The 121,896-nt window shown below is 45.9% G+C and overlaps 9 protein-coding genes across 16 annotated transcripts; 4 read left to right on the top strand and 5 right to left on the bottom strand.

The window, feature by feature from the left end:
• The first annotated feature begins 655 nt into the window (after nt 1–655).
• Nucleotides 656–11,349, top strand: npc1l1 (NPC1-like 1). The gene is made up of 21 exons (XM_086205499.1): nt 656–885; nt 1,515–1,676; nt 2,079–2,990; nt 3,165–3,458; nt 3,550–3,773; nt 3,873–3,973; nt 4,066–4,238; nt 4,449–4,577; nt 5,908–6,090; nt 6,188–6,302; nt 6,414–6,679; nt 6,773–6,862; nt 6,950–7,140; nt 8,384–8,511; nt 8,614–8,743; nt 8,817–8,872; nt 8,959–9,109; nt 9,202–9,433; nt 10,094–10,207; nt 10,291–10,453; nt 10,542–11,349. The coding sequence occupies exons 1-21, from the start codon at nt 844–846 to the stop codon at nt 10,778–10,780; spliced, it is 4,095 nt and encodes a 1,364-aa protein (XP_086061625.1). The 5' UTR covers nt 656–843; the 3' UTR covers nt 10,781–11,349.
• A 1,264-nt stretch (nt 11,350–12,613) lies between these two features.
• LOC147260666 (rapamycin-insensitive companion of mTOR-like) lies at nt 12,614–34,543 on the bottom strand. 4 transcript variants are annotated; one of them, XM_086207367.1, is made up of 38 exons: nt 34,458–34,543; nt 34,285–34,332; nt 32,863–32,960; nt 30,113–30,177; nt 29,655–29,786; nt 29,447–29,510; nt 28,797–28,923; nt 28,503–28,672; nt 28,149–28,216; nt 27,658–27,725; nt 27,473–27,555; nt 26,542–26,629; nt 25,697–25,787; nt 25,535–25,601; nt 25,242–25,322; nt 25,046–25,146; nt 24,771–24,936; nt 24,087–24,188; nt 23,953–23,999; nt 23,727–23,862; nt 23,413–23,612; nt 23,193–23,319; nt 22,814–22,978; nt 21,741–21,817; nt 21,546–21,624; nt 21,336–21,445; nt 21,161–21,248; nt 20,965–21,057; nt 20,314–20,420; nt 19,549–19,778; nt 18,292–19,390; nt 18,027–18,128; nt 16,310–16,569; nt 15,996–16,202; nt 15,764–15,916; nt 14,565–14,688; nt 14,318–14,456; nt 12,614–14,234 (listed from the first exon to the last, which is right to left on the bottom strand). In XM_086207367.1, the coding sequence occupies exons 1-38, from the start codon at nt 34,504–34,506 to the stop codon at nt 14,154–14,156; spliced, it is 5,292 nt and encodes a 1,763-aa protein (XP_086063493.1). In that variant the 5' UTR covers nt 34,507–34,543; the 3' UTR covers nt 12,614–14,153. The 4 variants fall into 4 exon arrangements, with proteins under 4 accessions (XP_086063493.1, XP_086063494.1, XP_086063495.1 ...); XM_086207368.1 differs by having other exon boundaries at nt 18,027–18,107; XM_086207369.1 differs by lacking the exon at nt 18,027–18,128 and having other exon boundaries at nt 16,310–16,617.
• A 1,696-nt stretch (nt 34,544–36,239) lies between these two features.
• c6h5orf34 (chromosome 6 C5orf34 homolog) lies at nt 36,240–41,434 on the bottom strand. Its single transcript, XM_086205498.1, has 11 exons — nt 41,137–41,434; nt 40,971–41,060; nt 40,194–40,550; nt 39,856–40,121; nt 39,688–39,774; nt 38,626–38,752; nt 38,449–38,540; nt 38,303–38,372; nt 38,139–38,230; nt 38,001–38,047; nt 36,240–37,551 (listed from the first exon to the last, which is right to left on the bottom strand). Exons 1-11 carry the CDS (start codon nt 41,338–41,340, stop codon nt 37,379–37,381), a joined length of 1,605 nt encoding a protein of 534 aa, XP_086061624.1. The 5' UTR covers nt 41,341–41,434; the 3' UTR covers nt 36,240–37,378.
• Nucleotides 41,435–42,626: 1,192 nt separating this feature from the next.
• rnf34a (ring finger protein 34a) lies at nt 42,627–50,082 on the top strand. Of its 3 annotated transcripts, none has more exons than XM_086207365.1 (8): nt 42,627–42,803; nt 43,251–43,504; nt 44,712–45,098; nt 45,727–45,789; nt 46,378–46,579; nt 46,682–46,711; nt 46,899–46,940; nt 48,315–50,082. In XM_086207365.1, exons 2-8 carry the CDS (start codon nt 43,301–43,303, stop codon nt 48,500–48,502), a joined length of 1,116 nt encoding a protein of 371 aa, XP_086063491.1. In that variant the 5' UTR covers nt 42,627–42,803; nt 43,251–43,300; the 3' UTR covers nt 48,503–50,082. The 3 variants fall into 3 exon arrangements, with proteins under 3 accessions (XP_086063491.1, XP_086063490.1, XP_086063492.1); XM_086207364.1 differs by having other exon boundaries at nt 43,286–43,504; nt 48,315–50,081; XM_086207366.1 differs by lacking the exon at nt 46,899–46,940 and having other exon boundaries at nt 43,286–43,504; nt 48,315–50,081.
• Nucleotides 50,083–50,647: 565 nt separating this feature from the next.
• kdm2ba (lysine (K)-specific demethylase 2Ba) lies at nt 50,648–61,199 on the bottom strand. Of its 3 annotated transcripts, none has more exons than XM_086207362.1 (10): nt 61,029–61,199; nt 57,298–57,519; nt 56,977–57,120; nt 56,218–56,304; nt 55,629–55,919; nt 54,711–55,516; nt 54,431–54,594; nt 54,193–54,354; nt 53,380–53,598; nt 50,648–51,713 (listed from the first exon to the last, which is right to left on the bottom strand). In XM_086207362.1, the coding sequence occupies exons 1-10, from the start codon at nt 61,080–61,082 to the stop codon at nt 51,532–51,534; spliced, it is 2,331 nt and encodes a 776-aa protein (XP_086063488.1). In that variant the 5' UTR covers nt 61,083–61,199; the 3' UTR covers nt 50,648–51,531. The 3 variants fall into 3 exon arrangements, with proteins under 3 accessions (XP_086063488.1, XP_086063486.1, XP_086063489.1); XM_086207360.1 differs by having other exon boundaries at nt 57,298–57,522; nt 61,029–61,198; XM_086207363.1 differs by having other exon boundaries at nt 55,629–55,910; nt 57,298–57,522; nt 61,029–61,198.
• A 3,095-nt stretch (nt 61,200–64,294) lies between these two features.
• Nucleotides 64,295–68,938, top strand: LOC147260662 (calcium release-activated calcium channel protein 1-like). The gene is made up of 2 exons (XM_086207359.1): nt 64,295–64,503; nt 65,792–68,938. Exons 1-2 carry the CDS (start codon nt 64,390–64,392, stop codon nt 66,335–66,337), a joined length of 660 nt encoding a protein of 219 aa, XP_086063485.1. The 5' UTR covers nt 64,295–64,389; the 3' UTR covers nt 66,338–68,938.
• A 4,052-nt stretch (nt 68,939–72,990) lies between these two features.
• LOC147260661 (histone-lysine N-methyltransferase SETD1B-A-like) lies at nt 72,991–82,233 on the top strand. Its single transcript, XM_086205537.1, has 19 exons — nt 72,991–73,025; nt 73,093–73,128; nt 73,236–73,392; nt 73,505–73,609; nt 73,694–73,964; nt 74,049–74,161; nt 74,644–75,630; nt 75,761–76,477; nt 76,558–76,668; nt 76,741–76,801; nt 77,063–77,247; nt 77,429–77,546; nt 77,620–78,024; nt 78,248–79,213; nt 79,377–79,540; nt 79,621–79,743; nt 80,904–81,023; nt 81,193–81,330; nt 81,417–82,233. Exons 1-19 carry the CDS (start codon nt 72,991–72,993, stop codon nt 81,588–81,590), a joined length of 4,986 nt encoding a protein of 1,661 aa, XP_086061663.1. The 3' UTR covers nt 81,591–82,233.
• Nucleotides 82,088–87,915, bottom strand: LOC147260660 (4-hydroxyphenylpyruvate dioxygenase a-like). Its single transcript, XM_086207358.1, has 15 exons — nt 87,828–87,915; nt 85,979–86,065; nt 85,804–85,830; nt 85,554–85,616; nt 85,179–85,283; nt 84,934–84,976; nt 84,578–84,660; nt 84,408–84,497; nt 84,196–84,299; nt 84,028–84,105; nt 83,437–83,599; nt 83,284–83,355; nt 82,840–82,962; nt 82,614–82,730; nt 82,088–82,523 (listed from the first exon to the last, which is right to left on the bottom strand). Exons 1-15 carry the CDS (start codon nt 87,834–87,836, stop codon nt 82,413–82,415), a joined length of 1,275 nt encoding a protein of 424 aa, XP_086063484.1. The 5' UTR covers nt 87,837–87,915; the 3' UTR covers nt 82,088–82,412.
• A 7,626-nt stretch (nt 87,916–95,541) lies between these two features.
• Nucleotides 95,542–97,344, bottom strand: aplnra (apelin receptor a). The gene has a single exon (XM_086205497.1). It carries the CDS (start codon nt 97,223–97,225, stop codon nt 96,143–96,145), a length of 1,083 nt encoding a protein of 360 aa, XP_086061623.1. The 5' UTR covers nt 97,226–97,344; the 3' UTR covers nt 95,542–96,142.
• Between the last annotated feature and the right edge of the window lie 24,552 nt (nt 97,345–121,896).

The following is a 121,896-nucleotide window of genomic DNA, read 5'->3' as shown; positions in this document are numbered from 1 at the left end:
GGTTATCTTCAATTGAAATGCTTGTGCACCTTTGCACTGATCCTGGTGGTGCCCCTGTGGCATGACCGTGGAGCTTTGGCTTGTCACTTTTATCTCAGCCGTGACCTTGACTTGTGATAACAACGCTAATTACAAAAGTTATCTTTGATGGTAGGATGTGATCCAGGAAGTGTTGCTGGTACTGTCTTGGCACCACCGCCTGCTGCCATCAGGGCTTCACTGGGTGTGAAGTAGGACTTCCACACTGAAAGTCTCAGGTAGATCAGGTGGTCAGCAGGTGAGAACCAGCATGCATACAAGTCCTAGCTTCACGTAACCTGCTGCACTATGCATGTGAGTGGCACGTGAATAACCTCAACTCTTACGAGGAATGTGGCTGCGAACAGATCTGATCCAGATCAGCGCGGATCAATAGTTCCATGTTAGCAGGTGACCCGTGCCTGAGTCAGGAGCAGTAAATGAGGAGCTGGGTGTGTCTGTTGTTATGGATTCTCCTGCACTTTCCAACAGCTGCTCTGCGTCTCCTCAGCAACCCTATCAAAATCCCTCCCCTGTTAATTATCAGACAGAGGAATTGATCAACCCCAGCGGTGATTGGCCAGCAGCCGCATCAGACCAGATAAGACAGGTGTGACATCACCGGAGCGATGACGCTGGGCAAGTCCCAATATTTCGGTTCCCAACCCTAAAAAGTTAGAAGACAGAGAAAACGACTCGGACCCAGGAGAGCAGTTCTCGCTAACTTTCTAATGAGTCTTGCAACAGGGCGGCAGTGACCACTGTACTCTCAGTTGTACTGAACCCGCGGACCCCGACTCTTCTGCTGCTCAAAGACCACCAGTCATGGTTCATGTCGCAGCGCTGATCTGTTTTCTGACTTGCCTGGTGAGTTGGTCAGGCTATTTCATGATGGCGTCCTGCTTCTAGTTTTAGTTCTTTACCAGCAATAATGTGTCCGTAAAAATGTAGTCATTTAAAAAGGTGTTATAACTGTCATCTTTGCAAATGTCGAGGGACAAAAAAATTGTAATTAAAAGGATCCAGTGAGACTGAAGTGCTGATACCGAGTTTGATGACAGCTCCGGCTTATTTTGGCCTGGGAGGGTCTGCACGCGTCAGGCATGAGTTAGATTAACTGTATGTACATGAGGTACGTCTAAAATTGTAATCTTCTTTTATTACAGAGGTAGATTGAAGTTGTAATCTCCATATTTCAACTTCAACACCAGTATTTATTGGTCCTGTGAAGTGACATGAAGTAGCTGATACGGCAGGGCGCAGTACATTCCCACAGTGGTGATAACTCCTTTAGACATTCAGTAGATGATTTAATGTCTGGTAAAATTAAGTTACCTATAATTAAGCTTGCTTCCTAGGTGTAAATATCCATCAGAATCTTTTTTTTTTATTTACTTTGTGTACAATATAAAAGATAGATTGTGCCAAGAGGAAACATGAAATTACATGTCTTTAAACATTCTTCTCATTCTGCATTTTTCTCGATAACTCCGCAGGTTTTATCGGAGGCCCAACATAAGCACGGCTACTGTGCTTTCTACGAGGAGTGTGGTCGTAACCCGTCGCTGGGAGACAACCTCATTCCTCCCTTCGTCCCTTGTCTCAATTACAGCCGCGCCCGGGCCCTGAGCGGAGAGCACTACAGGAAGCTCCAACAGGTCCGTGTGAAGACTCGCTTTCTGTCGAGTTGAAGCCGATGGCTGGGCTGAATACCAGCAGCAAAATCAAATCTACAACAGGATAGTTTACTAATTGTGTCAGGGAAGATCCTTTACTAATCCCTGTAGGGGCGTTCAATCATCATCACAGCTGGATAACATTAAAGAGATGAAAGCAGGCAAGCAAACCTTTACATGTATTGAAGACAGGGGGCAATGACATGGAATCGAAAATCTCAGCTCAGTAAAAAGTGTTTTGGTAGTTCAGGTATGCAAAGTGCAGTGAGTTAAAAAAAAAAAAAAACAGCAACCAAATATTTAATATAAGCAGATAAAACATGCGTCGATCATTCAGTGTTCTTGGTCTGTCAGGTTGTAAACTAGCACCTGTCCTTGCCACAGGTGTGTCCTATGTTGGACAACGGCGAGGGCAACACATTCGCCTGCTGCTCCATCAAACAGCTGTCGTCCCTGGAAATGAGTTTGACCCTGTCCAAGGCCGTGCTGGTCCGCTGCCCCTCCTGTGCTGAAAACTTCGCCCACCTTCACTGCATCAACACCTGCAGCCCCCATCAGAGCCAGACGGTAAAAGTTACCAGGGTCATGAACGTCACTTACCTGGGCAAGACCAGAGAGGCTGTGGTGGGTTACCAGGCTTTCCTCTCTACCAACTTTGCGGACGCAGCTTTCTTGTCGTGTAGAAATGTCAGGATACCTGCCACTGGAGGCTTCGCCATTGCTACCATGTGTGGGCGCTATGGCGCCAAGCTGTGCACCCCCCAGCGCTGGTACGACTTCCAGGGCGATTCCAGTAATGGCTTGGCTCCACTGGACATAGACTTCAGGCTGATAAAACCAGGCGACACCGAGGGTCTACCGAAGGGTGTGATCCCCTACAACGGACGAGCCTTAAAGTGTAATGAGATCACCCCCTCTGGAGGTCAAGTCTGCTCCTGCCAGGACTGCCAAGAGTCATGCCCCATGGTTCCGTCCCCCCCGCTGCCCCCCGGACCCTTCAGACTGCTGGGCACGGATGGCTTCCTTGTGATTTCTATTGTCTTATTCTGCCTCCTGATATTTGCCTTCCTGTTCTACCTTCTCGTCTCCTACTTGGTGAATTCTCAGAAGAAAAAGGACGAGGAGAAAGGAAAGAGAAAGGGGAGAGGCAAAGACCTCAACTGTAACAACGTGACTCAGCAGATCATTAATCCGGCAACGGTGACATGTGCTGACAGGAACAGCCGGGCTGCTCAAGCCTTCCTAAGTTCTCTCTTTCAGAAATGGGGGACCCTCATGGCCACATATCCACTAACGGTTAGTTTCACCAAAAAATCTGGATATAGAACCTGCATTTTGTGTAAAGAAAAAAGTATATACGTCAGCATAAACAGATAATAATGTGTGAGAACATTGAAGTTTAAGATGTAGCTGCTGGTTGTCAGAGGAAGAAGGGATGTCTCACTTGTTAATATTCTGTCTGTATTCAAGGTGCTGCTGGTGTCTGCTGGAGTGGTGGCTGCTTTCTCTGCCGGCCTCATGTTCATTGAGCTCACCACTGACCCGGTTGAGCTGTGGTCTGCCCCTAACAGCCGAGCCCGCCAGGAGAAGGACTTCCACGACACGCACTTTGACCCCTTCTTCAGGACGAACCAGCTAATCTTGACAGCGCCGGGCAGAAAAGGCCAAATTTACGAGTCTTTGCTATTTGGTCCACAGAATTTTAGTGGTTTGGTATCTAAAGATCTCATCATTGAGCTGCTGGAGCTCCAGAAACAAATACAGGTGAAGATCCAAAGTTAGGCGTTAAAAGCATTTACAACATTTCTCTGCATCATTTTAATGCATCTTTTTGTTGTTGTTGTTGTTGTTGTAGAATATCGAGTTTTGGTCAGAGGATCTGAACCGCACAGCCAGTCTGAAAGATGTGTGTTTTGCGCCTCTAAATCCATCCAACCCCTCCCTGACTGACTGTGCCGTCAACAGCCTGCCTCAGTACTTCCAGAACAGCTTGGATAACATCAACGCCAAAGTGAACATGACGGAGCTGGGGGTGACCAAAGAGGTGGACTGGAGAGACCACCTCATCTACTGCCTCAAGTAAGGACTCCACACAAAACTGAATGGAAATGGAACATTCTTCAGCAGCTTCTCTGTGATAAAGTAGGTTTCTTTCTTGTCTTCTATTTTCCTCTCCAGCTCGCCTCTGTCCTTCAAAGACATCACCGACTTAGGTATGAGCTGCATGGCCGACTACGGAGCTCCCGTCTTTCCATTCCTCGCCGTGGGAGGCTATGAAAGTGAGTGACGTTTGGCATCATCTTCCGCACTTTACGTATCTGTCGAACGACCAACATCTCATTGTCTTGCTTCTTTTTTCTTTTTTTTTCAGGTGACGACTACACCAATGCGAAGGCTTTCATTCTGACTTTCTCCCTCAACAACTACGCTCGCACCAACCCCAAGTTCAAGGTGGCCATGCAGTGGGAGAAAGAGTTTCTTAGAATTGTCCAAGACTACCAGAAAAACCCAGCCGCCAACTTCACGTTTGCATACATGGCAGAGGTACAGAAACCTATGTGAAAATCTGCCTCACGAGAAAGACAGTTTCCAGCATGTTCCCTGTTCAATACGAGCAGACTGGTTTCAGTCGATGGTTGGGGTTTTACTGGAGCTTTTTGCAACTTTGTGACGCGTCTGTCTGCTCCTATAAAATAATAAAGGAGGGGTCCTCACAAGTAACCACATACTGATCTCTGCACCTCGTGTCCACAGAGGTCCCTGGAGGATGAGATTAATCGGACAACAGCAGAGGACATCCCTATCTTCATGATCAGCTATGCTGTAATCTTTGTTTACATCGCCGTGGCACTGGGGGAGTATTCCTCATGGAAACGCGTACTGGTGAGACTTCTCACACACACTCACACACACCCGCGCACGCGCACGAACATCTAACCCACCATCATGCCATACCTCACGTTACTCCTCTGTTTTGGTTGTTAGCAGCATCATGGCAGTCAGTGAATTCACCACTTTGCTGAAGACTGGCAGGTCTTGACACTTCTTGAGCAGATGAATCTCCAGTGATCCTCTAATTCCCAAAATAAGACCAACAGCTGGCTTTAAGTGGAATGTCTCTACAACTACTGGCTGGACTGCTGTGCCATTAGCGACCCCTTAAATCAAGACACCAATTTATTGGGAGAAACCCCTGTGTCTTATTTTTAGCAGAGCCTACCAAAAAGACCCAGATCAGCTGACAGCTATTTAGCTTAGCACAATGAGCAGTAACAGGTTGGAAGGTTAGCATACATTGTTAAAAATAAATCAGGATCAGGATCTTGGTTTGTCCAGCAGTAAAACCCCTCATCCTGTCTTACAAAGTCGGCTATGATTCGTAGCAGCAGTTGCTCTTCTGGTCCTCGTCAAAAATTTTCTTGGCTAAAGTTGCAGGACCTTTGAGTCGCCTCTTCAAATCTATGTGCCCAGCAGTTTTGTCAGGAAAGTAGAGAATTGCTGTTTCACAGTGAACGTTACTTCAATTCTAGTGACATTAATGCAGGCAGAGACTGATTTGGAGGAAAGTGTATTCGGTGACTTTAGGAGTACGCTAACGCTTCCTCCTGTGCTGAACTAATTAGTGAGCAGCTTCAATCTCAGCTCCCTAGTGCATTCAGTCTCAAAGGCCATGTTCAGACAAATCTGATTTGATCCTCAAATCTGATGAATGTCTAAAAAGGATCTTTTTATTGTCCACACTTTTATTACTTGCAAGAGAGGAGATCAGTTGTTGTGTCCAGATGTCTCTGACCTACCAGCAAAACACGAACTGGAGGTGGTCCACGAGAAACTTGTCGCTAGTAGCAACGTTGGTCGTAATCGGATCTGAATTAAATTTCAGTCCACCCCTCAATGTGGTATACAAATATATATAGATATATATGTATATGTACATAAATATATATGTAATGTATGTAGATATATTTTTTTCTTTTTCCTGGAATGTGATAAGCTTCCACAGAGAAAGTAACGTTGATGAAACAGTACTTATCACATATATGATAAGGAAACTGCAGTAATAAGGCATTGTCAGCTGTACTGGCCTTATCTCAGCCAAGAAGCACCTGAGTTTATTGGCTGTTATACAATAGAGAAGATGTGATACAATAAACCGATATGGGAAAAGAAGTTCACCAAGTTGAGCACGCATCTGGTATCTCTCCCACTGTAGGTGGACTCCAAGTTCCTCGTGGGTCTGGGTGGGATCCTGGTGGTGGCCTGCTCTGTCCTGGCCTCCATGGGCTTCTACTCCTGGATCGGCATCCCCTCCTCGCTGGTCATTCTGCAGGTCGTGCCCTTCCTGGTGCTCGCTGTGGGAGCTGACAACATCTTCATCTTTGTTCTGGAGCACCAGGTGTTTATTTGAATACGCTATTGAAGAACCTGCATCGTAGCTGACTTTGTTTGGACACAGTTATCCGCAATTCTATCTTGCTGTTGCCTCCCTGCAGAGAGATGTTCGGCGTCCTGGAGAGAAGAGTGAGCAGCAGATTGGTCGTGTCCTTGGAAGCGTAGCTCCCAGCATGCTCCTGTGCAGTCTCTCTGAGTCGGTCTGCTTCTTTCTAGGTAAAAACTGTTGTACGTTTCTAAAAGGAACTAAATAAACACCACGTCGCATGAGAAGCATATAGAGGATGTAGTTTCTGTCTCTGAACGGGTCTTGCTTTACTCCCCCAGGGGGCCTGTCCACCATGCCAGCAGTGAAGGCCTTCGCTTTGTACGCTGCTCTGGCTGTGCTCATGGACTTTGTCCTCCAGATGACAGCCTTTGTGGCGCTGCTGTCGCTGGACTCCCGGCGTCAAGACAGTAACCGCAGTGAATTGCTCTGCTGCGTCACAGTCTCAACCAAGCGTCCCGACCAGCCCAACGAGGGCTTCCTGCTGCCCCTCATGAGGAAATATTATGCCCCTGTCCTGCTGCACCGTTACACCAGAGTCATCGTGGTACGGCCTCTAACCCTGCAGCTGGAGCATCGCACAGGTTTTTCTCATTTCAAAGATGTAGTTGTTGTGAACATTCCGCCCTGTGTTCTCCAGATGTTGGTGTTCCTCTTCATGCTCTGTGGTTCCTTGTTCCTCATGTTCAGTGTGACTGTGGGGCTGGATCAGGAGCTGGCGATGCCCAAGGTCAGTTCGCCAACAGCTAAAGTGTTCATGGCTATGACCCCATTCTGCTCCCTATTTGACCTGACACGCTGTGTTCTTTCTCTGCAGGGCTCCTACATGCTGGAGTACTTCAAGTACCTATACAAATATTTTGAAGTTGGAGTCCCTGTTTACTTTGTGACAAAGGGGGGCTTCAATTTTACCACTGTTGCCGGCATGAATGCCGTCTGCTCCAGCGTTGGCTGTGATCAGTTCTCTCTGACCCAGAAGATCCAGTACGCCACCAATTACCCTGATCGGTGAGTCGCTGGGTTATATTTCCTGATTTGATGAATCAAACTCCGCATGCACCAGTTCCTCACCTCAAGATCAGTTCTTCACTCAACTTTCTGGCGTATCCTTAATCCTGCTGATATCATGGTGGCAACCTTTTACTTACTAGCCAATCAGATCGGGTAACGATAACATCAGTTACATGAGCTACAGGCAGATAAGGTCACCTCAGGCTGACTGTAGCAGCAGGAGAAATTATCACTCCGTAAATTCTGTATCTGAACAGAAACAAAGGCTTTTGGCCAAGCTGGCGAATAGGAGTTCTGAACAGGAGTAGTACACAAACACACAGCAATTACAGTACCAGGGTACGACCTGAGGGGAATTCACCAGAACTACGGCTTCGTTTGAGAGTGAAAGACAAAGACGTGAGATAAAATGTTGCTGGATAAGAAATGTAAGACAACACGAACATTCAGGTTTCTTAATGTTCTCAAGAAGCGTTAAATGGTACGAAGTGATGGAACAGCAAGACTGGCTTGGCTTAGCTGAGCTTAGCGTAAATTAGCTTAGCTTGGCTTGTTGTAAAAATACAGAAGCGGCCGGGATAAGTCTTCGTCTTGTCTTTTTCACACATTTATTTTAGGGCTGGAATAAATATAGAGACTAGCCAGGCTAACTTTAATAGTTCTCAGCAAATGCACTATTTACTGCTGTTCAAGCAAGTTTACTATAAATACAGTATCCAGATGTTCTAGGAAACCATGCTCTGAAGAAGCGTTCAGTGATTGCAGCTTGTTCTGATAGTGTAGTTCAAGCTGAACGCTTCGCCTCAGCTCAGGTTAGTTGAGCTCAGCTTGCTGTGAAAACTGTAAACAGATGCAGTTTGTCCTGGAAGTGGTACTAAACGTACCTGTCTTTAAAAGCGCTACATGTCATTTTTTGGACCCTTTTATTGATGACCATATTCAATGCCTGAGCTATGAAGTTGATTTGTTTGCTACAGAAGGCAGATTTTAACGCGGCGGGACGGAGCCAGGCTGGATGTTTTATAGTTCTCAGTATCTGCGTTATTCACTCCATTTTACAGCAACATTTACTAAAAAGACAGTGCACAAATGTTGACCAGTTAGCCCATGAAACACAAGCATTACTTTTTATATTATATCTTCATTCAACCTCAGACAGGGTTGGTTGTCGCCGACTAAGAAGTTTCACAACGTCCTCGTTGCAGCATCGCTGACTTGTGTTCTTGTGTGTAACGTGCAGATCCTACCTGGCTATTCCTGCTAACTCCTGGGTGGATGATTTCATCGACTGGTTGAACCCGGGATCCAGATGTTGCCGTCTTTATACCATCGGGCCAAATGTCGGGAACTTCTGTCCCGCAGATAAATGTGAGAATCACTAAGGAGAAAAACACATTTTCAACTGTGAATGTCTTTTTATTCAGAATGACATTTGCCCTCCTTCACTGACCTCCACTTGTGACTCAATAGCTCCTTTGCTCTGTGGACGGAAGTGTATGGCAACACCCCCCGATGGCGTCCTTAGGCCGAGTGTGGACCAATTCAATCGCTTTCTTCCTGACTTCCTGGGAAATAGACCCGACCTCAAATGTCCCAAAGGGTGTGTAGTGTAATCGTACACACCAAAAAAACCCACCACGACAGCCTTCTCACTGTGTTTTTTTAATTTCCAGTGGTCTAGGCGCCTACGATAAGGCTGTGGTGAAGGATGCAAGCGGACAAATTATAGGTAAGACGTTTGTAAAGTCATCTCACCAGTTTGCTCTGATTCAAAAAGTCCTGTAAGTAAGTGAAGGTGTGTCACTGTGCACCCAGCCTCCCGGTTCATGGCTTACCACACGCCGCTGACCAACTCTCAGGAGTTCACCGCTGCGCTGCTGAAGGCCAGACAATTGGCCCACAACATCACCATGGGAATGAGGAAGATACCAGGCACCTCCTCAGACTTTGAAGTCTTTCCTTACACGTATGTAATCGCACTCCCTTACATGACAAGACCTATGAAAGCTCTGCAGGCTGTAGTTTCTGACTGGGGCTCTGCGTCCGTCCCTCCTCCAGGGTGACCAACGTGTTCTACGAGCAGTACCTGACGATCGTGCCCGAGGGGCTCTTCAACATCTCGTTGTGTCTGCTGCCGACCTTCGTGGTTTGCTGTCTGCTGCTGGGTTTGGACCTGCGCTCCGGTCTGCTCAACCTCATCACCATCATCATGATCGTCGTGGATACCGTCGGCGTCATGACACTCTGGGACATACATTACAACGCCGTGGCGCTGATCAACCTGGTCACGGTAAGAGCAGGATAGCCTTCAGGACAGAAAGCTTGTGCTGCAAACCGGAGATGACATGGAGAGATGGGTGTTCAGAAACATGTTTCACGAGACGCTTCAGTCTGGTGAAGTGCATTATGGGTCGGTGCAGGATGTTTGGAGGTCGATTCACAGCAGGAAATAAATGCCAGGGTGAATCGACCCTTTTTCACCGTTTACTCTGAACCAGGATGAATGCGCATAATGAAACATTTCCCTGTCTGTTATTTCGTACTTTGTTTTCAGTTTTCAGACTTTGAAAAGTACATAATTACAGTCGTGCCTCCTGGCTGTGTGGAGCCTTGCCTACCACTGTTGCACAGACATTTATGCAACCTTTCCAGCTAAAATATGCGCAAATAAAATGTAGTCTAATCCGAAAACACCTTGAAAAAATGAACTGGAAAATAGCAAAAATGAATAAAGTAAGGAAAGGAAAGGATAACAGTGACAGAAATGGGCTTCACAAGTAGGGATGTATCAGAGTACACGTGAGTCAGTTGAGAGAAGAGGAGAAAAATCCTAATTCATGTAAATAAGAGTTTATTTGTGACTATCTACATGTCCATATAAGGTATGAAATAATGCGTAGGAACCCGGTGATAAGTGATCGATCCTGTCTGGTCCATATGGTGTTTGTAGGCGGTGGGCATCTCCGTGGAGTTTGTGTCCCACATGACAAGATCGTTTGCCCTCAGCACCAAGCACACTCGCGTGGAGAGAGCCATGGAGGCGACGGCGAACATGGGCAGCGCGGTGAGTAGAGGAGGACCTGAAGCGGACGTGAGAATCACACAGTAACAGCTGTCTGAGTGGAGCGTTTGCTTTCAACCCTGAAGGTGTTTGCTGGAGTGGCTATGACCAACCTACCAGGAATCCTCGTGCTGGCGTTTGCCAAAGCTCAACTCATCCAGATCTTCTTCTTCCGCCTGAATCTGGTCATCACACTATTGGGGATGGCTCACGGACTCATATTCCTCCCTGTGCTGCTCAGCTACTTCGGTATGTTCTATACTTTCTTTTTTACGTCACTACGTGCAGTTAAGAAGAGGAGATTCTGTGCAGTAAGATTCATGTTTTCCTCTGTCAGGTCCTGGTGTGAATAAAGCCGTGTTGGTGGAGATGCAGTGGGCCAAAGCGAAGGCCAACCAGGAGCTGGAGCTGAGAAACACCATGAGACAGGCCTACGACAACATAAGCTATGAGGACAACGAGGTGAAACAGGAGCCACATTGTGATGCGGCAAAGGCTCCCACACACCCCAGCAAACCCTCGACGATGACGGAAAACAGACAGGGAGAGAAGGAGGTGATCATTGACCGTTTCTGAGCCCCAACAACTAAACCGCTGATGAATAAATACCTCTGTAACAGACTGAACAAGGACGGACAACGAATAGGACAGAGATCCCAAAGGGGTCACTTATATGGCTCTTTATGTAAATCATTAACTTAACGACGTACCTCAATCAGAAGTGGAGCAGCGGGACTGAAGACAACAACATGCAGTTGTGCGATATTTCTGAGCAACGTACGAGTGGACGACTGCAGCGAGGGTCAACGTTCCTGGACCGTCCCGTCCTAAGCACTGCAGCCAGCTAACACTGCTCTTTGAAATAATGACGAGATTATTTTTCAGGGCAGGGAGTGGACGAACACTTGAGTTAGTCATTTTTGTATTTTTGTATTTTGTATGTATGAATATTTACCGTGAGCACCGGTTAAAACAAATCACAGGGACACACTCCAGCATTTCATTTAAGTTTCGTAAATTGCAGGATCTTGCTGTAAAAATGTGCAATCACTGGAAAAAAGAAGTTAAATGTGTTTTTTATGTTGAAAGCATATTTCATTATAGGTTTTTTTTTTCACATAAGTTGTTATAAAAAGTTTTGCAGAATCTTTTAATTATATGTGTTGTAATTTATTAAAGGATTGAGCAAGTTTTCATTTCTGAGCTCTGACCGTTGCCACTCACACGCTGACGGACACCCCAGAATAACACGTCACCGTTGTGGCCACTGGCTTCAGGAGGACGTGATTCCCGCTACCTGGCTGGCGCGTTTCTGTCTTTGCAGAGTCTAAAGGTACAATTTAGTATTTAGGTCAGAGGTCATCATTCTCAGTCCTGAAACATGCACCTTTGGAGCGTAAACCTGCGTTCCTCTGAACTTTAAGGAAGGTAGGAGACGAAACTCGGGACTTTGACACAATAATGAGACCAGGTTTAGCGCCCTCTTGTGGAGGTTATAAGATATAAGTAACTACAGCACAGACAGGAAAATTATACATGCTCTACCGCAGTGTAGGCACACATATTTGTGATTCTGTTGTGAAAGTATTAGTCTATTCATTTTCTACCTCTTATCCTGTTAAGGGTGGTGGGGGTGGAGCCTATCCCAGCAGCCTTCCCCCTGGACAGGTCACCAGTCCATCGCAGGGCCAACACATAGAGACAGACAACCATTGGCTCTCCCAGCCACGCCTACGGTCAATTTAGAGTCTGGATTAACCTGGTCCCCTCTTGATGTCTTTGGACTGTGGGAGGAAGCTGGAGTACCAGAGAGAACCCAGCAGGAACAGGGAGAACATGGAGACTCACCCAGAAAGACCCCGTGCTGCAGCCGGGGCTCCACCCACAACCTTCTTGCTGGGGGGCCACAGGGAGGACCACTGCTCCACCGGGCCGCCCAAAAATGATTAGTAATGTACTGAAATCAAAAAGACTTTCTGAAATGTTCTGAAAGCATGAAACACTCAAAGAGTGTGGGCCACAAATGTGAAGGCGATCAGGTGCTCATGGAGGGTGAGGTAAGGGTGAGCGTGAGGGCTCCAGTGAGTTACTGTTAAGCCTACAGACCTGGTCAAATATGATCTATGAGTTATGGAAATCCCACCAAAAAATCCCAGAAACGTGTATCATAAAGAGAATGTTCAGATACTTGTGGTAAAATGTAATTAAGGGGTGCAAGTAAAACTTAGTCAGGAAAATAAATACTGTAGTACAAAACAGATACCTGAAACTGTACTTCAGAGCAGTAATGACGCACTGCCTCTCCCTCCGTCCTCACTCCCGATCAACTCGGTGACCTTGTAGAGAATAAAAGGAGGAGGAATTCAAAAAGAAGAAGAAAAAAAAAGAAGAGACAGATGTGTTGGGTATTTCAAATTTTGTTTTATTAACAACGCATCCCTTTGATAGGATTGTATGTTTCTTTAGGTCATCAATGCCCCCAAAACATACTGTACACAATATACAAGGGAAACCACGATTCAGGCAAAAATGAAAAAAAAAAAAAATTTAAATTATAATACAGTCTTGAGGAAAAAATATAAATAACTTTTTTTCTTCTCTGGTTGAGCTCACTCTATGGTACAGACATATAATAAATAGATCGGATCTGACGTCACTCAGCTGATCTATGAATCATCTCTCTATGAGTCCATTTGTGTAGCAGCATTAGAGCAAAAAACAAGCCAATGGAAACAGAGATCCGTCCCATCCCCGTCTCCCTGGAAACCTTTGAGTCATCATCACCCCCCCACCCCCCTTCCGTCTCAGCCGATGACAGTGATATTGCATTGTGGATTCAGGGGTATCTATACTCCAACAATGTGATGGCGGCATGTAATGGCAACCAATCTTTTAAAAAAAGTTTCACAAGCAAGAAACACGTTAAAGGTGACGATACAACTTTGCCATGCTTGTTGCACATGCAGCAGGAAGTGAAGCACAGAGGTAAGAAGGCGTAGAGTCGGGCAGCTGCTGGGCTTCGGCAGGGGTCGGAAATGTTCCACTAAATCTGTCATGAGTCGTTCACAGAAGCACCTCCTGACAACAAAAAGCACGAGCTTACTAGTCCTGTAATGGCTGGAAGAAAACATTTAATGTCCCAAGCAAGTAAATGGATGGTGTCAACTAGCATAAAATCACATGCTGTTCTCCTGGTGTAGAAATGGCATATATAGAGTGGAAGATAATACAAGAAGACTACAGATGCTTGATTGTCTGAGATACAGGAAATAGAAAAGGAATTGGCCGTGTGTGCTGACAAGAGGCTACAGGTTGTAGAGAGTGATGAGGTGAGAGAAGCAAAAAGCCTTGAACACATCGCGGTGGGGGTTGGCTATGAACCAGGAAGGCTGGAGATATATTTAAAAAAAAACAACAACAAAACAAAACAGAAAAAAAAAAACTAACAGCAGGACCCTCTTTAGTGTTTTGTTTCATAAGGAGAAAAGAACGTGGGGTCACGGGGTCAACATTTCATTACAGGAAACACCACCTCTGGAAAGAGTCGAGAGATTTTTCTTCTTGTTTTTTAAGCAGAGTCTGAACGAACCAACTCATTCTTCTGTCCATGTGTTATTGAGCGTTACTCGAGATTGGCAACCCATCTGACCACAATATTTGGTTAAACTGCTCCCCCTTTTTCCTGTTAAAAACAACACAAGTCTGAAACAGCATTAGGTGTGTTAGGTTAAACTTTGTTTACAGATACTGAAGTCCAGCTCTCATTTGCTCGAGGAACGGCGAGTGATGACCACCTCCTCCTCCTCTTCACTGGCGATCTTACTCTGTCTAGAGCAACAGAAACAGGCCAAATGCCTCCCCGCCCGTACAGCCGTATCCGTCTCTCAGTCTTTGTAGGGTGGCAGGATAAGTGCCAGGGCAGTAGGGAAGACAAGGGTGGGAGGGGGGATCAGGATTCGGCGGGAGGATCAACATCCTCTTCAACAGGTTTTGGTAGCTTAGTCAGGATTGCCTCGGCCTCCTCATACATCTACACGACATAAAGAGAACAAAGCGATATAAAACTCCTGACAGGAAATGGTAGAAGGAGAAAAGAAAGGAATAAACGCTTACCGGCATGAATTGCACATCCTGGAAGAGTTCCTGTATGAAGCGTCTCGAGGTCAAGCGAAACATACAGTGAGCTAAGAGGTGAGAAACCTCGGAGTACAGGCAGATGTCATCAAACGCGTAGGGAAACTTCTCCTTTATCCTGCAGGGACAGAGGAGTGAAGTTTAACAGTCTAATTAAAAAACAAAAACAAAAACAAAACTTTGACAATGTGAGATCATGGCGGATCGTGCTGGGAGAGAGCTTTACGTTAGTAGTCCTGTTTCGTGGCCTTTGGTTCCTACGGAGGAGCTGAGGTTGATGATGAGGCGAAGCACCTCCTTCCTCAGCAGGACGCGGGAAGCGGGACCGTCCTCTGATATCGACTTCCCACCTACGCGACACATCGAGCACCAGTTAGTAAGAATGTCACTGCCCAGGTGCTTTAACCTCTCGCTTACTCCTGCTTTTTAGGTGTCCATTTCTCATCATGTGATCACCGGCAGCGGTGCAAAGAGTACAAAGTGCAGATACTTTGTAACAGCAGTGATACACAACAAAAGAAGGAGTCTGCAACGGAAGGTGAATCTTCCGATTCACAGAGATCAGTCAGAGACACTTCGCTGTTGAGAAATGGCGTCAAGTGTGATGTCAGCGGCGCGTCAGTAAGAGGAGGAGGAGCATTGAACAGTGAACCAGCCACCACTGCGGATGTGAGTTTATTCTTGTGAGCGCATTTCAGAGCCGGTGCTTTACTGAATTTAGCTTGAAGCACAACTGATGACTTAAATGTAACAACAGTCAGGTTTCTATCCAAATGTACTGCAAAGTTTTTGTTTTTTTACCGAAAATTTTGTAAACATTTGCAATAGGCTACATGTGATTCCACGCACTTCCGTGACAGGAGCACTAGGAGCTTGTTCTACGGCATTAATTCTCCTGTCTCCCGATGACGAAATGAAAAGAGCGCCAGTCGAACCTCAAATGAACAGCAGGGTGGATATTAAACTTCTGGTGAGAACCACACGACTGAAGTACGACACAATTTATTCACCGAATCGGTCCCCATTTCTTTATCTTTTATCAATACTCCAAATTTATTTATTCATTTTTTGGCATATTTAGAGCTTGGCTAGAAACACACCCAGGGTCTGATTCATTCTGGTTTGGTTATGAGACTAACATGCTTGTTGGTGGATCACTGCTGCAGGGACCAGAGTGTTTGGTGCTGTTTATTTGGAACTTGGTGCTGCTACTGTTTCTAAGGGAGTTTGGACAACAGATCTTGTGAACTCAGTGGGATTCAGCTGGTGAATTACAAAATGAAAAGGTGTTAAATAAGCAAAGCTAGACTGGGGAGTTAAACTCATCTCAGACTGGTTCAGTATTACGGGAAAATCACGTTTTCGTTTGGTAGAAAACACAAAACACTGAACGAGTCTTGAAAACATGGAGGTGTGTCGCCGTACCTATGACGATGTCACCAGGTGTGGGTGTGCTACAGATGGAGCCTTGTGAGACGGCGGCATCGCTGCACCCAGACACCCCCGAGAACTTGGACTGAGGCATCACCTCCAGACGATGGCCGCTCTGACCCCCCCACGACTGGAAGTCAACAAAGTCTGGCAGAGACAAAAAGAGTGTTACACATTTATGTATACATATACATGTACATGTGTGTGTGCGTGTGTGCGTGCAGACCCGTCCGAGGGCGTGTGTTGTTGATCTGTGGCTGTGTGGGGTATCCCATGACGATGGATCCTACACAGTAGAGACAGTTTTCATCGGTGTGATCCTGCAGCCCCGTCTCATCTGAGCCCACCGTGTGGTTGGGGCAGTCGCCTCGGTTCACGATGAGCTCAGAGATGCTGAACTGCTGCTTCAGAATGGGGAGAGGGGGACGATCGCCTAGAGAGGGAGGGACCACACTCAGCGTCAACACAGCCGTGCCTCCAGCTACCTGCTCCACACCTCCCTACAGGAGCTCTCTTCTCTCAGAATGAAGGGACGTTTACCATCTCCATCGCCAAAGAGGAAGCGTTTCCTCTCTTCTGAAGGAGGGCTGATCCTCTGCTGAAAGTAGGCCGTGTCTCGGATGTGGAACATATCGTTGATGTCCATGGGCAACGCTAAGCCGATGTAGTCATCGCTGCACCCGTACGTGGCGCTAGACACCATGGAGCGCACCGAGGAGCAGCGCTGCAGGGTGCTTTGGTTAATGGGGCTAAGCAGTTCCTCTTTATCCAGAGAGGCGAAGCTCAGAGCCTTCAGGAACCTAGGGAGGGCAAGAGGAGAGGTGTGTGAGAGGATCCGGGGGGAGAGGCTGGGAGAAGGAAGGAACATGAGGGGTATGAGCACAAATGGTGGGTAGAAGCACAGAGAGACTTGGTGAGCAGAGAGCCAGAAGGATGCTGGAAAAGCCTCTCAAACATCATACTGGGGCGAGCTATCAGGACCGAAGCTGGGATGCCGGGAATGAGATTCAAAAGAGTCCCGAGCCAAAGACTCAGAGCAGCGCAGCATTATTCTGATGACGTATGTTTTATATCATAAAGATCACCATGAATTCTTCATTATTCCAGTGGAATCTGGTTGGATACAATTTTAAAGTAATCTACAAATATGTCTGAATTCTTGACAGTTAATGTGATGGTTGTCTCAAATACAGAAGAAAAAAAAAGGCTGGTAAAGTGAAACTTCACCCCTAAAATCTCCATTTTGCATTTCAAGTACTCATAAATCAGCGTCTTGATCTCACAAAGGCATTTTTTTCCACTGCTGTGTCACTTCTTTGTGACTCCACACTGCAGGAAGAGCCAGCCCAGCGCATCTGTTGCTGAATTCCCCGCCACACCGGTATGCAGCTGCTGTGGTTACGCAGGTTACCGTTTAACCCAGAAGTCCGGAGGACAAGACAGCAATTAACTCCCCATCTCAGCTGCAATTCATCTCAATTCATCTTGATTAATATACGATAACCTGCCCAGCACTACATGGTGCAACAATGGATTTAATTAACAATGCTTTGTGTGATAATGTATGATAGTTTACATTCTTCCTTTCTCCCCCGATGAAAATAAAAAACAAAATCTACCAACAAGCAAATACAGCTGAAGATCTAACTGTTAGAGGAAAGATGTCTCCTCCTACTAGGAAGGTTTAATTACCAAATATTTGCTGTTTATTAATGTGCTGCAGCTGAGCAACTAATTAGGTGTCTGGCGGCATGCTAACATTAGCAGGACACTACCTCGTAGTGAATATTGAGTGGCGACTCACTGGGGAGCTCAGGCTGAGGACGAGAGGAGCGGCTGTGTGTGTTTAAGGAGGAAACAGAGGGACAGAGAGCGTGGCGGCTGTTTGGTTGTTGCATGCATTGTATGCGTCGTCTGCTCCGCCTCGGAAGGAGCGCGACATCACTGCTATATTTATTCATGCTCACTGGTCAACATACAGTTACTTATACTGGGTTGGATCCCATGACCACCACACAGTGCCTTGCTCTACCTGTGCAGTGTTCCTAAATTTAGAGGGTTAAAGCTCCTGGAGGAGGGAACAACCAAAAACTCACCAAGCTACAGGGATTTTAGAGCTTTTCCTCTTCTAGAGAGCTACAGGAGGCAAAGCAACACCCTGTGGAGGTCAGAGTAACAGCAGCAGGGACACGATTGAACATCTGTACTAGAGGCTACGTTTCTACCACTGAGGAGGACACTAGGGTGGCCCACCCACCGCGGGACGAGGGTTCTGGACAGTCGGCGGTATGGACTTAGGATGCTGGCTTCTGAGCAGGTACACCTCCTATCTGTTAACCTGATGGACACAGCAGAATGTCTACAAAACAAACAGCTGTGACTGCGGAGGTGGACCCAAACCTCACCCTTCACACCCGCCAGAGACAAAGACACTTCACTTTCACAAGTGCACATCAAGAAAGAGAAAACACGTAAAACCAGTGCTTTTATTCTGGGACACAGTCTCGGTAGCGTGGCCTTACCTGCGAGGAGTTAGCCTCGAGTCCAAGCTGCCGGTCTTCATGGTGATAGTGTCGGTGAACAGCACGTCTTTGGCGGGTGATGCCAGGGCTTCACTGTGGGACAGAGACGGGTGTATCCTCTGCTGCTGCAGCCTCTTCAGTGTAGCATAACCCAGCGCATCTCTGGGGCTGGTGTACATGAAGCTACAGTCAGCCAGGCTCTTGATGGTGGCTACTGACGGGGACTTGAGTGACTGAGCTCGGCGGGGGAGAGTGTGTGACGAGCCAGGCGGTACCAGAGAGACGGTGGAGGACTTAGACGTGGACATGTGGTTGGTCTGAGCCTGAGGGCTGAGGGGGGAGAGCGTTTTGACAGTCTTGGCTGATACGACTGTGTTGAGGCTCACACAGTCAGAAGAGTCTGGTTCAGGTTCGGAATGATCAGGGTTTCCAACGGTTTCCCTGGACGGGCTGGAGCTCATGGAGCTGATGCCGCTGGTTGTAGTGTCCGTGTTAAAGCTCTGACTGCGGCTTTTGAACTGCGTACCTCCGCTGCCTCCTCCACCCCCTACCATGTTGCCTCCAGATGAAGAGGAACCACCGTCCCCTGCTAAGCGCTCTCGGCTGCTCTGCTCCCGTTCCCGACTGGGGTGCTCCATGTGCCCTCCTAGACCACTGAGTCCCAGGCCTGAGCCTCCGCCCCTGGCCAGCCTTCCATCCATGAGTTGCTCCTCTGAGCCCCCTCGGGTCCCGACAAATGATGTCTCCAGACTGACAGTGGGACTCTTCTGCATTCCTCTGCCATTGAACACAGAGCTGAAGACGTCCCCCTGGTTTGGGCTGTAGACAGAGGGCTCCGTCACTGTCCTGTTACGCCTCATGCTGTCCGGCTTGACTTCAGTGGGGGTGCGGGAGCCTGTCGGGGTCTTGGGGTCACTTGTGGATCGCAACTTCTTGCTGGGGAGGGACAGGGAGTTGAGGAAGCGGGTGCGTACGAACCGCGTCGAGGCAAGGATTGTGAAGGGGCTGCGGTCCTTGACCGGTTTGGAGTGTATGTAGTAGGGAGCCTCGTCGGACTGGTCCAGAGCATCACACTTGTCATCGTCCAGGATGTACATGTCTGGGGGAGTGAGGAGTGAATTAGGATCAGCAAGGCAATGCAAGGAAGCAGGTTCTCCATTAAAACAGGGCAGAGGCACAACTCAGCGCATTAGTTTGACAAATCCATCGTAGTGCTGAGCTGCTTACAAATGAAATCAATACAAAATGAGCACATACTCGGTTGAGACTCGCTCTCACTGTTGTGGCGGGAGCTGGTGGATTCAGAGTTCAGACTGAGCGTGCTCGGTACTGAGGAGAGTTCAGAGGTCAGCTGTGTTTCGACCTCGTCTGGAGTGACAGGCCACAGCGTCCTGCGACTGTGTCGGACTGCGTCCCAACCGTACTGCTTCAGCACCTCGCAGCCCTGCCTGGTCTTGGAGATCACGCCCAGCACATACACACAGGTCCTGTGGGTGCAGACGGATGGTGAGTCAACATATTCAACACAGACGCTCTGTCGATGCACAATCAACCTTTAACATCTTGGTTTGGTTTGTTCGTTAGAGAAGTGCTTCAGGTCAGATCAAATGAGTTCTGAAGACTGACAGCTTAGAGTTATCAACATTAAATACAAGCAAAACCCAAATATGGATTAAAGACTACAGTACTCGTGTTGAGCACTGTTTTTATACTACATTAATATGATTCTTTTACTGTGCTTGCGTGCCGTGTTCTGGTTCCAGACCCCTTACTTTCGAATTCTGAGTACTTCTCAGTACATCCCTTCTAACTTTGTATTATCAATTCAATTCAAAGTGTGGTTGGAGAAAAACTGCATTTTGATCCTCTTGTCTTGTACAAACGGCAGAACTGACAATAAAATTACTCTGAGTACGTTCTGTATTACTGACTGACCAATCAAGCCTAATCAAGAGTAGATTCTTCCTTTCTGAAGGTCTTTCTAGCTGCAGTGGTAGTTGAGTATTGTAATAAAGGGCTTACCCCCGGACTGACAGCACCTCACAGTGCTGCGCTAATGCAAGGATGTCAGGAATGACGTTCTCCTCCTGGAGGAGATTCAGACCCCAGTTTGAAGAGCCAATGTTGCCCTGCAGGGAAAACAACAAACACCATCACAGCCGGTTCTTTATAGGCAGCATTATTTTAGTGAGAGGAAGAAAGCAGTACAGACAGTAGAGGCGTCCCATCAGAATCGAGATCAGGCGTGATCTGGATATATTTTAAGCTCGACCTCTCGAGAGCAGCACTGTGCTGGATGTGCAAGTCAAAATGAATGAGTTCATCACAAATTCCTCAAGTTGCAGACTCAGAGGTGGAACATATACTTATGAGCTACCATATGAACCCAATAATCATGAACAAATGGTGAGGAGAACATCCATCTTCCCTGTCGAGGATCATCAAGTCAAATTTAGGACTTGTGTTCTGCCAGTGGAAGTTTTATTCACATCATTTCATCGATCCAAGCCCAGGCCCCTCAAAGTTTTGATGCAGGACTACGTGATTTGGATCAAGTGGCTCGTAAAAAAATCACCACACACATTAAGATACATTCAAATTAATATGGAGTGTGGGACTGTGATTGATCGCTTGATGGGGACATCCCTAAAAGACATGTCAAATGTTGCTAACCAAAGCCCAGAGAGCAGCCTTCAGCTGTTTGATGCCCTCCCAGGTGTCCAGCATCGGGGAGCGAACCGTGTAGCTGAGGTCAGGAACCACACTCTGGAGACACACGGGTAAAAGAAGAGACGCTAAAGCCACACAACTCACTGCTCCAAAGAGACCACTGACGCAAATAAACTAAGAGCTGAGCTGAAGTGGTTACCTGAGCCTCTAAGAGATGGCAGCCGGTCTTATCGTGGACCAGCTGACCGTACAAGTGCACAGGGAGATAGACATTTGGTCTTTGTAACCTGGAAACCAAATCAGAGAAATGAGAGACACTCGGGACTCAGCTGGTGACCAACAATGATTTGTACCTTTGAGAAGCAGCTTCTCACCTTTGGTTGCTGCGTCTGACGTAGTTATCTCCATCAACAGGTTTGCGGTAGGTTGTTAGTGCTTCATTGAGCTGCTCCTCTATCAGGTCCACATACTTAAGGTTGTATTCCTGCAGTACAAAAGCCATTTAAGTCTCTGAGTAAAACAATGACGTCCATTAAGACAGAGTGACGAACAATGAAGGAACCACACGATTTGATACGCTGTACCTTCTGCCATTTATCCAGCTGCTTGCTGACATAACCCCTCTCATTGAGGTAAGAGAAACCTTTAGGAATGGACAGGAATCTGAGCAGAAGAGGAGAGCTGCATTTGAGAAGGCTGATGGACGGTTCAGCATTGTATAAACCAATGACAGATATTATAATCCTTGACTTTTGATGACTGTTGAAGTCAACACCCACCTGAGGAGCAGCAGGAGGCCTTTGTCTCCCAGGTGGGACAAAGCTGGTTTCAGCTGGATCAGAGCGTGGAGGTTAGCCTGTCAAACAGCACGACACGCGAAGTTAGTTAGCGCAAGGAGCGGACGCACAACAACACATTTAAGCTTTAAATAGTAGACATCCACTATCACATCCACGAAGGAGGTTTTCACCCTCGTCCATCTGTTTTCTGCTGAATTACATGAAGTTAAACTACAAGGCTGTCTGAGACAAAGTCTTCTAGTTTTCATCTGCCTCTTACACCTTGAACATCTGGCTCAACTGTTCGGTGGAGAGGATTTTGAGTCAGAATATCTTCAAGAAAAATGTGCCTCTTCCTCACGCCGTTTGGGATTGTTATGCTACAAAAACCCACTTCGTGTTGAATGATGGGTCGCACTGTAACAGCCGTGAGTAATTACAACCATGCAAATGCAAAAATTGTATGTTGTTTCATTATATATTTGCTTAAATAAACAAACTGTTTTTACTGTCTGAAGATACTCGACAAAATGCTTTAGCTAAACTATATGAAGGCAGTAATGCAAAGATTAGAACTGTATAATTTGAGAGAATGAAAGAACAAGACTTTAGGAAAGTATAGGACACTGTTCCACGATAAAAAAATCAAAAAATTCTATTCTTTCTGAAATGTCTCCAAAGTGCCATGAATACAGTGCGATGCACCCTAAATGTTTCACAGTATTTCATTACAACCAACGTGGCTCTGATGGACAACAACCATTTGCACTGTTGCACCAACACACTTACGACTTATTGAAATTTGCTTCGGTACTTGCACCAATTTTGACTTTCAGTAACAATATGATATTCATTGTTTTGTAGAGGCCTTTGTTAAAAATGTGGCTGTTAAAAAAAATTGTTGCTGTTAATTTCATTTCCCCGAGGAATTCTTTTTCAAAATTAGAGGAAGTGAAGATGCTCAATACGCTGCAACTGACTGCTAATTATCTGTCATTTAATTTCTTGCCAGCTAAACTGACAAACACGATGCTGTCAGGGCCTCGGGGACGAGTGTGTTTTCCATCATTCACCTTGTCCTCGCAGGCCTCGTCCAGGATGTCTAGCGCCTCCATGGACACGGCCTTGCTGTGGTCATGGAGCTGTGTGACCAGCAGCTCCATGCCCCAGCTGCTGAAGAATTCCACACCTGCTCGCAGCAGCACACGAAGGTGCTTGGTGGCGTACAGTCTGCAGGTCTGCTCGGTAACACGGGAGGCATTATGTGAAAGAGGGACACGATTTCAAATCACAACATTTATGTCAACCATCTGCTAGTTTGTGTGCATTATGTGAACACAAATACTTTGGATGTTACTTTAATGTATTGCTTAATTCATGTGCAACAACTGGGAACTTGTGAAAGAGTCCATCACAGCCTGAGAGGTATTTGTGTTGGTGTGGCTTCCCTACATCAGTAGCAGCAGTGAGGATCTTGGAGAGGATCACTCTGGCCAGACCGTCTCTGCTGTAGTCCAGTGTGGATACAGCAAGTTTCAGCACAGCATCCTGGTTCTTCACAGAGCACAGATTCAGCAGGCTGTAAAGTCAAAGAGCAAGAAGGTGTTACAGGAGCGTGATGTTTTACCTTCTACTCGCCTGTGAAAGCTCAGAAATCCATGGCTGCACTCACCACTGAAACAGGCCACATTTCTCCAGAAGTTTGACTCCCTGTGGGTGTGAAGAGAGAGTCCCCAGGAAGAGAAAGTAGTGTTGGCTGAGTGTAGTGAGCAGGCCGTTGCTCTGCAGACAGCGCTCAGGCTTCAGACCTGACGAAGAGGACAGCCATGTTACCATGTCCCTCACCAGGTCCTCCAGGTAACCCTGGCCGTCCTGGAGACGGTGGGAGGAGAGAGAGAGAGACAGGAAAGAACAGGAGAGTTAAGAAACTAGACAAAGATCTTAAAAATAGAAATCAGTGTGTATTTTTGGCTGCACTCGTCTCACCTCATCAGAGTCCATGAGGAACTCGACAAACTGACAGCCGACCACAGTGAGTTGTCTCGCCTTTAAGTGATCCAACGCCAGCCCTGCATACAATTTACTGCTGGGCTTATAGAAGTACAGCAGCCGCCGCACAAACCTGCATCACACACAGCAAAGACACACTCAGGGCCAGCGCTCAGAAAAGTAGACCAAAGGTCAGCAAGGTTTGGATGTAACTGGGTCGTACTTGTGCATCTGTTCATCTTTGTTGTTCCTGAGATTTACATGTGGCCACTGAGGGAGACAAACAACATTTCAACGTCACACTGAAACAAAAAGTGGCAAAAGCATATTTGTGGTGCAACACGAGAGCTGCTTGACCTTTAGGATGGTGGCAATGAGCAGCCAGTTCCACTCCAGGTTCTGCTTGTGGTTGAGAATGTGACTGTCCCTCAGGTTCATCATCAGTGCTTCTTCTGTATCCTGAACACAAGAAACAGGAGTTCAAGGCTGCTGCCTCAATGTGAGGAAATAAGAAGCTCTGAAACTATTTCAATATGCTAACGAGCAAAAATGACACTGCTTGGCAGAAAATGGCCATCGGCAGAATGAATGCGTTGAGGCAGTTCCATGTCTTTAATTGCGCGTCTGTCTGTCCTAAACCAAACAAAAGCACGAATGATGACAGCACCACCAGTTCTAACCACAGTATATTGAATTATCTCATTAATTGGATGAATAGTGTACACACTGGAGCGTTTTGGATTGCAGCAACACCTGGCTTTCACTCTTGGGTGAAGGAGCTGCTAACTTGCAAACTAAAAACATAAAAGTACAAATATCTGAAACAGAAGAATAACGGAAAAATAACCATGTGCATTTCTCCATTGATATTTACTTTTGCGCTAAGCTACATATTTCCTGGATACATGCATAGGAAACTGATATCTTCTGACCTTGAGAAAGAGGGAAAGTATGCTTATTTGTCTAACGTGATTGATTATTACGTTCGACAGCTACAGTGTGGAGGGAAGCTCAAGTCCTAGAAATCATTGAGCAGCTTACCTTAATGACATAGATGTCCCTGTGGGCTCGGGAGTGGGACTCCCTGCGGCTGTGAGAAGACACGGACTTGCGGATGATGTGGTCCAGATACAGACTGTGTGGTTTCAAACCTTTTTTCTTCCTCTCATGGAAACGCTTCAAATTGTTGACGGCTGCACTCGCCCGACTGAAACAAACGTGTTATCATAAATCTCTAATGTCACACGTACAAGTGTTTGTACAGAGAAAAATAATTTGTGAGGAAGAATAGAAAAAGCAAGCATGAATGTACTCACAGTCGTTTCTCCTGGGGGATATCAAAGGAGGCGGCCATGTTGATGAGGGTGGGAAGGCAGTGCAGGTGATGGCTGTGGGTGTGAGGAAGGATTGTGTTTGCCTAAACAAAAAACAAGGTAGGTGGAGGAAAAGAGGGACGATTAATTTCATGTCTAAATAACACTGTCATGGCTACCGGCCCTTTTCCTGTACTACCATATGTAGAAGTTCTCCCAAAATAATGGTGGCTCTGATGGCGAGCTGATCATCATTGCTTGTCACCACTTCAACAAGACCCTATGGAGATGAACATGAAGAGACAAAGAGGAACTTTCAGGTCCTGTGCGCCAATGTAAACGCAATGAGTGCAAACAGAAACACAGAACAGTCAGGAGCCTGACGTCGGGCGGGTGTTATCTTAGCAAGCAGAAAACCAGCCCGTGTGTGTAAACATGTATTTACAATTGGTTCCCAATTAAAATGCTGATCATTCCCATGTATCTACTTACCTCTAGCAGCCCACTGGAGATGAAGGCAGACAGAACAAACGCTAGGTAGTTGTCCATCAGATCAGGCCTGGTGGAACAAACAACAATGACGTGAAGTTTCAAAGACTGCAAAGACAGATGGTAGTTTAGCGCAACTGTTCCATTTCTCCTACGGTCTCTCACCTGGACCGAGCCCGATGGGGCAGGACAACTTTGGCCTCAGCAGCAACAAACCCATCAGACAGCCTCCAGGTGTCCTGGAACCTGGCGGGGTCTGAGGACAACCACAGGAAAGGATGGCTACTGATGTCTGTGTGTGTGTGTGTGTGTGTGTGTGTGTGAAGCTGCCAACAGACTGCGACATTTCAGCAAACGTATTCGTTTCTGGCTACCCACAAAGTACAACACAGATCTACTAATCTTCAGAACAGCCATCACTCTGATGCTGCAAACCGTACATTAACACGCATATTGAACCAACAGGTAGCATCGTTATCTAGGTTCTCAGCGTGCGTGCAGCTGCCATTGTAACAATGGACAACCATGACGCTAAGCAGGACCTTGCAGCAGGAACCTTCATGTGCATGGAATAAAAGCTAAAACAAAAGGTAAACGCAGGATTCCCATTTTGCAAAGAGAGCTTGAGATAAGTAGCGTTAATGTTAGTATGCCTGTGTGGTCACGCTGCTCAGCCTGTTACGTCACGCTGCATTTCTACTAGCTGGTCAGCAAACGTGGGTTGTAGCAGCACTCACACTGTGAGCTAATCCTACAATTTTTCAGACACTGTCAGGTATTTGTCTCCATCTCTTAGTGAGTCATAATATTTTATCCGCTACATCCCAAAATGGACAGCGTTCACTGGACTCTAGCACACCAAATCATTCCGATGCAAAATGCCAGATATGCTTTTTGCAATTGCCATGTCAAGCTGACACCAATTTGTTGGGGCGCAATAAAAATACCCTCCTAAGAAGCTGTCGTAGTGTATAAATAAATGCTGAAGGCAGAAAAGCTGTTTCACTCACCAACACTTTGAAGAGCTTCTGTGAAGTCTTGAGTTACGATGGGCACAGGGAGCCGGAATATCTCATATAACACCTCCAACAAGCCTTTCTGCAAGGACCATTTCAATGAAACGATGAGATCATCAATGTGTGACACAGTCCAAAGTACATTTACATCAATCTTTATGTTGCTGCAGCGTAATACCATGCTACGAAATGTGTGGCAGTCCTGGTGTCAAGTTAATTTTTCAATCCACGGGAAAAACAGCACTGATATCAAGTTTCAGATCTAATCTGATGTATCTGTGCTAATACAATATCACACTCTGTACTCAAACACTCCCATTCCAGCTGGACTCTGCCCCAACCCAAGTCAAAGCCTGTCGGTGCAGTTCTTAGTTTTAAGAACTCCATCTGGAAAAAACAGAGGCCACCAAAGGTTGATGTCTTCAGAGTGATCGGATTCCAATTCCAGTATCAGAAAGGCAGGAAACTATGGAAGTCTATGAAACAATCTGATACCACATGATTTATTCGACCTGAAACAGAACCTTACTACTTCCCAGCTAGCCCAGTTATGTCCGACCAGTGCTACAGACAGAAAATCAACTTTTCTCTGCCCTCAAACAGCAGGAAGTTGAGCTGTGCTTCCACTGCAACTACTGTTTTAAAACAGCAAAGAAAAACAGAAAATATGGAAATATTTTAAGCTGGGAAATCATGGATGTGTATTGGACCAGAGCTCTTATTGTCTGCATTTATTCAAATTTTACAACTTGAGCCAGGTCATGCAACAATGAGGACTTCCTATCATATCAATCAGTAGTCACGATCAGTCAGTACTCTGGCTCGGGTATGAACCAGTGTGGTAGAAAAACACAATGAGGACCACACGTGTTTTACTATGCTTTTAAATCCAAAAAAAAAACAAAACGTCTGCTTGTACACTCACCCTCACTTCCATATTTGGTATGCAAAGTAAACCAATTAAAGATTGGATTCCAGAATTTCCAGCCTTGCATAGGTTGATAATCCCTGAGTAGAAAACAAAGACAATAGTAGAGATTTACTGACAGGTAGTAAGAACAAACTAATCCATTCATTTAATCTAGAATGGAATGACATCTGAGGCCTTACCAGACCAGGAGCGGAAAGCTGCAACTATGGCCATCCTACTTGACAAGAAACGTGCCTCTTTGTCCTCTCTGAGAAAATAAAAACACACACCCATTTAAAAACAGGACACTGTGTTCACTACATACATCATTAGGATCTGTGTGAGACACTTTGACAGAGCGTGATGCAACTCTATGAACTGCATCAGACACGAGAGCAAAGTAACACAGAATCTTTGAGTCCGCAAAAATCGGTAAAAAAAAAAAGCCAACATTTTGGTGGCGTTCAGGATGATGGTGATTATTGTGACCGGTTCACATCCTCAGGCGAAGTCATTCTTGAGTCAAGCAGCCCTGATAAAGAGGGTCACGTCACAAAAACACGACACGCATTTCTGGACACGTGGTGTTACCAATGTTGGAACACAGAAACAGTAAACAGACGCAAATGTCAGAACACTATCTTTTTGTTTCCACTGTGATACCAACACTCTTCAAACCCCACACACTCACTTGAGCTGCCCTTCAGCCATGTCTGCGTTGTGACGGTAGTGAAAATCTGTGAAAGGCGCAAGGATTTGCTGGAGGGAGGGAAAAAAAAAAAATCACATAAAATAAATGAGTAAAACTTTTCACGACACATACGTGAAACACAATTAGTAGTGGTATCGCTTCGACTCTACTCTTGATGATTAAATAACCCCATAAAACTCAGGAGTAATGACCTCAGCCAAGACGGCAAACTACGGCTGCTAATCCTGAGCGGAATGACTCCCACCATAACGGCTCACTTATGAGCAGTCGCTTCTTTTAAAGTCAGTTCATATCTCTGCCTGTGTGTGTGTGTGTGTGTGTGAGTGTGTTTACCTCTAACTCGACATCAATGCGCACATACTGACGGGTTCGTGGGTGGTTGAGTAGATGGAGGATGGTGGTGATGAGAGCTTCGTTGATGCGGCTCAGCTGACAGTCGATCACACTCTTGAGGATGGTGCTGAGACCTCCCCGCTTGGCCACCACCTCTGGGTTCTTCAGGGCTACAGCGAGGAACAAAGCAATAAATGTCATATTTCTTAAAGTATATATCATTAAGAGGTTCAGTCCACTGACGACTCCTTGTGTAGGCACCTATAAGTCCATTTGAACAGTCCGGACACTCACCCAGCTCACAGATGATAGCAATAGCTGCTCGGACCATGCGGTCTCTCTCTTGCAGTCCATCAGTCCCCACAGCGATGAGAGAGTTTGCGACAGAAGTTGGGAAAAGCATGGCATTGACAGTGATGATCTACAGGAGGAGGGAGAGGATGAGAGAGGTGAGTCATCAAACAAATCTGGACGAACACCGGTAAAAAAAAAAAGAAAAAAAAAGGAACATTTTTAAATAGCAATTTTTCTGAGGGAGTTCAGATGTTTGAAATTCAAAGACGGTGTCTGCGGAACAAGGTACTGTGGTGTGATGGTTATCTAATAGATTTCTCATTGGACTTAATATCCATCCAGTGATGAGAGAAATGTAGTTTTGTAGTGAGAAACCAGGCAATAAGTCATGCACTCAAGGTGTCACACTGCAGCCAGTAGGACCAGACAGTTCTTGCTTGTGTGTATGTGTAAACGAACTTTACAGTAAACTAGAGAAATTGCTATAAATATCATTGACTGCAAAGTCGTCAAACCACAATCACACCGACACTGAAGCTGCGCCAATCGTCTACGTGTTGGCACAAGGCTGAGTAGTGACAACGACGGTACTAATTAATCAGACTGGATGGCTGTGGAGGAGTAACACGCGCGCGTGTGTGTTATCTTACCTTTCGGACTAGTCTGAGAGCCTGAGTCCTCTCCCCCTCATTGCTCTGCTGGATGTCAATGCATCTGAACAAAGACACAGGCATCATTAGTCGTGTCCCTTTTTAATGACTCAGCAGGAGAAAACAAATGGGATGGAAGCATCACCATGAAACTGGCACATTCGAATCAAGACATAAACCTTTCACGTATGGACAAAGCAGGACTCACCTGGCTATCAAATAGTCCACCTGTAGTCTGAGGACCTTCTGCAGCACACTGGTGTCTCTAATGAGGTAGCGGAGTGCCCGCAACCCTGCAGCACGCACTTCCTTAGCCTCATTTAGTAAAGCTAGCCGCAGACTGGGGATGGAATAACAAAAGACATCACATAATATCCTATTGACAAATTTATCAACTTGACAATCTTTTTTTTTTTTCTGGAATTATTTCTTGAGCGCAACTACTTCCGTGAACTCCAGCTGATCAGAAACCACAGAATTAAATTGATAAAAAGAATCAATTTAAAGAAAATTGTGTTCTGAATAAAAAACATCAACAGTTAGAACTTATTTGACTGATCTTGGCAGTATTAAGTAAGGTAATTGTCTGAAATAGAGAACATTTTGATAAAAACAACAATTAAAGGGTGTACAATCACTCAATTAGTGTGTGAAAACGACACTCACCAAATGATGATTTCTTCGTGTGTAAACCCAAGGTACTCCTCATAATGACCAACACTGCATAGCAGCTAAAACACAGATAGAAGGAAACCAGTTATTTAAATAAGCATTATTCTGTTTTGCTGAACGGCAGCGTCTTCCGATGCCATCCAGTAGTAAAATACTGCACACTGGCGTATTATGATATGTTAATATGAGAACGGGCTGAGTACCACACTACTGGGAAACGATTCAATCTGAGGTGAAACAACTGAACAGAGACACTGTTAACAAAGAGGGTTAAAAAAAAAAAAAAGAGTTTTGGTTGGAGTGACACGTCAGCAGTTGTGTACATGTTACACTGCAGGCGCTAACGGTTACCTTCACACTGACAGCAGGAGGAAAGGCTCACATTTTCTCTTCATAGCTTCCTCAACAAACATCCTCTTCCTCTCCTTTTCACCTCTGACACAAATGACTTCTGTGTTAGCCTAGCTTTTAGTACCTTAAAGCAGCATCACAAGCTTGCGGGAGTTGTGTGCCCAGTCAGCTCAAATTACACATGGAGCTCTGAGGAGGAATGAAAGCAGCAACTTTATGCTAATAACGAATCACGTAGCACCGAAATGCTGGAGAAAGTCAATTATAATGGCTTTGTGAAGAAATGACAAGATAAGGTGAAGACGTTGAGGAGTTTTACAGAATCACAATGCCTCCATTGCACAGGACAGATGAAACCCGAACACTTTCCTACAGGGTGCAGCAGCCATGTAGGTATGTTTGTTGTTCTTTTCCACTTGTCTGTTACATGCTGGCTTATTTGGAGGAGGTGAATCGTGAATGGATAATGTTGTGCTTTCACTGGCGGTGAATAGAGGTTATAATTACCAGAGCACTGAGGCAACATATTCACAGGTCTGGTAGGGGGTGTCAGCTTGTGTCACGGAGGCACTTGCTAGAAATATGAATGTATCATGTCTATGAATGTATATGGATGTAGAACGAATGCATGGTTTGACGATACTGTAATATTCTTCTACCCACAGCCATGCTCCTGTTTTTGTGCCATTCCCAGACAGGCTGGCAATCGGCTCTGCTTTCAGCATGAATTACCCCTTTTAGCAGCTCCTGCACAATAAGTCCTCCATCACTGACAGAGGCCCACACACAGCTGGTATATACAATTTTCAAATATTACATACACAAAGGGGCTCATTACGAAAACAGTAATTCTTCAGGCGCACTGCAGTCTATGTCAAATGGCAGGACAAAGCCACAACAACACACACTAAAATCCATCATTGGCAGAAAACACTGAGCACCTTGGTCAAAGGTTGGTGCCACTTTAGAGCAGCAACCTTTCTTATCAGCACCCTGGGGTGCTGCAACATCAAGTCAATGCTACTCCATCAGCACAGCTGAAGGTACTCTATCCTGGCAGGACATCACCAGGGATGCTGATTCGACAGGTAGTTTTCCTGGGACTTCTTGGAGCTGAATACAAATATCCCCTATACTCAGTTAAAAAGCACAGAGCAGAGCAGGAGACAAGCTGGATCAGGATGGGATGAGGGGGCCAAGACATGGAGAGCAGGGGGTTGTTTTGAACCAGCTCTGATGTCAGAGCCCAAGCAGGCAGGAGGAGGGGAGAGGAGACCGGGAAAGGGGCATGTGACACTCTCCAGGGGGATTAGGTCACCCTCACTGTCCCAGAATCCTTATAAGGAATCGGAGGCTACAGACGTACACACACAGACACGTTGTGGACATTACCCTCCTGTCTTGCTGTAAACAAGAGAATTAGGTGTATGTATTAACGACACAAACCTTGGCTCACACTTCAACCTGCTACATTTCAAGCTGTCTTGTTGTCTCTTACTTGCTGCACGGACACCAGCGATCAGTCCAAATGTGTCAGAAACCAACTATAGCATATGTCCGCTGCTGGGATTGATGAATTGGTTGCGTAAGTGTCTTTGACATTTCTCACTGAGGCATTATGGCCAGCAATTATAATTAATCAAACATTCAAAGATGAAGATGTTACAAGTTTTCATTTGGTGAACCAGGCAATATGGCCATAATTTTCCATCATAGTACATGTGATTTCATCATGGTAACTCTATATAACTATACTGCAATAGTCTTTGATACATCTTCCATACAAATACAACAACCATCCTCCTGCCTCAGTTCCAATGCCTCCTCCTGCTCTCATTACTCAGCAGTTTAAACCGCCGCCCTGTCATCCCGACAACTGTGATCACGTATGTTGTGATTCAGTCCAGCAAAAACATACAATTTAGTTGCTCTCATTGAAAACGTGATGAAAGGATCTTCAATCATCACGACTTCATCCCCACCTCTGACGATGACAACAAACACAGCACTACTATCATCCATGAACTAAACTGTGCACATTCAGACGAGCCAATACAGTTAATTCATGCAATAACCGGATTTTACAGGTGTCTCAGGTTCATCGCCTGATCATCAGAAATATCTGGTTTCAGAGTCATAGCCTCTTTATGCACAGCTCTCACTGAGCCTTTACACCATCAGCTTCACTACTAGAAGGAGAGGAGGAGGGGAACCATGTCGATGTACGGCCAGTCAATCTGACACACACACACACACACACACACACACACACACACACACACAGCTGTCCGTTTCCTCTTCAGGAGACACCGCCACCTTTCAGAGTTTCTCCGTTTTGCTCGCACCGTCTCAAACTGCTAAAGAACAACGTGGGTAAAAACCAACAACATTACCTTAACAAAGTTGTTCAGGTGGCCGAGTTTTCGCATGTTACTGACTCCGTATGATTTGGCCACATTTTGTAGGATTTCACGGAAGTTTTCTGATGGTTCTGCAGGAAGAGGAAAAAAGAAAATACAATGTAACTAATACAAGTATTAAACCATATTGCCATAACATCAGCCAGTGAACCGTAATTGATATGTTGCAGGAAGGAAGTTGGTAAATCTGGTCAAGCTAATTTGGTGTGTACAGTAAAAACAAAGTCAAGACAGTAAAAACCAGACTTAAGCGGGGAAGTGTTTTCTTTTTTTTATTTTCAGGTCCTCACAACTATTCTGTGTTTTCTAATACGTAGAACATTCTTGACATGTCAAATGGCAAATTATTCTTGAGATACAAGGATTCATTAACTCGGAGCATGAATGTTTAGTTTAACAGCTCTGAAACGCACCAGACAAAGAGCTGCATCCAGTAATTTAGGTTTAGTGCTTTAATAAAGCTACTTCCCACTATGGAGTGTAGCATGTAGTCTTTTTATCAACTTATGCATGTATTTGTTCACCCAGCTATGAACTGAACGGCTTTGGGCAACTTTGCTTGCGAGTGTGTATTCTTGTTTATAAAGCGGTCCCTGTAAACCTGCAATGCACATAATGAGTACACAGACGTGGTTAACTCTTGGGCACCGACATGTGTCATAATACTGATGAGATGGTGAAGCTGCCCCAGCACCGCGGACACATCCACCATCAAACACTTGACGGGCTGTCACTCCTTCGGCTCAGCGGAGCAGTGGTCGGTCGCGTTACCAGGGTAAAGATGGCTCTACCGTAACGTTTTGCAGCATTCGTTTAGCATTTTCGTTTCAAACAGCCCTGATTTCAAGGGTTAGAATAAAATCCCCCCGGATCCTCTCCTACAGACTTGGACAGGAATATCTGCGTCATGTAAACAAACTGTTGTGCAGTGCTGCGGCTGGATGAGTAAACCTGAACAGCTTGTACATCTGAGAATCAGCGCACCGCAAGAGAACCCACCCTGCGCCCCCTGTGCTGATTAAATGCTGCTCAGCGAGCAACCTTGAAGCCCAGTTTCTCCTGCATGACTGCAACACTTCTGGGTGGTTCGCTAAATAACAGGCTAGTTTGCCCACTCACCAATCAAAACAACAGCGTCGTCATGGCTGGTTAGCCGTGGCAGCTAGCTAACGCTAACTCAGCTAGTTAGTTAGCTCGCGAACGCCTGTTATTATGATATCGCTAGCAATGTTATTACACGAAACAGAAAGGAAAACAGGTGAAACGACAATACCAAGGACAGGACACGTGCCCTGACCGGATTTTCACTTTAAGAGGCTTGAGTTTGAAAAGATTGTGCCCATCCTCATTGAACAATAATCGCTTTCAGTGTGATGTGATGAAGCCTCTGCTTACCTCTGGTTAGATCCAGCGGTACGTTCTCTTCCCCGCTGTCATTCCGACCTGTCAAAAACACGGACCGCGGGCATTGCATGTGAGCGCACCAAGGTTATCACCGGCATCAGAAAATCTATATTTGCGATATTATGCTCATCTACTTGGCATTAAGTCGAGTTTTTCATGCTTACCTCGCATCCGAAGACTTCGGATAGGACGGCCGCGGAAGCTGGCCGCCATGTTTCCAGGAACATACACAACACCGGAAACTTCGCGACTTCTCGCGAGGAAACAATCAACGGGGTGTCGTGAAATGACTTCTGGCAGATCTGAGATCGGTTAATGTTCCCCGAATCCCGTTGTGGCCTTACCAGGGAGACAAACACGAATCTGACCCAGCGACAGCAGCGGGGTTCGTGAAGAGGGAACTATTTAACAGCTCGGCAACGGACAGTTTGATCACAGTTACAATTTGATCACACAAATGTAGACGATTGACTGTGGGACTGAATTAACGATAAGGGAGTCTAATGTTTGTCTTTGATTTTCAACACTAATTTAATTATCATCAAGTGGGACGTTCATTAGCTTGCAACATTATATTTACAATAACCATCAATAAATACTTATGGATCTTCATTACACATATGTTAATCATCCAGTCAGTAAGAAAACGTTTGCAGTAAAACACACCAGCATGTACTAGGAACATGCGCCATCATTATAATAGACCAGTTTATTTTATATACGCATTCTTGTGTGACTGTTCTGCATATTTCATTGAATCCCGATGAATATTAGAGAGGAAGAAGCATCCATTGTTCTGAGGAAAAAAGATTTCCTCAAGTGCAGTGGTTTAGTTTAATTTCTGGTGTGGACAGTTTAGCGTGTTTCTATAGAACCACATGTTGCGTAGGTAACTTGGTCGTAGTTATCAGCCCAGCGAAGAATGTTAATTTCATCTCTACCGTCACTGAGACCCAGACATGATGTATAAAGGATGGATAAATGAAAAACGTGTCTTCTGGGATGTTTATCATATTTCATATTAATATGGCAGGTCAAAGGTCAGTGAACTCTGTCAATCAACATCATCATAAATGCAATCTTTGGGCACAGAAACATAGTGTTGAGTGTGTAATGCTGACTTTCACTGTGAATTTGTTTGTTAGTGCCAAAAATATTACACAACCAGGAGTGTACACAGTGCAGACTTCCACCAAGGCCACTCAGAAACAAACTTTTATTGAGTCGCCTTCCAAATCATACACATTGTAATTGTTGTTTGTTATCTGCTGTACTTTTAGCAAATGTCATATTTTGTGAGAATTTATGGAGATGTCTCATAATGGTAAAGAAAACGGATCAAAACATTTCCTGGATCTGCTCCAGCACGGATCCCCTCCAAAACGAGTTTTCCTTCCTCCAACTGCCCGTGAGTGTTCGGGTTAGGTGAAAACTGCCAGGGTGGTTTTTCATTAATCCTGCTGGGATCAGACAGACAGACAGACAGACAGACAGTGACACTGACAACACCTCCTGTTGGATGTAACAACAGAAGAAAACTGTGATGGAAAAAAGACAAGATGCACGACAAAGAGTGATGTTAAAAAGATACCGCCTGAGGACTGTACAGCCTATTTTAAAGTTTGAAATAAGGAACACAGACATCATTTCTAAATCTTTATGAGGCGGCTGTATCAAATGTAATCCAGCCCTCAGCCTCAACAACAAAATGGTCGCACGTTTACAACATAGCGTTTGTAGAGGAGTTGCAATGCAGTGAAGGAGTTGGAACATATTTGAAAGATATTCGTATTTTCTACTGTAAAACCTTAATGTCAGCGTTTTTTAAAAGTTGTAATAATCATGTAAACCACTAGATGCTACCCTCCACGTACATCTGCTCAAGCAGCAGGGTTTGATGGAGGGGGTGTTTCTGTTTGAAAGTGAAATGAGAGGTTGTTATCCTTTCTTTTGGGCGCAGTTGTTTTGAAATGTTTAATAACTAACTAATCCTCTTCAAATTTATTTCATTTTAATCTCTCAGACCCAAATCTTAGAATATTTTTGCTGTTTTGTTCTTGTAGAGCGATAACAAACTGTACTCATACCAGATTTATGGCATCGCTGATGACATTTGGTGAACATTTTTCAGGTCATCCCTGAGTCCCGGTGGATTCATGTCGAGTATTTGAAGAGATTTCTTAAAGGTCAGACAGGGCGGTCTGTTGTGGTGATCTTCCCTTTGACCGCCAAAATCTTCTCTGTTCATCAGCCAGTTGAACCCCAAATAACAATGCCTCTGGTCTACGGCTGTCACCAGCAAAGATGCGTAAAAGTTATATACTGGGTAGGAAATGTTGCTATATTATCGGTAAATTATTACCTTATCGCCAGCTTCATTTTGCCTTTCCAGTGAGATAACAACTACCTACTTGACACAAAAAGAAGTTATATTACGGTCATAAGATGGTTTAGCTCTGACTAGTGTTTTACACTCAAAAAGACACACTTCTTTTGCTAAAATGCTAATGCTAACATAAAAAAAACCCCAAAAACCTTTGGTCTCTTTAATTTGAATGTAATCTATCAAATCTTTGAAATCTCGTTTCAAGTAATTCTTGGTCCGTCTGCACTGCACCAATCAATAAAGTATAACTCTCTATATCAACTGTTTTTAAGAAAAGTCCCCCCGTATGGAGTGTAGCCTGTAGTCTTGTCTATTCTGGGTGAATCTGGCTGAGAGCCGACCTCTCTCCTACAGGAACGTCCAGAGCACATCTACACCTGGAAGCTACTCTGCACAACCACAGTCTGAGCTGCTGGCCACTGACGGCTCTCCATCATTTTTCCTTCTCAGGTTTATCCAGCCGGTCGGTGGAACTGAACCAGCGGCCCCCAGGTTCCTCTCCTTCAGGCCACTCCTGCCTCTATCTCTATAACCACTGTAAAACTACAGCGTATACATTTCCTGTTCTGTTTTTATAATCATCTGATACAAATTCCAGAGTCTGATGAAGATAAAAATTCTAATTACACAACTGAAAACCCGGCATCTCTCTTTATTCATAAAACAACTTCCCAACAAGCCAACTCATCAAACTCTCTCTCAGGTGAGCGTGGCGGCAGATATGAGAGCATCGATATCCTCTATGGCTCTGGACGTCCTCACAAGAGCTTCGGCCACGCTGCTCTCCCCCACTGGTTCAGGAGTCTCTCCTGCCGGACCAGCTGCCACACATGGGCTCTCATTCCTCAGCAGGCTGATGTTCTCCAGCAGAACTGGATTGAGGATGTTAAAGGTCTCACGCAACTGACTTCAGGAGTAGCAGAGGAGCACCAGAACTGAACCTTACTGGTGGGCTGCGGGCTGACCCAAACACGTGCTGCTAAAATGCAAAAGTGACAATAAAATCTATTTTTGTAAGACATTCCCATTAAATGAGAGGCCAACTTTCATTTGCAGGTAACTACAAAGAATCAATAATTAGCCACCCTGCATGTTTAAAGAGGTTTTGTTTTTTTTAACCCCAAATTAAAGGGGAAAGCATAAACTGAATTAAAGTATCTTTTTTGTATGATGTCTGTTATTATCATGACTGCCACACTTGAGGCAGCCCAACAAACTGATAAAACAGAACAATCAAGGCCGAGTGGCTCATTTCCACTCCTAGATCAACATCCATGTCCACATTTTTGATGTCAGCAACCATTTTGGCACTGAAGGATACAGTTGAATCGCTTTGTCTTGTCCAGTTCTGCAGCTACAAGGTCTGACCTGAAGATATGGAATTCATGGACATTATAAACAAACTGGTATTACAGGAGTTAGATGTAAATTAATAAATATAACAGAAACAACAACTTACCAACACTCTGGTGTCTCCATGTCATTCCCTTGTGGCTCAACTGGAGCGTGACTGTTTTCTCTGAGTACTGCTGCTTGTGATAGCATGTGATCCTGTAAACAAAATGGAGGTGAATACCTGTTGATGTTTATTGACTCTAGCAGCACCACAAGGTTTCATCTCACCTCTCGTAAGCAGCTGGGTGTCACAGACAGCTTCAGGGAGAGTCTGGCCTCGTTGTGGCAGGAGAGGATCCTAGAAAACAATGACCAGCTGCTTGGGGAGATGCGAGGAATAAAGACGTGTAGCTCATCAAGGAGTCCCGGCTTACCTGCTGGCACGACTCACGATAGAGCGAACAGAGTACACCTGACCCGGCACATCAGGTGGAAGACTCTTCAGGTGGTACGTTACCTCTTTCACCTGTGATACATTCAGTGAATTAGCTTTAAAAGTCCTGCCAGGAAACCTCTTACTGTGCACCAGATTCTAGGGCAGAGAGGCTGACCTGGACCCCCGCTGTCTGGAGCTCAGGCTTGTGATGGGTAAAATAAGTGTTGAGGACACCGTTAGACCGGATGACTGATCCGTCCCCTGGAGAAACCTCTATGACTGGGACAGCTCCGCCCAGTATCCTACACAAAAGACACACACAGTTGCTGTAGCAGAGTAACGCTACAGTTACGTTGGGTTTAGGAACAAAAAATGTTGATCAGGGTTTCGATAGAAAGAAGTGGGTTAAACTCACTGAGCAGGACTTGGTTGGACTATGATGGCAACCTCCCCCTGCAAGGCCAACCTGCCTGCCAGTGTGGCATTTCTCTCATCAGAGGAAGTTAACCACCGTTTCTCATGTAGATACCCAACATATATTTGATTCAGATTACTCTATGCCGCCACCATGTGGTCTAACAAATGAAAGACTAAAGCTCCATTACCCCCTGGGTATATGCACGGTGGTGGTCCAAAACTAATCCAGATTTTTTGTATTTTTTCCCACCAGCCTTCTGCAAAGACCAGATCCAACTCCTCTAGCTGGCGGTGACCCTGATCCATAACCTAGTCAATCCGAGGCAGAGCAGTACCCCATACAGGTCCTCTGGGTATGCACTCCCAACAGGCCTTTGTCCATCTCCTCTTTGGTTGGAAAAACCAGGGTCTTTGGTACCCAACAGATTGCCTAGTTTGATCAAATACAGTATCAACTCTCTTTTCCCCAAACCCACAACTGAAGGCGGAGTCCTGAGTGTCACGTCCATCTGCTCTAAAGCTTCCAGAACCTTGCCTGGAAGAGCTAGCATCAATGTTAGCGGTGCTAGCTGAGCCACTGGTGGTGCTAGCACTGTCTGAGCAGGTTTTGGATCTTTTTTATTTTGTCTTTACAAAACATATTGCATCTCATTTTGAGTGACAGGTCTGAACTTTGACTGTTACATTCAGACAAATTCACACTGGCATATTTGAATAAAATAGATGACATCTGAATGCAAACTGAGCTTAACTGGGTGCTGCTTTTTGAAATAACAAAAGAACTGAAGTTATTTGTGTCAAAACATTCACTCCAATGCACCTGTAGGTCACTCCTTGACACCACATCACTTTCACCAACTCTGTGGGAGAATCTTCCTCTTTGGCAAACGGATCTTTAACCTTCCACCTTCAACATACAAGGACATTAAGATGAGTCACAGATCAACGTGCTACATGTCTGGCGTATTGACTCCAGCCATCAATGAACCTGTGTCGATGAGGAGACGAACACGTGAGAGGCAGCGCCTCACAGAGGAGGGACCGCCTGTCTTCAGCAGTCATGTCTGACGGGTTTACGCTCTCGTCCGCCTGGCTGAACTGCCTGGTCCCCTCTGCTCCAGCACTGTCAGCAGGTTTGGAGAGACGAGCCGTCCAGTGACGGCGAGCCAAGGAGAGAGGATAGCACCAAGGGGGGGCAATAGCAAGGCAAGAATGGTGCTGGACCACTGTGGTGGACTGGTGCATCTGCTCCGGCTGAGAAGAGGCGGGAGGTCAAACACTTCATCCAAGTTGCAGTGAAGCATAACAAAACAGGAGCAGCAGCACCTTCAAACGCACAGGGAGGACAGTCTGAGGAGAAGATCTTGATCCAACTGACTCGTCTCTTCTTCTTCCTTCCGTATGAGGAAACGCCACGGTCTCATTACATGAGCTCTGCTTGTTGGCGTACTGCTGTGTATCCGGGCTGCAGCCAGCGTCTCCTCCCCGCTGGCCCAGGTGCTGCTGATGAGGCTGGCTCACCCTGCAGGTGAACGCGACAGAAAACTCCTCGCCTGAGGGCGACATCATCAACTCAGCTCGTCCCTCCTCTGACCTGACAACGGTTTCACCTGAGGGCCCAAACTCAGCATCACAGGAGGCCCAGTCAGGCCAGATCACATGGGGGTCGATACTGAAGAAAGGCTGCCAGGAGAGGACGTGAGTACACAGGAGTCACAACAGGGCTCATTTGTGTTTTAGCAATACACCTCCATGACTACACGCGCTTTAAAAAAAAAAAAAACACTGCTGAAGAAATTATTCTTTAAAAAAAAAAATTCCGCGAAACACATTAGTTTAAAAGGCAGTGTGTGCAGAGGTTTCTATTGCTCTAAATTTTCGGGAGTGAAATCTTAATATTAGCTGAAACTGAATATTGGCTGCAGGTATCGATTCTATTGATTACTTACCAGTATCAGCCATTAATACAAATCTGTAAATCCCCAATATATAAAAAGATATGAAATACTTCATTAATTGGTTTTTCAGATTATTTCTTAAACTCCCGAGTACTGGTGTCAGTGGCCCAGAAAACCCCGTATCACTCGCCCGGGCTGCCGGTACCTGTTTGAGGGCAGCAGGGATCAGCTCCTCGGGCAGATACGGTCGGCTCGCATATTTATTCCTGAATGCCAATGCAGCCATCAACGCCTCCTAAAAACAGTACGTCACTTTAGAGAGAATCGCAGTACAGTATTTTACTTATTTTTGGATAATTGCTTGCTTGTACTTTATAGGCGCTGATGGTGAACCTGGTCCTCTGTCGGACCCTCTTGGTGGGCTGCAGCGGGTGCCCGGCGGGGTCTGGGACTTCCCCCAGCAGGAACTCTGAGCCGCACGGCGACAGCTGCAGCGCCGCTCCGCTTCCGTAGCGAACATCCACGGACTCGTCCTCGTACATGACCATGGAGCTGACGCCGGAGGTGTTCTCCATCGTTTCACCGACGTGGAATAAGTCAGCACTTCCGATGACTCTCCTCAACCACAGACGCGCTCGAACTCAAAACACAGCGACGTGCTTACGTCATCAGGAGGGGACGACGATGATTGGCGCGCTTTTTTGCGTAGAGGGCGGCTGCTTATTCCCTTGAATGCAACAGCAGAGTTTTGACAACTTATATGTATTTACTGCATTTTCTCTTAGTATAAACGATGTAGCATGGACTGCAGTTACTTCAGGACTACTGCGTCGACCACAGATCGTGTTTTTTTTCTCAGTCACTTTGTTTTTGATTGCTTGTCAAAGAGAAAGAACACATGTTGATAATGATGATAAGAGTAAAAACGTAGTAAAGAAAAAAACGCGTAAAGTAAAAAGCATAAAAGCTGAAAGTCAGTGGGAGACACATTGGAACTGTGATTAACTGCCATTCATTTATGATTTGCATTACAGTCACATTTAGGTTCGGTGAACATAAAATATATTTCAGAGGCAGGGATGATGCATTTAATAGTTCATTTTGTGACTGCCAACATTTAGAACATGTTAAGCATTACTGTGGTCTTTTAGGTAGCACCTTTGCTACCTAAGGAAGGAGTGGATCTCGGTGGTTGAGGGCCCCTCAGCGACTTTAGTTGGGCTCCACCTTTCACACCATCCTTTTCTTGGACAAAGGTGGCCTAGCATGCCTTTGTGTACAAGTATGAATAATAAATGGTCCACACACTCTCAGGATGACATCGCTTGAGGGCACCCTGGTGGTGAGTGGTCCTTTTCCATCAGGCCTTGGAGGTTGGAACTGTGAGTGATGTCACAACCGTGTTGACTGTGTTTCCGAAGGAGGAAAAAACTAGAACCAATGCACATTGCTGATGTCTAAGCTGTTTACAAGACGGGTAGATAACAACTAGCACATACAAACATGATAGCAACCTGACATAGAGGAACGGAACGACGTGTGCATTTTATTCCTTTTGTCACAAATAGAAATATGCTCAAAATGGTAAATTATCAAAGCCTATAGACCACTGGAGCCAGGTATCTCCGATTTTCCCAGCAGGAAACAATTACAGTAACGTGTGTGTGTGTGTGTGTGTGTGTGTGTGTGTGTGTGTGTGTGTGTGTGTGTGTGTGTGTGTGTGTGTGCGTGTGTGTACGATAGCTACACTGAGTTCATTCAAACATTTTTAAGGGATTTCCTATTCCAATTGCTATTATTATGAGCATTACCAGGTTAAGCCAGTAGGTGTGAGTAGTGCGCTTTTCTGTTATTTGGGTGCCGCCTTCAAACGTCACAAGGAAGAAGTCGGTGTCGGAGCTCGATCGCTGCTCTGGTGGTCATATCAGGCGCATTCACAGCTCCGTCCAGCTTTAGAAGAGACACTCCATCTTGCAATGATTAACCTGACACCTTCAGTCCGTTCATTCTCAGTAGACACGTCGGAGCTGCAATGAAGGTGCGTTTAAATATCACTTCTTCTGACTATCGTTCGCACCAGCTAACCATCATTAGCTAATGTAACGTAACTCAGTGTATCAGATTAGCTTCACCTAGCCCGTTAACAGCTAATGTTAATGGTTAAAACGAGCTATTTTTTTTTAAATATTCAGCTTGACAGCTGCCACTGAGCTTCGACTGTAGAGTAGAATAAAACATTGGAGTAGTTAAATGTGTTTTCATATTAATGATGTATAATTTGTTTGGCAATGTCAATATCAGCTGATTAAAGTTAACGTAATAGAATATTAAGCTAGCAGTCTGTGTGGGTTATGCTTTATGCGGTTAAACTAGCAGGGAGCTTTTAGTCCTCTCATCTATAATTAACCAGCATCCTCGTGTGTTACGTGTGTCAATCCATCTGTCCACATGCTTGGTGTCTGCAACATGATCCATGTAAGAGCAGCAAACACTGAGTGGAAGGTGTTTTGTGACTGTCAGGCAGGAGCCTCGTCCATGTGGGCTTCATGTTGTGGTCTGCTGAATGAAGTCATGGGTACTGGGGCCGTCAGAGGCCAGCAGCCAGGGTTTGGGGCCGGTGCTGGACCGTTCAGATTTGCCCCCAGCGCAGGGTACTCCACATACCCGCCCACCAGCTCAGGGAGTCCCAGTCTTGTGTGCAAGTCCTGCGGCCAGGCCTTCTCAGTCTTTAGGAGGAAGGTGGGTACCTGCATGCTCTGGAGGCTTCCACTGCATTCTGATGTGTCTTGACGGGATGAGAGTGTTGGGGGGGGGGGGGGGGGGGCATGCACTGCAGAAACAATCGATTCTTTCATTTAACATTTTTGACACTGGGCCTGTCACCATAACAGATTATTTAGGTGATAAATTGTTCCACAATCTCTTTCAATATTATTGCCATTTTTAGAGGATTTTTAGTAAAACTATAATAGCACAATAAATCAACTACACACTTTCAGAAAGTGTTTACTAAAGAATAGTCAGTCGGCTGCTCAGATTAGAATGTGGAAATTTAAAAACATCCCCAATAAACATAATGAGATTCTTATGTGAACCAACAGTTGGAGACACAATGGCCAACATATTGAGCTCAGCAAAAATGATTGAGTTCGTGTCTATTTATTGTAAGTGGATAGAGTAATTAATGTGGCAGGCCAATTAGACACAAGTACTAATTACTTGCTGTATTTGGATATGTAAAATCACCATCTGGTTTTTGGCATGTAGATTCATGATGTCATGTATAATTGGTCTTCATACTGTTAATGCGGTTGGTTTGCCAGCCAAAGGAAGTAACATTAAGAATATTAAATGTGGGGTTTACTTCTAGAAATCCTGCAAAGTAGTGCAAAAGTTATGAAGTATAACTGATTAGCAGCCCATGAAGAGCTGAAATTGTGTGGAAATAAAGGCAAAAGTTAATTTACACCCGAGGGCTATAACTTGTTATTGGAAACGCTGCGTGGTCCCAGTTGATAGTGGAAACAGATGGACTACACACTGATTCTCCAATCTCACGTTCACTGAGGCCTCGTGTTCATGTATGTCTCACGGTTTGGTTGGCTCTCGACCCTGCGCTTCACTCGCTCGCTGTGCCAGTTTAATCCCAAGTCTTGCATTTATTACTGTTTGAAGTTTGTCACTTAAAAGACGGGAGCTACCTGCTGCCTGTGAGCCTGGAGAGCTGGAGCAGATGGAGATGATTAGAAGATGCAGGAAAGGGTTTCTGCTGTTGATGGGCTTCAAAGTGATTTCCCTTTTTTAAAAAAGGGGAGGGGCAACTAAACATTTTATCACATTTTCTCAAATTATGTATTTTTTCCCCACTAACTAATGGATGGGTGTGCATAAATGCCGGATATGTCTTAATTCCATCATCTTGTTCTCGTCCCTCTCTGTTTCTCAGTATATTTGCAGCGACTGCAAGAAGAGCTTCTGCTCCCTGTGCTCCGTCCTTCAGGAGAATCTACGCATCTGTGCCACGTGTCATTTGCTGAAGGCAACAGCGTTCCAGCGGCCGCGGCTCATGCGTCTAAGGGTCAAGGACCTGCGTCAGTACTTGCTGCTTCGTAACATCCCCACCGACACTTGCAGGGAGAAAGAGGACCTGGTGGACTTGGTGCTCTGTCACCAAGGGATTGAAGAGGAGGAAGACCCCGACACAGGCAGCCTTCACTCCCGTTCCCTGTACACGCCAACTCCCTCCACCACACAGTCGGCTTCCGAGCTGTCTGCGTTTGCCGCCTCTCAGGAGGAAGCGCTCAGCAGGAGTGACAGTTCTGATACCAACCAGGTCAGGTTCTGAACCACATCTACACACCAGCCTGGGTCTTTGAATCAGCTGTTGAGGCACAAGCCATCATGTGTTTACTCTTAAAACGTAGCTGATGGTCAAGTGTGGTCTGAAAGCATCACATCACCTCACATTCATGTTATTTATGGTAGCGGCGAGCTCAAGCGGACGAGGAAGCAGTGAGAGTGTGTTGATGTCATGATGGGGGGGGGGGATTATTTGTTGAGCTGCCACAAATGAGCCTGTGAAAGTCACTTGACGTGTCACTGTGGATGAATATAGAAGCTAAGTGTTGAATTAGTGGTATATTCATCCTGGTGATGCTGCAATTTGTAAGCCAGCTGAGGAGAAATGAGACTCACTCTGGAAAGCAGAGCAGCAAAAAGTAAAATGTGAAGCACCATAAAGTGCCAGTGAAGAGGGAGCTCAGCTCCGAGCCGACAGGATCCTCTTTAAATACCCGTGCTTGGCCCGCTTAGGGAGCACTAAGCTTTTCTATGAATGGAAGGAATGAGGCATTGTTGTTCCTGGGGTATCAATGGTCTGGCTTACCAGGGTCTAATCCTAATCCCCTGCTGACTGCCTTGTTCCCAGCATGTCATGAATAGTAACGTGTGTTGTGTTGCAGGATATAGGCGATGCCACGTCGGTGTCTCTTCTCAACTTGGACCCCAGCGAACACACTCCTGAGGTAATCCGCGTCTGGTCTCCGGTTCAGCTGCATGTGCGCGGCTACATTTGTAACCGCGAGTGAATGGAGCCGTGGAGAGGTTTCACTGTGTCACGCTATCATCTCCAACCAGTGATGGAAATGATTTGTTTTCATCAAGTGATTTTGAGCGATGACCCCACCTATGCAGAGCGTATCTCCATCAGAAGATGGAGTCATAGGCATTGTTATGCGTGACTGTTACAGGCTGCGTAGAAGAGGAAGTGGTTGCAAACCCAACACCCAACCGCTCGGCCCAATATTTGGGCCTTCTACAGCTGCGTGCCTGCGGACAATAGCGAGAGATCCTGAGGAAGTTGGTGCTGGTCTTCAGTACTCTTCACTTGTTTTAAAAAAAACACGAGCCTAACACAGTTTTTTGAAAAATCAAACAGAGGGAGTCAGTTTTTCCATTTCCACCATGAGGTGATACTTCAAAATACTCTGTTGGAAACAAGGTTATTACTGTGGCAAGTGGTTCTCTGCTTCATCGTTTCACTTGAGAGAGTCTGACCACATTTGCCAGGGGAATCAATTCTGTCTCTAATGCTTCGATCTTTGCCTCCGTAGGCGAGTCCTCAGACGCGCCGCCGGGCCAGAGCGTCTCTGTCAGACATCTCCAGCTTGAGGGACATAGAGGGCCTGTCAGTCCGGCAGCTGAAGGAGATCCTGGCCAGGAACTTCGTCAACTATTCAGGGTGCTGCGAGAAGTGGGAGCTGGTGGAGCGAGTCAGCAGACTGTACCGAGAGAAGGAGGAGAACAGGAAATCATGTGAGTGACACTGCTGGATCTACTCGGTTTACTACACATAGTTCAGTGTATTTGTGTGTCCCTGTACTCTGTCACTCACTGTTCTTTTACTTTTTCTTGCAGTGGAAAATGTGAGCAGTACTGTAACCACAGGTAAGCTTTCCGTGCAGACATCACATCCTGCTTGTAGCTATAGAAACCTCACAGTCCTGCTGCTTCTAACAAGGTTACCACAGTTCGAGGTGCTGCTGGTACCTGAGCACAAACAGGGTCTTCAAATACACTCTTTCACTGAAAACGATGATCAAATGTCTCTTACTTTATTCCTCCCCCACTAAAGTGGTGGCCTTCCCCCCTCCTATCTGCAACGGTGCCATCGCAGGTAAGGCTCTAAGTTTCCTTGCCAACGTTGCCATGGTCACATCTGTGTGAACCCATTACCTTACGTTTGTATTTACCATGACCCCTTGCTTGTGTGTTATCTACCCCCCCCCCCCTACACACGTTTGATCCACCGTGGTTTCTTTATTCAAGGTGACAATGAATGGTAATTTGTTCTTTTTTCAGAAAAAGAATGTAAAGATTTCCCTTTCATGCAACTGCAACTTTGATCCACCATGACATTGAACCCCCCCATCCTTTGCTACTGCGTTGAACCTTTTTTACGCTGTGAACTATTTCAATTCATGTATATTCAGTTCCTCTGCACCAAGTTGCCACGGTTGCCATAGAAACATCCAGACACATAATTACGCATCCACAGGTTTGTGAGCAGGCCCTCACCAAAATGAGATTTGCTGAAGAAGCACACAAACTAGGAAGAAGTGAAGGTGTTTTTGTTTTGTTTTTTTAAGTGAAAACCATGTGGAAGTGCCGTAAACCTGCGTTCTTTCTGGCCAGCAGGGGGCGATGAGCCCTTTATTGCAAACAGCCAAACCTGTGGAAAAGTAACCTGCTTAGAATTTGGAGTGAGATCTCACAACGATGTGATTAAAGTGTGTTGACATTTTTTTTTCCCAGCGAGTGCCACAACTGCAGTATCAGATGAACTGAGCGCAATCAGCCATTTCTCCAACATGGTGCAGCGCTAACAGTCCCAACACTTTCCTGCCCATGTCGAACGGCGTTGCTGAATTAACAAACATTTCTGAAATTTTTTGCTACCTTTTATGTAGAAGTTGAGGAAAAAACCCCATTTCCCATTTTTTTTGTTTTTTTTTTCCCTCAGTAAACATTTATTGTTTCATTCAGCAGTTTCAAGTCAACACTGTCATTTCTCATTTTGTCAAGGTGCTGCCAGCCAAAACGCTAACTTAGAATTGAGAAATCCTGCTGGATGAAACTGTCTTGTTCAGTGCTCAGTTTTTTGTTTTACTTCTTCTGTTAAGTACATTTGATCTCTTAAGTTTTTTTTGCCTTTTTATAAATCAAAATTAGCATTCATCATGGCATTATCCCACTTAAACATGAGTTACAGATGTACCATGCTCAACAAGCTAGCTAGTGATAGTTGATAGATTAGCATCTCGTCCCTCTCATCCATACATACATTCACATCTGGCCTCCAAATCAAGACGGCGGTGTTAAGAATGCTAATTGATGATGGTCAACAAACCAGTGGGTGACATCACAGCGTTCACTTCTTCTGTACAGTCTATGAATTCCTCAGTGCATGTTTATACATTGAAACGTAGCCTTCTGATGCTCTCGGCCATCTTTCCTTTCTGAGTTTTTTTGTTTTGTTTTTTTCATGCAGATGGTGATAAGGGTCCGCTGACGATACACGACGACAACCTGTGCAGGATCTGCATGGACGCGGTGATCGACTGCGTTCTCCTGGAGTGCGGTCACATGGTGACCTGCACCAAGTGCGGCAAGCGGATGAACGAGTGCCCGATCTGCAGGCAGTACGTCGTGAGGGCCGTGCACGTCTTCAAGTCCTAATGCACCGTGCGATGCCGCAGCACCGGCTTCAACGCAGCAGCTCACACTGAGACTGTACCTTCAACCGGCCACGCAGCCCATCAACGTTGAATCTCCAAAAGCGTTTTTGTGGATGCTCAATGTTTGTATCCCCTAAATTCTCACATTATTTGCACATATGAAAAACATGTTTTTTCTGGACAATTTGACTCCTTACTTCTGCCAGTAGGCACAGTGTAGGACTGCAACTCCCATGAGTCATTCTGAGGGGAACATATCGCTAATCTATGTTAACTCCAAAGTGTCTGTTTTGCTTTTTCGAACTGTTTTTCAACACAAAGAATGTGTGGCACTTGGCCACGTCAAGTCTTGTCAAACACAACTTCTCACCCTCAAATCTGCCTGTACACTGTAGCCGGCGCTCAGTAGCACGTCGCTGCACAACTGCTGCAAGTGACGACAAATCTTAGTAACACCGAGGACAGACTGAAGCTCCCCCCCGAACGAGAGGGACCACAAGCAAAGTAGGTGCCAAATAATGGGTGAAGCCCTCACCCCTCTCACCCATTTCCATCCCTCTGCTGCGGGAGAGTGTGCGTGGCTCTTCAACAGGAAGCACTTTTGCACCACTGCTCACTATTCACTACAAACCTAGACTAGTAGAGGTGGCTGCCATAGCATGAGTACCACTAACTCTCGTCCAAGCTAGAGCTTTTGGAGGCCTCTGACGGTGTTAACGTGATTGATAATGAGGATTTGTTCGAGTCGATGCATTATTAATTTAATCTCATGTATTTTGTAGTCCTTATGGTAATGCATTACGCAATGATCTTACAAAGTCTCATTACAGCAATAGCTAACCTCCGCTGTCACCTCTGTCCTGTCCTCCCGTGAGAGGAGGCAGACACACAAACTGGTGCTAACTCATTCAATCACCTTCTCGATTTTCCAGCTGAACTGTGGATGTGAAACCCTGGAATGTGTTTTTATTTCTGTTGTCGTTGTTGGGATTGGAACGAAGTGTCTTAAAGCTTTCATTTAATTTTCTCATGTAGGAATAATGTATGGAACTAACTATTCAAAGTTATAGCTACAAGTTAACTGACTCCTGTGGTATTGGAAATATATAGAATTAATGACTTGCTAATGTACATTTGCATATATTGATCCATATGAGATGTATATATCTATATTTTTTCCATTTGATTTCAATTGTGTAATATGAGATTATTGAAATGTACCTGGGATTGAGTTCATTAATACCTTTTTTTTTTTTTTCGTCAAGTGATTTGAAATGTGTTCATCTGCATTGGTTTGCTTGGACCAGCTGCCCCTCCTGTACCAGAGCACCCGTGTGATACCTTCTAACCCCCCCCCTCACGGTTCTCCTCTCTAGAACGTTCCAGCTCTGTGCTGCACCCCACAGAGTCAACATTGCTGCTATTACAGTGAAGACGTCCCCTACAATCATGAAGAGTAGCGGAGCAGGTTGCACTTTTCCTTTAGAGAGGTCCTACATGTTCGGTCTTTGTATTTGGGACTGTTTAATGTTTTATTTTGGTAAAGATTTTAATTAAAGTCTGTTTTTGTACACATACACACACATTATTTGCAGTTCCTCCTGTTATGGGTTACTGGGATTGTAGTACAGCTCATGGTTGGAGTGGGAATTGTTTATTAGAGTCTCACCAGAGTGCACACCTCTGCTAAATATCCAGGTGTGCGCCGCAGCCGGAGTCATTCACCAAAGACGTGGTCTGTGTTTTTTTTTTTTGCTGAGGTCTGTGGCCAAAAATGAGCGTTTGTCCCAAGGGTAGATTATTGAAATCTACCCCAATATTTCTTTAATTTTTGGGGCAATATTTTATGTGATAATCATACCAGAAAACACTTTTGGTCAAGCTTTTTTAGTAAAAAAGTTAACAAGGAATCTTAACCACATTCTACACAACAATTCTGGTTAATCTGGCTAGTGTGTGAACACCTGCAACCACAGCATTCATTATCTGACCCTGGATTAAGAAAAGTGGAACGCTCGAGAAGTTTCCTTCTGTAAAAGTGCCAATAATGAAATAGATCAACTATACATACGTTGTTAAGGATTCTGATGTGGAGGAGTCGTAAAAAATAGACGATGGACAAGAAATGGACGAAACCCACTGACGGTACAAATGAAATTATTTTAATGCATATTAGCACTTAGTTTTTGGCGATAGCAGATCAATCACAGCACAAGACATCCCGAAATACACACAACACCAACTGCATGGAGTTATAGAAGTTATTTAAACCTGTACGGAGACCCAGATATGTGCTGCGTGACAGAATCAGTGCCAGACGCGCTCGCCACGCCTGGTGCTGGAATCGGGTGATAAACCACATCGACAAGCAGCAACAACCTTGATAAATTATTTGATCCACCGCTGTGAGATATCTATATCAAGTACTAGTTGCTAGATACATGAATAAATACAAACTGTAATAAGAAAATAATAAATTAAGGTTTAAATGTCGGAGTAAACCCCATCAACCACAACACTGAACTGTTGACGACAAACGAGGGCGGAACAGGAGTACGACATCCGTTTACTCTATCATTCTTGAAATACATTCTAGGAATTCAGGAAGGTTCTTATCATAATTTAGTCGGACACGAACGACTGTACGCGTCGCTGTGGACGAGGGAGGGAAACTGAAGAATGGCGCAATATTCTGTTCACATCCTGGGTAGTCTGATTCGTAGCTCCTGAGCAGGTGAGAAAAAACACTGTAAACTCATGAAATGATGTCTGTATAAAAATACTTTCAAACATTTAGAGAATGAAAATTAAAAACAACCCAACAGTCAGTTACAAGCACTTTTTTTTTTTTCATATAAAAGTACAATCTCAACACAAATACATGCTGTTTCATCTCAGTCTGCCCGCTGAACAGTGGCGGCGCCGAGTCAAAGTCTTCTCACAGGCCCAGTTTGGAAAAGAAAAAAAAAAAAAAGAAGGTTCCGTTAAGTGCAAAGAGAGTCTTTTGATCATTTTGGTCATTTTTCTGAACTAGCTGGTCTTCTGCAGCAGTTTGTCCTCTCTCAGTCTGAATGGGACGCTCACAGACATCTCTGCAATGAACCTTTCACACGCCGTCTTGGTCACCTGCTTGCAGAAGCGAAGGTCGATCTGACAGATGCTTCCGCAGCGCTTGAAAAAGTTCAGGGAATGGTCGGTGACCCGGTTACAAACTGAAGGGAACGGAGAGAACGCAGACCAGTCACGAACATGATCATAGGCTGGGAAAACAGATGAAAGCTAAAGCTCTCGTGTGAGTTGATATTCAAAACAAAAACAACGTTCAAGTCAAGTTTAAGTGTGTTCTTGTTTCACAAACAACACTGTGGATCCCCCCCTTTTCTATGACTTTATTCACCTAATCACAGGTAACTGTATTTGTACTGAAGTGCATTCAAGTCTGGTGGTCCTGCGCGCCAGGCTGCCTCAGGCCCCACAGGCACCTCGCTGACCAGCTGATGGTCAGTCGACGGTGAACCTGATGTCGTGAACTCCTCCCGTCCTGAACCACGGTGCAAACGTGTGATCGATTTGAGAAGTACAGACAGTTTCATATTTACAAGATTTAAACTTGTGGGAAAAAAATAAAATCAATCTGCAACAAAATGCAGGAATGTTGTTTATGGGAAAACTAGGAACAGTTGATGGGAACCTTCAGTCAACCACCATCATCATCATCACCATCACCATCATCATCATCATCATCATCAACACCTGCCGATCACAGCTTCTCATCAGCATCTCATTCCACACCTGTGCAGGAGATGGATTCATCTGGCAAAGGTTTGCCAGCAACGATCATTTGACAGAAATAAAATCATTCCAAGTGGCTGTGAAATGAAAGTGGTGCATTTCTAACATTGTTCAGTGTGTGTGTGTGTGTGTGTGTGTGTGTGTGTGTGTGTGTGTTTGTGTGTGTGTACAGCGAATCTGTGCTCGTGGTCATGGTGTTGGTTCTATACTGCATTGATACACTTTGGTTGTCAAGCATACTGGGATATTTTAATGTCGCAGTGGGAATGTTCTGGGACCGTTTTCGGCACCGGCAGATAGCTCCTCCTCCCTCCACAGCAGTGGCCGCATCAGGAGAAGCTGAGGCCTCGCTAGCAACATTAACAATGAGCAGAGACGGTGAGCCAGCTCGCACCACACCGGGACTACGGCACTGAAGAAGCCTTGTCATTCAGCCACCGCTGACCCGAGTGGTGACACCTTCGCTCCTGCTGGTCTTTAATTAAGTATGCGCTCAGCTCAAGGCGGAGCCTTGAGTTCCCAGAAACTGAGTGCAGCCAAAACTACAGGTAAGACATCAAGACATTTTCAAAGAAACGGCGTCAGAAAACTGAACTTCTCTACGATGTTATTTTTGCAGACACAGGGATGAACGGCTGAGGACATTTGTTCTCTCATTGTCGAGTCACATGGTAACGAGTGCACGGTGGCACGAGAGCAGTGATGGTTACATCATTACTTTTCTTTTTTTTTTTCTTCTATAATTAAAACGCTGCCACAGGGAATCAATTACTGAAGTCACCGGGAGCAGCAGGAAGATGACCTTCATGGCTGCACTCGTTTATTTGTGTCGGACTCTCAGGAACAATGAAGGCGATGCGCACTAATGACAGACAACGACTGTGTTGGCTACCAGACTTCTGTTTAGATGCCCTTTGTCTTTCATTTCTCAAACACCCTGTAAGCCCAGTCAGGTGACTGACCCTGTGACGCGCGTGTTGCTCTTCTGACACCGACATCTTCCTCTCTTCTCTGAGATGTCTTACACTACAACCCTGGAAGGTAGCGTGTGTATTCCGCCGCCGCCGTTCCTCCTCACGTCCTCACCTGACAGGTTGATTTCTGTGAGGGAGTCTCTGGTGGTGGTCCCTGCCGCCGTGAGCAGGTTGACGGACTGGTCGTTGACGTGGTTACAGTAGCTCAGGTCCAGCCTGGACAGCAAAGGCATCTGACGACTGATGAGACGTAGTGACGTGTCCGTGATGTCCAGCCCCGCCAGACGCAGGTCCTCCACGTTCCGCAGCTTGCAGCGGTTATCCAGCTGACCTGTCAGCCAGCAGCATGAACAGCAGTCAACATACAACTTCATTTACTTGAACTTATTTGAAATGTGAGCTCTCATTTCACAGGTTTATTTTAACATTTTCAGCTGTGCTCCACAAAACAATCCCCACGTCTGTGACATTTGGAAACAGGCAAAAAAACTCCTACACACTCGTTCCGTCTAATGGATGTGGGAGGCGTTCCTTTGTTTGATACCTCGGATGTCACGTTTCTGATACAAAATCACTGCTTTCTTTATTCAGTGGCGCTACTCAACGTCTTGAGGGAACTCTGGAGGAAATTCTGACCGTCTTTATTCATTCATACCTTTTGCATCAAATTACTCCCAAAATTACTGCAAAAAGTGCAAGGTTCCAAGGAATTCCAGCAGCCGTGGGAACCCTGGATGTGGAGAGGCAGGACCTAAAACTGCTTGGTCTGGACAGCAGGACCTGAAGGGCTCCTGGACTGCCACTATAATATAACTAAGGATATTTTTGAGCTGTGAATCATGCAAATCTGAAGACAGCAGCAATAAAAGACCCCCCATTAAACAATCAAAATAATCAATTTCTTGTCAATAACAAACTGAATCACCTGGTCTGTTGTCTGTGGGGGGGGACAGGAGGTCTCTCATCTGTGCGTCTTTGAGTCCCTCCACCCACTGAACATCCAGGGTGCGTAACAGTGGGCAGCTGGAGGTGCAGAGGGCAGATACCGCCGCCCAGGAACAGCCTGATAACTTCAACACCCGCAGGCCTGAAAGATACAGCTACACTTAAAAATACTGAGGCATAAATCAAACCCTTGTCAATAATCACTCGTGATCAGGTACCTGGCAGTCGGTTAATGAGCCAGCTTAATTGTTTCTTTGATATGTTGGTCCAGCTGAGGTCCAGGGACACTGGCTGGCGGCGGATGATCCCGCTCAGCATCAGCGGCGTGATGGAGGTGCAGCGGTTCAGATTGATCTTTGTCCACAGTCTTTTATCACAGCACCTAAGAGACACATTTGTGTTGTTGATTACAGGATTAGTGTCTTCTTGCTACTTTACAACACATGATGATGAACGCCGGAGTGTAACCATGCTATTGGGCAACAGGCGGTCATTTACCATCTGTTCCAGGTCTTGCAGACTCTCATGGAGTAACACAGCTCCTGGTGTGTGAGATAGCCAAAGATCTTCATCCAGACCTCGCGCTGTATCATGTGCGTCTTCCCGTCTTTCAGAGGTAGTCTGTCGGGAGGGGGGCTTATCGGAGGGGGCCGGATAACGTGCCGCTCCATCTGGACACACTTGGGTGGAGAGCGTGGAGGCACCGGTCGGTTGGTTGGCGTGCTCCTGTTGAAGCCCAGAGGAGTGATCTGACTGGGGTAGAAGTGGCGCAGATCCCAGGGGGTCCCATTCATCTCTTTGGTCTTGAAGTGGGGCCTCTGGTCCCCCGGGTCGTTGCCATTACGGAACAACTTCTTGGGTTCCTCGTTTTCAGACTCTGGCTCCACCTTCAGAGGTTGGCGGTTCTCGTTGGCCAGGGAGTCCTCAGTCTTCTGAATTTCCTGGTTCAGTGCTTTGCTCAGCTCTCGGCTCAGCTCCCTGTTAGGTAAACGCCGCTTGCGGCGAGCTTTGGGACGAGGACCTTTTTCCTGGGTCTCACTTCCACCCTCGCTGCTGGGGCCAGCCTGCGGGGAGCTGCAGTGAGACTGGTCACTGTCGGCTATAGGCGTTTTGAGGGAAGCATGTAAAGGTTCACTCTTTGAGTCTTCATCTTCAGCGAAACCCAAGTGGCCTTTCCTGTCCATGAAACTCCTGAAGTGAGGCTCCCGTCCCTCATCATCCTCCTCCTCATAAGCGTCTTCATTGTCCTCCTCCGTCTTGATTTGGTGCAGAAATTTAGAAAAATGAGGATCGTCTGATTTCTCCTGCAGGAAAAAGGAAAGATTTTAATTACATGAGTTTGGTTTGATTGAAGACACTCATTGCCCGAGATGTCTGATACAACATGACAACAAACATGACAGTTCTGGCAGGTACCTTCTTTCTCGCAAAGAGATCGTCGTCCTCCTCGTCTTCAAAGAGCTTCCTCTTCTTCCTCAGTTTATCCTCAGGTCTGGGCCGGGGTATCATGCTGGGGGACAGCAGCGGTGGCTGTCGGGGCAGAGACTCCTCGGCCCCTCGGTACCTGGGTGTTTCCTCTTTGTCAGATCTCCTCTTGGCTGCGGCAGAAATGTCCCCCTCCTCTTTAACAGGCTTCTGTTCCCTCAGCAGAGAGCCGGGGAGGTTAGAGGCGTACTTGAACCCTGGACCCCTTTTTTGCTTTAATACCAAAAGGGACAAAACAGGCGAGACAACTTTATACCTTTAGCCTATGACGACACAGAGAGTCGAGTGTTTTATGGCGTTATAAACATTCCTGCCTCTGATTGAACATGACAAGTACTTTCACCCTCTACAGGAAAATGAAACAAGGTAAAAACCTGACATGTTTAATGAGATACTGGATGCGAGACAGAAAAACTCACTCACACACACACACACACACACACCTGTTAAAGGAAACCGTGTTATAATTGTGAAAACACGACCATCTACCACAAACTTCCTCACACATATTTGTACTCACTTTCCCACTTTTCCCCGCGTGGTTGCATTTGGGACACTCCCAGCAGTTCGGCAGCTCGTCGTTCACCACACCTGAAGCATCGCTCACCTGGTGAATCAACCGGATTGAAACAAGAATAACAAGTCTTGTTTAAAAACGTGAAGAACGTGGGGGAATTGAAAGTGAGTGTTGTTACACATCTCTGTGACAACGGTTTATCCTTGGTTGTACGCAACATGCAGACTCAGGATTTTGCAATACTGATGAAAGAGAAATGATATTAAAAGTGTAAAAAGGTGGGGTAGAGATGTGTTGTAAACAGAAAGTTCGGGTTAAATACTTCTAATGATTCTGACCACCAAAAACTCTGTACTATGCAAAACAGAGGTGCATGTGAAGAACTGGTTTAGCTGAGGCTACCACAGCAAAAACCTGGTGTCATCTTCATAACAGATACAAGTTGGGTGTGTGTGCGCTTTGTGTTGTCTGAATTCACCAACTGCCTTTGATCACTGGTATTGTTGAGTGTTGGGTGAGTCCAACCCTCAGGGTTATGGTGAAAAGAAAAAAAAAACCCCAACATCTCTGAACCAAGGGATGAGTGTGTTTACTGATAAATAAACACATGACCTTCCCAGCTCTTAGTCACTGTCACTGACCTCACTCCTATCACCTTTGTCATCACATTAGGTTACAACACTCAGGAATTCCTGGAACTCAACAGTCACTGTTAGTGATGGAGCTGCAGCAGCTCCCTGCTACCGGCCGGCTTCTCTCTACCTTGAGGCAGTTGGGATGGACGATCTCGTTGCAGATGGAGCACTCCATGAGCATGAAGTTGAACTTGTCCTCCTCTTCCTCCAGCGTGTCCTCCTTTCCGGCTTCCTTACACACCACACACACTGCTGTGTGGGGCAGAACTGGCTGCAGGGATTCAGAGCAGAGCAGAAGGGATTAAATACCAAATTTGGATTTTAGAATGAGTCATTTTTCAGAACATACAGTACTTCTTATGTGTGCCATCTACCTGCTAACATGAGATTAAATGTTCTAAAACAAATGCTCTTTGTCTACAACACAAATACAAGACTGCTAACTCACTGCAATGCACTGTCTCATAATGCAGGACTGCTTCATGCGACCCGGTCCTCCAAACTTCTTCATGTCCTTGCAGAAGTGACATTCTCCACATTCGGTTCGTAAACACGCTTCGCATTTTCGGCAGCGTGTTCTCCTACGCCTGGCTCCAGACGAGCTGCGATTGGACGGCAGCTTGACAGCCGAAGACGTCCCCATCTTGGGCTTTGGCCGATTGGCTGCCCGCTGCTGGAAGACACAAAGAGACGCTGGCTGGGTGAGACAAAGAGACGCTGGCTGGGTGAGACAAAGTGACACTGGCTAGGTGAGACAAAGTGACACTGGCTGGGTGAGACAAAGTGACACTGGCTAGGTGAGGCACGACAAGAGAAGAACTTCAAGGGGGAGGGAGGGTCAAAAATTTGAGCTGAACAACAAACATAAGTCAGCTTTTACAAGCAAAATAAGGTGAGAACCTGTCAGTACTGAGCTGCAGGTACAGAAAGTGAGCAGTAACAGGTCTCACATCAAATTTATGTTTCTTGCCCTAAAAAAAAAAAAAAAGGAATCAAGCCAACACAATATATGGCAGTTTTGTTTAATAATGTATATAATTTATTGAGTATATGTCTTTGTCTGATATTTACTGATGTCTATTATCCGTACAAAATAAGTTCATGTATTCACATTTTGTGCATAATTGAAAAAACAACAACATGTAAACACTGTAAATGTGAAAATATTAAACTTTTCATTTCTCCATTAGCATTGGAAATGCCCTTCAATCATATTTACTGTCGTTTCCTCTCCACCGTTGAGGAGCGAAAGCAAGCTGACAGATGCAGCTGTGAACGTTGCTGACGAATTTGAACTTTCCTAGAGGCGACTGACGATGAAAACTCTTTATCGGCTTTCAGGGTGGCGACAACAACTGAGACCACGGACGAAACCACGAAATATCATGACTGAATGTAACAGAGAGACCCTGTAACAGATGATGCAGCACATTTGGCCTTGGCAACCAACATAAAAAAAAAAACAAAACAAAACTGATCATATTTATATTAGAAGCTGGTTTAACCGTGTGTGTGTGTGTGTGTGTGTGTGTGCTAGTTTAATTGACTGAAACACTTGGTGAGTCACTTGCCAGAAACCCCTCCTGGTGACTATACATTTACAGTACACTGCATGTGTGACTCATGGCTCTCAAATATTCATGAGATGTTACACACACGCACCACAACGCTCTCCATCACCAACACTAAATTCACGTGTGGAGAATTTCTCCCGTCTATTTTTAGTGTCTTCCCTGTTGCCATGGAAGAATGGGAAAGTAGTGTGAAAATACGACAAATCACAGGCCATTCCAGATACTCCTGTTCTAGCTGGAGGTGTTACCTTGGCAACATACTGGCTGGCAGTAACTGTATGAAGAGCCAACTGCAGGAGACACATTAAAAATAAGCCAACGGAGAAAAATGTTTGGTTGTGATCATTCATTATTGTGAAGGCAGTTATCGCTACTGCTCATTATTCCACACGCTCCGCTCCTCCAGCAGCACGTTTTTCATACCAATCCACACCTTAAATATTCAAATTCATGGATTTGTGAACACCTGGATCAAACCATATCTCCATTGCAGTTTACTACTCGTCGCTTGACCATCACAAGTTCAACTGGTTGAGCCCGTTAGTCAGCGCCGGGCTCCGTAGCGCTGCACAAGCTGGTTAGGAAGACTGAGTCAACTTCCTGATGCAGAGGAGCCCAGAGGTGGCTGGACGGGTTGAACCGCCAATCAAGGCATTCCAGGCTGACAAGAATCTCACTTTGTGTTAATATTTCAGTTTCCAGAGAGAAGAAAACCTGATCTGTATCTGTCCACTGGGACAAAGAATCGGCTCATTTTATCGTCAGGAAATAACAACGTGTTCCTTCATGATCACCAGAGTCTCATCTTGTTATTATTTGCCCTCAGGAAGAGTTTGTTATGTACACCTTAATATCAATGAGTCTTCTGTAAACTACAATTGAGCTTTCTCTGCTGTTGCAAACTTGACATTAATGCAACTCGGCCACAATACCTATGTATGGAGGCCAAAAAAACTGCCAAAATAAAAAAACAACAACAAAAACTCAATAAATAAAATATCCCATGAAATGCACAAAAAATATTATTCAATTATAATCAATGTAGCAAATAATGAACCCAATGAGACACTGGAATGACGGTCCCTTATCTACAAAATTAAACACAAATGAATCGCTGAACATGGATGTAAAAAGAAACAAATGAGGGAACAAGAGGGAAAATGCAAAGGGAAAGTCCGTCTTAATTAAAGTAAATAAATAGAGTACATGCAAAGAGAAAATAACAGAGAAACAGTCAATGAAGCAAAGCCTGCATTTACGCTTGGTATTATTTTTAGTGTAGTTAATGTCATATTAATGTGAATAACAGGTTGCTCATTTTTTAGCTCTATATTTTTTGTTCGGGCAGTTTTAGACCTCCATAAACACTAACAGTGGTGTTCAGCACATTTGACTACACTGGAATAAATGACAGGGGAAGTCGAGGGGAGGGACGGCAGGATATTTTAGGTCAAGTGCTCCCGAATTCTGACCGCATTTAGCAACAAAGTTTTCTTCTAAAAAGGTTGGACGCACACGCTCTGCTTGTAACACCACACATAATGAATGACAAAACCGATCTTCACTTCATTCCTGAACATCCACTACCCTTGTAACGCTTGACAGTCTCTGAACAGAGGTTGCATAACACAAAAAGTGCAGTAGCTGTGGAGTAATATGTCAGGAATTTGGGATTGGCCCATGAAGTAAAACATGATGGCCCATATTTTTTTCACTCCCCTGACTCAGCTTCAGCATGGACTTCAGTGGGAGGAAATCTCAAGGCCCATCATCTGATTCGACCGTCCTCAACACACACTCCAAAAATGTGACAATGACATTACACAAGGCACCATGTTGACACTTCTCACATTTCACCTGCACGTTGAAGGTCTCTGGTGATGAAACAGGTAAATAAAGAAGTTCTGAGGAACCTCAAGGTGCAACCCGTCAAGTCTGGCATCTGACCCATCAACTACGTTTCCATCCGAGGTGGGAAAATGGGGTCAGCATAACGGACTTGGACTTTCTAAGAGGGTTTACCAGTGTGAGGAAACCTTTGGTCTACAAGCCAAAGAAGGAGAGCCACTTCATTGTTCCCTTTCCCCATCCCCCTCCTCACTAACATTAAGCCTTCTTGAAGACGCACGGTGGAGAGGTAACTTTAAAAAAAAAAAAAGAAAGAAAGAAAAAAAAGTGTGGAACAAATAAGCACAAGTAGGGAAACACGGAGGGTACGTGTGCATGTGAGAAGCAAAGTTCATTTGACAGAAAATAGTCCTGGCCTCAGCGAAATGGGTCACTTACGGCTGATAGTTGTGGTCAGTGGTGGCTAACATGATAGATGTGTCCCAACAGGAGAGCACACCGCTATGTTTTGACGGTCAAGTCCCGGATTCAGTTACCACACGGAGCATTGAACGTTAGTTGCGCCCAAACCAAAACACTGTAAACGGCAGAGGAGCCTTTAAACACTGTTTTTCAATCCGTGTGGACAGAAATTAGGAGCGGGTAAAACACTCACGCCAATAAAATACGCTATCGCGGTAACGAAACAGTTCGATAGAAACCCCTCAGCCCTACGAGCGAGAAGGCAGGTTGGCTAACGTCATGTAGGAGCTCTGACCTGTTCGGACTCTGAATCATATTCCTCTTCGTCTCCGCTCAATGACAAGGCCATGGCTCCTCTCTCTCATCCTTCGTGAACGCCTGAGAAAGCTAACATGGCTGAACAAGTCAGCCCAACTCAGCTCGTTCCCCCTCCTTCAAAACACACCGCAGCGCAGGCAGATGGCAGCTTTGTCCATTAGGGTATGTTCAGGACACAAGGGAAACGTGGGAAAATTTTGTTTCTCTTTTTCATAAGTCCAACACAGCGTTAAAATGAGGGGGGGGGGGGCAAATACACTGAAAGAATAACAGAAAATTAACGTGTTTTGAATAAATAAATTCTACTAAAATAAAGAACGAAGGTAAAAATTAAAGAACGTGTACAAATTGTCGGCTAGATTGCCACGCATAAACGTCATCTACCATTCAATGGAGTATTACCGAGAATCGTGAACACAGCAAGGATAAAACAGGAAGTGGAGATAAGCAGGTGAGAAAAAAGAGTTCCCCTGTACAGACGTCCGTCTTCGTTTCTGCTCTCTACATCTCGCAACTTTGGTTTATTCTATATTAACTAAACTATGACAACAGTAATGAATATCGTGAATGTCATTGAAGATAATCGATGGTTATTGATATGTTATTAACTCGGCGATTTGTTTAAGTGCAAAATTAACGTTTTTGACTGTCTGACGTTTCACTTGAACTGGCAAAAACAACGGATATGAGTCAAAAAATGAGATTCAATAATATGTCAAATGTCCCGTGGACTGGTTTGAGGTATTTCGGTCCACTGAAACTGAGAGTTTAAATATGCTGACACACAGACACTGTTCATCTGATTACAAATTCACAATTCATAGATTTACATTCTAGAGTCAACACCTTCATCTCCTGGTCATCATTTCATTTCAGATCCAATGTACTTCATTAAATAGTCAACAGAACACGGAGTGTGCGACGCAACCGCCATGATTTCCTAAATAAAGAAAACGTCTTCTGGCGCCATCTAGTGGGAGTCCAAAGAATGAATCTGTGGCATTGACAGCAGCTGCCAATCCACAATGTGGATTGTTTTGTGTTTTTTTTTGGTTTTTTTTACAATCTACGTATGATAAAAAACGATATACAGGGATTATATTTAACCATAACAATTAACCATATCGCATGTAAACATTAACGGAGCAGCTCTGAATATATACTTTACAGAGGCAAGCAAGCTTTCAGACTGTGCAGGGACAAATTAATGAACGCATTGTTGTGGGATTATTGTTTCAGCACCGAAAGAGACTCTCACCAATACCGAGGCGGCGGAGGGACATCATCACTCGCATCACTACAATCAAGGCTGAAACCCAGACAGCAAAAGCACATCACGCAGCAGGCGCTTGTATCATACAAAACTGTTGGTTTAATGGGATCAAACCCCTGCTGATTCTGTAACCATAAGCACATTCCCTCCTTTGCTCACTCTCCTGCTCCACCCTGAAGATTGATTTCACAATCACAAGCACAGAGCCACACATGTTTCACTCCTCCGAAAGCTATTTCTAAAAGAAAAAAACCCCAAACCGTATCATCTTCCCATTTATGCTCCTTGTCCTCAAAATATCAAGAGCTTGTGTGTATTTTCTATGGACTAATGAGACTCAAGACTTTGTTGTTTTCTTGCCTGCAAACTTAAGCAACACTCTCACAAAGAAAGGACTGTGTCTCCATTTGAATGGCTTATTGTGGCACAAAGGCCCACGCTTACTGCAGCTAAGAGTAGAACTGTGCTACTGCATTTATGAGGTATAAATAAGAATAGTATCACTATTTTTGTGTGACAAATCAAACATGAGAAGGTTACAAAAGTGTGTGTGTGTGGGGGGGGAATACACCAAGAGACTTAAGAAATGAAAAAGCATGATTCAAGAATGGGGAGAGTGACTCGCAAACAGGAATACAGAGGAGACGATGGACCCTGGTTGTTGGGAAACCGTAATTCCATCCTAAATGAATCAGAATAACATCCACTCTCTCTTTTCAACTACAACAAGAATTAAACGACAGCTATAGAAGATCTGCCCAACTTTTAAGTCAATATTCATACATATACATAGTGCCGAGTCACCCGGTGTATCTCGGTTATTATAATCAATAATAGTCATGTGACCACAAATTAAGGAAGTGCTCAGTTTATCTTGGGTTGAATCCCATAGAGAGATACTTGAATCAGAGGGAGAAGTACCATTGTCACGCTGAGTAAATTGTTAAGTTCCCAGTCTTCCAATGGATGTTTTGGACATTATTATATGGAATTAAATTCAGTAAAAGCTTCATAACAATGTCATACGCATAAATGTCAGACGTGAGTTACAGTGTGAAGCAGTTTTTGTCTCTGCGGGGGTTCTGGAGGAGCCGGAACAGTCTTGGAAAGTCTAAGGCCCTGACTTTCTACGCTGCATACAGAAGCACATTTAGACTTTCAATAAATGACGGAGGTTTAGTCTTTCTTACACTGGTGGCAATGATAAAGTTCAAAATCATCTCCAGTGTGTTTAATTGTGTCAAATTGTTGTTGTTTGTTTATTGGCCAATCATCATAAGTAGATAACTTGTTTTAATTTCCATATATGGGTACACAACAACCTGAGGTGTGTATAAAATAAATGCCATTTGAAAGAAATACTTCTACTTAGCAGTAAAAAAAAAAAATCAATGTCAATTACCCTTCCAAATATATACTGGGTATATTTTTTTTAAATATTTGTGTACAAATACGTGTGGAGTAGCCATACTGTTGGCCATGAGATTTATGTTTTGACATGATCTTTCTCATTTGAATATTTGCTGTCCTTCTGTCTGCTTAACGCTCGGGCAGATGCGAGCTTGTAGAGGTCACAGAGGAAACCGGATCCACGGCTCCACGGGCGTTAATCTCCAGTCATCATTGTGCTGCTTTATCTCTTCTTTTTCTTTCCTTTTACATTAGAAAGCGGATAAACTATATGTCTGACGCTCACGTTGAAAAATGTAACTCTTCACATTTGTTCAGCTCCTCTGGAGGAGAAGCCTGCCGGGTCCAACAAAGCCCTGCCCGCCTGCAGAGCTGCGAAGGCGACGGGAGGCGCGTATCTATAACAGGCGCGGGGAGGCGAGCTCGTGCAGCCCTGTTGGATTGTGGGTATCTGGTGTTTCTGACAGTCAGCTGCTGGCAGGAAAAGTGTTGTCAAACTTTGATAGCTCTCTGTCTCTCTCGTTTTTATCTCCCCCCCCCCCCTTCCATGCCAGACCGCAGCGCTACCTCACTTCCTCTCTCCACATCGCTTCAGCGAGCTCAGTCCCGCAAACCCGTCTGCTGCTGATTCGCGGAGACCTGCGGAACTTTCGGGATGAGTTTGAGCGAGCACTCCATGCAGGCTCTGTCCTGGAGGAAACTCTACCTGAGCCGAGCCAAACTCAAAGCCACCAGCCGGACTTCTGCCCTTCTGTCGGGGTTCGCGATGGTGAGTTCCTGTCGACTCTTCTGCCGCCTCTCACACGACACAAAGTTTACTGCAGTTGCTCGTGACGCAGGCGATTGTGTCCGAGGTCTTGACACTGTCCAGGCCCCGACACACGTCCAACTTTCACCATTGTGTCTTTACTGTAACCAGCGGAGTGCAAGTAGGTCAGAACAAGTAGGCCGAAGCCTCCCAGCACTTCGTTCACGCAGGACTTTGTTGAACTTGAAGGCGTTTCTCACACGGAACAAATTACGAAATAAAGACTTTAAAAAAAACATCAATACAGACGGCAGGTGTTGTGCAAAAAAAAGAAGAGGCGATTTTATGCCAGAAAGCGATCCGCGGGAGCGCGCACCGTCCATGCGCTTATCCGTCCACAGCTGCTTGAGTCTGTATCGGTCCTAACGTACATAAATACATACATACACAGTATCTGTCGCTCCAGTCTTCATATTCTAGTTCATCAGGCTCTCATACGTCTGTAAGCAGGCGCGGTGTCAAGCCGCCTCCCGCTGAACCAAGTGATGAGCCGCGGTCACTTTCTGGCAACTGAAAAACTGCGTTTTATAGGTTTTATTGTCCCTTTTGAAGGTTTTCATTCCGGTTTAACGGTCCGAGTGGGCTCGTATCTGTCAAATGCAACACGTAGGAATGAAACGAAGCCTCTCAGTCCCGAGTTAGGAGCCCGATCGTTTATTGGTCAACTGAAAACTGCACTTTATAGGTTTCACCGTCACTTTGAAGGTGTTGGTGTTGGTAAGATGAGCTGGTTGGGCCATCCCCTTTCGAATGTAATGAAATTAAACGAGACAGTACACTTTGAGACAGGAACACCTTTTCCTGTTCCTGTTCCAAGCTGAATCACTTGCTTTTGCAACTGAAAAACTGCGCTGAGGTGTTGCTTGTTCCTTTAAAGAAGAGCTGAACGGACTTGAAGAGCCGTAACTCACACAGACGTCTAAAACGTGTGCATGATTGGAATGTCATATATGTACATATGTTGTGAAACAAACAACCTGTACATACATGTGAAACCTAGAAGTGATTGGAACAGTTTCACACGCCGGCGGCCAAGCCAGTACTAGTAAGTATGTTCTTATGTATAATACAGGCTTTGACATAAATATTTTTCATCGTGAATTTATGTCACTGATACCAAAAAAAACAACAACTGACTTTTGTCTGCGCTGATGACATCATACCCTGGACTCCACAGTCTTCAATATACACTGGATCCTGCCTGGATGCAGTAAATGCTAATATCCCTCCTGTGCGATTTCTGTCCCAGGTGGCCATGGTGGAGGTGCAGCTGGAGCGGGATTACACCTATCCCCCGGGGCTGCTGATCGCCTTCAGTGCCTGCACCACCGTCCTGGTCGCAGTCCACCTCTTCGCCCTGATGATCAGCACCTGCATCCTCCCCAATCTAGAGGCTGTCAGCAATGTGCACAACCTCAACTCTGTGAACGAGTCTCCGCACGAGCGCATGCACCGCCACATTGAACTGGCCTGGGCTTTCTCCACCGTCATCGGCACCCTCCTCTTCCTCACCGAAGTGATGCTCTTGTGCTGGGTGAAGTTCTTGCCCCTAAAAAGCACCAAGGACCACAACGGCACCATAAGCTCCGGCGAGGCGGCCGCCATCGCTTCCACCTGCATCATGGTGCCGTTTGGAGTTGTTTTTATTGTATTCGCCGTCCACTTCTACCGTACGCTTGTCAGTCACAAAACGGACCGGCAGATTCGAGAGCTTGAGCAGGTCATTCGGCTGCAGAACCAGCTGGACCACAGGGCCGAGAACGACGAGCTGAAGGTCGCCGGCCCCTTCCCTTGATCGCAGCCGATTAGCGTACAGCAGCAGCGGAGTCTTAGCGGGCTTTTCTTGTGAAAGTAATGTTTGTGAACGGTGCTTTATTTGTCAGTTTCATGTGTTGATCTTTGGAGGTCTTGACCCAGTCCACTTGGCTACTTCTGCACATGGTATAGAAGAAAAAGTGTTTTGGCTTTAGCTTTGATGTAAGTCCCTACTCCAGGCTGTGACATTTCTGTGAATTATAGCATATCATGGGAATATTGACTATTTAACGTTTGCACTTGTATGTCGTATCTCACAGAAAGTGTCCATTTTTACGAGCAAAATGATTTATATGAGAAACGACAGTAGAAAGCAGGTACAGGTCGAAAGGGGTCTGAATAAGCTAGCAGGTCATATTTCATGCTTTACATCAGTACGTGACAGCGTATATTGTAAGTAGCAAGGATGTGCTAACTTCCTAATCGCATGTAACTCAAATTGCCTGTTGATCAGATGTGCCACCCCTCCCCTTTGATTAATGACTGAAAGTCTGAGACAGCTAACGCAAGCTGCAGAAACGACCTGAGCCACAGCCCTTGGTACTGTCACAACCTCCCACCATAAAGTCGTGCTTACCGGACGTAAGTTAGCATTGCTGAACATCTGGTTTCCTCATCTCAAAGTCAGTGTTTCTTGGACTGGGTTCAGTAATGTGCCTGAACACGAGCTTTAGATACACTGCCTGGCCAAAAGCAAGTCGCCACTTTAAGCAAATAGGTAGGAGCCTCCTATAGGATAATTACTGCATGGACGATTATCTCTCAGCTGGCAGCGAGTTGTTTAACCCCAGCTGATGCAACGAGCAGATTCTCATTTCTTGAACAACCATGTGGAAAGACACATCCTGGGGTTGTGATAAAGATGTCAGACTGTTTGAGAAGGGTCAAATCATTGGCATGCATCGAGCAGAGAAAGCATCTAAGGAGAAACTACTAACACTGGGTTAGGGACTGTCCAACGCATCACCAAAAACCGGAAGGGTGGTGGGGAACCATCGTCTTCGAGGAAAAACGTGGTCGGAAAGAAATCCCGATTGGCGATCACCTCAAGGTTTGGTGACATCAAATCGAGGAAAAACCACAGTAACTTAAATTTGTTTGGGAGCGTAAAGATTGGACTCAGGACCGATGGAAGGGGGTTCAGAGAAGAAGGTGGTCTGAGCCCAGATCACCCTGTTCCAGAGCGACGGGTGCATCAGGGCAAGAAGAGAGGCAGATGAAGTGATGCACCCAGGCTGAGGGGGCAGAGCTACAACCTGGGGTCGCTGCACTCGGTCAGGTCTCGGTGCAGCGGCATTATGTGCCCAAAGAATGGAGAGGTCAGCTGACCACCTGAATGTACTGAATGACCAGGTTGTTCCATCCATGGCTTTTTTTTTCTTCCCTGATGGCTCGGGCATATTCCAAGATGGCGATGCCGGGATTCATCGGGCTCAAATTGTGAAAGAGAGGTTTAGGGAGCATGAGGCATCATTGTCATACGCATGGATGGGCCACCAGAGTCCAGACCCTCACCCTACTGGGAATCTTTGGGATGTGCTGGAGACGGCTTTGTGCAGTGGTCAGACTCTCCCATCGTCAATACAAGATCCTGGTGAAAAATTAATGCAACATTTGACGGAAACAGATCTTGTGACATTGCAGAAGCCTATCGAAAACAATGCCACGGTGAATGAATGCGTGCCCTAACCAAAGCCTAATGTAGGCGTTCGATTTATTTATTTATTTTTTGGTGGTGACTTTTTTTTCCGGCCAGGCAGTTTATTTCACTGTGTCGTCCCACGGCATGAAATATGTGAGTAAATACTGAACTCGAGAATTGTGAGGCGTTTGTGTGTGGCAAAAAATGTCAGTTGCGTGTAAGTGACTTGGTGATACTGCAAACGTCCTCATCATCAGGGCAAGAAGGGAGGTTCCCAGCTAAGTTGTGGTGATCCGATGAGCTGTTGTACTTTAACCATTTCATTTTTGCTTCCAGAATCCTCCCAGTGGTGGTCATTTGTGAAGATTATCTTTATGATCAAAACCTGTACGTCTCGCAAACTTTTGTTCACTACGGAGCTCTTTTTTTTTTTTCTTCCTGTGGTTGAAAATCCAGTGTAGTCCTTCACCACACTGCTGCCGGGTGAAGGGCGATCGGTGCTCTACACTGTCTCAATATCACCTCTTGAGGAACAAAGCGGTATTACAGGAAATGTCAAACGTTCCCAAGCTTGTCCAGTTGCCTGCAAGTGATCCCTTTAATATTGCCCAAGCTAGGATGCCAGGGCCCGGGTGCTCACCTGAGATCCAAACCATGATGCTAAACTGAACGTGCACATTTTTGTTTGAAAGTGAATCATCTTTATCAGAACAATATTCATTTAAATGATTAGAGAGTTTGTGGTCTATGTAGATAGCTGCGATGGCGCTGTCTGGGGGTTTCCCTCAGTCATTTGTCTCTTAAGGCGGACACAATCACACCCTTTATTTACTGCTGGTGGTGGTGGTACACTGCGGCGTTGTTTCCTGTGGCGATAGTATTAATTTATTCCTTTTTTTTTTAACCTTTGGCTTTAAATAGGCTTTGCAGGGAGCAAAACCAAGCCTTTATTATCAGAACAGATAATAGAACTGCTGTTTCTACAACCAAAAAGACTGGTTCTGCAAGAAACGTTACAAAAACAAGTTGCTAAAGTGTTTCATTATTTTTAATAATTTAGCTTATTGAAGTTTGCTTCTGTCTTTGCCCCTTGCCTGCAGTTTTTTTTTTTTTCCTCCTGCAGCTAACATGTTATCTTTCTTTCAATGTAACTGATGAAAGTAATTCTGGAGGAGGACTTGTAATAAAACTGGTCTTCGGTTCTTCTGTTGCCAATACAGAAGAACGTTTGGCTGTTATGTAGGCTGTTAAGAAGGCAAATGTTCATGTGAACACATGCAGTCGTAATATAAACACAACTCAAAATGGAACCTAGTCAGGGACGCTTTCCAACAAATAGTTAGAGGCACTGCACATGTTTTTTGCAAAGGTCATAAGAAATCAATCAGGATTTTTGTTTATTTTATATATATTTTTTGGTATTTGCTTCCACTGTAATCTATAAATGTGCTTTGACTGATACAAGTACTACATAGGAAATGTGTTGAGGTTTGCATCTTTTTTTCTTTTTTACTTTTCATAGTTGATAGTTTACAAGCTTGAGTGTAACAGATTCAGTGTGGAATATCTGGCGTGTCATTTTTGTCCCTTGGTGTATTTTTTGAACTGTTTTACTTTTAACTATATTCTCGTCTTTTGTGTCGGCACAAAAACTCTGTCCGAAGCTCAAATGAGCACACGCACGGTTCGTAGTGTGTGTGTGTGTGTGTGTGTGTGTGTGTGTGTGTGTGTGTGTGTGTGTGTGCGCGCGTGCTCATATTTAGGACAAATTACAATCATCGTTTATTGTCTGGCGTGACAGTGTCTTGGCAACGTTGTCATACCAGTACACTGAACACCAGAGCCACAACGTTCACCCCTGAACTTGTGAAGTTACTGCAACACCCCAGAGAGACAGCATCTGAGACGCCTGCCACAGAAACGTCCTCTGATCGCTGTGACTCTGCTCCTGTGGCTCATTTATTGATCCGTCAGACTGTATGTTACTGTATATGCTTTAAGAACATTGAAGGATCTGTGTTTTGGCCTTTGTGTGGTTAAAAACTGCTGCTTTCCACACCGGTGAGGTTCACCAGGACTTTATGCTGCCAATTTGAAAATAAAATACATTTGGGATGAAGTGTGAGTTTTATTGTACTTCGTAGGTGTGTATTTTTATTATTTGAGTCAAAATACCAGGCTGGTTAGCCAGAATCATGCATCCGTCTCTCTGACCTTTTCCAGCATTGTTCTTGCAGCCTCGTACCTTCAGAGTATTTTGCAGAACTGCATAGACTTTCCTTCCGACTCATCAGTAACAAACCAGTGATTTCCTCTAGCCTGACATCACACTCCCAAGTGTTGGTGAGTGGGAATGTTTTGATGAACGGGAGGATGAGAGTGTGGTGACGGCCAGTAACATCCACTGGTCTGACAGCTGAGAAGCATGGCAACAGCTCAACAAACAGAGTCGCACCACCAAATGATATCATCACCAATCTGCAGCCTAATAAAACCTAGGAGTGACTCTTTTGTCATGGCGAGGTCCAATTATCTGCATTTACAGGAATGCACTGACTTTTGGGAAATATTCTCATCTACCAAAGCCAGAAAAAAAGAGAAGCACTCTTCTCTCCTCTGTTCGGCGGCAAACACTTCTAGTCAGCAACAAACATTTGATTCTACTGACTAAAGTTATGTACTTTATCTGATTCTAAAACTACAGCCCCTCTTACTTTTCAGTTGTGGATTTCAAAGTCAATGTTACGCACAACCTCAGTTCCATGAATAAAGGCACAGACTCTTTTCGACAAAAGTTGGATCTAATGAGCTTTGACAGAGGTATGCTAACCTGCCCATCTACTTCCATTCATTTAGCTAAGCTAACTCGCCGTCTTCTGGACTCTCCCTAATACAGCGCAGAGGAGAGGACCATATCTGCTTTTATTTTCCCACTAAAGGCTGAGTTGAACCCAGGATGATGAGCATCCATCATGAAATGCTGCCGCACGGCAGAGTGTCTCACAAACTCCTGCTCACAGGGGTCATGTGGGGAAGCGCGTTCCTCATATTTGTGTAGCTTCTCCCATTTTTGACTCCTTACGTCAGAAAAATGATCCAAACCTTTTATTATCCAGGAAAACAATCAGTAATGGCACAAAGTACGTCACTGTGATCAAAACGCGATGGACACATATCACCAGTGCGGGTCAGATGTTTTTGGAGGAGGGAGGAGCCGCATCGCCTCTGTCAGCACCATCAGTGCCAAAACGACCTGCATATTTAACACAGTACAGCACCACTTACGTAAGACTGCAGTCAATGGCGTTCAGTTATCGCCATCAACGAGGAATAAAAGCACACACCCTCAGGCTTGCCGTACCTGCTGAACGGGGTGATTTGGTGGCCGTACCCGTGATGCCATTGCCACTAAAACTAACAATCTTGTAGAAAGTTTTGTCAAGCTCAGATGGGGCATTTTTATGTGTGAAAGCAAAACTTGGCCTCTTAATTGACTGTTTTTTTTGTTTTCCTTTTGAATCATTGATATTTTCTTTGATTGAACTTCATCCATTGATGTAGTTTTTAATGTTAATGTAGGTGAAAATCCTGAAAAGGCAGCGGACTGCCCAGTGTGGCTCTTACCTCCAGAGAGCTTCTGCGGTGCGGTTGATGAGGTGCTGCCCGGCCTCTTACAATAACAAGCTTGAGCTGCCCCTGCTGGATGATGTGCGTTCTGTTTGCTCCTGCTCCACTCCACCTCCTGTTCTAAGGAAAGACAAGTGAGGGTTCAGCATTAAGTGACAGTTGCTGCTGGCGCTGTTTATACTGAAGAGATAATCCAAAGATAAACAGAACCTGCAGTCCAAGCTGAACGAGCTCCCAGTCAGTTGGACGCCATCGCTCCGAGGTGGCAGTTTTGAAGTTCTTCCTTTCACACCTGGAACCACACAACCTCCTCCTCCTTCTCTCATTCCCACACTGCTCCACCTTTCACCTCAGTCCGAAATACCTTTTTAGGCTATGGCACGAATGATGATGACGATTGTTGTTGCCGTGGTAACCTCGTTCTTGGAACGCCACCCGATGGACTGAGCAACAAGAACACGCGCACCCACAGGAACGAATAAATGCTCCATCCACCTAAAAAGCTACGTTCTCCACTGCCTTTGTCCTGCTGAATATGACCTTGTTCTCTGTTCTGCTGCTATGAAGTCCATTTGGTAATCACTTGCTTCATAAGTGGTTTGTTCACATTGCCCGTCAGCGAAGGTTCTTCAGTCATCCGGGTCATGGAACCTCTATATTGCTTGTCGTTCTCAACAGGAAGAAGATTGTTGGATCAGAGGCGGAACTTAGGAAAGAATAGATATAAATTTCACATAACATGAACTACAATCAATTTCGCGCACTTCAAACAAACAAATCAACTTTTAAAAGAGCAGTAAAGATGTTTTTTTTTTCCTCTGCGCCAGTATGACATGACTTATTCTTCCTTTATTCTTACAAGGATGTACAACATTAAACATGAGTGCGTGATGTGCTCCAGAATAACAACCTACACGATATTAACATTTAATTCAGTAATAACAAAAAGTTTCCCTTCCTAATATGCAAGTATTACATGAATTCTTTTCGTTCTACTTCCACTATTTTATTAGCAATTTTAAACTTCTGTTTGTAGGCCATTTGATGAGTAGCAGTCCAAATAGGATATAAATGTTTGTCACCCTGCATGAAAACGAGTCAGTATATGCATGTTTATCAGTCATGCGTTACAAGAAATAAGTGAAATTAAAAGATTAAAGAGGAGATTTATTTATTTATTATTGTAAATGTAGATAAACCCATCCGACATCTAGTATTCCTCCGCCTTCGCCAAAGATCTATATGCCTTCAGGCGGATGGATTCATAAACCAACCTGGGCGACGTACTGTAAAAAAAAAAAAAAAAAAAAAAAAACCCAAACAAAAAAAACCAAACAAAACACCGTATCAAGGACTGGTCCACAATGGTGGTCCATCAAAGGATGCAGCTGTGGTCAAGGTGAGCGACAGAAGGCATTTGCAAGGATTTTCCTTTGTATTTTGTAGTTTTTCTTTCTTCCCATCAGTTGTAACCTTGTTGGGGAGAGCGAGGCTCCCGACAGGTGATGCTCTCGCTGCATCACCTGTCTGGGCGTGTTACCTCCGGCTAAGGAGGGCTAGCTAGCCGCCGCTGCTCCACCACAAATGATGATGTTTATTCGTGACGTTTGCAGGTTTTGACGAATGTGATGGAAAGCGACAAACAGACTACTGAGAGAGAGACGTGGCCGCAGCACTGGAGAAGTTGCAAGTTGATTATTGATCCCGCGTTGACCAAAGGCTTGTACAAAGTTTACCGCTATGACGGAGAACACTTCAACCTACCCGTGAGCATCCTCCAAGCTCGGATATCTTCTGATTGCTGCGAGTAAACCGCGCCATCTGGTTTCACCTGCTTAGTTACCAACCTGTCGTTGTTGCTGTTGTTTACCTCCTCAGGTTGAGGACTTAGGGTTGTTTCCGGTGGATTCAGTCAGAGATCCTCGCATCTGCCGCCTGTGGAGCAAAAGCATCAAGACTGACCTCTCAGTTCCCAAGTTTAGGGTATGTAATGACGTCACCTTACTACCAGCAGTAACCTCTAGTGATGGTTGTGACATCAGCAGCTGTGTACACCTGTCCCTTCAGGTAGATGAATGCTACGTGGGCCCCATCCCTCCCAAGGAAGTGACGTTTTCGAGGTTGAATGACAACATAAGTGAAGCGTTCTTGACAAACATGTGTGAAAAATATGGCCGCGTCGAAGATGTAGAAATATTCTTCAACCCCAAGAATAAGAAGCATCTGGGAGTGGCCAGAGTTGTTTTCGACACGGTGAAGGCCGCCAGGGAGACGGTTCAACACCTCAGTCAGACGTCAGTGATGGGGAACGTCATCCACGTGGAGGTGGATCCTAAAGGTGCGTCTGGAACTCCTCTGGTTCACGTTGTACCCTCACTGTGTGGACGCTAATGTGCATGAATGCTACTTGTTGTGTCGTCAGGTGAGAACAGGGCATGTTACCTCCAGCTTCTCTTTCACGGCCTCTGCACTCCGCTGACGTTGCCGGTGGGCGGCGGTGACGCAAGCCTGCGGAACTTGGCGGACAGTTTGCTGGTAATTTGCTACCTATTTTGTGTGTGTGTGTGTGTGTGTGTGTGTGTGTGTGTGTGTGTGTGTGTGTGTGTGTGACATTTTACAATTTACGAGACAGAAGTAATCTCACCACTTCTACTCCATCCCAGCATCACTGCAGGTCACGTAATAATCCCAAAATGTCACAAACTCATGTGCGCCCACTCTTCGTCTTGTTGACTGCAGTTGGCCTCCAGGATCCAGACGGGGTCTCACATGCAGGCTTGAATGATACTGAGTCTTTGGGGTTGTTATTTTGTTTGTTCATTCACACCAAAGACACTTCCAGGGGAAATATATTTGAACGTCCCGCTGGCATGAAAAAAAATATAAGATTGTGCTGATTTACAGGAAATGATCAGATTAAACGTCTTGACCGTGAGACTGTGTCGTGAGTTGTAAGGCAGCTGGGTTATTACCTATTTGTTAAGGCGTGTTGTGTTTTCTCTGCCTGTCTGTTTCAGGGCGGCGCAGTCACACAGCGGCAGGCGAGCGTCTGCAGCCCCACCAGCATCGCCACACCCCTCTCTCTGGACACAGCCTACTCCAGTATTTGGCAGGATACTCCGTGTAGCTTTGGGCTGACTCCGCATTCTCAGGGAACCCCCCGCACTCCTTGCCTGACTGCAACTCCTCTCTCCCAGGACTCTTGCTACTCCAGCCTTCAGGGCACTCCGGTCCTCCCGGCGGAGCCCCCAGCTCACAGTATTCACAAACCTTTAAGACGAGAGCTGTGCCATCGTAGATTTGCAAGGTATCACAGGGGATCCGGCGAAGTCTCGGATGTGAGCTTGATGTTTAAGCACTACCAACACCAGTCGGCGCTCCCTCTCTTTACCCAAACCAGCAGCCAGCAGCCGGCCAGCCATGGACAAAAACCTGCTCAGAATAACTCAGCCGCTTCCTGTCATCCTGCTTCACCTGAGTGCAGGGATGCTGACGCCACCTCTGCCTCTACGACTGTGAACTGCAATTCCTTCAGCATCTTGAGCATTCATTTTTCAGCAGACAGACAAACAGAAGTGTCCTCCCTGGCTGATGATCATGGAGGCGTCGCCCTGTCATCAGAGTCACCCTCCACTAGCAGCCCCCGACCTGAGGCAGAGAGCCTGGACTCCCGCATTGAGAGTTTACTGACACACAGCCAGAGGAGCGACACCTTGTCCTTTCATGGAGGAACTTTGGAGGCTGAGGTGAACTCTGAGGACAGCCCGAGCTCACCCTGCCCAGCTAATCACTCCCCTCTCTCACACGACGCCCTTGGTCACACGTCATGCCACCAGCACTGGCACAGGAATGTAGGAGACGGTCCAACATCCGTCCTTGAAATTGAAGAGGATGAAACTGCCCAAGCTGTTTCTTTTCTAACAAGAAACTCAGAGACGCGTTTAGAAAGCTGGGGAAATGAAAACATGTCAAAAGCAGAGAGGTCCCAGTCATCGTGTCCTGAGGTAATCTACCTTCCTCCTGAGAGCAAAGAAGCAGTAGAATTGTGTTACTGTCTGTGTAAGTGTGCTGATGCTGTGTTTGCTGCTCTGTATCTCCCTCCAGTCGCTTAGATTTGTCTTCTTTGTTTCCCAGAAACCTCATTTGTCTATCGAGGTCCAGGAGTTCTCAAATACTGGACGCATCGAAGTCTCAACACCTTCCCAAACTATGTCCGCTCTTGCTCAGCCTCCACCGCTCTACTGCAGCGCTCAGCCAGATCTCTCCCAACCCCCTCCCGCCGTCACACCTGGACCCTCTCACCCCCCTCCCTTCCCCTTCCCGATTCCATCCTTTCCACCCGTCCCTCCTCCTCGTCTACCAAATGGTACCATTCCCATTCCACCCCCAGGCTGGATCCTGCCTCCAGGCCGCCACGCCGGCATCCCCATTCCTCCACCCCTTCTTCCACCTCCTCCATCTATCCCACCCCCTCTTGCTTTTCTTGGACCCCCTCCACCATTGATAGTGCCACCCTCTGTTCCACCACCAGTGCATGTGTACCCCATACCCCTGCCCCGTCTGGGCCCTCCTGACCAGATCGGTTCTCTAAAGCTCGGCGGCGCACCGTTACCCTTGTTCCCACCACGCTGGCCCGCTCCGCCGTTTCCTCGGTTCAACACTTCAGTGCCGCCACCACACTACCCGCTGGTGAGGGAGAACCCCCACAGGGTGACAGTTGAGAGGGCTTTAGACGTGATCGTGGAAGAACTGAGGTCGATCATTAAGAAAGACATTACACGGCGAATGATTGAAGGGGTGGCGTTCAAGGCGTTTGAAGACTGGTGGGATTGTCAGGAGAAGAAATCAAAGGTATGTGTTTCCATGCGGAGGTCACAGTAGTCAGTAGACGCATTCCTCAGTCGATTCACTGTTCTTCTTTTATCCACTAGATATCAGAGACACTTTTAAAAAGTGGAACAGGAAGCATGGACAGGAGGACCAAAGCACTAAATACTTTGAAATCCACCAGTGGCCAGAAACCTCCTCTCCCCTCCTTCAAGGTGAATTATATCCACTTCTTATTTAGACGTTTGACGCCTGAGTGAAGCTTAACGTAACTTCCTGTGATGCAGGTGAAAAGGAAAAGAGTTGATGATCCTGCTACATCAGAAGCAGTAGAAAATGAAAGTTCTGGTGAGTGACTTTACTGCTGCTAATCCTCATTTACATTCAGTGCTAACACTTCCCACCCACTACCATTTATTAAGCTAAGCTAACAAGTGTTTCCGAGCTCCCTGCTTCACACACCGAGGAGTGACGGGTACCTCTTTTCTCATCTGGCTCATGGGAGGATGGAAAATGAGTTCATTTGCCAAAAAAGTTGTCCTGTTCTTTTAATATTAACTTCATGTATTGTAGCTTTGATTTATCAGCCGCGTTGCTTCTGTTCTTCAGATGTGGCACAAGCGGATGTTATGCTGAGAGCAGCGTTTGAGAGGCCCAGACACAGGCATGCAAGACCACTAGAGCTGGAAAGTGATGATGATGATGATGAAATGGACACACACCGAGACGGACAAGAAATTATGCCCGACAAAGTGGAGCTGAAGGTGCCAGTCGATGATAATCTTACAGTTCTGGTAAATGCGGATCTTTTGTTGTCTTTAATTTATGTGTCCTTTATTTCCAGAGATGAACATTTGTGAAAATTGTTGAGACCAAAGTCCAAATTTTTCAGAATCTTTCCCTACTATTTCTATAACAAACAGACTTTCAGTGTTGTAAACATTTATGACTTCCTAACATAGTTGGCTCTCTCAGTGTCCCAGAGCTGATCGCATCATTGGCGCTGATGTCAACCATCATGAGACAGAGAAAAACGTGGGAGATGGAGATGTCGTGTCCGCATCTCCTGCAGGAGAGCAGTCCTCAGTCAGCGGTATGTCGAGGGGAATGGACCTGCACGACCCCCCCTTTTATTTAATACAATAACTTCTGTTCTGCCATTATAGAGACATTTTCAGAGAGCAGCTCCTCAGAGGAAAGCGACTCCTCGTCCAACTTTGATTCCTCCGACTCATTTTCCTCGGAGAGCTTTGAGGACTCGTCCTACTCTGACCTCAGCTCTGACGATACCGACAGCACAGAGGAGGGCGTCAAGGACAACAGGAGCGGCGAGTGTGTAGTTATATCGTCAGATGAGGAGTCCATGGAGATCGAACTCCCTGTCACCCCCTCAGCTCCCCTCACCCCTGGGGCTCAGCTGGAGATGGACCTGCAGGACTGGTCAGACCCTTTTAACAGAGGAGAACCAGAGGAGAGCAAAAGTATTGGCCAGCTAGACTTGGATGTACCGATGGAGCTACAACTCAGCGATCCCCGGGACCTACAACCCCCGTCTCCTATTGGACTTCCAGGTCACATTTCCTAAATGAGTAACGTTTGATAAAAATGTTCCATAAGACATAAATGGCTCTTAAATCATATTCTGAGACTTCCAACTTCTCCCACTCAACAAGTAAAAATGAACTACTAGAACAGTGTCAGATCATATTTGACGTAGGTCTAACTTAGGAATCGTCATGTTGATGGATTAACTAGATTTTTAAATGCAGTTTTGTGATATTTTCTTGTCTGCAGCAGTGGAGCTGGACAGCCATGGATGGATGGTGGAGTTTCCAGAGAACGTGGAGCACATGAGGCCTTTGACTCCCACTGGGTGCCTGGTTGACAGCGACCCCGACCCCCTGATGAGAAGCAAACCAACATCTCCAGCTGTGGAGGAGGTGGAACAGCCGCCCACGCCAGGCAGGGGGATAGTTGCTGAGCTGGAAAGTGAGGATTCTGCAGATGAAGTCCTCTCCCTCTCCTCAACTAGGAGCCAGGACCTTCTGCCTCCCCCTGCTCCTCATGACCTGTTCTCATTGTGCCAGGATACGCCCAAAACGCCTGGCAGAGAAGAGATAAGTGCATGGAGTCATAGTGCTGAGAGAGTCGCTGCAGCTCCAGGCAGCAAAGGTAGCAGCCCAACAACTGTTTCATCATTGCCCAGCAGTCCATACAACACAGCCCCAAAGACCCCTGGAAGAGACATCATCCTCCCTCGAAGAGCCTTAATTCACCACAGAAAAACACGAACGGCGAACACCTCACAGCCCCTGGCCTGTGATGGCGTTCTTGGCGTGTCCTCTCCGTGTGGCCTCTCTTCCTCTGGCACAACTGATGGGGAAGGAGCTTGGATCTGCTTGGGAGTGAGAGCCAAGCCCCTGCAGCGTCTGGAGAATATGCCGGGCCTCCTCCATCAGGGCAATAGGAGTGAGACCGAAAAGTCCTTTTTGAGGAGAAGACACTGGAAAAGACTCAAGAGGAGATGGAGAGACCGTCGAAGTCAGGAATCACGTAGAAGAATCACTGGGTCGTTCTTCTCTGGCAGTCGTCCTCACAGGTGGCGTTCAGCGGATGAGGAGAGGCGAATCCTCCACCGTGTTTGGAAGGAGGGTCTAGACAGGGAGGATGCTCACCTGCTGCAGCGCGCCTATGAAAGGCTGCAGGAGCACGATGGTGGCTGTGGCTGGCTGAGCGACACCTGCTGGATACCACACCCTCATATCCTTTCAACCAAATCACATTTTAACGTGTTCATTTTGCAGATGTTTGTCACTACAACATTAAGCCTGCAAACGGTATAACGATGTGAATCAATATTTCTTTATACATCATCACTTTTGCTGTTTTTGGGTGTTTGACACACTTAACTGCTGCTCAGTGACCGATGTTGTCATAGAGGATGAGGAGGGGCCGGGACCGTGGCAGCAGGTACACAGGACCGGCTCGGCCCGCAGCGAAGGTTTTTACAAAATCAGCAGGAAAGATAAAATGAAATATGCGGGCAACTCGAAGGTGGCGGCTGAGCTTCCATCTACGAGCTCTCAGGTACTATGAGGAGGATGAAACGATGACTTCAGCTGCTGCCTTTTTAGTGTTAAACATGAATTGGTGTTGTGGGTCCGCAGGGGGTGAGTGCGCCTGCACAGCCGACATCGCTGCGCTCCGGATCCGACTTCAGGTCTGAACAGCGTCGCCTGCTGTCGTCTTTTAGCTGCGATAGTGACCTGGTCAAGTTCAACCAGCTCAAGGTTAGCGCCCAGTAGAAGCCACTCTGATCAAATACATGTTATTATTGATCGTTTATGTGATCTACTCGCTTTACTAAACTGAATTTGTTTCTGATTACGTATTGGCCTCATACGCCAGCATAAAACTACAGTTTCATGTCAGTAGAGCAGGGGTCACCAACCTTTCTGGAGCTGAGAGCTACTTCCTGGGTACTGAGTCATACGAAGGGCTACCAATTTGAAATAACACATTTGCTCAGTTTGCCTTGAGTTATACATTATTAATAATGATAAAAGACACTCATCTATGTGAAGACACTGGTCACGTTAATGATTTGTCACGAAAATGATCAACAATGACAAAAGGTGGGAAACATGTCAATATTCAGCACTTTATTAATCTCAGTAATTGTTACATTTTCAGACGATCACCTACATCACTACACATAACGAGGCTTCGGTTGCTTTTTGTGACTTTTTCGCCGGCCTCATGAAAAAAGACTGTTGCTTACCCAAAGCTGCCTTCAGCTCACGGGCTTTTTCTGCCTGTAGTGCGCTTCCCGGTGGGTAGTTAGCATGGTAGCTTTTATGACAAGTAGTGAAGTGTCTCTCCATGTTGTGCCGCTTTGACGTCGCCACACTCGCCCCGCAAATGAGACACATGCAGGTTTCTTTCACAGTTGTAAAAAAGAACTCCTCCTCTTCCCATTCGTTGTGAAAGTGATACGTTTTCTCTCTTTTTTCTGCCATGTTTTTGGGGTAAGAAACACCATCCAGCGTCCATCCGTGCTGCGCCCGCTAGCTTACTCTCCACTAGCACTGGTTTTGTCACGCGCTCAATCCTGACTTTTGAACTAGAGCAGGTCGGAGTTCACCTAAGCTGATCTAGAGTTCACGTATAATGAACATATTTTTAAGATATTGTCATTTTTAAATCTATATAAATGCAAGTGTGATTAAAAAAAGAATAGCAAAAAAATAAAATTAAATTTTAGACGCAGCTCACGAGTGAGTTGTGCTATTTTTAGAAGAGGCCTGCGGGCGACTCATGTGGTCCTTGGGGGCGACCTGGTGCTCGCGGGCACCGTGTTGGTGACCCCTGCAGTAGAGTATTGCAGTCATGTACACAGCTTTGCCAGTGTAGTTATGGATTCATCCTCCCTGGTATTTTCACACACCAGTTCAGGAAGAAGAGGATTCGTTTCAGCCGGAGCCACATCCATGAGTGGGGCCTGTTCGCCATGGAGCCCATCACAGCGGACGAGATGGTGATCGAGTACGTGGGACAAATGATCCGACAGGTGACACCAACTCACAACGCACTCTCTGTTCCCTGCTGGTAGTCCACTGTGAGCTGGTCCAGTGGACCCCTGGGACCCTCTGGTTGTTCTGGGTAGTTTCCAGGAGTGTACTGGTGATTGCTTGTAATCGTAAACAACCCAGTGTCTCAACAGACAACTCTTTCTTCAGGTCATTGCTGACATGAGGGAACAGAGATATGAGGAGGAGGGGATCGGAAGCAGCTACTTGTTCCGGGTCAATCAGGACACCATCATTGATGCGACGAAATATGGGAATTTAGCCAGGTTTATCAACCACAGCTGCAATGTGAGGAGAGCTGCTGGTCCAGCATTGTTACTAAACCCTGACATGTATAAATACTTAGCAAGTCTAACGTCTTTGTTGTCTTGCAGCCCAACTGCTATGCAAAGATCATCACTGTGGAGTCTCAGAAGAAGATCGTGATTTACTCTCGGCAGCCAATAAGCATCAATGAAGAACTCACGTACGACTACAAGTTCCCCATCGAGGAAACCAAGATTCCTTGTTTGTGTGGAGCGGAGGGATGTCGAGGCTCCTTGAACTGATCGGCTCTGATCACCATCCCGCCTGAGGTTCTGTTCAACAGGCACACCAGCACCGAAGATGTGTGAAGAGGCACTGATAACTTTTCATCAAGCGGGCGCGGTGGTTGATGTCCTGGTGGATCTCAGAGATTCACCGCAGGAAGAGCGGTCGTAGTCGTGAGCGAATCAGCTTCCAAAGGCTGCACCTGTATGATTCTGGAGATCTGCCGCCTTCACTGGCGTCAGAGAGGCAGGTTACAATCACTGCACCTCCTTTTGCTAGAAGGTTTGTGGCCTGATGGTTTTTGACTGTTGAAATGACAAATATTTGTTGTTATGAAATGACATCAGGTGCATCGCTCTGTCGATTTATACAACGAGTCTGACGGCAGGGCAGAGGGAGGCGCAGCAACTTCCTGACAAATGCCTTCGTCGCCATAAGAGCTTGTTTACTACTTTGTGCGAATGTTAACATACGTGTGGCGTTAAACGTTTTCATTTACGAAAGCTGAAATGATGATTTGCTTGAGTCAAGCCTGGGTCATTAACACTGGTTTTCTCTTTTGTCTTTGTTTAAAAAGGAAGTGTTTATTGCACTTTTTTGGTGGTGTTGTTGAGCAGACACTCATGAGATAATCTTTCATAAACTCCTGGAGAGGTTATAATGAAGTACTTTTGTACATAATACAATGTTATATTGTAATAAAACATGCAAATCACAAAAGATATGTTTTGAAACAAGAATAGAGCTGGTCTGTGTTAATACTGTGCTCCTCAGCACTCATGTAGCGCTGTACTGATGTAAAACCCCGCGCTGGTACTCGGGAGACCTGGCCGAGGTGGTCACACGTGCTTCGACACTCCGTTTGGTGTCAAGATCGTCAGGTTTCCTCTGGCCTGTTGGTCGGCTTCGATGGCTTCAAAAAGAGACTTGAAGTTCCCTGCACCAAAACCCTGTGGGTCAAACACGGTGAGTTGAGTGGAAACATTTACAGAGAACAGGTCCTGCTGTTGGTGCTGATCTTTATCCAGTGGCGCCCTCACCTGGTGGTTTTTTCTCTGAATGACCTCCAAGAACACAGTGGGACGGTCTTGAACTGGTTTGGTAAAGATCTGAAGTAAGTAGCCGTTGTCATCGTAATCTACCAAGATCTTCAACTCCTGGATCAAAACGTAAGAAGCCCTTTTACCTCATAACGTTTGTCTTTAGATCAGCACTTGTGCTTCACACAGGATACTGCGGAGGTACGTGTTGCTTTCTCATTCTGACCTGCAGGACATCCAGGTCCTCTGTAACTTGGACTTTCGAGTGTTTTAACTTTTCCCTCAGCTGCTCGTAGTAGGTGTCTGGGACACTCATGAACTCCATCCCACGCTCTTTGAGGTTACGAATCTGAAAATACGGGATTCACACGATTAGGGCGTCATTTTTTCAGTCGTTTCAAAACTAAAAACCAAAAGACAAACTCATTTTTACGCACAGTCGGATTTTTAACCCTCAGTTTAGTCTCTGAGAGAGGAAGCAAAGCCTGGTGACTGTTCCCTACTCCTGGGTGCCTGGCACTTATAAGAGGAGGAGGAAGTTAGAAGGCTTTACTTCCTGTCTGTAAGACTAAATGCAGGGTTAAAAAAAAAAAACAACCCTCATATGTAAGAACAAATGTATGCAAGAGAAGCAATCATGAGTGAGACCCAGTGTTCCTTTTAGACCTACTGCATTGATAATATCAGACGTATTCATGGCAATGTGCTGCACTCCCGGACCTCCGTAGTACTCCACATACTCCTGCAAATCAATGTGTAGACGCAGGATGAAGTCACAGGAGACAGTAATGTGATTGAAGTGATCAGAGTGAACAGAACATGCCTGGATTTGAGACTTTCTCTTGCCCATGGCGGGCTCGTTGATGGGCATCTTCACCGTCTCCTCGTAGTTGGCCACCACAATCGAGCGAAGGGCACTGAACTCTGTCTGTAGCTGCTTGTCATCCACTGACCAGAAGCGATGGAAGAGGAGGTTCCTCTGATACCTTGTCGGTCATTAACCAGAGACAAAGAGCCCCATGGCGAGGTCAGGTCAGACAAACATTCCTCTGTGTGTTTCTGTTGTTGATGCGACTAGGATCTAAATTCTTAGAAGGTCACACTTCAGTTGGAGCTGCATCTATGAGTCTCTTCGCGTCTGTGTCGCACCCCTCTCCCCAGGAGCGTCCGACCATCTGGTTCACTTATAGAACTACATTTTTATGCTTTTCAATGGCGTAGAAATAAGATCCAGATGTGGAAAGCCTCTGGAGATACATTAGAAGAAATGCCTAGTCATGCTGATCCCCAGTAATTCCAAAAACTGGTGTTACGCAATCTGCAGCCACTCTTGGACTCCTTCTCCCATCCACCCTGTCTCACCCTGGGAGGTCAGAAGCTGTGCCAGTATCACATGTGCCTGCACTCCTCTCACCATTCCACCACTGGAACCATCTCTTCATCTGGTTGGTTCCCCACAACGTGGTCAATGAAGTTCAGGTGTCCAGCTGGTCTGTGGAGACGTGAACCAAGCAGAGCGAAGACTTGAAACATTCCAGCTGGATATTTCACAGAAAACCAGGGTAATAACTCAGATACTCACAGCTTGGCTAATAGGGGGTCCTTGAAAAGAGGGGGGTTGAAGCCTGGCAGGAACAGCCCCCTGTATCCTGTCCTCTCTACAAATGTGTGTGTGGTGTCGCCATACTGTTGCAGAAAAAAAACAAGAACAAAAACCCCCACAAATGTTACCGTGGTATGTTTTTAAAAGCAACTTTTTATATAGTCATGTATAGACATTAAAGTTTGTCTTACTGTTTGAAGCACAGCAAGCCTGACTTTGCCGTGCTTGTCCTCCAGGGTGTGGGGCTCTTTGACGATCACTGCCCCTCGCTCGCGGGCTTTCTATTGGGGCAGAAAACGTCAGAATCGTGAAAAAGTTTCAGGGTGCGTCACAGAACGGCGGCGGAAGCTTGCAGTTGTACCTGCACGAGGAAGTCGCAGTTCTCCACTGTGAAGGCGATGTCTTTCACTCCATCTCCATGCTTGACCAAGTGATCTCCCATCGCTGAGAAACGGTGAAAGCACGTCCTCTTTAGCCACACAGGCATTTAATGCATGCTTCTTCTTCTTCTTTTGTTTTTTTTTAATTTTAGCACTTGACTTTAACCCCAAATCTGTCAGGATTTGCTTTTTTTCTGATGGTACAATTATGTCAGCTCCCTGTTCTAACAGTTAAAAGTGCCACAAGCGTCACGTAGACACTGAAACACCTGAGGTGGGCGAGGTCAGTTAAATCAGTGCAGAACTTTGGGATCACGTGGGAAACCAGTTGTTGTACCTTTGTTTCCAGGATTGAGGGCAGATGAGAACACGTATACGATCTGTGAGATTGAAGAGAGAACATTCAGACCTTGACACTCGTCCACCGTTCACCTTTAAAATCATCAGCCAAGAAAAAACTCTGTGTGTGTGTGTGTGTGTGTGTGTGTGTGTGTGTGTGTGTGTGTGTGTGTGTGGTGTGTGTGTGTGTGTGTGTGTGTGTGTGTGTGTGTGTGTGTGTGTGAAGCCCTGAGGATGCTTTACCTTTCCTTGCCTGACTGCGTGGGACACCACCTCACGGCTCCCCGTCTCCAGACCTTGGTAAGCCAGAGGCTCGAACCCCATCTTGTTACAATAATAAGACGCGGCCTGTTGACAACATCATCATTAGAACCCAGCATGGTTACTGGGGACTTAATTGAAACCAGTCGATTTGAAACTGTGTAACTGCGCCATCTCCTGGTGGTTGACGAGGCTCGACTGGGTCTGTGGTCCAGTCCAACCAGTGGTGTGGCCTGGGGTTTTACATGCTGGATCCCCCCACCCCTCTGGAGAGCCAATAGCCTCGCTGAGTGTTTGTCTACACCTCCAACCCTGAGGATATTTGGTCCAAAAGTTAACAGTTGTTCATTAACGTACCTGTTTTGCATTTCCGACCCAGAATGTCAAGTGGTCGAAGCAGAGGAAGCGTCCCTGCTCGTGCTAGGAAACACAATTATCAGCTATGAAGGTCAGTATTTCACACGTGTATTCAAGTCCATAAAGAGAACCAAAATATTCTGCATCAGTGGAATTTACAGCTGCTGCTTTAGGGCTTTTTGAGTTTTTTGGGGTCGATTTGCTTGAAAACTGCATCATTTACCTCTTCAGAACAGAGTGTGTTTCTTACCTTCTCACCTTTGTCAGTGTATGTTGTCTATAATTCAGAAAAGCACATAAAAACGTCACTCTATTGCACGGAAAAAGTGCAGCTGATCTATGGTTCTGCTTGGAAAGTCTCCTTTTCTCTAGGCAGTAACAGAAACAAGCAATTTGAAATTCTTCACAAATGAACAGCTACTCACCATCTTGCTTCCGATGATCAGACCTGTCTGTCTGTCTGAATGAAATCTGCTTCTGAATTTAAGAGCAGAAGAGGAGGTTTCCAGATCCTAACCCACCAGTGAGGAGGAGAAACAAGGGGGGGAGGAGGGGGAGGCGGAGGAGGGAGAGGGGAGAGTATTGATTTTAGGGCACCCTCTGTTACACAATGATGACACAGGAAATCCTGTCAACATCTTATCATGTTTTAGTTCAAATCATAACCAAATATTAATGTAGAGACAAATGAGAGGACTGACACTGTCATGCTAGTGCACATGCTGCTTTGCATGATTTATGCAATGAATGCATGATACATGTTTGAAATGCAAATCTCCGTGTATTGATCCAATCGCCAAGTGTTTATTTGCAACAGGAGAAAACTCTTTGTTGTCACAGAATAACAGCTTTGATTTCCTGAAGAAGAACAGGCCCATATGTTAGTGTTTAGTGGCGAGAGGAGGTTCACTCAGTCCGGCCTCTCATTGGTTCTCTGCTTGTTCACGCCTCCACAATAAATGAACAATCTGCAGAGTTCCATCATTGTGACGGATCCAGCTGAAGATTCACACGAGAAGGATAGAACTAATCAGCAGCTGAACTCGTAGAATCACTCTGTTTTTACACGTTAGAGGACGTGCAAGTGAACTTTTCCACCAGTTAAAGAGAGAACGTGACATCCAGGAGCCTCACGATGGGACCAGCTGACTCGTGTCAGGAGGCAAAATGACCCAAAACACCGCTGACGGTTCCACAGAGGCCCGTCGTTTGCTGAGGAAACAAATCGAGCAACTTTTACCTGACTTTGAACGGCTAAGCTGATCTTTGTGAGGACTCAAGCTGAAAATCCAAATCTAAATCCTACAAACCCTGACCCTGACCTTAACACCAGGGTTTACCCTCAAAAAGCCCTTTGATGTGGTTAGGATGCGCCAAAATGTCCTTACTTAACATGTCCTCACACACACGTGCACACACACACACACACACACACACACACACACACACACACACACACACACACACACGAACTCAGTCAAAAACCAGTCGAGAGTATCCATCCGTGTTCATTCAGTAAATGTGTGCTAGATTACAGTAGCTTTTCTTTGGTTGACTTGATTTACATCTGCATTCATATTTATATTAATTCCCATGCTTGATGACATTAATATTGATAAATAGGTTGAGACAGAGAGGGACATTTTTTATGGAAATCATAACGTTTACAAATTGAAAGACGGGACAATATTTGCTAAAAGCTAATTGTGTGTTAAAGATTTCCAGCCTGTTAAAGAAGCATTTTTCTTTGATAGAGAAGCAAAAATCACACGTTTGTGGGTTTTTCCAATGAAAACAGGGATGAACAGTCCCTCTGACATCTTCTACTACGTCAGTTAAAATAATCACAGTTGGATGTTTCTTGTGAACGCGCAGCCCGAGGTGAAGCCTTTGCTTCCTCTGAGTGGTTCAGTTCCACACTCCAGTTCACACTCCCAGTTCTCAGGTCAGTAACTGACTTTGACGTTTGTTTGTTTTTTTTAATTGAAGGAATAACTGTGATATCTCCAAAATACACAAGTATAGCATCAACTACTATGTATGCATAGAAAACATGAGCAGCATTTCTGCAGACGTACACATTTGTTATTGACGGTACACACAAACCTCTAATGACCATTTCACGCCCCCCCCCCCAGCTCTCCATCTGCGACGGTCCCACAGGGTCTTTGTTTTTCATGCAATCACCAGGTGGCTCTCTGTTGTCATGGGATGAAACTACACTCACACACACAGTAATATGAGGGATTAAATAATTACAGCTGCTTTACATACTTGCATCATGAGCCAGCGAGAGCAGAGGCTACGACGCCTTGTCAACGCTTAAAAATCTGCCGAAAGACGTGGACGCTTCTACTGACGACTGCTTTCATTTGCTGTTTCCACACCAGAATGTTTTCATTGGTGTCTTCTACATCACTCTGCTTTTCACGACGCCGCAGTCCTAAATCCCCTGGTGTTCACCCTCTCAAGAACAAACACCTGAGTCAATTAGGCCCATCACGAGCCACTCTGCTCCTGCCTGTGTAGCGGAGCAGTTCAGGGGAGCAGCATCAGGACCAGAGGTAGAGATGAGTGACTCATCCACCAGAACAACTCCTCAGATCCAGATGAACAGTGCAGAGGAAGAAAGTGCAGCCGCAGAGGAGCAGATCTCCTCAGGCAGCCTGGACGCCGAGTGTCTGGACGACGGCGATCCTGCAGAAAAGGAGACACAAGTCAAGATGCAGTCTGTTTTCCAACAGGTACGTAGACAGATCCGATCTCAGTATGGTCTGAGGACCTCCAAAGGCAGCATGCTGGAGCTGGTGCAGAGACTCAAAGACAGACAACACGAGGTTGCGCTGGAGAGCAGAGAACCTGAGGGAAGTGAAGAAAAGGTACAAGCAGAAAACCAAGACAGCAAACATGAGACGCATCTGAACGAGGAGGCGCTTTGTGCCGTTTTTGACAAAAAGTTTGAGGAGAGTAAAAAGGCTCTGATGGCTGAGTTCGACCAGCAGATTTCCCAGGCACGTGAAGACATGCAGGCCTATGTGGATCAGGCTCTGAAGGACCTGGAGGCTAAGATGCAGAGCTGGCAGCCAAACCATCTTCAGAGGGCACATCCCAAAGTAGCAGAGAGAAAAGATCCAGACAAGAAACAGAAGCTGTCAGCAGCGACTCTCTCCAGGAGAGGAAGGGTTCTGACCCGCACCATGACCGCCATCATCCCCAAGACATGCGCCCCCGTCATTGTCGGCCCACGTGCCAAATCAGAGACTCTGATCTCCTCAAAGGGTGAAAGCTCTCGATTTCAGTTGAAGGAGCCACTGTTCTCCTCACCCGGGAACAAGCCGTTCCAGAGCCGCAAGCCCCTCCCCCCAGCGGGCCCCCCGCTCCATCAGTACAGGAAACCCGTGAGAGCAAAACCCAAAGCTGCAAACTAGCACCAGACCACCTGGATGAGCCACCGGAGAGGATTAAACCAACATCAGGATGTAATTCATGCAGCGGGACAGACGGTGCACAAGTCAGAATAGAGAATACCAGAGGTGGAAGATGCACGCAATTCCTTTACTGAAGTAAAAGTAGAGCTACCCAGATGAAATACTACAAGACTTTAGTAAAAGGAAAGATTTGTAAAAGTACACATTCTCCACATGTATGTATTCCAGATGGCTCAGTCCTGGAACCACTGACCTCTAAATGTGATGATGCGTGTTTGTGCTTCTCTAGACGTCAGCAGTCTTCATACTTGTACATCATCTTCATCAGGTTTGTCTTGTATTCACTGCAAAGTCTTTCCTTGAAAGTAATAATGCCTCTGACCTGCCCAGATAAATGTTTCCTTTGGAATGTAGTCAAGTGAAAATACAAATCCACTACAATATGAATACACAAAGTATAGATATCACAACATTGTACTTGAGTATAGCACCTGAGTAAAAGTACTTTACTCTCCACCGCTGCTGGTGTCTGTCTGGTTTGTCACCTGTTTAATGCGCTGTTGCTGAGCCAAATGTTGCTATTTGCAGTAACTGTGATATTTAGCCGATAGTTGTGGTTTGAAGCAGCAGCTTTTACTGTATTTGTCTTCATCACACAGCAGCCGGGCTTCTCCTCGTCTCTGCAGTTACAAGCAAACGTTTTTTCTGCCTTTGTATTTAGTCATGAACTTCATATCGATCCAATTTTCAACATGAAAATAAAATTAAACTGAATGATGGAGTTATGATGTTTGGATTCTCATCAACTGACAGCTTTAGCAGTCTCAGCGGAGTCACATGATCCTCCACCGTTGAAAGAGAAATAGCAATTGCACACCTTGGCCAACAGATGGCAGCAGTTCATTTCTGGGGCTCCACACAACACACAGAGGAGCCCAACTTGTGAGACATCTTTGCTGGGAGCGATGGATTATTTTGCACAGCAAAGTTCACATTTGAAAGGTAGATCGACTTCCCAAGTAACCAGACTGTCACGCTGCTGATGACTGGCAGGATTCTCCTCTTCCGATGAACCGTTTAAGAGAAACTGAGTCAGGACAGGGTGGAGCAGAGGGTGGAGACCCCTCCAAACACTACATTATTATCCCTCAAATAATAATAATTCAAACAACGTGAAAGTTTTAGACCCCAGTTGCCCCCTAACAGCTGATGTATATTCTGATTTGCATCTAAATTCACCATTAAATGAATCTTGTCTATTTGTACAAAAATCCCGCAGCACTGATTTTTCCATTATTTGTTCACTCTGACTGAAATGCTTTGATTTTCAGGGTTTGTACGTTAATGGGAAGTAGTTTTTGAAAGATAAATAAAGCCATCAAATTTAAAGATAGTCGTGGAAATACCTGCATGTTAAGGTTTGATTCAGAAAAAAAGAATCTCTCTTAGTTCATATTGATCTGCTTTAACGTGTAGAATCAAACTATGGAGCTTTGCATTAATTCCAGTTACATTGGCTCTGGTTAGCTTTGACATGGATACCTTGTTTGTATTGTTCATGTGTGAATAGATGTTTGTTTTCCTCCAAGGCGTGAGGATGGGATTGTGTTGTTGTCTGAGTCTACACCATCAAGGTTGCATTGTGTCGCACCAAAACTCTCCAATTAAAACTGATGTAGAATCATCTGATGCGGCTGACTCCGGCCGTGTCCTATCCCAGAATTATATTTGTTTCTCACAAACCAACGTCAGACGTGTAGTATCAGGAGTATAATCTGTCCTCTCACACCCTCTACGCTGCAGGTAGCCCCGTACTCTTGCGTCTCAACACCATTTTAACCCCTGTAGCATCTATGAGGAGACCTGAGCACCTGAGTGAATCCAGCAGCTGAACTGGCACTGGGACCAGCCAGTGACAGGAGATGCATTTAGGCCTGAGGCAGCCACAGGAGCGGCGAGCCTCCAGGCAGACCCTCACAATGGCCGGGATAGAGAAGTGTGTGAAGAGAGGCTTTGTGTCTCAGGGCTGATGAGCCCAGAGCGACCGTATATCCGGAGGGGACGCAAGCCCAGCACATTCAGGTCTGGCCAAGCCGTGCTGTCCTCGGAAGCAGCATCTCTCGCCTGACAATAACCACCACCACCACGACCAGGGGGGGCTCATTGCTATGCACTAGGAAGCAGCTCCCTACTTATAGCATAGATGTTTTTTATATTTAGGAAAATTATTTCAGTTTTAGCCGTACTATTTCAGCAGTACTTCCCCATATGGGGCACACGTGAAGCGGTCTTTCAGAGCCGGTCCCCCAGAGCTTCATGGCTGGAGGGAACAATGGGTGACAACGACGAGGGGGCCCTTACAGACCCATTTAAGACCCCTGATGACCTTTGCCACTCACAAAGGATAACTGCGTTACCATCAAAACACTGATCTCATGTAAATGCTCAGCTTTCCTGAGCTGTCGTTCTCAAGGTCTCGCCAGTCTGAGCCAGACGCCACTTCCATGTAAACCTAAATTACATGCTGATTTCAGCTGTGATTCCTGAGCAGACATGGTAGCAATTTACCGTCGTCCAGGGCCGCTGCCGTGTGTGTACTTGACGCCCAAGGGGCCACTTTTTAGAGGCATAATTAAACATGTAATACCCCATTATTTGAAAAAAGTGTATTGGGAAGATCTGTACTGATTTCACCGTTTGCAAGGTCTCTCTCAACAGAATGTGATAAAATGCTGACGTTCGTGCAGAAAAATCAAATTTGTGACTATGTCATTTTAGTCTAAAGCTTCAATACAATATAGAACCTTTTTTTTTAAACAAAAGAATTGTGCAGATTTATGCTGAGACAAAATCCAAAAGACTGAGGCCCTGATAGATGGCACGGGGGGGGGGGGGCATTGCTGGTTTCCAGGAGTCTGCTTCAGGTTGGCAGGACTTGTTTTGGTGGATCAGGGGCTCTGCTGTCTAGACTGGTACTGGGCTCCTTCTCAGACCTCCGACTCAGACTCTTTATGTTATTAGCAGAACTTTATGAGCTTTAATCCCGTGGACGGTTACGGATGACAAAGCTGTCAATCCCTCGCTGAGCTGGGACAGGGATTAAAGGGTTGCACAAGAATGTTTTCATTAAGAGAAAAACTGCCAATAATTACATTTGGATCATTGATTTACTTTTGTGTAAACAATAAAAGGAATAAAATGGGAATTTGTGTCTTCTATTACAGGAGCCACACACACGTTGGCTACTACGACGTCATTAAAGTTAACTATAGGCCAATAGGGTGAAACATTTGGAGAAACAACATGAGATGAAGCCAAAAAAGAAACACGCACACATACATCCTGTTGTACCACACACACACACACACACACACACACACACACACACACACACACACACACACACACACACACACACACACACACACACACACAGTCCTTCTCTGCCACCCAATGTGACACACACACACACACACACGTAAACACACACTCAGGAACAAATGCAGCCCACACTTCACCACCCCCTCCACCGTCCTGCTTTGCCCCTCTGGTAGATTCACAGGTAGGAGAGACAGATAGCTAGAGGTTCTTTTGATCTTCCAGTGAAGCATTTTGGGGGACAGTAATGCCCCCCCCCCCCACACACACACACACACATCCCCCCCTTCATTCTGATCTCAATCACACCAACCATCGATGAAGTGATAGTTTCCCTAACTGACTCTATTGTGTCTTGAATTTCTGAACTCATGTTGTTTGTTTTGAGAGTAATTTGCCTAAAGGTGTGTGTGTGTGTGTGTGTGTGTGTGTGTGTGTGTGTGTGTGTGTGTGTGCGTGTGTGTGAGAGTGTGTGTGTGTGTGTGTGTTCATGTGTGTTCCAATCAGTGCAACAGGTGGAGTAATGCCACAGAGAAAGCAGGGTGAGCGTTGACAGCCTGTGGAATGTGTCAGATCTCTGTGTGCATATGAACACACACACACACACACACACACACGCACTCGTGCCACACAGAGGGCGTTTGTTGCAGCTTGAATGGGATGGGAGATCTGAGGGGAGGTCTGCAGTTGTGTTTGAGTCCCATTTAGGTGTGGCAGCTCACACTGATGACGCACCTAGGAAAAGGCACCTGTGTCGGCTGTATTCATGTGTCTCACCCCCAGTTTGGGACACAGCTGCCAACTGGAAGTGATACCAGTGAAACCAGTGCACTGTACCACGTCCATGTGGCCAAATAAACCCTGAAGCAGCTTCCTGCTGCATGCCGCTGAGCTCCTGTACTGACTGGAGCCTGTCAGCGGGATATCTGTGAAACTCATGAACACATTTGGATTCAATTTGGTTGGAAGGTCAATAATAATTGAAGGAAGGAGTGATTCATGTTAGAAGATGATCTGGGTCACCCTGTAGCTCTTAGCAGTGTTTCTGGACATGCGCAAACTTCCATTCAGTTCCTTGAGTCCGTGTGAACTGGCTTCTTGAAATCATTTCATTGCGTTCTGAAATCTTATTTTCAATAAATGTCGATATCTCCAAAAAGAGTTGAGAAAACAGGGATGTTCGGACCTTTGCACACTTCGGTACTTGATAGCGTTCTGGATCAGTGTTGGGAAGAAAAAACCAGCAGATGAGCAGATTTTCGTGATACTGTGTTCATGTTCTGCATCCATGTAGCCTCCTTAGCAGTGACAAGCGCTCTGATTGCCTTCTAATGGTAAATAAATACATTTTCTTCATTAAAAAAGACAGCAGCTGAAAACACTCAGATCATTAATGAGATCATTTAACTGTTCAACTACATGTGAGATCTTTTTTTTTTTTTTTTTTTTTTTTGCGTGTACTTCCTCGGTTGCTTCCATGAGGTGCTGGAATGTCGAGCAGCTCCACCGGCAGCAGCGACTGGATTTTTAATCGCAGAAAATTTGCGCAAAAAGGCTTTTAGGTTAAGACGGCAGCTGCTGTGGCTGAGAAGAAAATACACGCCAGAAATCACCTGAAGGAACAAGAAGATTAACGTGGTTGAACTCCCTCAGAGAACACGGTGGGAGCACTCGCACACAAACAGGTCACAGAGGCCACACACACACACACACACACACACACACACACACACACACACACACACACACACACACGTATGTGTTTTCAGGAGCATACAACTGTTGTTTTTTGTGCCAGCCGTTTCCCCTGCGCCCCCCCCCCCCCCCCCCCCCCACGCTCCCATCCTCCCCTCAGTGCTTTGCTCAGCTGGTATTCTGGGTGAGTTATCCCAACGTGAACTTGCTGGCTAACAACATCAGACAGGCTGTCAGCCCGGCTCGCCCCAGTAACAACATCATCATCCCGTCCCGTCACTCCCGCCTGCATGGTTGACTCCGCCCCGTTTCCTCTGTCTTACTGTTTTTGGCTGTTCAGCATAGAGATGAACAAGATGAAGTCATGGAAACAAGTTGTTCATCAGTAACTGCCCGTGTTAAAACTCACAAATCTCCATCAACTGACGTGTGGCTGTCCAGGATGAAGAGTGGCGCGGCTCACCCGTCCATCACACAGCGGCTCCTGTTGTGTTTGATGATCCCTCACACACGCGTGTCACGATGGGTAATCACCATTTTTGAGATGGGATTTTTCCCCTGTTTCCTTACTTCCTTTTTTCCCCCTGAGCATCTGCAGCCAACCCCCCACCCACCCACCCACACACACACACACACACACACACACACACACACACACACAGAGCCAGCCAGCCTGCTCCGCCCTGCACCCCAACAAGCTCTCTAACTGCAATCTCTTGTCAAAAGGGACAAATATTGACTTGTTTGGCGGCTCGACTCCTGCCAGGATTGGAGCTTCACTTCCCGCTCTGCCGTCCCTCAATGGTGATTATGTCCAACAGAACTCTTGACTGTCAAACTAAAGGACAAAGGATGACGACAGCTTTACTCATCCCATTCAAAAACGGCGTGTTCTAACTCCCCTAGATGTGATTAAAAGCCTTGATTGAAACCTGCAGGCCTGAGCCATCAAACAGCTGATGGAGGTCGCAGCTGAGTAACGAATACACACTTTCAGGATGACCAGCAGTTTGCATAATCTGGTTACAGTCTAGATCCTGGCTGTGAATCAATAGAGATTAGAGATCTATTAGTCTGAAGGTGTAAACCAAATGCAGGGGTGTGTGTGTGTGTGTGTGTGTGTGTGTGTGTGTGTGTGGGAGGGGGGGCATTCATAACAAAGCTTTACCCCTCTGGAGATACTCGTCACTGGACTAACAGGATGCTGCAATGAAACTAAAGTGAAACTACAACTGTTAATGCAGCTCTTTTTTGTTGTTGTTCATATTTCACACACACAAGGAGAATCTCACAGCCTCAGTTCATAGGACACATCTTTAATACAGTAGTTAGTTACAGTGAGGTCAAAAATAAAACATGTACATCAAATTTTGGAACAGTTATGAAGCTCCTTTGTCCCCCTCTATAGTGCCGAAGCCCCTCCACCCCGTCCCACCCCGTTGCTGCTCCCCAACAACATTTGTCAACTGCCATCTGCCTGTCTGCCCCCTGTCTCCTCTCCACAAACTATATAATTAAGCTGCAACACCTTTTCTCCTCTTACACCCCCTCCTCCTCCCTCCTCCCTCCTGCAGCCCACTTCACAAACAACAAGCCCTGAAGACGACACTACGGCCTTCCCTGCTCACACATTTTATTAACAAGTGCTTCTAAAACAAAACAGGAAGAAAAAAATGCTATTAAGGTATGAAAATACTGTCCACCTCAGCAGCTCATCCGGTGTGAACAGGCCTTCACGTAAATTGAGTTCCATCATCAGTGTGTGTCGATCCGATTATAACACAAAGGAGAACTTGTACAGGACAAAACAAAAAAATATAATTTTTTTTTTCTCTGAGATTTTGAGGAACAAAGCAGCGAAGGAGCTCAGCCAGCTGGCTCCCGCTCTCGCAGTCCACGCCGTCGACCTCGCTGGCTGTCGAATCGGAAGGAATGAAGATCATGACTGTGAGCGGCGACAATTCAAAGTTCATCTTGTCAGCTTACCGGCGTGTAATAATGGACACGTAAAGTCTGTATTTTTACAAGTGTTCCAGTGACAGGAGCTGGGACTGCCCCGCGGCCCCGCTCCACCTTCATCTGTCCTCTCTACACCTTGGTGGCCAGAGATTGAATCTCTGACTTCTGAGTCTGGGCGCTCAGCGTGGACGACATGGAGCTCATCTGGCCGTGAATCGCCTTCTTCAGGTTGAGCAGGCACAGGCACTGAGAGCGAAAACGCAGGTCGAAGAAGGCGTACAAGAATGGGTTGAGGCAACTGTTGACGTAGGCCAGGCAGGTGGCGTAGGGGTGAGCCAGCAGCACGAAGCGCAGGAAGCCGCAGGAGTTGGGGGCCAGGTTCAGGTAGGAGAGGGCGTCCAGGCTCTTCAGGACGTGGAAGGGAGTCCAGCAGATGGCAAACACCACCACCAGTGTGGTGATGATCTTCAGCAGCCTCTTCTTCTTCTGGTCCTCCTTGCGCAGGTTGTTGAAGTGGCGCGTGACGGTGGAGCCGATGAAGCAGTAAAAGATGGTCATGGCCAAGAAAGGCAGGAGGAAGCCCAGGGCGGAGGAGGACAGGCTGAGCCCGGCGATCCAGAGGTAGTCGTGCCTCTTCATGGTCACCAGGCTGAAGTCCATGGCGCAAGTGGTCCGGTTGCTGTTTTGGTCGTACTGAGTGGTGCGGAACAGCAGCGTGGGCACGGCCAGCAGGCAGGACAGGAGCCAAATAGCACCCAGGGAGGCCAGCATGGTGCCGCGCGAACGCAGCCGGCTGCTGGACAGAGAGTGCACGATGGCCAGGTAGCGGTCAAAGCTCAGGCAGGTGAGGCAAAAAATACTGGCGTACATGTTGACCAGAACCACGTAGCTGCTGATCTTGCACAGAGCCACACCGAAGGGCCAGTGGTAGCCCTCCGATGTGTACACGGCCCAGAGAGGTAGGGTTACCACGAAAGTGAGGTCAGCAAACGCCAGGTTTCCAATGTAGACATCTGCAGCGCGACGCTTCGATTTGGATCTCCAGACGGTGAAGATGACCACGCCGTTTCCCGACAGGCCCAGGATGAAGATGAGCATGTAGAGGACCGGGATGAGGACGAAGGAGGGCGCCCACTCGGAGTAGTCACAGAGAGTCTCATTGTCATCATAGTATTCATAGCTATCAACATATTCCACAGTGGTGGCCTCCATGCTGCGCGAATACAAAATCCTCTCAGACAGGAAACTCCGTACAGTCCCAACAAGACCTGTGAGCTGGAACAACCACACGACCTCAGGGGCTGCTGCTGCTGCTGGAAACAGGAGGAGAGGGAAGATTATGTGTGAGTGACTGCTGGCGCTGGCTGCCTTTTTAAACTCGGCCCTCCACACCCCTGGTTCCCTCCCAGGACGACCCCCCTCCTAGCCCACTACTCTCCCTCCCCCTCCCGCAGTAAAGCATCTCTCGGCCCTCCCCCCCTCCTCCGGGACAAGCAGCCCCAATGTGTCCTCCCTGTCCAGAGACAGGTCAGACCTGATTAGAGTTTTTAAAACTCCAAATTTGTCATTCATTTTGCAGCATTTAAATTACATTTAAGCGACATCCGGTCTCCACGCGCAGCATCTGGATTTAATTTTCATCAGGGATAAACACGCAGACAGTCACGCTGCATCTTATTACTGATGGCAACTTTTATCTGAAGCTCAGGCTCACCTACGTATCAGTGGAGGAAGGCCCCCGGTGGTGCTGAGGACACGTCCGGACATCGCCCCTCCCGTCTTTTACATCACAATCCAGCCAATTAAGCAGCTGCCAGACGTGCAAATCATCGGCTGTTAATAACACAAAAAGACTCTTTGACATATATTAAATATGACGAATCCGACTTACCTTGACGTGGTCGGGCGGCAAACCGCCAGGTGTTTGAAGACGAGATTAAATGTCAGCAGGCTGCTCACGTGTGTGAATCCAATTCTCAAATCTGAGGATTCATTTCCATGAGAAAGGGACGAGCAAACACCGGTTTGAAACAAAAACACAAGGAAACTTCGCATTGACACCGTCTTTGTTGTGATTTTTCCCCCTCAAAATCCTTTTCATTGGGCCTGTTGGTTAATGGGGTTCATTCTACTGGCCGATTGATCGCATCGTAGGGGCGACCGGGGTCAGATGACACGTAGATTTGATTATTTTGCAACAAATAAGTGGATTTGCTTCAAAGTGGACTTACTATATGTGCACCGGGTGGTTGTGAATCCCTGGGAATGACAGCAAGTCTTCCACTGAGATGGGGAACGTAGTGAATTTACTTGAATTTAAAATGACATGAAGTCAAACAATTTGAACAGAAATCACTTTTAATTTTATTAACATAGTTTGACAAAGACGAACCTTCACACTTTTAAATAAAACCATGTGCTAAACATGCTAACTTGGTATCTTCCATCAAATTTAAACTTTTATGTCCGTGTTTAAGCTACAGACAGAATGTTTGTCTGCTTTTATTTATTTATTTATTTATTTATTTATTTATTTTTAAAGTTTTTATAGCTCAACTTGCCTCACAGGCTCATTTCACGCCAAAAACCTCCACATTAAAAAAAAAAAAAAAAAGTTTCCCACAGTGGCTCAAATATACAATTATGGTAAGTTTATGACTTTGTTTTGTAGTTTATACTGACTTAAATTATACATAATAATGTTCAAAACATATTTACTTTAATTAAGATGCAAGACCAGGAACGTACCAACATGATTAATTCACGCAGCATGACAATGATTATATACATAGATATCTTGTGCTCAAATTCACTTACCACTCTTAAGTGAGTATTGTGAAGTGTGCTTCCTTAATTTGTGGTCACATGACCCCTCTTGTTTATAATTATGTAGATAGCGGCTCAACTTAACCTGCACCCCCCCCCCCCCACACACACACACACAGGCGTAAATGAATGGAAATGTTTGAATTGTATTTTTGTTAAAACATTTTCTGAATTTTTGAAATGATTGTATTTCATCTTTTGGTCACATTAATAATGCGATTAAATGACAACTCCTCATCTCTTACTACACTTGCCAACAGGCCTAAGATAATTTCTCGGGCATGTTTGTTTCAGACAGAACAAAAATATATATTAAAAATAACATTAAGCCACCTTCTCTTGCTTTCACATTCAAAAAAATCGATAATATATGCAAGTGATGAATGTCACGAGTTTAGTGTCGCTTCTTTTTATGTCCATCCTCAGGTTTTGTTCTCTGGAGGGTTCAAGTTTCTACATCCTACAACTGCCAAATCAAATCAAAAATCATGCTCATAACGCTTAAAAAGTGGGTCAGGCGTGCTGCACATTTGATATTTATTTCTTTATTTTCGTACCACCCCATGCAGAAGAGGGTGACATCTGAAAATCTTATTTGGAAAACAAGACAATGAATTCAAACTTTGAATGCACTGAATTCGTTAGATGGCCTTAAAATTTTAATATGATGTGAATTTCGCGAAGCATTTTGACAAAATAAATGTAGTTTTAGCCGATGATTCAAAGCTGACACCTCCGGTCTCCTCCTGCAGCTCTCACAACAAACCTTCGAACCACATGTTGCATCGTGGGATTTTTCCTTTTGACAAGCTGGTCTGTCGGAGGGAGAAACGTCCGGTGACACCAGGAGTGGACAAGCGCGAGGAGGCTGAGATTATTTACAGCAGCCTCAGTCAGGATCATGAGTTCCAGAGAGGCCTGGCGGTGATAACAAGCAGCAGCTCCATGAATCCTAGCGGTGCTGCAGATGAGAGCGTCTCTGATGAAAGGAGGGACTCTCTGGATCTCAGCTTATCAGCGCGCTCCGGGTGACCTGTGACTGGACTTGCAGCCGTCTCAGCCGCTTGACTTTTTATCGTTCTTTCAACAACGAGGAGACGTCGGCGCCTAGTTTCTACTCCTGCTCATACATGATCGCCCCTCACTTCTTCTTACGCCAGTCAAAGTTCAAATGGAGATGCAATTTGTCCTCAAGAGTGATTTTGGTGACTGAACTCGCTTGTGATCCACCACCACACTCACCAGGTGGGTCCCACCTCCAACTCCCTCCCCGGGGAGAGGACTGGTTGCCTGCTGCTTGCATCCCTTGGACAAATAAATTTGCAGATTTAAAAAATAAAGGCGAGCAGATAAGAAACAGATGGTCAGATTAGACCGTCGTATTGGATATCTTCAGTGGACCTCCTCACTTGTTAATCTTAGCCTTTATAGGTGCCAAGATAAAGATAAAGCCCTGCTGCTGATCCCCAGGTTGGCCCTGCGGGGGTGTGGGGGGTGTGGGGGGTGTGGACTTTCAGCTGGGAGAGTTTCTCTCCAATTTTAATAAAAGTCGGATCTAATCTGAGAAGAGCAAGTTGTCGTTTTGTGTCACTTTCTTTCTGTGTCATTGTTGGAGCACAAGCAGCTCTGATGTTTCTCTGATGTCACGACCCCGCTGCTGTGATATCGGCGCTTCAGCCTCACTCCTGCTTTCGGTTTGTGTGCGGGCAACCCCGGCGCTGTCACATGATTTATAACAGCTGATATTTTTCAGATGTCGGCCGTGTCTGAAGAGGGCAGCTTGTGTGATATTCATCTCTGCAGAGGGAGGGGATGACGGGAGACCTCAGTAATGGATGCGCGTCAGCCCCGGTCTGGTCAGAGGAGGAGATAAGTGATTGAGGCTGTAATCTGGGGCTTGTTTGAAGTGAAAATTGTTGCCAGCTCACAGATTCTCTCTTCCTTGATTTGTGGCCAATACAGCAGACCCCACAAATCACACTGAGGCACTCGTGGGCCAGGGGAGGGGGGGGGGGGGGGGTCACAATGTGGTTGGTTCACGTGAATCAAGCCTGTGACACAGTTACATAATTTTTTTTTAAATATACATAATGAAGAATGAATTTACAAAAATGAATTCTGGGTTTCACCTGGTCAAATCCTGCTCTGAGTCCCAACCTTTCACATCGGCTTGCTAAGTGCCGACTCTGCTGTGTCAGACGAGGTCACACCCCAGTGCCGTGGAGCCACTGCCACACCCTCAAATGTGCGAGGCCGCTGCTCCTCCTGCGGGGGCTGGCTGGTTGGCGGCGCATCTTGCTAACCTGCAGCTCCACCAGCTGCATGATGATTTAAAAAAAAAAAAATTAAAAAAACAGCTATACGTGCAAGAATGAAATAAATTCTCATCATGCAGAAGAGGAAGTGATGTAAATAACTGGCAGAAGGCATTGTGCCTGATTAAACCCTTCACTGGAGGTCAGCGGTAACACACACGGCAATCTTCTCCACACATCTGTGCACGCTTTCTTGACCGGACTGAGCGGAGTGGAGATCTCCGCCCAATCATAAGAAATGTTTTGTTTGGGTTAGACTCCTCTATTGTTCCTCTTTTGTCGCCTGAGGCAGTTTTCTCTTAATAAGGAAAGCATGTGCTATAATATTTTATCACGTATACCAGATTGCGTTGAAATAATGGAGGTTGTTTTCTTTTATCGGAGGAAAATGTTTGGACAGACATCTGCTTGTTGTGTCTGTGTCGAGAAACTTGAAGGAACACAACCGCAAAAGAAATCGTTTGGGAAATAAGCCACGTTTTTTTGGGGGGGGGGGGGGTTCTCCTGCAGCGGGTAAGATGAGAGACTGACACCATTTGTTTTTAAGCTATCGAGTTAGCTTAGCTTAGCATGACGCACAGAGAAAAAAGTAGCCTGGCTTTGTCTTGTGCTGCAGGCGTGACGAGGCCATCCTCGTTTAGACCAGGTTTACAGGCCGACTCTCAGGTTAGCAACGCCGGGATAAACAAGCCAATTAAATTCTTAAATAACACCTTGGATTATTGCTAAAAAAATAAGCTCTGTAGCAAACAAAACATTTATGATACTGGAATGTCTTGATCAACAACATCCATCCATCGTCATCTTCCGCTTAGTCCTTACTAGTAAGGGTTGCAGGGGGGGTGGAGCCTATCCCAGCATCTACAGGCGAGAGGCGGGGTTCACCCTGGACAGGTCGCCAGTCCATCGCAGGGCCAACATACAGAGACGAACAACCATTCACACTCACATTCATACCTACGATCAATTTAGAGTATCAATCAGCCTCGTCCCCTCTTGATGTCTTTGGACGGTGGGAGGAAGCTGGAGTACCAGAGAGAACCCACACAGGAACAGGGAGAACATTCAGACTCACACAGAAAGACCCCGTGCTCCAGCCGGGGCTCCACCCACAATCTTCTTGCTGTGAGGCCACAGTGCTGACCACTGCACCACCGTGCAGCCATTGATCAACAACATAATCCTCACAACAGTTAAGATTAAATAGGGGTGGTGTTATAATTTGGTAAAAGTCTTCATCAAATATTCTCTTAAGTAAAAGTAGTTAAGTATTTGATTTTGCTTTTACTCAAGTATTACCAGTAAAAGTACATATTCTACATGATATGTGTGTATTCCTGCGAACCACTGGCCTCCGACCACTCTTTGTCTGTGTGTCCGAGATCAGAAGCATCTGAAACGGGCCTCACATTACGGTGTTCACCCAGGATGTCTCGAAAGATGCCGATCAGAGCCGAGGTGATAAACACACGCGTATCCTGCAGGGTCATGTGACACAGGCCTGGAGCCTGATTAAAGCTGCTCTCACTGCACAAAAAACTGTGTTAGCAAGGTTTTTTTTTTGGCCGGTGGGACTGAGGCTTTGTTTCCACCGTCGCTAACTCTGGACTATAAAAAAGTTACTCAAGCTTCTGTAGTCGTTCTGCATGTGTTGGTCAGTCTGCATCTCAGCAGACAATCAACAGGAAGCAGAGCATCTTGCTGACCTGCAGCTCCGGCGGTCCCATCACAACCACTTGACTTCATTCTTCCATCTTCTATGTGTTCACCGTTATGACCTCAGCGACCTCTGCAGCCTCATTCAGACACTTGTTAGCAATCGACTCTTTTGAAAGACACAACAAAGAAAACGTCGAGTTTGGCAATTACTGGCTACTTTACTCCAGATTCAAACTGTCTTAAACTTGTATTTACCACGGACGTTATATCAGACATTTAACAAAAATATTCCTCCAAAAAATCGTATTGACTTTGAGATGAGGGACATTCAACAATGCTCATTTCCATTTTCTTGCTTGACCCCCATCTTCTCACCAAACTCTTGCAAGGCAGTGAATCAGCTGCTTCCTGTTAATTTTCTGTTGAGGTACAGAGTGACAAACACATGCAGAACTATTGCAGACGCTTCTCAAATATTCCAACAGGGAGTTCAGCTTGTGTGCAAGAGGAAAGTTCTGCTAGGACAACTGAAACGGAGCGGCGGGTTTATCTGCAGCAGAAGTCCTGTTGCCGTGCCTCGGAGACACTTGGGTTTGACATTCGTATCAAAACCCAAACATTGGCCAGCCGGAGCCACACTACAGCAACAAGATTATTGTTGCTGCCATGAGAAACAAAACCCTGACTGTTTATTTATTACTTGCCGGCCTTCCTTATCGCGTGCCTGCCAAGAAAAGGCTTGAGTTGTTTTTATTTATTGTGACATTTCAACTCATCGGAGTCACCGTTTCTCTCGTTGCTCATCCATCCCTGCGCCTCCAGTAGCTCCGCCAGGAACAACGGGGTCACAAGGTGTTTCCCCTCTCCCTTCTCAGGACCCTGGACCACCCCTGCACCCATCCTTTCTCCAGTACAATGCATGTGTGTGTGTGTGTGTGTGTGTGTGTGTGTGTGTGTGTGAATGGACAAAACAGCAAGCACCACAGGATGTGCTATAATAGGATGGCTCGTCCTCTCCCACCGAGATGCTCCTGTCAGACCTTTGTTTTATAGCTGCTCAAGGTGAGCTGTTCATTTATCAGCTGGCGCTTTGGAATGTGAACAACACACCGGTGATGACAGTATTCCTACGTCTCGTGTCACGTTCCCTGTTTTTATAGAACTGTAAATGGAGCTATGGTTTGATATATATAGTCTTTAATTTGGTTTGTAAAGATGTGTGAAGATGTCTCAGCTCTGTGGGGACCAGGACCAGGACCAGGACCAGGAAGGAAACCTTTATAGAAACCGAAGGAAACAATAACACAGGAGAAAATAAAGACATGGGAGATGAGTCAAATGAAAGAGAGGATGTTAGGGGAGAAATAAAGGACAAAGGACAGTGCTGATGAGAGGGAAGAGGCCGGCAGGCAGGTCCGTTTTCTGTGTGTAGCAGACTTAATGACAGGGATTAGGTGCTGGGGACTGCTGGGATCGCTGAGCTCCGCTAGACTCCAGGCCGGCCCTCCCGCCCCGGGAGACCTGCAGGAATCTGACTCCATTTGGTCTAAAATCTCCTGACAAAACAAACCCAGTGGCTCAATTAGGAGAAATTGGTGTCTCCTTTCACATTCCCTATTTACTCTGCTACAGTATTTTCACTGCATGCGCACAGGCTTGTCACGCTAAAGTTAGAGATGTTGATATTGACAGAGCTTCAGCTCACGAGTGCAGTGCTTTCTCTGCAAAAATGTGTTCTTATTTTTGTTGACTGACCAAAAGTCTCACTCCGCACAGACAGGAAGTTTCTGGCCCCCCTTTTCAAATAAGCCCCCCGTAACCCTGTTTTCTTTTGAACCAGGGACACGGAGACCTGAAGCCTGCCCTGTTATGAGAAGTCAAAGTGAAAACCCAAACATGTAAAAACCAGGTGCTTTTCAGACGTTCCAGCTAAAGTCTCATAACGTCTGAGCGGAACGTTTGTCTGCTATACGATGATTTCCTTCAGGACGGGAATGAAGGAGCTGTCACAGAGCTGCCTGGCACAGAGAAAGACCAGGAGCTGAACCACGAATATCAATTTGAGCACAATGTTGACTTTAATTGTAAATGTTTTACCCACCAAGTGACATTTGATATGATTTATAGGCCTAAACATCTGCTCTTTGCAGCAGGGCACAAAAACACCCATGGGTTTATGGCACGTAAATAGCCGGCGCTGAAAGTTGAACTCCAAACTGGAGCTTTGCCAGGGAAAATCTAAAAAGACTCTTTCATAAAGCTGCTAAAATGAGTTGTGTCCCACACTATGGGAATGCCAGGAATATCGCTCTTACTGTTACAGCTATTTATACCTCTGGAACTATTTATACCTCAGATGAAAATTACACTCCACGCTGCTTGTTTTGCTCTGCGTAAACCCTCAAAGATTCCCTACAGGTTTTGTGTTCAGGGCCGACCATTTTTCTTCAGGACTCTCAGATGTTTAACAGGTTCAGTGGTTATCACAGGTTAAAGTGTGTGTTCTAAACTTTTACAGCTGCAGTTAACCCTCCCATCAAACCTAAGGATGGGGCACTGCTCAGCATTCTTGTCACTGATGAAGCTGCAAAGCGTCTCCCGGTGGCGACGCAGTGTCGGAGGCTGTGGCTCTCCCCCCATCTGTCAACTGTTTGACAGACAGCAACAAACTGTAAATCAGTCACCTCAAAGATGGGAGCAGCGCCCTCCCTGCTCAGAGCAAACAAACCCCAGAGAGTGTGTATTCCTCCTGTCGGTGCATCGTCCACTTCCTGTACCTGCGTCAGGTGGTGCTGATGCTACACAGGTGGGTCAAGTGGGGTCAAATTTGGATACGTAGTTTCTGGATTTTTGGAACTCTGTGTGTGTGTGTGTGTGTGTGTGTGTGTGTGTGTGTGTGTGTGTTTGTGTGTGTGTGTGTGCGCGCGCGAGTGTCTATATACGTAACCAAAAAAATGACCAAGTACAATTTAAGGAGGTTTTAAGACCCGTAGCACTTGACATCAGGCCTTCGCTGGTCTATTCCGAGGCTGTCTGGACTCTCGACTTGTCTGCAGACAGAAGCCAGGGCTCCTTTAAAAAAAAAAAATCTGACAACTGCTTTAAGCAGTCAAACAATAAAATCAACTTTTACACTCTGTTGACAACTTTGATGTGTAATTACAAGGTGTGTTTTTGAGGGGGTGCAGAAAGGGAGTGAAAACATCCTCTGACTCCTTCTGATTGCTTGGGCATCTGTTTTGCTGTTGCTATCACCCAGACTGGCTGAAAACACAACTAAAAACACACATTCAGAGTTTCCACTCGGTCCATTTCCTTTAATCAAACTGCCCTCACGGTGACTGATTGCCACAGCAGACCCTCACATGTCTCCACATCCCTGCTTACTGTACAAGCCATGTTCAAACACACAGGGCCGTCCCCTCGATAAGAGTATTCCTCTACCCTCCGCAGACAGCTGATAATGACATGAACTCATTAGAGGGGGTGATTAATATCATAGAATGTGGCCGTGGAGGAAGAGGTGTGTCCTGGGTTTGTTGGAGCCCCTCGTCAAACACGGCCTTAATGAAATGAAACCGAGTGGCTGCGGAACGTGGCCGTCCCATTATTCTCGTACTTTAGCTTTCTTAAAGAGGAAGCGGGACACTGTTAAAACACAAAAGGTCCCAAGGTTGTGTGAGGCCCCATGAAACACATCTGAGTGTCAGCTTCGTGGTAAATGCTGACAAATTGGCCTTTAATGATCCCAAAACAGGCTTAAAGTCAATGTCAAAGCCATGTGTCACTCTTCTGAACCCTGCCTCCAAAAAGAAGCTGGGACTCTAAGAAAATATTTGGACAGAGCCCGCTGCTATTTCAGCCTCCAGAATGGGTCGATCCACATACTGGCCGCTCAGCACATGTTGTTGCACTTCATCTCGGTCAAGGATTGAAAGCTTCAAAACACAGCTGGGGGATTTAGTAAAGATGTGTTGCATCTTTAATGAATTTAAAGTTGAGGGCATTGCTAACCTTGTAAGAACACGGTTTTGGACAGCAAAACACAAGCGGGAGTGACAGGAAAATTGGGTCTGTCAGGAGAGAGTTCCCAATCTGGATACACACTCATGATGCCGCATTTGGCCAAATCCTTTGAGCTACCCGGATGTTCTACGACAGCGCCTCTTACCGAAGGGGGCTCCCAGTTGTCAGGGTGGCCGTGCAGGCAGCACTCGGCCAGTTGGCTGCTTCACAAGCTCCAATAAAGCCAAATGTTGCAGCCCACACTCATGCAGCTACGATTTAGCTGAGCAGACAGCTGCAGACAACATCCCTCCTGCCCCAACACCACCCAGCCTTTAATCTCACCAGCACAGGCTCGTCTAAACACTCAGCTGCAGGATCAGAAAAAAACACTTCACAGGCTTTATAAATCCATACTTTGTTTAAAGTGAGTATAAAAGCTGTTGCTAATGGCAACGTCAGGTCTCATGTCTCCTCTGTGACATCAGAAAAACAGTCCTCAAAATACTGAGTGAGTATCTCCAAATAATTGATCAAAGCTCATTTTTTTCAGTAGGTTTCTACTTGTTTTGAGAAAACTTCTCATTATCTGTCAATTTGAGAGTCCTAGTTATTGTTCCCCCTTATAATTACGGACAGGATTTCTTTTTCACGTTGTCAGTAATAGGCTTCCATACCCGGCTCCCAGGCCACGGCAGCTCTGCTGTAACGTGCATGTTTTCCATATGGTCACAATCCCGCAATCTGGAAGAACTATCTTGAAACACAATCTCTACGTCCAACTGTGAGCCAGACACAGTCACAGAATAGTGGAGTAACGCTCTTGAGTTTCAGCTCCCTACCTTTGGCGGCGTGAGCTCATGCCACAGTGCGCTGGAGAACGCGGTCTAAGCCTTCTGGTCTCCAGCCTCACCAGTTGAGCAGCAGATCTTTGATCCGTGTGCATCAGCTGCAGGAACGCCGTCTGAAACCTCGACGGTGAAATCCCGATCACTGGGATGATTCTAACCTTCCCAGACCTACAATCTGAGAATTATACACATGTTGGACTAGTAACTTTCATTTGAAAGTAATAGATTACCATATTACTGTCCGTGTAAAGCAATTAGTTACTTATTACACTACTTTTGCATCACCCTCTCCAAAATAACCACAAAAGAATGAAAAGGCATTAAAATATTATGTGTGTAACATTCTGTCATGGCAATTCCTCTGTGTATACATACATTAATAAATGTTGAATGGGTTTTAAGTATGTATACACGAGTCGTGGTGACAAATAGTCAAACTCCATTACCCATCACGCCTCACTGCCAGCTCTGATTGGTCGACAGCGTCACATGACTCGGTATGGCAGGGTCAGTGGGGTAAGCAGGCTGTTTTCAGCCCCCCAAAAACCAACCAACAAAAGATGTTCAACATCTATATTCTGCTGCAAAATAAAGACTAACAAAGGGGTTCATTTCAGGTGGTGATGGGTGACTGGACACTAAGTGGATTATAACGCCCTGTTAGTGCCTAGAAGTGATACATTACTGTAACACTTCATTTTTATTTTTTAAACTCCTCAACACTTGTCGTGTGATGATTGGTCCAGAGAGTGGAGGGGACAAAGTGAGGCTGGTTGTCTCGTTTTCCATCCAGGAGCTGTTGAGAGAATTCTGACTGGACCAAAGAGGCCGACTATTCAGACTTCTTCATGGTTCCTTTCCTTCATCACGTCCAACAACGGTGCGTTCACATTTGTGATGTCTGAATATCCACAGAAGAGCCACGAGTTGATGGTTTTTACATTGTACTGTCGACCCTTGGTGAGTCCTTGCTCTCTCGGGGCGAATCTTCAGAGAATAGATTCTCAAACAGGAAAAACAGTCTGCGTTACCCATCATCCTCCTCTGACACATGCGATGGGTGGGAGGATCTGGCTTGGGTACGGGCTTCAATGGCTCAGCCCTTCCTGCCTTTGTTGGATGTTGTTTAGGGTGGTACACCTTCATCAACCAGGGCGGCCTTGTGCTTGACCCTTGCCCTACAGGTTCTTCCCGAAACCTCCTGGAAGACTCGAGGTTGCCCTTTAGTGTCAGTTCAATTTTTTTCACTTGTAAATTGAGAAGAACCAGGAGGAAGTTTTTTTTTTCATGGGTATCATGGAAACTTCAGTTTTTTTTGGTTGTTTTTTTTAACAGAAGGCTGAGGAGAGTGCGACCCTGTGGGCTTTTAGGATTAGGAGTGAGAGGACGAGTCTGAACCTGATCTTTTACCTTCTGCTCATCGCCCCCAAAGACCACGTAGGCTACTTTGTAAAGCATGACGCCAGAACAGTGTCAAGGAATATAAACGTGACGTCTGAAATAAAAACTGTGACAAAGTGACTTCTGTGCACTGAAATCTCAAGACGGGAGGTCGCCCCCACCACCACCACCACCACCACATCTGCATGGGTCCACGTCGAGGGCAGGACACTGCATGGCAGCGAGATCAAGGTCAGACAGGTTGAGAGAGGAGGAGCGAACGGAGGACACCCATGCAGGCTCTTTTCAGGGCTAATCTCTGCTACCACAATGCTCCGTGACATGCTTTCACCGGCCCGAAAAGGCAAACAGCTTTCAGCATTCCAACATGGCAGAAAGATCTGTCTATTCATAAGCAGAGGCGACTCTCCGCCTCGCTCATCCTGACACGCAGGAGGTGTGTGTGTGTGTGTATGTGTGTGTGTGTGTGTGTGTGGGGGGGGGGGGTCTTGGGGTTCTTCCAGCAGATAAGCCTCACCTGTCAGAGGAAGAAAGCCCTTCGGCCAAGATACCAAGCACATAACAACATCTGACAGTGCAGATGCTTCCTATTGACACACATGAAGAGGTGGCGCTACGCTGGGAAAATACTTAACGCTCATTTTAAAGAAGAGAATAACACATGCTACGTGTCAACCTGGGTCAGGTGTGTGTCTTTGTACCAGCAGCAAACCAGCGTTACGTTTCAAGAGACTTTTAGTATGTTTTATCCTGCGACGAGCCAAAGAAGCATCCAGCGAAAGCAACACAATGTTTATCTTGACTTTAACATCCTGTCTGCATATGAATAAGAGCTAAACCTGTTTGGCCTCTTTCTTTTCACAGGACATCTCTAATGGGCCTTTGTTTTGCTCTGGTCGCTGCGTGTTCTTTTATCCGTTTTACTGAGGACAATCAGTTGAGCTCAGAGGGACCTGAGAGAGGAGGGAGGGGACACCTCAGTCCAGAGCCTGGGTCAGTCCAGAGGTAACCGAGAGGGTGGCCGTAGCAAACAACGTCAGTTTTCCATCCAATTTATGACAAGAATGACAAAGTGGCGAACAGAATTGTGAGAACCGTACACAATGCAGCAGGAAATCAACAAATCGTTTATTCTCTTTTCCTGACAATCGTCTTGATGACATTTGGAAACAGGCCTGTAAATCATTCTCTCACTGGTGAAAATCAGACTTTTCTATGAAGAAAATCAGTAGAATACAATTGCTTTAATGACACCCCCCCCCCCCCCCCGGCGCGCACGCGCGGCTATCAAAGTGTCTCTGGAGAAGTGCTAGTTTCCGTAAACGTGATGGAGAGATGTTTCCTGTGACAGGTCTGTCTGCAGCTGATTACAGCCCATCCATCAGTGGGACCTCCTCGGAGCGGAGAGGAGAGCTCCAGCCTCTCATCAGGTCCCCTCCACCCCAAACCCCCTCTCATATTATATTTAAGGCAAGATGATTCACTGATTCAGATTTGGAAGTTAATGTAAGTAAACACAATAAACAATGAGGGGACCTCGGCCAAGAGGGGTCATTTGACAAACCTCCAAGAGACTTTTATCTTAATTTCTTTCGCACGCAGTTTGGACGCCTCCATTGAACGTCTTACACCATAGAGGAGTGCACGTCACCCTGGAACTCACACGTTCTAAACTGCTTCTGTTTTTTTTTTAAATTGTGACCACAAAATATATGATGCTCATATTTAGACAAGTAGATTTATTTTGAGTTATTTATTTTCGATTATTAGAGGGAAGAAGCTTAAATACATCAATGACGATACTATCTGGATCAAGACAGCGTCAATAATAAAGGAGAACTTGGTCGTCAGACACTGTTGACCCTCTGTCAATCCGTCTCCGTCCACCCCCACCCTCCCTCTGACCCCTCCATCCTAGCCAGCTGCCTATCCTGCCCTCTCCTGTGCTTCCAGAGAGAAAAGGCAAAAATAACAGAGAAGAAAGCTATTTTAAAATGATCTTTAAGAGATTAGTCATGTTTTCAAATCAGAACACTTCTGGTGAAATGAAATGCTCCTGTCTGGACCTTCAGTTTTTGCTTCTCATCAGAGAGAGAGAGAGAGAGAGACACCAGACAGACCCTGATGACCAAAATTCAAAAAATCTCAGCCACTTCCTCTCAGTCTTACAATTTCCAACCTTCAAAGGTGCATTTTATGTTAAAACACAGAGAAATCAAGCTCTCGCCACTGTGACAAGACATGTGATTCCACAGCCTCCCAGCTCCGGCCACGTTTCCTACGTGAATCTGCTGTTAAAACATCTTTCCGTTTATCTCAGCTGTTTGCAGCTGTGTATCCACAGTACACTTTCTGGAGGAAATGCTACTCTAGTACACAACAAACCGTGTTTTACTAAACATTGAAGTACATTCAGTCAAAAGAACTCATTGGGGAAGACAACACAAGGGGAAAAGTAACATAAATAATCTAAATTACATGTTTAATGTTGTTGAATAGTAACTACTAGCATAATGTTAACTTGTGGTGCCAGGTATTGACAGTGATCGGTCATTTCTGCTTTGTGGCTTGAGCTGTCATGCTGGGAATGTTTACCAGTGTGGAGCGGCTGCCTCCGGCCTCAAGTTTTTCTCCTTTGCAGACAATGACACGATCCCTCATCAGCTCTGGCCTGCAGGCGCTGATGGCGCCGTGCAGCAGGGAGGTGGGTTTCTGCCTCAATGGAGCCGCAGGCCGCTGTTGAACCCACAATGACAGGATGACCCCGGCGGGCTGCCGCGTGTGTCTCCCGCTGCTTCGAGGCGGCTTCTCCTCAGTCTTCACCACTTTCTTTGGCCTCCAGTGTAGCGTGTAAACAGGAGGTGGTGAGGTATCCTCCCTGGGCAGGCGGAGGAAGCTGCGCAGGGTCTGGAGACTGAACTCAGATGGTCAACTGGAAGGCCGAACTTTGAACCCTTGAGCCTGAGAAACAGTTTCATGACTTCATTCCATTGTGTCGGACGTTGTTTGTGGACAGATGTGAGAGACGGTGTGACCTTGCAGGAGAGCGAAGCTTTGCTTCTGTGCTGGCCTGCTGAAGTGTGATTAATAAAAAGGGCACAGAATCCCGGTGGGTATCAGTCCAGGACATCAGGATACAAACAGGAAAGTTTTAACTGAGTCATCTGACTGGAGAAATGTCCTTTGTTTCAATCATGAATGAACTGAAGTTCCTCTGTAGTACAACTACTACTACATAACCGAGCAATGGGGTAAATAGACATCGCTTCTCACCTCTAGACTGATATAAGGACTCCTTCCAGGCATGTACTTTTATAAGGGTAACATTCCTCAGGTAGCAGCGAGTGACCACACACCTCAACCTGTCAGGTTATTGAACCTGAGGCTGACAGACAATGCCCAGGTCAACAGGTCTGCTCTGCAATCACTACAGGCAATAGTTTCCATTCCTTAGGTTTGACCTCTGACCTTGAAGGGAGTGTCTGATTTAGGTCAATCAAAAGACGGAAGAAAGAGTGTCAAAACATTTCACAAATGAAAGAGGGGGAGCGGGAGACTTCAAAAATATTTCTCGAAATGCTTCATTTTATCTCACTCCAATCTCCAGTTAATCGCCATCTGCGTGCCGCTGAAAGCCGCCAGAATCAGCTTCCTGAGCGTTTACCTTCTGGCAGGAGGAGAATGTGGGTCAAGAGAGTAACCCGGCAGCTCCTTCTCATCTGGGTCAGAGTATCACAAGAAGTGACAGAAGCCATCACACACATCAGAGAACATTTTGCTGTCCTGGCTGAGGCCAAGAGGAACCGGGGTCGTCCCAGCTGCACGGCAGAAGTGGGAAATGAGAGGCGGTTTGGAAAGATTTATGGTCATCATAGTAAATTTCACAGGAAGGATTACAGGGCCACATTGTGTGTGTGGATACAGCAGAGGAGGAGCAGGTAGCATTTGGCCCAGACGGGGATGGATCTGTTAATAGCTCGGCCCCGGCTGTGCTGTTGTTGTTCAGGAGAAGCTCCGCCAGGCATACAGGACGGTAGATCTGATAGAGCAGAGGCAGACTCTGAGATTTCCTCTCTGCCATCCAGCTGCTGTCTGTCATTAATGAAAGCTGCTGAAGTTTCAACCAGCTGCTCCTGCAGATCAACTCTATTCTCACTGTAGTCCATATGATACACGTCCACACAAATGCAAGACAGGCAATATTTCAGTGAAAACCTCTCCCTTGAATCCTTTCCTCGCCGTGAGAGGCGAGTCCCCTGATAGCTCTCATTCCATTTCAGCTCCTATCTGACCCGGAATACACTCCGACAGACCCACAGAATTCCACAGCCAACAAACTGCATGAGGCAGAAAGGGAGGGACTTCCAGAGAGTTTTCGCAGAGGAACATCTTATCACACAAAATACCACCAACATGCAATTAGCTACCAAACTGGGTCATTAAATCACAAAACTGCCGTTGGTCCAAAGCTAATTTGCTGTGATAAAACCACCCACATTAAACCACACATTCCATATGCACCATGGAAATTATGTGCAATTTTGCAGCAGCTCCAATTTACCAAATGTGGTGTTTTTCCACTTCAGTGTTGCAGAATCACAAAAGAAAGTTTTGCAATAAAAACCGTCCAGATTCTAATAAGAGGACCAGACTGCTAGAGTCCAACAGCAGTGGGTTTGAATGCCCTGAGTCCCAGCAGCCCTCTTCTCCTTTGTTGCCCAGGCGTGGGTTGTCAGCTTGCATGTACACTAACTGTCATGCATTGTGTGAAAGATGGGCATGCTCGGTAAGAGCTGCAGAAGCCAGCGCTGTGACCTGACGCTGGCCCCTGACCTCCACCCGCTGAGACTGAAGCTCAGCAGCAAGACGCCACCGTTGACATGACAGCTCCTACCGGGAGGGGAACAGGGTGGAACAACCAGATCAGGCTGCACCAGGCTGGTGCCCGCCTGCAACGCAGCACATTCCTGCACATCCAAAGAGAGCAGAAGCCCCGGTCAGACCAGAGGAAGAACTCCTGCTGAGCCACTTCAAGTGAATGAAATCATAGCCGGGTAAATGATTTGTAAGCGTACGTTCACGTGAGCATTGAGATGATCTGCTCACACCTCACACGTGGGTTGATGTGGTCATGCGGCCCGCACGCCACAGCATGTTCCAGACGGCATGTCATAGTCACAAAGCTTAAGATGTTGTCTTTGGGGCACAATGCCAAGAGCAAATAATGCAGCGCTCCAAAAAGCTGAGGAGAGAGGAGCAAGGCTGCAGCATGCCCTGAAAGCAATTATACTGGCACACACACACGCACACACACTCACACACACGCACACACACACACGCACACACACACACTCTGTGGTGGACAGCTTGACTCCTCCGGCTCTGGTTCTCCAAACACACCCTTTTCCTGTTTTCACAAGGAGAAAATGGGAGCAGCAGTAGAGAAGCAGAGGGGAGCGACTCAGCAGGGTGAAGGACGCCGAGGCCGAGGTGTCGTTACTCAGTAGCCCAGACAGAAACCTGTGAGGTGCATCACATCTGCTCTTCCTCTCAAAACTTTACCACTGACTTTAATCTTATGAATTCAGATACAATTGTGCTTAACTTTCTCCTGAATTGACCAATTTTTTTTTTCTTGGCGTCCTTGGCACTGCAGACACAAGTTTGGCTCCGATATTTAAGTTCATACAAATATGTAAATGATAAATTTCCTCCATCATAATCCCTGACTGCTTAAATGTAGAGTCCTACAGATTTATGAGCAACGATTAGATCAGATGTTTGTACCTGGATGCCTGCCTGCGTGCGTGCGTGTGTGTGTGTGTGTGTGTGTGTGTGAGAGACATCCAGGTGGCAGCATCAGCCATACATGATGATCTTAAACGTGGTAGAATCCACCACGATGATGGTCTTCATTTATTACAATTGCTGATGTCTTGACAAGCAAGTTGAGAGTGCAAGTTCGACTTTGAAACTCCGTGGATGACACACTCAAACTTGGTGGACCACCTCTCAAAACTTTTATAAAAAAAAAACTGAATGGAAAACACCAACTTTTGGAGAAAGTACGCTCACTTGCCATCCTCCCCAGAGCCAGACAAGAAGATGGAGACCCGTGTTTCTTCTGTGCTGAATTAAGGAGCCGCAACCCACCAAGACCAACTAATTGCTAGTTAGCATAGCACAATAAATGGTAGTGATCATAAATTACGGCAGCTTTAACCATCTCAAAACTTACTCAGCTATCTCGTCATGTTTTTGTTTTATTTGAGATTGTTGAAGTAGAGTAACTCACAGCGCAGGAATGTGTAAACCATTAGTAAGTGTGATTGAAGCCACGACACACACACACACACACACACACACGCACACACACACACACACACGCACACACACACTCAAGTCAAACGCCGGACCTTCTAAGCACATGGTTTTCCCACATAAAAGTAGAAAGAGAAGAAAAAAAACCCTCAAGCTTTTATCAAGAGGCATGAGGCGCGCAGACAGTGATCACCAGCTGAAGCACTAAAGCTTTTACAAAGCAGGGAGAGTGACGAGGAGATAATTGCGTCAACATGGAAAGGTCTGCAAGTTAGGAGCGTGTACCAGAAGGGCTGGAGTATCGAGTTTTTTAAGTCCCACAACATGGGAAGTGAAGGATACTTCAAAAAGTCTTTTTAAGAGAGACCCCACGCCTTTATGTCGCCCTTAACAGAGGAAGAACTGGATCTCAGCCCCCCTGAATAACACGCTGCCGTCATGGTGTGAATCAGAAGACACGTAAAAGTTGTGGTTCCATTTATTTGTCGAGCAAATTTTAATTGAACTTTGGAAATTTTACCAAAAAAAGATGCATTAGCCGTACTTCCATCAGGGAATGAAATAGAAGACTTGATCCCGTCAGATGATTGTTGGTAACCTTTTGAAGTGCAGGGTCCTTCAGTTCGGATGGTTCTCTAACAGATAAACTCTCAATAAAAGATCATTAGATTAGATAAAGATGAACCAGGTTTTATTTTCCAAAAGTAATGAGACATTTTTTCTGTACTTGCAAAAATCCTGCCATTCCGAACACAGATGAGAAATGATTTCAGATTTAGATGGAAGTTTCTGGGATGGGGCATCATTACATCCTGTAAGATCTTTGTTCTGAATTGTCCTTCAGTGGTTTGATTGGTGTAACTCAGTGAGTGTAGCTGGGTTGCTTCCTTGAGGGCAGCAGTGAGAGAACAGCCAGGGTGTTTCTTTTTCTCCCCCGCTCAGCTTTCTGCACCCTCTGCTTCCAGATCTGACCATCACAGCTTCTCCCGTGACACCACAGAGATACAGAAAGCAGACGAGCCAGAGGAGGAGCCCGGTTCCACCTCAGATATCGCTTGCAGGGAGACCTGGGGAGGAGAGGAATGGGCCACAGCTGGACCACTTCCATCACGCCATCTGGGTGCCGGCCTCCGTACGAAGCACGAACACACGTGTTCAGCAGCTACTGCTAACAACACTGGGTCTTTCATACTTGCCACGTTTTGGCACACGTGTGACTGTGGATGATGCGTTGAGTTAAATGTCCATTTTGTAATATTCAAAAGGACATTCTGGTGGAAATAAAGGATTGTATTCATCACAGTGTTACCATTATTGTATCATCACCTGAGAATAAGCACTTGTGTCCATCAAAGCAGTTTTAGCCAACACCAGGGTGTCTTTTTTGTTGTTGTTGCTTTCAGTGGCTGCACTGTATTTTTACACCATCCCAGATGTGCCAGCAGTGTAATGAGGCACTGGCTGTTTATTCCTGTTGCCAAGAGTTGAAAAATGTTCCAATTCAGCTCAAGTGCTGCACTCGTGACAGTCACCTTTTACCCAAACCTCCAACTCCATTAGGGCAGGACAGATACAGCGAACACCAACTGTCTCGTCCTTCCTGTATGAGGGCTGAACAACAACAACACCACTGTTCCTCATCCACAAAATCTAACGACAACACAGAAACCGGCGAGTCTTTCTCCTCTCCTTCTGTGGTATTTCTGCCAGGCAAAGACCAGAGGTGGTGCTCTAACTTGGGGTGACATTTTTACCAAAGTGGCTCAGTTGTGTCCCTCAAACACCTGCATCAGTAACCAACCGTAACCATCGGTAACCCAGAACAGATGAAAACACATTTTAGTTCGCTCCTTATCGTTGCACTTCTTTAGATCTTTACTTACACAAACTTATTTAAGCCGCATCCAAGATCAGAATGTGTTCTCTTTTCATTGGAGATTCATTCAGCAACACTTCTCACTCACTCACATTTGAACAGGCACTTCCCGGTCTAAGTGTTTACACCAGAGATCAGCTGATCACCGAATCTGGACGTCATACATCCCTGCAGAATTGACACACGTGACAAAGCATGAACTGACACTGGACTCTATCCGTGCCATATTTTGGCATTCATTTGTAGAAATGAAGGTCCAAAGGTTCCAGGTTCGTGGGAATCATTCCTCAGAAAGCAGCTGCGGAGTCGCAAAGCCCCGTTGCAGCTACAGTGTTAACAGACAATCAGCACCATAAGAGGATTCGGAGTCTAGTCTCTAATCAGACGTTTCTCTCATGTGTGCCACACAAGTTGGCCTCCACAACAGCACTTACTGTTTTACTCTTCCCAACCAAAACCTTCATAATTTTAACTTCCAAAGTAATTGTTCCAACTGAAAAGATGTAATCTTTGCGACCGCCATTGCTCTCCAGATGTGCGCTTCTCATACTTTTGGGACAGCTTGGCTCTCCGTTAGTATTTTACACTAAGCAATCTTAATTATTCAGTCCCCTCGGTCTCATTAGAGATGGGAAACAACGTCCGGTTGTATTCCGCTTAATCTCAAAGGACTCTTGTCATCCCTTCTACTGGGTGGCAGTCTCCTCTAAGGTATAATTATTCACAGCAGGCCAGAGCTCGGGTCATGTGGACATCACCTGTTGTTAGCAGGCCTGCTTCTCCCCATCTGCCCTTCTTGTGCCTACATCTTTGATCAATAATTCTGTGGCCACCCATCCGCCATCAATACTTGCCCCAAAGAGGGGCCCATTGTGCCTAATTGCAGGGCTACCTCTCTGAGACTGAGCCAGCCAGTGCGGTTAAGAGTCGTCTGGGCCGTGCTGCAGCTTTTTCAACTGGAACCAACAGCTTGGAAACACAGGACGGGCAAACAAAGCTTCCCTCAGTCGGGCGAAGATGTTTTCTCTCACAACTTTGAGGTAACATGATTGAGCATCTAATTTTTGATTCAATTGAGAGCACCTGGGACATCTGGAGAAGCTGAATCACATTCTCGAAGTGAGACCAGCGGAACATCGGGCCGTAGCTGACAGTTCTCCTGGAGGGATGGCGGAAGGGAAGTTAATCTGCTCCAGCGCATTCCTAATCTAGAAAGCCACTGAATTTCTAACGCTGAAGGTCTCTTGAATGAAATTACCAGTCTTCATTTTTTTTCGGCTTCTTATTTAAACTCTTCACATTTTCAACAGCTCATTTTTACCTTTATATTTCAAAGCCCACAAATTCAAAATTAAAAAAAAAAAAGTACAAACGATATTTATTCCAGCGGTTGGACTCGATAGGCCAAATTCAGATGCTAAAATCCAGATGCTGGATTTAGTTCAACCAAAAGCCAGCCGATGAAGTTCTGCTACTTTGGACCAAATAATGAACGAAGAAATGACAACGAGTTCTCGAAAATATGAAGATGTTAGTTCAGAGGCAAAAATATCAGATACACACCGTCAGTGCTAGAAATTCAGTGGCTTTTTAAATTCAAAGTGTGATGGACCAGATTTGCTTCCATGATGGCGTCTCTCTGAGTCAGAGGGGCCGTTGTGCATCTTGGCTGAGGTGAAGGATGACAAACACAGTAAGATCCTGAGAGCTCAGATGTGTTTGTGTGTGCATACAGCACAAGTACATTAAGTGGACTACAACCCCCTCCTTTCCTGTGGTTGCAGTAAGGTTTTATTTGATTTGAAAGCCTCGAGCAAATCAGTTCAAGATGGCGAACTGAGCCATTCGCCTGCTTGTAGTCGACTATAAACCTGGAGGAGAACTTTCCTGAGGGAACTCTCACAGGAAACACCTTGTCCTATATTATCTTTCCTGCTGTTATCACTGGCAGCGCCGCCTCGCTCTCTCCTCTCCTTGCTAATCTCCATGGCCGGCGCCGCCTGCATCCCGACATCGCTCCTCTTTCTCAGGGTCCTCCAGCCTCAAGCGTCCTCTTCCCTCCAGGGCCGATCTCCTCGTTTCACCTCGCTGTTTGTTCAAATGCACATATTAAACCCAACAGCAGAAATAAAGGAACAGATACACGGAGAGCACAGTAGTTAAGAGTTCAAAGCAAAGCTAGGCGTGATTAAACATTGCTGACTGCCTCTCTTTTTGCTCCACGAAGAATTAGAGCTGGACTCTCATCTGCAGCAATCACGCTCCGGCATCTATCACGATCTGAGGCCCCGAGCAGAGCAATCATGGCTACAGATGGACCACAGTAAGATTTATGATATGGCATAATGACTTCATATAATGCACAAACAAAACCTTCAGCTAAAGCTCAAACTCCAGATGTGCTCTTTGTAATATGTCTCTCTTTACTTTTTGTCGGGGGGCGGGGGGGCTGCTTATTTTCATCACAGTGCAGGTCAGAGAAATGTCGTTGATGTCGTCCGTTGAAATTTAAAAGGTGATTTACCTGTAATGTCCCGTCAGCAATTACCGTATTACAGGGAACTCAACAGTCACAACCGAACTCGCGCCCGGGGAGGCTCACGTCATCTCACCGACCTTCTGAAACACATGACGTCTGCACCTTGTTTTTACTTCCAAATTCTTTCACCGATCGCTGTTAAACACGGTTGAGGAGCGTCAACGCTGCCTGTGACCTCTCAGGCAGAGTCCTTTTCAGTTGCTAAAAGTGTGTGTGTCTCTGTTACTCTGTTAATTATTGCTCTTTAGCTTAATCCCACGTTAAACCACAATACCTTTCATGCCATACAAAGAAGCCTGGTTTGCATGAACAAAGACTAGTTCATATATTTAGGATTAAGGGTTTAAAGAGAAGGGAATTTTTCCTTCCGCTGAACTCTTGGCTGGTGCATTTATGTGTAACAGTCAATCAACAATCATTCCTTGTGTCCTAATCCAGAATAAACCAACAATATTTTGCGACCAGATCCAGGCCGCTGGCTAAAACCGAACCCGTCAGCCAGTGGTCTTTAATAGGAGTATTAACAAGTCCTGTGCCCCGATCCCTCTCTGCCGTACCCCACCCTGGAGATGAAGAGCCTTGGACCACGCAGCTCTGAAGACACAACAGCCTCTGTGCTGACATGTGAGCAGCGTTTCATCGCCACAGACGATTATAAATAAGAGAAAAGCCAAACTGCAGCTCGCTCCATGAGAAAAAAAGCCCCAACGCTCAGGTTTATGGTCCCTGTTCTGTATAATGTTCCTCATCTGGCCTACATAACCCACAGACTGGACTCCAGCATGGGAGGCTGTTCTGCCTGATTCATGAGGAATCAAGGAGACACTCAACATGCAGCTCAAGTATTTATTTACTGGACTGGTTCACCCCCTTTTCACTGCGTATAAGTGGGCCTGTTACAGAACCATTCAGTGATACGCACCATAAGCCCCACCAGTGCGGAGCTCTCAATCGCTTGCTCTCACCTAAACTGGAGGCAACCATCATTAATCATAATTTGTCCTGTTCCGTTTCTGCTTTGAGGAGTCAAAAAAGTCGACGACGAAAAGGTCCTGTATCAAAATCACGTCAGCCTAGTTGAGGGTCCAGTTCGGTGGAGTTTTGGAATGAAACAAGGTGAGTGGTTTTACCCAATAAAACATAGCACACAAAAAAGAAAAATACCATTCATGTGAATTTCAAAGCATTTATTTGTCTCAAAAACGCCAGTTGCAACCGAGTGGCTAAACACGACCGCATCAGGCTCAGAGCAGAGGAGGCGTGCGGCTGGTTGAGGCGTCACCTACGTAAGCGCACTTCATGATCCCGAGATCATTTATGAGCAATGTCTGGCTGAGCAGCATCACAATGGAAGTTTCCAGCAACCTGGAAGTAACGTAACGAGCCTAATTGAATTATTCCGACTGTCAGTGATGCTTCATGGATCTGTTGGGTCGACACTCTGAGAACCATCAAACAACGGCGTGTTTGCGTAAATCCCCAAGTGTGGAGAGAGACCCATCAGTCCAGCCGAGCGCTGACAGTCGAAGTCATCAAAGAGATTTTGCTGCTACTGCAACCCCCCCCCCCCCAAAAAAAAAACAATGGCAGGAAGGGCCTGCGAGTCTTCAGGAGATGAGACACACAAACATCTTCAAGCAGGATTCATTAGACTGGCGCTGAGGTTTGGGGGGAGGAGGCGGCAGCAGCGGCGGCGGCGGCGGCGGGTCCATCCATTTCCTGTTTTTGCCTCCCAGCTAAGTGGTGACGAGGGTCCGCGTGTGCCAACACCAGTAATGACTCGAACTCTGTCAGCCATTACTGACACAATCATTGGCTCAATAATGCCCTGGGTGGTGTGGACCGTGTGTCCCAGCGCTGGCAACAACAACATCTGATCATTAGCGCAGACCAGAAGTGATGGTTGTGATGTGACTATGAACACAATGGTTTGTTGAGAGGACATCCTCCCCATATGGCTGGGGGAGCCTGGCTCCAATACTAATCTGCTCCCACTGTTTATAAAACAAACAGGCCCCCGAACACTAACCTAGAGGCTGCCCAGCTTCCCCCCTCCTGTGCCCTCAACATTGCATCTGGCTGACCTGTGA

The sequence above is a fragment of the Aulostomus chinensis genome, chromosome 6 (genome assembly GCF_037954235.1).
Source record: "Aulostomus chinensis isolate RoL2024-O1b breed Wild chromosome 6, RoL_Achi_v1.0, whole genome shotgun sequence".
NCBI classification, from domain to species: Eukaryota; Metazoa; Chordata; class Actinopteri; order Syngnathiformes; family Aulostomidae; genus Aulostomus; species Aulostomus chinensis.
Note: the sequence above shows the minus strand (reverse complement) of the source record. Positions and strands in the feature narration are given on the sequence as shown.

Coding starts and splice junctions, on each gene's coding strand:
- npc1l1 (XM_086205499.1), top strand. CDS start 844: ATGGTTCATGTCGCAGCGCTGATCTGTTTTCTGACTTGCCTG. Junction 3,459..3,549: donor AGCTCCAGAAACAAATACAG/GTGAAGATCCAA, acceptor TTGTTGTTGTAG/AATATCGAGTTTTGGTCAGA. Junction 3,974..4,065: donor CGCCGTGGGAGGCTATGAAA/GTGAGTGACGTT, acceptor TTTTTTTTTCAG/GTGACGACTACACCAATGCG.
- LOC147260666 (XM_086207367.1), bottom strand. CDS start 34,506: ATGGCGGCCAGCTTCCGCGGCCGTCCTATCCGAAGTCTTCGGATGCGA. Junction 29,787..30,112: donor CACGAAGAAATCATCATTTG/GTGAGTGTCGTT, acceptor TTCCATCCCCAG/TCTGCGGCTAGCTTTACTAA. Junction 22,979..23,192: donor TCCTCACTGCTGCTACTGAT/GTAGGGAAGCCA, acceptor GTTACCGAGCAG/ACCTGCAGACTGTACGCCAC.
- c6h5orf34 (XM_086205498.1), bottom strand. CDS start 41,340: ATGGAGAACACCTCCGGCGTCAGCTCCATGGTCATGTACGAGGACGAG. Junction 41,061..41,136: donor TCACCATCAGCGCCTATAAA/GTACAAGCAAGC, acceptor TACTGTTTTTAG/GAGGCGTTGATGGCTGCATT. Junction 38,048..38,138: donor ATGGAGACACCAGAGTGTTG/GTAAGTTGTTGT, acceptor CCATATCTTCAG/GTCAGACCTTGTAGCTGCAG.
- rnf34a (XM_086207364.1), top strand. Junction 45,790..46,377: donor CCAGCGAACACACTCCTGAG/GTAATCCGCGTC, acceptor TTGCCTCCGTAG/GCGAGTCCTCAGACGCGCCG. Junction 46,941..48,314: donor CTGCAACGGTGCCATCGCAG/GTAAGGCTCTAA, acceptor TTTTTCATGCAG/ATGGTGATAAGGGTCCGCTG.
- kdm2ba (XM_086207360.1), bottom strand. CDS start 61,082: ATGGCCTTGTCATTGAGCGGAGACGAAGAGGAATATGATTCAGAGTCC. Junction 54,595..54,710: donor TGCAAGACCTGGAACAGATG/GTAAATGACCGC, acceptor TGTGTCTCTTAG/GTGCTGTGATAAAAGACTGT. Junction 51,714..53,379: donor CACAGAAATCAACCTGTCAG/GTGAGGACGTGA, acceptor CGTTCCCTTCAG/TTTGTAACCGGGTCACCGAC.
- LOC147260662 (XM_086207359.1), top strand. CDS start 64,390: ATGAGTTTGAGCGAGCACTCCATGCAGGCTCTGTCCTGGAGGAAACTC. Junction 64,504..65,791: donor TTCTGTCGGGGTTCGCGATG/GTGAGTTCCTGT, acceptor TTTCTGTCCCAG/GTGGCCATGGTGGAGGTGCA.
- LOC147260661 (XM_086205537.1), top strand. CDS start 72,991: ATGGTGGTCCATCAAAGGATGCAGCTGTGGTCAAG. Junction 73,129..73,235: donor GAGAGCGAGGCTCCCGACAG/GTGATGCTCTCG, acceptor TTCGTGACGTTT/GCAGGTTTTGACGAATGTGA. Junction 76,802..77,062: donor AGTAGAAAATGAAAGTTCTG/GTGAGTGACTTT, acceptor TCTGTTCTTCAG/ATGTGGCACAAGCGGATGTT.
- LOC147260660 (XM_086207358.1), bottom strand. Junction 84,106..84,195: donor GACCCCCTATTAGCCAAGCT/GTGAGTATCTGA, acceptor ACGTCTCCACAG/ACCAGCTGGACACCTGAACT. Junction 83,356..83,436: donor AGAGAAAGTCTCAAATCCAG/GCATGTTCTGTT, acceptor ATTGATTTGCAG/GAGTATGTGGAGTACTACGG.
- aplnra (XM_086205497.1), bottom strand. CDS start 97,225: ATGGAGGCCACCACTGTGGAATATGTTGATAGCTATGAATACTATGAT.